The 118190-nt window shown below is 39.9% G+C and overlaps 3 protein-coding genes and 1 long non-coding RNA gene across 16 annotated transcripts; 2 read left to right on the top strand and 2 right to left on the bottom strand.

Annotated features, from left to right (window-relative positions):
• Nucleotides 1-1026: 1026 nt before the first annotated feature.
• AK7 (adenylate kinase 7) lies at nucleotides 1027-35125 on the bottom strand. Of its 3 annotated transcripts, none has more exons than XM_072986634.2 (18): nucleotides 34968-35125; nucleotides 34306-34491; nucleotides 31968-32076; nucleotides 28071-28165; nucleotides 27401-27511; nucleotides 25144-25227; nucleotides 23137-23225; nucleotides 21451-21541; nucleotides 20549-20626; nucleotides 19255-19404; nucleotides 16621-16749; nucleotides 13327-13480; nucleotides 12231-12359; nucleotides 8286-8354; nucleotides 7126-7323; nucleotides 4573-4793; nucleotides 2473-2631; nucleotides 1027-1165 (listed from the first exon to the last, which is right to left on the bottom strand). In XM_072986634.2, the coding sequence occupies exons 1-18, from the start codon at nucleotides 35070-35072 to the stop codon at nucleotides 1127-1129; spliced, it is 2196 nt and encodes a 731-aa protein (XP_072842735.2). In that variant the 5' UTR covers nucleotides 35073-35125; the 3' UTR covers nucleotides 1027-1126. The 3 variants fall into 3 exon arrangements, with proteins under 3 accessions (XP_072842735.2, XP_078239884.1, XP_078239885.1); XM_078383758.1 differs by having other exon boundaries at nucleotides 34890-35120; XM_078383759.1 differs by lacking the exon at nucleotides 7126-7323.
• A 2542-nt stretch (nucleotides 35126-37667) lies between these two features.
• Nucleotides 37668-45154, bottom strand: GSKIP (GSK3B interacting protein). Of its 7 annotated transcripts, none has more exons than XM_078383761.1 (3): nucleotides 45065-45154; nucleotides 40270-40528; nucleotides 37668-39470 (listed from the first exon to the last, which is right to left on the bottom strand). In XM_078383761.1, exons 2-3 carry the CDS (start codon nucleotides 40525-40527, stop codon nucleotides 39309-39311), a joined length of 420 nt encoding a protein of 139 aa, XP_078239887.1. In that variant the 5' UTR covers nucleotide 40528; nucleotides 45065-45154; the 3' UTR covers nucleotides 37668-39308. The 7 variants fall into 7 exon arrangements, with proteins under 7 accessions (XP_078239887.1, XP_020653610.2, XP_072842732.1 ...); XM_020797951.3 differs by lacking the exon at nucleotides 45065-45154 and adding an exon at nucleotides 43370-43465; XM_072986631.2 differs by lacking the exon at nucleotides 45065-45154 and adding an exon at nucleotides 43200-43367.
• Nucleotides 44356-113258, top strand: ATG2B (autophagy related 2B). 5 transcript variants are annotated; one of them, XR_013540810.1, is made up of 43 exons: nucleotides 44356-45178; nucleotides 50099-50261; nucleotides 51631-51783; nucleotides 53958-54060; nucleotides 54305-54467; nucleotides 54945-55124; nucleotides 56890-56986; nucleotides 58093-58275; nucleotides 60448-60602; nucleotides 61767-61878; nucleotides 67913-68174; nucleotides 68988-69138; nucleotides 70003-70098; nucleotides 70474-70662; nucleotides 71911-72184; nucleotides 72587-72689; nucleotides 76157-76352; nucleotides 78103-78245; nucleotides 78924-79081; nucleotides 79969-80141; nucleotides 80395-80545; nucleotides 86445-86644; nucleotides 87998-88078; nucleotides 88609-88715; nucleotides 88892-88984; nucleotides 90341-90411; nucleotides 93291-93367; nucleotides 93682-93852; nucleotides 95667-95808; nucleotides 97605-97804; nucleotides 98182-98408; nucleotides 99418-99526; nucleotides 100753-100947; nucleotides 102917-103018; nucleotides 104574-104652; nucleotides 104799-105003; nucleotides 107144-107213; nucleotides 108613-108695; nucleotides 108981-109102; nucleotides 109251-109405; nucleotides 110120-110263; nucleotides 110450-110632; nucleotides 111496-112462. XR_013540810.1 is itself a non-coding variant. In XM_020797949.3 (42 exons), exons 1-42 carry the CDS (start codon nucleotides 45017-45019, stop codon nucleotides 111724-111726), a joined length of 6228 nt encoding a protein of 2075 aa, XP_020653608.3. In that variant the 5' UTR covers nucleotides 44356-45016; the 3' UTR covers nucleotides 111727-113258. The 5 variants fall into 5 exon arrangements, 4 of the variants coding, with proteins under 4 accessions (XP_020653608.3, XP_020653607.3, XP_072842729.2 ...); XM_020797949.3 differs by lacking the exon at nucleotides 110450-110632 and having other exon boundaries at nucleotides 60451-60602; nucleotides 111496-113258; XM_020797948.3 differs by lacking the exon at nucleotides 110450-110632 and having other exon boundaries at nucleotides 61770-61878; nucleotides 111496-113258.
• On the top strand, nucleotides 110565-110824 carry LOC144586086 (uncharacterized). Its single transcript, XR_013540812.1, has 2 exons — nucleotides 110565-110671; nucleotides 110709-110824. It is a non-coding gene; the product is annotated as an uncharacterized LOC144586086 (long non-coding RNA).
• Nucleotides 113259-118190: the final 4932 nt, after the last annotated feature.

Raw genomic sequence — 118190 nt, 5'->3', positions numbered from 1 at the left:
TGAACACTGAAGTCCTCATTGTCTTAATTAAAAGATGGTATCAAAGCTAGAAAGATTTCTGAATGGAGAAAAGCTAAAGAGCTGTGGTATTCATTACTAGACAGTATATACATACTATATTGGTGAAACAGGATTATCACAACATCTAGAGCTGGGGGGAAATAGATGGAAACTCTCAAGAGTCCTCCTGCCAGTATGCTGGTTGGGGGATTTGAGGAAGTAGAAGTAAATTTTCCAAACTAGCAACTTGCAGGTCAAAACTGAGGACAAAATGCTATAATGTTGTAACCTCATGCATGTTTGCCTAGGATGCGCTTTGGCTGATTATAAAAAGAGACTTAATACCAACTCTGGAGGGTTTGTACTGCAAAAGGAGCTTTGATCGACAAGGCCATTCTGATGGTTTTATGTCCCCTTACCTATATGACTGATTGGTTGAAATAGATGTTACCAGAAAATGCAATTCCAGCCAAATCCGGATAGTTCTTTTGTCAAGAAATAACATTTCCAAATTTAGAGTAAGTTAAGTGGTTGCGAGGATGTGGTGGTGCTGCGGGCTAAACCGCAGAAGCCTCTGTGCTGCAGGGTCAGAAGACCAGCAGTCGTAAGATCAAATCCACACGATGGAGTGAGCTCCCATCACTTTGTCCCAGCTCCTCACCAACCCAGCAGTTCGAAAGCATGCAAATGCGACTAGATAAATAGGTACCACCTCGGTGGGAATGGTAAAATGGTGTTCTCTAGTCACGCTGGCCACGTGATAATGGAAACTGTCTTTGGACAAGCACTGGCTCTATGGCTTGAAAACGGGATGAGCACCACCCCCTAGAGTCGGACACGACTGGACTAAGAATGTCAAGGGGGACCTTTACCTTAAGTGGTTGTGAGGGATCTTTTAAGCATTCTAGTCATGTAGGTACTGAAAATGCTGTACTCAGCTGATGGGTCTGTCCACATGCTGTCAGTTACCAGAACCCTTCGAGGCTGAATCCATTCACCTGTAATTAACTGCACATTCCATGTGTATTGACAAGCACTGCAAGTTTTATTTCAGCATCAAACCCCTACTTAAAAATAATGACCTAAAAGAAAATATGAGTAAGAGCACAACAGGGTTCTACACTCCTTAGTCAAAATCAGGATTATTCTTGAAGAGATACTCCGCCTGTTAATTAAAAACAAAACAGTAACTAATTTTCTCCACTGTAAAGCTGTAAACATTGGCATTTCCCCATACAACTTTAAATAGATTGCATTCAGGCTATCAGAAGATTCCGGTGTAGTTAAAGTTATGAACAGTGGCTTTCCGTGAAATAGCTATAATGACAGATCCATTAACTAACAGGGCCCTTTGTGTGCAATTCCATTATTAAAAGGTTCTCAAGAAAAGTCAGCCTCAAAAGGTTGTTGACCTATTACAAATCCTGGTGGCAGAAGTGCAGCATTGGGGCCATCTAAGGAAAAAAAAGTAGTAGTGTCTGATAAAATTATGCATGTTGTGAAGAAGGCTGTTGGAATGTTCTTCAGTGATGATTGGAAGTCAGCGCCAGCCAATAATCTGCCATAGTTCTGATGTATTTGACCCTAATGCACAATGGTTAGTGACAATGTACATTAAAGACAATTTACACTGTAATCCTCAAATATTGGCTGGTTAGATGTCAGACCTGCTGATCAGCAAATCAGGAGAAGATGTTGCCAAGTTGCTGTCCATAGACAGCTATCTTTTGACTGTTACTTGTAAGGCAAATTACCATTCATTACCACTCTAAATGAACATGCAGGATGGCACTGCTCATGATAAAAGGAATCAAGTAACCCAGCTGCAGCTGTAGAATCAGATTAACAGACATGTATTATTGAAAAACATGGCTCCATGCATTCCTACAGGAGGCTCCGTTGGGAGTCAAAAGGTGTTTCTAGGACGCTGTAAGGAATGTATAGGAAGCAGGCATCAGAGGGGAGCAGTGGAAATAACTGCAGACCTAATGGGGATATGATTGCTCATGAGGTAAAAACAAACCAATAAGGCGATTCTGTCAGGGTTGCTGTGACAAAATAACATGAACAGGATTTGGAAGTGTTTCACCAGAGTCCAGTTAGTTATCTGCACCAATATTAAGGCAGTGGCGTAAACTGCAGTGACAAATTGCTGCTAGCTAGCAAGTCCCTGCTGTTGAGCAGTTGGGTGACTCAGTTCACTACAAAGGAACACAAGCAGCATCTTGTTAACTAGCAACAATTAGCTGCTACGCTTCGGATGTGAATGAGCAATATGATTCTGGCCAATGATTTACTCCATACAAAGAGCAGGCCTCAGATAGACACACAAGATGTCTGTACTTGCATCAGGAGACAGGTGAGTTTTGAGGTATTTTGTTTCTAACTTGATTTTAATGTTTATTAAATGCCTTTAGCATGAGTTTATTATGGAAAGATGGGACAGAACTGAAATGAAAGAAATAACCTTACCAGAAAGTCAACAGGGTCATCTGGCCTAACCATGCAGCATTGATTCAAGCCTTGCATAAGAGTTGGCATGACATGCTTCATTAAGTAGTTTCTCAATGGAATGGACTGAGCTTCCAGAAGCTCTTGTTCTTGTCGCTTCACTTCCTCTAGACGTTTATTCTAGAGAAACAAGGGGAATCGAGTATAAGTTATGCTTCATCAAAACACTGAACCTGGATCAGATCTGATTTTATGGTTGTTGTGGGTTTTTCGGGCTCTTTGGCCGTGTTCTGAAGATTTTGTTTTGACTTTCAAAATGATATTCCATTTCAGAGACCGTTTTTTAATGTACTTGACTTTAGGATTTGGTAAGTAAATCTAAATATGTTTTGTTCAAATTTAACATTCCTTGGTTTAATCCTGCGTATATACAGGGCAACATATCAGGTCCCTCATGTTATTCGGTGCAGAAAATTCCATACCAGCTATGATTGTTTCATATTTCTGTTCATTAGGGTGATATAGATTATGCTGGCCAGTAATGGCTCTCCGGAGCCCTGGTGAAAGTCTTTCTGGTCACTGATGGCCATCCAGTTTTTAGTGAACTCCAATCCCATTAGTTCACATCACCATGACTTGCAGTCAAAAATAATTTGAGGTAGTCTTCTAGCAAAAAGATATAGTCCTCCTCCCTTAAGAGAAGACTGTTTAAGAGGTAGAAAACTGGTTCAGCCAGGTCTGCTTTGGGATATTTCCCATGCTAGGGAGATTCCTTGATTGTTATCATCAAGCACCCCTTTTGTCAATGAAATTGCCTAAATCTTACTATTTGCATAATACCTAGTAAATGGCTAGGCATCTGGAGGGCCTTTTGGCAGAAAGAGCTTATCTTTCTGCACAACACCTTTTTGCTTGAGGGGTGATATCTTCAAGTGTGAGAGTGCTTTGGAAAATGCTTTGCCTAAACTGTGGGAAAGACAGGCTTGCAAGGAAAGAGTCTGAAATCTGAGTAAGCTCTAGAAGCAGTTTAGGATGCTGGCTGCCTCCTTATAAACCTACTGCAGAAGCAGTGGCATTTATCTGACAGAATGTTAAACAGTAATGTTGCTTATGCTTAACCCATATATATGTAATTGAATTCATATATTATAAAATGCTGTTATGCCTCCAGTGGCCTCATTCTAAAGAAGACCCAAGCCAGGGTCAGCTCTGTACCACTAAATTCCTGAAAGTCACTTAAGAAGCCACTTTGGCTCTTCTAAGGAGAAAGGTGGGATACAGTAATAGTATTTTAAATAAAGATGTGAGGAAAATGCACACACAGAAGACTTAACTGGGTTTTTCACCTGAAGAAAACCATTAGATTTTCCAACTAGTCTTTCTCTGTTAGATCTTCAACTAGTCTTTCTCCTCCTTTTTTGTGGTGTTTCTAGAGGAGAAAGACTAGTTAAAGTTCAAATCTCACGGAAGTCCATCCATTGTGCTACTGTTGCCCCATCATTCAGTAATTTACTGAATTACTTGAGAGGAGCAAGCTGGCAAAAGGATGAAGCCATGTTGATCCGTGGGGTATAACAAAATCCACACTCCCAAATCTATGGGCAGATAATCTATTTGGATGAACTGTAAATGCACAAAATACAGTAACATTAAAGCTCTGTAGAACTCTTTGGGTTGTCCGTGTTATTTGTCACATTGCTTCTGACCTCAATAGGATAATTTTTTTTTTTTGCAACAGGTCTTTTCATACCTGCATGCTTTTTGGCACATCGAGCCATACCTTCCAACTTGGAATGCTGTTTGCTGTTCTCCATGGGTCAAAATACTTAGCTGTGTATTTGAACTTACATGCCGTCCCCAATTTTTTTCAACGTATCTAACCAGATGAAGAGTTCTACAAAACTCGAAAGCTTGCATATTTGGTGCATTTGTAGAGTTCATCCTAAGCAATATATTGCCCACATGGGGATTCAGAGGTGCAGTGACAATGTCCCATACAAAGAATTCTATTTCTCTCCGTCTTTCTTCCTATCTGCAATTTACAAATAGCTTTGCTTTGGTAGCAGGTGCATGACAAATAAATCTGACTATATTATAATCCAATGTTTTGGATTAATTTACCCATTCTTCCCAATTTGCCAGTTTTTGAGCCCTTTCCTCAGCTTCTTTTTTCTCGAAATCAGCCTTTTCTTTAGCTTCTCTGGCAAGACGCTCTTCTGCTTGTTTCCGTTCAAATTCTTCCATTTCTTCCTCTGTCAAACCGTAATTTCGAGGTGCGCCAATATTTTTAATTATTTCTTTTGCAATAACTCTGTTCTCCAGACCCTCAAATTTAGATACATCTGTAAAAATTGAGGTAGAGAGAGGGCCAGTGAATTACATCACAAGGCACACATGTAGCTATGTCATATTGTCTTATTATTTTAAATGTTAGATGTTGATTTAAAATTAAATTCTACAACAGAAGAGAACAGTTTTCATCACATACTTATTTCAGTTCAGAAAGTTATTCCTGTTTTTTGCAAAATCAGATGGAAGGCCATCGTTGTTTAGTCGTGTCCGACTATTTGTGACCCCATGGACCAGAGCACGCCAGGCCTTCCTGTCTTCCACTGCCTCCCGGAGTTGTGTCAATTTCATCTTGGTTGCTTTGATGACACTGTCCAACCATCTCATCCTCTGTCGTCCCCTTCTCCTCTTGCCTTCACACTTTCCCAACATCAAGGTCTTTTCCAAGGAGTCTTCTCATGAGATGGCCAAAGTACTGGAGCCTCAGCTTCAGGATCTGTCCTTCTAGTGAGCACTCAGGGTTGATTTCCTTTAGAATGGATAGGTTTGTTCTCCTTGCAGTCCAGGGGACTCTCAAGAGCCTCCTCCAGCACCACAATTCAAAGGCATCAATTCTTCGGCGGTCAGCTTTCTTTATGGCCCAGCTCTCACTTCCATACATCACTACAGAAAAAACCATAGCTTTGACTATTCGGACTATTGTTGCCAAGGTGATGTCTCTGCTTTTTAAGATGCTGTCAAGGTTCGTCATCGCTTTCCTCCCAAGAAGCAGGCGTCTTTTAATTTCATGGCTGCTGTCTCCATCTGCAGTGATCATGGAGCCCAAGAAAGTAAAATCTGTCACTGCCTCCATATCTTCCCCTTCTATTTCCCAGGAGGTGATGGGACCAGTGGCCATGATCTTACTTTTTTTGATGTTGAGTTTCAGACCGTTTTTTGCACTCTCCTCTTTTACTCTCATTACAAGGTTCTTTAATTCCTCCTCACTTTCTGCCATCAGAGTGGTATCATCTGCATATCGGAGGTTGTTGATATTTCTTCCGGCAATCTTAATTCCGGCTTGGGTTTCTTCCAGTCCAGCCTTCCGCATGATGTATTCCGCATATAAGTTAAATAAGCTGGGGGACAATATACAGCCTTGTCGTACTCCTTTCCCAATTTGAACCAATCAGTTGTTCCATATTCAGTTCTAATTGTTGCTTCCTGTCCCACATATAGGTTTCTCAGTAGATAGATAAGGTGGTCAGGAACTCCCATTTCTTTAAGGACTTGCCATAGTTTGCTGTGGTCCACACAGTCAAAGGCTTTTGCATAGTCAATGAAGTAGAAGTAGATGTTTTTCTGGAACTCTCTGGCTTTCTGTATAATCCAGCACATGTTAGCAATTTGGTCTCTAGTTCCTCTGCCCCTTCGGAATCCATCTTGTACTTCTGGGAGTTCTCGGTACACATACTGCTGAAGCCTACCTTGGAGGATTTTGAGCATAACCTTGCTAGCGTGTGAAATGAGTGCAATTGTACAGTAGTTGGAGCATTCTTTGGCACTGCCTTTCTTTGGGATTTGGATGTAGACTGATCTTTTCCAGTCCTCTGGCCACTGTTGAGTTTTCCAAACTTGCTGGCATATTGAATGTAGCACCTTAACAGCATCATCTTTTAAGATTTTAAATAGTTCAACTGGAATGCCATCACCTCCACTGGCCTTGTTGTTAGCCAGGCTTTCTAAGGCCCACTTGACTTCACTCTCCAGGATGTCTGGCTCAAGGTCAGCAACTACATTGTCTGGGTTGTCCGGGATATCCAAATCTTTGATGTCTGAAAAGCTAATAGCCTCTTAACATTAACAATATTTATGGAAGTTGTAGGTCAAAAATCTGAAATACCACAGATCCACCATCCCTGATTTAGTTGAATATAGTACAGCCATAGTTTTATATTGCTGTAATTTTTGTGGTGTTAGATAATTTCTTGTAGATTTTTCAGATGTACTGACTTGTTTTACACTCTGGAAGTTTCATTTTCACTACCAGAGAAGAATAATCCATTCATTTTATTTACTGTAGTTCTGTTTTCTCTTATCATAGAAAACTGAAGAAATAAGAAACCAATGGGAGAGGCAACTATTTCAAATAATGTTTTTGAAATGAAAAACAAACTTCAGCTTATAAATGGTAAAATAATAACAATTCCATTAAACTGATTTCTTGCCTCCCTCATTTATGTTGTAGGATTTTTTTAAAAAAACTTCTACCCCTCTCAGAAATCAGCACAAACATTTGATCTGGCTTCAACTATTCCTCATCCAATTTTGATGAAAGACCTTACGTATAATAAAAAGGCTATGTAAAGGAGGGGGTTAAGAAATCAAATTAACTTTCCAGCCTACCAATATACTGTGGATGTATTTCTAGTTCATCAAAATAGTTGAGAACTGTTTCATCCTCAGTGTTTAGCTCCCTGAAAAGACTCAGGGATCTTAAGTATCGATCCTGAGCATAATGGGTTCCAGCAACAACACTTTCAGGGAGATTCATGATTCGATTTTTCAGGAATTCATCTGAAGCATTCAAAGAAATGATATAGTCTGTGGAGGAAAACAATTATGAGAGTTAGGGTTGTGTAACAGTCGTCTGCCAATTCAACCATTTTTTTTCTCTTCAGGCTGTTTGTCCCCTTCTCTGTAAATTCAGGCCATAAAAGACCAACCAGGACTGGACTGGCTCCTAAGCGTTCGCCAGAATGCCAGCGTTAATGAAGACCTAACATCCACTTCTATAGACACCTCATGAACCAAGCAGGGAGGCATCTCTCCCCAAAATGTTAGTTTGAGGCTCCTTGGTTTGGTTCATGGGCTGCTACTATTCCATCCCCAAATTGCAAGAAGACTGGGTAAATCAATTGAGCAACTGCCATCAGTGAGATAAGAGAGAATTGAAATCCAAAAAGTAGAAACAATGGTAATCCCCTTAACAGGAGCCCTTCTGCAGCAGATCAGATAGTCACAAAGGCTTTCTAGTATATTATATATGTTAACCAGCTCAGCAATGCAAGAATGCCAGTGCTACCAACCAGAGGCTGTCTGTTAATGGCTCCTGTTATGGTGATTACTGTTGCTGCTTTTAGCATTTCACTTGCCTCTGGCTTTGCTGTTTATAATCCCAGTTCCATTCACTAAGTCACTCTATCATACATACAATACATGTACTCATTAAGGCAACAGCTCCAGACATTGGTCTACTGCCCCACAAAGTAAATGCCAAATAAAGTTTAAGATGCCACAGGATCTTTTACTATTTCCTCCTTTTAAGCACTTTTCTCCTCAGCCAAGCTCTGACATTAGAGGTGACTCTGGCTGGGAGATAGCATCTTAGAGCAAGGGGTTGCCAAAAGAGAGAGTTGGAGAGGGGGTCTGTACCCCTTTTGATTTCAAACATCAGACGCCCTCCACCCATTCCCTCTTTTGCACCCCTATGATAGGGCAGGTCTGGGTTTAAATACATGGAATTGCAACGGTCTCAGCTAGAGTGATATTTACAGCAAACTTACCAGGGGTTATCACTTTATCATAGTGATGAATTTTGCCTCTCATATCATCCTCTTCTTCTTCCTCCTCAACTGGAATGAGAAAGTACAATAATCAAGCCTGTAATACCAACTGAGGTATATGCAGTTTGCAAAATTATGTAAAATATTTAAAAAGATCTAGGTTCACTCAGCGTGTTTTAACCTAGTGCTGATATAACTCTTGCCCTACATCCACAACTCATTGACACATGTTCCCTATCCCTCCTCTCTCCTCTTGCTCAAAAATTCCCCCACCCCTTTTATAGCAAACAATGACAAAGTATTATTTATTTGGCAATGGCATCTGCCCAGACCATGGTTACCTCAAAATGGCAGTTCATAACCATGGTTGGTCACCACAAAATGGTTTGTACTAATGATCGTTGGCTGTGTGCGCCATGGTTAGCTGTGTGCGCCATGGTTAGCTTCAAAAATGGGGGGCTGGGGGAATTCACATGCCAGAGGGAAGAGAAGGAGGTAGCGTGTAGAAGCATGTGAGTCTTCTTAAGTGGTTAGAAGAGCAGGCACCATATTTTCACTAGGCCGTCATTTAACATTTCTTTTAAAGACTGTGAAAATAGGCATGGGGTGGAAGTGTGTGAAATCAAAGGAAGTAAAATAATACTGCAACACAGCTGTGCCTAGAACCAATTGTATATTAGATTTAGCCTACTCTACATTCACATTCACATGTAAGCAGTGACTCATCTCAGGGTATATCTTCCTCTCTTCTCTCTTTCATCTCAAAAGAGGCTCTGCAAAGAGGGGGCAGGGTGAAAAAAGTTGTGGTGTACTCTTAACTGTCTAGGAATGTGAAAAAGTAATGCTGATGTCTCACTTTCAGTTATAACAGGCCCCCTCAACATAACAAGGAAGCCTTTTTGGGACTCTCCAACCCCCATGAGAAATCTCATCTCCAGCCAAGACTCAGCCTCTTCGTCATGTTTTATACAAAATATCTCTGAATGAAATTAGTGCTATTTCCCTCTTTTGAGTTTAAACAACAAGCAGAGATTCAGATTAGGCATCCTTCAGTCTCGAGAGACTATGGTAACGTGCTCTGTATGGAGGACTCGGAATAGCATCTAGTATGGCTAAGGAAGCCAATTCGAGAGTGACCATCCCTTCCACACTGAGGACAAATACAATCTGTCCCCTGTCCAGCTCCCTGGTTTTGTTAGTTTCGGAACAGCCTCTTTGCCTCGGCCTGCTGGACAAGGGTCTCTTCAAATTGGGAAAGGCCATGATGCACTGCCTGCCTCCAGGCTGAACACTCAGATCTCAACGTTTCCCATCTATTAAGGTCCATTCCTAAGGCCTTCAGCTCCTGCTTACAGATATCCTTGTACCGCAGCTGTGGTCTCCCTCTGGGGCGATTTCCCTGCACTAATTCTCCATACAGGAGCTCTTTTGGAATCCGACTGTCAGCCATTCTCACGACATGCCCAAGCCAGTGTAGACGTTGCTGTTTCAGAAATGTATACATGCTAAAAAATTCAGCTTGTTCTAGGATTACTGTATTTGGAACTTTGTCCTGCCAGGTAATACCAAAAATGCATCAGAGACAACGCATGTGGACGTGTTCAGTTTCCTCTCCTGCCCTGCACAAAGGGTCCAGGACTCATTGCAGTACAGGAGTGTGCTCAGGACACAAGCTCTATAGACCTGGATCTTGGTATATGCCGTCAGCTTCTTATTAAGCCATAGTCTCTTTATGAGTCTAGAGAACACGGTAGCTGCCTTGCCAATGTGCTTATCCAGCTCAACATCTAGGGAGAGAATGTCAGAGATTGTTGAGCCAAGGTACACAAAGTCATGAACAACCTCCAGTTCTTGTGTGGAGATAGTAATAGAGGGAGGTGAGTCCATGCCTGGCCCATGACTTGTCTTTTCTTCGAGCTGATTGATAATCCAAAGTCTTGGCAGGCCTTGCTAAAATGATTCATGAGTTGTCGGAGGTCTTCAGCAGAGTGGGCAACAACAGCTGCATCATCAGCGAAGAGGAAGTCCTGCATGCATTTCAGTTGGACTTTGGTCTTCATTCTCAATCTAGAGAGATTAAAGAGCTTTCCATCTGATCTAGTCCAGAGATAGATACCTTTTGTTGCAGTTCCAAAGGCATGCTTCAGCATGACAGCAAAAAAGATCCCAAACAGGGTCGATGCATGTGTGTATGAGACAGAGTGAGAGGCAGCATTGGATTAAATTGGATTGCTGTATCAGGTATAGTTGTATCAGGGAAGGGGAAGTAACTTTTCTCTCCACCATTCTGGTTCACAACCTTGGGTAATCTAGGTGTTCTTGAGCAGAAGCTCCCGAAAACTCCAGCTATCATAGCTGGTGGTGAAGGATTCTGAGAACTGCAGTCCAAGAATGACTGGGTTACACAAAGTTGCAAACCACTGGTCTGGATCCATTTCAGGATTCTCCAATTACCTAAATATTTTTAAACAGATGTAATGTCCAATTATGGATCTCCAATGTCTTGTCTAGTTTGTGCTTCAATAAGGCTACTAGGAATCATTTATAGTTGCTTTGTGAGGCATAACTGATCAAAGGGTTGTCTGACCCAAGTAATTATTGCTTCAGACAGTGCTTTGTTATGCTGCTGTTTAATGCAAAAATGAATTAGGAATAGGGCTGAGCTTATTGCTTATTAACACTCTCTTGCGCATTACTCAAAACCCTTACTGAAGTATCTGACACCAGGGTTCATCTTGTTCTTGAGCAGAGGGAACTGGCCAGTTCTACCCTCTCCATCCTAGCTCTTGCATGTGGAGAGCCAATTCTGGTTCTCCAGATGTGCAGTATCTCCTTGCAGTTGGGAACCGTGACACTTTTCAGGTTTTCTGAGAGCCTTCATAAAACACTTAGATGGAGGTGGATACAGGTATCCCACTGCTTCTCACAGGTTAGAATAAACCTTGCACTGTGGGCCTAAAGAAAGCTATACAGTGTTAATTTCATGTCACAGAGGAGGAAGCAGATTCTTTGAATCTCAGGAAGCATTTTTGTCCATATTAGTCTACATATGCACTTATCTCCCCAGACTAAATCCACCTGGCTGCCATGCAAGGTCTTTCAGTGGTGACTTCAGTACAATGGAATGTGGCATCCAAAGAGATGCATCTCTTCAAGCCAGACCAGTCAAGAAGGAAGAATCATAAGTGAATCTCATCCTTTTGTAAATGTTGGTACGGAGCAGCTGAGGAGAACCTTTTCCCCATATCTCTCTCCCACTGAACTTTACCCCATGAAGCAGCTATTTGCTTTGACAGGGGCAATTTACACAGAGAAGATGGATAAAGATAAATGCATCCTAATAGTACAAATGACAGCTAGTGTATATTTTATTATTTATTTATTTGGCTTTTACTCCACCCATCTAGATTCAAACAAATCTACTCTGGGCGGCTTACAGTCTGAGCAATATAAAACTAGAATTAAAACAGACAATATCCAAACAAAGAAGAGAAGTAAGCAAAGTCCAAGATGGGAAAACACAGGAAACTAAGTTATAGAAGGCAGGGAAGGCCTGCCTGAAGAACCAAGTCTTCAGCTTGTACTTTAAAACTCTCAGCAAGTTTTTTTTAATGCATGTGGGTGTGTGTTTTAATTTTAAAAAATGGCAAAAAGTAGCAGCAGCTAATCCTGTGTTTCCTGCATCATTCTTTATTCAGAATAAAGTGCACACCCCATTCCTTTGGATTTTTGACACTTGGTTTTCCTATCAATTACCACATTCTGGGGATGTTAGCAACCCAATGACAGTACCAGATATCAGAACACAGATGTGTTGTGACAAGGAACACATAAATTTCAAGGTAGTTCCTTTATCATGAAAACACTGCTCTGGAGTAACTGGGCTTTAGAACTGAAAGCAGAGCACAGCACTTTAATAACTAGCTACTGCTAGTTAATACTTACGATTAAAAAGATCCTTTGCCATATCGTAGGTCTTTGGAAATCCATCCAAAACATATCCTTGGTTCTTACAAGGCATAGACATTAGTTTTTCCTTCATGAACCTAATCACATACTGATCATCTATACGTCCTAGATGGAAAGGGAGACGTCCATTATATTTGATTAGCTTTATCTTTCCTAACTGGGGAAGTTAAATAAGCAAGGAAATTGATATTTCAAAGAGACCTATGCCTATGTATCTGAAAGTCAATTCGTTACATTCCACCACAGTACAAAATGTCTATGAAACATGATCCAAAAGGGAAGAAATATGATCGAGGGATAAGAGCATTTATTGTTCTTGGTCTCCCTCTAGTTGGTGCAGTGAGCTAGCACCAGGTATGGATAGGGTGTTTTCCCCTCTTCAGAACAATATAGCTACATGGAGAACTTTTTAGTTCTTCATAAACATGAATGGTACCTCATTCAGTTCTATGGTGTGGGCTATCTACTTGTGTAGAAGAGAGTTCCATTTTCTCACTGTGGACTCCTTACATACATCCTTTTACATAGGAGTGCCAAGCTATTGCTTTTAAATACTTAAGGAGACACAGAATTGAAACAAAGTTTTTTAAAAAATGTTGTATACAGCACTGCATTACAATGAAATGCTGCTCTCCATAATGAAGAGTGTTATACAATGTTCACTTTCACATAGGCTCTGTTCAGCAGAGCCCTCCTGCACTGTTAATTAAACACTTCCTTTCAGAATCTGCCTATTGATTGGCTTGTTCTTAATTACCCCCTTCCTTTGAAATCATTTAAATGAGTTAATGATTTCCTTACTTTTTGATTCATCCCAGCCAAAAAAGCAAGAGTGTGTGGGTTTAAAAATTGTTGAGGGGGTGAAGGGAAGAAAAAAAACAAAATAACCCTTTGTTCTGGATAAGGCAAACAACAAGAAATATGCTGACTTCCTCACAAGGACACTCGAGATGCCATACTCCATGGCTAGGGTTGCAGTGTAAATCTCACGGCCTAACTTCATCAAGAACAAAAGAAATTTAAGGAGATGTAAGATGTATGTATATATCTTGGCTGCCCTTTTATTGCTTACCTGCATTTTGCTCCATGTTTTCTTTGATTGCATCCAGTAACTCCTGTGCTTCTTCTACATTATCTCCTTCTTCTTCCGCTTCTTCCTCCTCTTCCTCCTCCTCCTCCACCACCACCTCAGGCTCTACTATATCTTTAGGGGCAACAATTTTTTCCTAGAGAAGAAATAAAATAAAGTGCCATAAACATTTTGTCTTAACTATCCCCAAATTAAACCAATACTTTACTCTTTCTAGTGTACAGTATTTGAATAAAATGACTTGAGAACTAAGACAGTGCTGAAATTACAGTACTGTACTTGTAAAACTAAGTGTTACATTCAAAAGTTTTGCTGCCTAAAGTGGTGTAACTGCCCACGAATGTCCCATCCCTTCTCTTACTGCATGGTGGCATCTTCTCTGAATACATATTTGCACACTTTCCAACTAATTTAAGTGTATGGTTAGGTATATTTAACAGCCATAATACATTGCCTTCCACTAGGGTTTAAATCTGAACAAGCTGTTGTTCTGACACATATTTAGGTTTGAAGAATAATGCATGAATTTCTGTCTGTCCAGATCATAAGAATAGTTCCTGTTTATTTGTATTTAATGTGTCACACTCTTTTAAAACTATGATTATGATTATAATCCTGTACAAAATTGGCTGAGAATAAGTTCGGGATTGCAAAGTAGAACTGATGCCCTGGTCTTCTTCAGTAGGAACATTCTCCTTTGGCACCTTTACTTCATTTTTCCACACCTGAGATTTCAACAACCTACAGCCTGATCTTTTTCTCAGAAGTCCCTATTATATTGTATTCGCACCCCCACAAGGTATGTACTCTATAAGACTTGCAGCTTTAGCAGTTTTATTCTCATTTATGGCAAAGTAAAAGATAGAGTATTACTCGCAGGTAACTAAACAGGATCACAGCTTCAGGTTATTTAATATTTCTGTGGTTCTGAGTGAGTAAATTTAAGAGTAGTTACAAATTGTATCCTTAGATTATTATTTCAGTGTACAATTTACCTCATCAATGAAACTAATTTAGAGGAGGTACTATTTAAGTCTGGAGCAGAAAAACACCATCCTGTGGCACCTTTTATTAGGGGCTTCACTTTGTCTGCTTCAGCAAAAAGAAAAAGCTGTATTCTAGCAAAATAGATATCTCTGAATTGTAGTACATCTCTGCAGGAGCACAGAATGTAACAGCAGAAAAACATGTAACTGAACTGCAAAAGATCCTGTATGGTGATATCCCTTAAGGATTTTTGACAATCCTGAGATAAAGATCTCAGGGAGGTGGTCAAGAAAGGTCATTTTAATTTCACTGGTAGGTGACAAGTACCTTCACACATAGATATGTAGAATGGTACTTGTAAAGTGTGAGACAGTCTTTTGTTTGTAAGGGAAAGACAGAGATCACAGGGAACTAGTGTGGAGCATGTTACCATAGTCTTTCAAGACTCAAGGATGCCTACACGAGTATGGAGTAGTGGAAAAAGTGACAGACTAGGACTCAGGAGACTGGGATTGAAATTTATTGTATTTACAATATTTTTATCCCATCTTTCTCCTTAAAAGGAACCCATTCGGCCATGGAAACTCACTGAGGGCTGGCGTTGGTGAAACCCCTCCTTGAAAATCTATTAGGACTGTATCAGTGAAATGCAAATTGACAGTATGTAACATAACATGGTTCCTAGTCAATGCTGAATTGGAATAACCCTGCATAGGTGCAGTTAATGAGGGTCCAGCCCCATGGAGCTGGACGGTCCACTCAACGATCAACCATGGATGTGAACTGCGCAATTCTACAAATGGTGCCGCAGTGTGCGATCCGCTCGCTTCTTCTGGCAGGAGGACAAGTCTCACTGCAAGGTCTAAGAGTGGCAAGCGGATCACGCGCTGAATGGCGCCATCCGCGTCTGTGGTGGATCGGTGAGCAGACCGTATGGCCTTATAGGACTGGATTCTCATTAATGCCACATTTACGGGGATATTCATATTCGTATATGAATACCCCCATCTCTAGTCCCCAGACGTTCTTGCATTAAAACTCCCAGAAGCCTTAACTACTAACTGCGCTGGTCAGGATTTCTGGGAGTTGTAGTCTGAGCACATCTAGGGAACCAAGGTTGGAAAGCACTGCCTTAGAAACTAACAAATGCATGATAGAATAAGCTATTGTGGGCTGGAGAGCTGTAGTCCAAGAAAAAGAAAATTAAAAAAGAAGACATTTCTCACCTCTGTGTTTGACATGAACACCATGAATGTTATAGGGAGATGCCATACATTTCTACAGTCTCACTCAGTTCAGTAGAATGTATTCTCAGGTAAATGCATACAATATTGCTACCTCAGACTGTGATTGGGATTCTTTTCACCTCTCATTATATCAGTGTTCAATGGGAAACAAGAATTTGCGTTATTATTAGGTCAGATAATCAATCCATCCAGCCCAGCACTGTTTACTGTGACTGTGATCCCAGACATCAGCAATTCCCTGCTACCTAGCCATTTTAACTGGGGAATACATAAGTTGTATAAGGAAGGAAGAAAACACAAAATAAACCATACAATGCTTTTGCATGTAGAAGGTTACAGGTTTATTTACGTTGTTTCCCCCCGTACTTATATCTGGAAAACAAATGATTTAATGGCTTGTTGTCATCGTTGTTATAATACATCTGAGAGACTGGTAAAACCAATTCCAAAGAGTTTCTTCATCAAGTTCCAGCACAATCCTATGCCTGTCTAGTTAAAACAGGCCCCATTACATTGTGGCCTTCACTTTAGGTATATTTAAGTACATTTATGTACAATTGTATCCTAAGTTGGACTTACAGGGCATAATCATGTCACAGTTCATCACTTTTCAGCACAGCTGGTTTCAAGGGGTAGTTAACCAGATGGGCCATACCTGCAAGCTTCCGTAAGCTGAACTGAAGTATGGATACTATACTACCAGAAATATATTTCCACAATTGACTAAGAACACAATTATTGAAATTTAGTGTTTGCAACAGATCTCAAAATACTTCAATTAATTCAGTATTTTCAGGAGAAAAAAATCTAAGTTCTTTTTGTTCCCCCCCCCTCAAGGAACTAATTTAAACATCAGAATTAAAAATACCTGTGTTTCAACTTCCAGATCAGAATTAGAAGTATAATATTCACAGTCTGGAGAGATACAATACAGTGCAATTATATTCTCATTATTGCTAGTTTTGCATCCCACTCACAGTTGTAAACAACTCAAATTACATTTGGACAATGAAAAAACCTGTAACATCAGTCACTTGCTTACCAGGTTCTCTATAGCTTTAGTGATCACATCCTTTATTTTAATGTGGTGAACCTTGTAATGTTTGCACAACAGTTCTGCAATGGAAGTTTTTCCTACTCCTGGAGGTCCAAGAATACAAATTTTGACTGGCTGAAAGAAAAGATTAAAATGTGTTTTCTTTTCTGGGATTGTGCAGATACTGGATCACTGAGAAGCGCACATTGCCCACTCCTGGACTGTAGGACTTGGTGGAATACTGTAACAATGGAACATAAAATACAGATATGCTGATGGAACAGTCCATATGTGGCAACAGAATACTGGAGTTATGGATAGAACAGGGAAGAACACATATGTCATTTTTACACTCTTTTGAAATATGACAGGCCTTTGTTGCTGGTACAGTTTTACATCAGGCCCAGACACCACCACTACGAGGGAAATTAGCCACTTCTCAGAAAAGGCTGTCAGTACTATCATGCCTTTGACACTGAAGCCATCCTATTAGGCTCCTTCATAAATTTATCTAATATGCTTTAAAAATCATCCAAGATGACAGCCATGTTTATATCCTGTGCCAGTGAATTCCACAGTTTAACCATGTGCTCTGTGAAGAACTGCTTTTTAAAATCTGTCCTGAAACTCACTATTTAGCTTATGTGGATCACCACAACTTCTAGCGCTGGTTTCTTCACACCTTGTAGTTTCATTCACTTCAGTTATTATCACCTTACTTGGCTTTCTCCCTTTAACTAAACAGCCCCAAATATTGTAACCCTTGCTTGTAGTCCTTCATCTACTTGTGCTGCCCTCTTCATAAAACTTTTACAGCCCTATATCATCCTCTTTAGGTAGGGTAACAAGATACTGGAGAGGGGAGACAAAATACATCTGCTTTTGTGTGTGTGCATGTGTGCTGGCAACAAAATTCCAAGTTAGATTTACTGGATCACTAAAATATTACCCCAAAATACGAGTTTTCAAGGCCTCCAAAACTCTTCTTCTGGCAAAAATGTTATTATATTTAGGGAACTGGCAAAGAAGCAAAAATTCTCCAAAATCTGACCAGATTTCATGGCCATTTGAGGGGAATTTCTTGGATTTCTCTCTTTCTTCTTGGTTATTTACTAAGGAATATACTGTAATGTCTACACCAGAAGAAGAGTTCTATAGGACTCAAAACTTTTATAGGATCCAGTAAAGGCATTACTCAATGCACAGGGTTGTTTCTATTTGGCTACTTTCATTCCTCCAGCACCCTCACCTACTGAGGTTAGAGAGCTGCTCTGAATATTGAGATGTGGATTTGAGTCCGGACAAAGTCATATTCTTTGCTCCTATGTTGGCAGGCTGTTGCTTTTTAATGTCTGTGTCATGCTCCTGCAATAGCTTGCTTGTGCATGTTGAATAGGTTACGTAGAAATTGCTGGCTAAATGTGAAATACTTTTGGAAAGGACCTGGCTGGTGAGGAATCTCACGACCAGGAAGAGTCAGCTAGCACTAAAAAAAATCCTCTTTAGTTGAACAAATCATTAAGTGTCCACTGAAAAGAAATCGGGAATATAATTTCTAATTAACCTGCATTATTGATAAAATTTGATCCAACTCCTGGAGGCAGTTGAAGACAGGAGGGCCTGGCATGCTCTGGTTCATGGGGTCACGAAGAGTCTGGACATGACTGACTAAACAACAAAAACTGATAATATCCTGCAACAGTGTGATAAACTTTGATTAAATCATGGGGTGTGAGTACAGGAAGCTTTACATTCCCGCATGCTATGAACTGCTCTTTTGATAAGGAAATCCCTTTAGGCAGATGATTAGTGTGCTTTTAGCTTTTATCCCCTTTGTTTGTTGGCTATAGTGGGTGGGGCAGCTGGCCTCTCATCCCTTCTTTTGTTATTCTGTTATAGAAGACTGAAACCTTGAACTATATTATTCCACGAGCTTTGTTAAAAAAATTGGCTCTTAAGCAAAGCAAAGCAAAAGCAAACTGTGTTGCTTGTATACCACTTCATAGTGCTTAAAGCAGTCTCTGACGTTTTACAATTTTTTAATTATACAGGGTCCCATCTTGATTATAGTATTATTGTAGATTTTTTTTTAATCTGTTTGTAATATATTGTGAGCCGCCCTGAGTAGATTTCTGTCTAGAAGGACGGGATAAAAATTCAATATTAAATAAAATAAATAAATACACATTGCCTCCCCACCACCACCCAAGGAGCGGGGTACTCATTTCATCAAGGGAAAGAAGGCTGAGTCCAGCTGGCTGTCAGTTCTGATGGAATCAAAAGCTGACCATGAGCAGAGTTTGGGCTGCAATACTACATTTTAGTCACTGCACCATGAAGTTGTTAAGGTTTTTTTTTAAAGTAAGTTTATTTTTTTTATTTTTTTATATAAGACTTTCAGAACCTGACAGACAAAAGAGCAACAAATAATTTGTTTTGATTCTAAACAAACAAATTTAAAAAATCTGTCCTAGTTAGGACATGTGAATTAAAATCTCTTGTAAACGAATGGATTTAGAACTGTCATCTACATTTTATAATCACCTTCTATGCTTTTCTGACAATCATAGGCTTCTTATTGTAAATAAGAAGTTTTCATCCACCAGTGCATTCTGAAATGTTACCATAAGCAATTTTTACCAATAATCCTCGGCTTTGCTTGTACTCAGTGACAATCTGATCGATATTCTCCACAATTCCTCCTTGAGAAACCCACTTGATGTTAAAATTCTCCTTCAGGAACACAGCTTCCATTCGCAGATTGACAAGTAATTCATCTAAGTGCGCTTGCTAGTTAGAAATATTAGCGATAATAGTTATCAGCAATATTCAGAAATTACTTTTCAGCATTGGATTGTGCAGAATAGCAAATATGTTATAAACAAAAAAATTGTAAGAACAATACAAGCAACATTTTTTTAAATCACAACATAAAATCTAAAAATGCCTGGATGAAGAATAATAAAAAGACAACTGAGACAACAGAGAAGGTCCCACACCTGGTAAATTATCATACCTTCATGCGCAAGACATGGGTAGGCAAACTTGTACCTTCCAGATGTTTTAGAGTATAAATGCCATAAGCCTCAGGCAGCATATTCCGTGTACAAGAATGAGAGGATTTGCTATGCAAAATAATTGGAGGTCACCAGGTTGCCTACCTCTGCTGTAAGGCATAGAAACAAACTCAGAAATAAAGATTGCTTCACAGTAAGTATAAGTTTCAGTTCTCAGTTTATAGCCAACACTAGCCATCCTTATCCTTAGGACTCTCAGATAATAATGGTCCTATAACATAAAATATGATCCTGAAGTTGAGGCTCCAGTACTATGGCCATCTCATGAGAAGAGAAGACTCCCTGGAAAAGACCCTGATGTTGGGAAAGTGTGAGGGAAAGAGAAGGGGACAACAGAGGACGAGATGGGTGGACAGTGTCATCAAAGCTACCAACATGAATTTGACCAAACTCTGGGAGGCAGTGGAAGACAGGAGGGCCTGGGGTCACAAAGAGTTGGACATGACTTAATGACTAGACAACAACAAACATAAAATATGGAAACCCTAAACCTTCCCCCCCCTTAAAAGGTTCTCAGGATTTATTTAATTTTCTTTCTCTCCTTTTTTGTTCATTAGCAGTTTGTACAGTTTAAATAATCATGTGGTAAAACTTGGGATCTTACTTTTAAACATGCAGCCTGACATTTCATGAATCTTTAAAAAATATGTATATCAATTGCTTCCAGACTCCAGTCGGGATCGGGACCAGGGAATGATGAATATTGACTCCTGTCCTCATGATTATTTATCCCAATTGGCTATATGTATCACAAGGGATGGAATTTACTACTACCATTTGTTCCTCAAAGTAATGCCAGTCTTAAGTCATGGTCTGAGCTGTTTTAGCAGAAGTTTTTCAGAAGCAGAAATCAGTACCGTGAGATCTTTGTTCAGGAAAGCGTTGTCTTTCGGAACCTTCTGTATTTTTCCTGGGCCGACGTTTTTGCTGATACACTTGTAAAGGAAAACATGGGTTAATTTTAGATTCAACGTTAATAAATGACCAACATGCAGCAGGAAGAAACTTAACAGCCTATAAATTGTTTCATGCTATAGGGCCATAACAGGATGAATCAAATGTTAAGCAGATGAGTGGTAACAAAAATGGCATGATGTAACAAAAAAAGACATCAGAATTGTATTTGAATACGACATCCTATTTGCTAACACCAAGCTGCTGCAAATTTTGGAACCTGGGTCCTATGGCATCTTGACTGACTCTGTTAGTCACTCCCAACATAAATCTGTTAAGGTTAATGGCATCTTTCCAAAATAAATCTTTTAGTGTTAATGCATAACATGACTCTTTGTTACCTTTTATGCTAGGCTTATGAGGCCGGCTACCTATTTTTCTGTATCCTAAAAATGACAGCATGTTATTATGTACCTTCATTGGCAGGAGCATTTCAGGTTCCAGATCTGAGGCTCCAGAAAATTTAAGAGCGCAGCAGTGTGGCTGTCAATCTGTGGCCTTGAGATATTATGTTTAAAAAGATAAACAGAAAGGCTGCTTGGCTCCCTCATCTATACTAGCCAGCCCCCCCCCCCCCCCGGTTTGCCCTTCTTCTGATCTGCAAATCTCAGCAGATGCTACCAGAACCTAAGCAATTTAAAAGGTTATTTATTTATTTAGATCAATGAGTATGTATCTCACCTTTCCAATTAAAACGGTCAGGAACAGGCAATCAAGATTGGTTCTGTAATTTGTTTTTATGGTCTTTGAGAACTGACTTATCACAGAGGGAAACATAGCAGGCAAAGATGGCAAAGTGCTTTACCTTCACTATTTCACCCAGAGTTTCCATGGCTTCATCCACTGCAATTAGGTAATGAGTCCTTGGTCTGTGATCTGCTACATTCTGTAACACTCTGCAGTGGGACAAATGAATGACACACAACAAGACATCAACCTCCATAAAGGGATGTACAAAGATCATGCAACACCCAGTGCCTACATCTCCGCAGACAGAGGTGAAGGATTTTTGGTCATGTACTTTTTTCTCCCTTGTAGCCCTATGAAGGTCTGCGCCAGAATAGCATGGGACTTGGTAATCAACAGCTGTAGGAGGACGTTAAGAAAAAAAAGGGGCCTTTCTCATATTTCCATCTGTGGAAACCTTTCCGGTAGTCTTCCCTACCCTGGCACCCTCCAGAACATCAGTTCCCATAATCCATCACCACTGGCTAAATTAGGTAGGGCTGATGGAAATCTCAATCAAAAGCTTCTAGAAGGCATGTAGTTAGAAAAGCTGCTCTGTTGGACCCAAGCTCTATGTCAAAGAGTCCTTGTCTTCTTCCATTTGTAAAAAAGTATCTAGGGACGTAGTGGCGCTGTGGGCTAAACCACAGAAGCCTTTGTGTGCTGCAGGGTCAGAAGACCAGCAGTCGTAAGATTGAATCCACGCGACGGAGTGAGCTCCCGTCGCTTTGTCCCAGCTCCTCGCCAACCTAGCAGTTCGAAAGCATATAAATGTGAGTAGATAAATAGGTACCACCTCGGTGGGAAGGTAAACAGCATTCCATGTATAGCCGTGCTGGCCACGTGACAACGGAAACTGTCTTCGGACAAACGCTGGCTCTACGGCTTGGAAACAGGGATGAGCACTGCCCCCTAGAGTAGAACACGACTCACTAAAATGTGAAATGTTACCTTTACCTATCTAGATCACTTAGATCCAATCCCTCTTGTGGTTATCACTAGCTGGGCATATCCCTCCTATATGTCATAGCTGAAATACAGATGTGAATTAGAAGGATCCGGGTGACCCAACCCAGTCTTTTCAAACCAAAGGACTACGGTATGTCATAGGGCCCAAGCAGAACTAGAGCATAGGAAAAGGGAAATACCCTGAGAATCAAGATCTTCATTCTGTTTTTTAAATGCTGTCCTGTCATGTGTGATGGTAGATCTATAAATTTCTTAAATTTATATATTTATTTTTATTGAAATATATTAATTTATATTGAACTCTCAACCTCTGGCTCCATGGCCAGATACATAATCCACTGAGCTATTTAGTGATTCCATACTCCACAAAGCTGATGACATCATCAGGCAATGCTTATTTATTTCAGAAATAAAAATTTCCAATTCTTCCCCCTTGAAGGTTCCAAGGCTCCCATGCAAGCCCTTTCATTATGCAGAAACTGGTGGGCTTCAGTTTCTCCATGATGAAAGGGATTGCATGGGAGCCTTGGAACCTTCTGGGTTAGATGTAGCTTGATTCTCAGTAATGAAAGCAATGAAATCATGCTAGTGTTTTCCACAGCCAGTACTGTTTTGCTAGTCCCACCCAGAGCAGACCTACTGGCTCAGTGGAATCCATGTAAGTGTTGACGTACCATTCAGCAATTCATCCACTGTGTCTACTCTGTAGCTGAGAATAGCAACATGATACTGACCCATAAAACCAGAGGACACAAACATGCCCCTGGAAGTATCCTGAGCTTAGAAGTACACTTACGCTGCTAAGTCAGCAATGTGAATAGCTGGAACTAAATTTCGTCCGTCTCCAAAACATGGTATTGCAGGTGTCTCTCCAAGCCAAGATAACTGAAAATGACAGAGAAAACAAAGTTTGCAATTCAATTCAACATATCAACTAAAGAAGACAATAGCTGAAATCAAGTGACAACTAGAGTAGGTCCACTGAATCAGTGGGAATTTCAGGAGACACTCCTCTAAGTTCCATTCATTCAGTGGGCCTACTCTAGTTGCAACTTACTACTGGATTTCAACTACTATCTTACACAGTCTCAATTCTCAATAGTGTGTTTTCTCCCATAAAATTTATAAGAACATGTTCACAAAGACAAATATACACACATTTAGATCTATATCTATACAGTGGTGCCTCCATTCCACTGAAATCGCTGTTTAGCGAAATCGTTGTCTAGTGAAAAGCATTTCCCCATTGGAATGCATTGAAAGCTGTTTAATGCGTTCCAATGGGGAAGAATCGTCATTGTCTAGCAAAGATTGGCCATAGGAAAGCCGCTTTGCGAACTGCCAATCAGCTGTTTAAATCACTGTCTTGCGAAGCTTAGGTCCCGAAAACACCTGTTTTGCGAGCGCGGGGGGAGCTGTCAAAATCGTCATCTAGTGAAAATCGGTTTGCAAAGCAGGGACAAAACATTGTCCAGCGAAATTCCCCCATAGGAATCACTGTTTTGCGATTTGCTATAGCAATGTCCAGTGAAAAAACTGTCATGTGGGGTAACTGTCTAGCGAGACACCACTGTACCTGTACCCATGTGGATATCAATACCATCTATGGTGTCTGATGAGAAAGACAATATTCCAATGACACAAAGCTCAGAAAACTTATTTTGGGGGAAGAGAACTTTGAGGGGATTCTGAATTGTGCACCAAAAAAGGAAATTTTCCAATCACTGCAACAACCTACAGTATCATCATGTATGCATCTCACTGAAACAACTACCATAAGAACAACTTTTAACAATTCTACTGTTTCACTAGGACATAGAAATATGTTGTGGACATGAACACATTTTTCCTGCAGCTTGGGAGCATGATACTCTCTCTACCTAGGAGCTATGATTGTGAGAAACATAGGGCCGCAGCAGAGTCAAAGTTTAAAAATGGCCTTGCCCCAAATTGTTTTTGTTCTTCTGTAGGATCTGGTGGGCAATGTTCCCTCTAAGCTCTGCAGCTGCGGGCCACACAGCATGGCCAAGCCAGTGTTGCCACCCATTTGCTTCTGGTCGCAGGCAGGGCCACTGCCTAGCAATAGCAGAAAATTAGGGGAACGTTGCCAGTGGGCCTACTTCATAATCAGAGTAGTAGCGCTCCAATCAGTTTGTATTAGATGCCATTTTGGTTTCTTTTCCTATATCATTCGGGTATGGTAGTAAATTACAAAGGAAGCTAGACCCAGATTGCTCAATGGTGCTTGAAGAATTTGCCAGTTATCTCAGCTCCATGTTTTTGCATTATGGTTTGTAAAATGCCGTAAGATACTCTGTTGTTGTTGTTTTTATCATGTTCTATAATCTCTACTCTGAAAGTCCTTATTGTGCTATGCTGCTACTGACAATGGGCTTTGCGGTTATTAAAGTATTTGGAGTGGATCCAGGTTTATTTTCCTTCACCTGACTCACTTGGTGACATGAACCTCACTGGCTGATCTTGTACAACACCTATCACACAACGTTGTGGTAATGGGATGAAACAGAAAGAAGGGGAATGACATACTTCATACAGCTGTTTCCTCAAGCTCAAAATTGGAGAGGAAAGAAGTAAAATCATGGAAGGATTATTCAGCTTTTTACTGGTAAGGCTTTTCCTGCAGTCACCTAACTCAAGCATAAAGTCAATTTAATATCAATTTAATTATTAAGAATTCATCCCCTTCAATATAATGAATTGTTTTTTTCACTCCCTGACAATTCACAAAAATGTGCTAAACCCTTTCTACTTACTATCCAATTTCTGCTTGAAATACATCTACCTTAAAAAAATAGTGCAGAAGTCTTTCTTCAGCTCCATACTGAACACCTGAAGCAACAACATATGTAGTGAATTTGCTTTTGTTCTGTGAGGAAAAAAAGAAAACACCTCCATTTATTTTTAAACTTAATTAACCGTGCAAATACAAAATATTCTATAATCCTAATTTAGTTTACTCCCTACATAACAATCTTGTGAAGTTTATCCAAGATGGGCAGAAGGTAGATCTTGGTCAACATTTTATAACAGCAGCAAGAAAATGATTTCCACCTGCCTCAGAAAATCTTCTTGAATAAAGAACACTTGGTATAACCAAGAGAGCTTTTGGTGTGGAAGCCTCCTGAACTCTGGACAGAGTTTTTGTTTTTGTTGTTGTTGTTTTTTGCCATCTCTGCCTCAGCATCTTATCTCTGAGGACTTAGGAGCCAGGCATTTCAATAATGCCTTGTAGGGAAGTGGCCAGGCAGCAGAGTCACAAAGGCCCACCTGGAGCAGTCTTCGTTGTGGTTGTCTATTTCTTCTTCTGCAGTCTATGGTCACCACCTTTGCCAGGCAGGACAGGGCAGGTAAGGTCCTCTGTGGGAGTCGAATGGTGGCGGCAGCAGCAGCTTTGCCACACTTGGTGCTCTACTGCCTGAGGCAGGTGCCTTGCTTGGTCTAATGGCAGGGCCAGCTCTGCCTCTCCATCATCCCTTCTCCAAAATGAACCTCTGGCCTTTTAAAGCAGGCTGCCTATTCCCCTTGCCAATATTCCGCCCAACAGAAATGGAAGGTATTGGCCAACCTCATTGTGCAGCACACAAAAGAGCACTCAACTTATTCCAAACTGCCACTCTTCCAACAGTCCTACCCCAATCTCCTTTCCTCATCGCTTTCACAAGCAACATCCATAAATAGGAATCTTGAAAAAAAATGATAATAGACAAGAAAGATGTTTGGCACTTCGGGAGAAAGTGGCTTAAAAGGCCTTGGTTTTTCAAGCTCACTGCCCCTGCACACTGCTCCCATACATCAGGAAGAAGCAGTTCCATCTCCTTCCACCTGTGCTTTTCTTGACAATAGTAAGAGAAGTGGGCACACTAACCCAATTACTTGAGCTGCTTAAGAATGCAACTGCAAAGGGGATTTGTTTGGTCTGTTCATGGCACAGTGGTTACACCGCTGTACTGCAGCCAAAACTGTGCTCACGACCTGGGGTTCAATCCCAGGCAGTGGCTCAAGGTTGACTCAGCCTTCCATCTTTCTGAGGTCGGTAAAATGAGTACCCAGCTTGCTGGGGGGGGGGGGGAATGTGTAGCCTCCATAATTAACTTGTAAACCGCCCAGAGAGTGCTTGAAGCGCTATCGAGCGGTATATAAGCAGCACGCTTTGCTTTTGCTTTTTGCTTTTGCTCTGGGGACAGGCTGGTTTGCTCCTTTTCCAACTGACTACACAATGTAAGTGCCAGCACGAATCCTCTCATCCCGTCAGCGTTGCTACCAGCACCTTGCCGGCTCCCTGACAGGAACTACTTTTTTTAAAAAGTGCAGGTAGGCTCGCTCCATCTCGGTTTGAACTCATGCAATTGCTGGGATTGAATTTCCTTTCAATTTTCCAATATCATTAAGTGGCGCAAGTAGACAGCGTAGTAGCCACTTAATACTGGGAAATTAAAAACTCCCTGTGCTCCTCCATGTTAGGTGGAGAGGAGGAAGCACTGATGTACTATACCTTTTAGGAAAAAAAATTAAAATTGGAAGCTTTCTTCAAGAAGGAGAAGGTGTGAGGATTTCTGGTTTGTTGATTATCTTTATTTTCCCCCCTTTCCCTTTAAAAGGACATCTGAAATAGAGTTGCTTCAGGTGAGTATGCCATGTAGATGCACGCCAAATGGCACACAGAACCTTTACATGACCCTAGAAAACCTTATTTAGCCCAATCCAGCCTGCTTCAATTTAGCCATCTAGCCAAACCCTAAGATAGTTTCTGTGGGCTTTGTCACATCTAGGTCTGCATGGAACGTTGCTATGTTTTCCTTCTTTACTTGGCCTGAGATGAAGATAATTCAAATTGTGAGGTTCTTTAGAATCCTCCTCAGCAGCAGTCAGGTGTGCCCTGACCCTAGAAACCATACATCACCTTATCATCACTATTACTATTATTTCAATTGTATTTTGCTGTTCCTTCAAGGTAGTGTCCCGACTCTGCTCGTAAATAAATGTGCCCCATCTCTTTTCTTTTGATAAGCACACACAGTTCATTTTCTGTTAATACTCACATTTTTACCAAGTTTGATAACAGTTTTTTCCGCATTAATGTGCTCCATAAAGTTGGGATGAGGTTTCCTTCGACGATAGTCTTCCTCAGTGAAAGGTATTTCTGGATCGTCCTGTGTGGAGTAGTGGGGGAGGAAGATTTTTTTAAAAAAAATTATAAGTAATTCAGTTTTTACTTTGAAAAACTGAAGGAGATACAGTATAATCATTCTAACATTTACCATGACGTTAGTTAAATGAAAGTCATAGTAAAAGATAGTAAGAACTGCTTTCTCTAATCAGACTATGGTAAAGAAGAAAAATAAAGTAAAAGGAAGGAAGAAATGCTGAAATTTCAGCAGTCCAGTATCATCCCAGTTCAGAGAAATGAGATTTCACCATACTGTTAATACTTTTTCCATTTTATATATGAATACTTTCATTTCATAATATATTTACAGCAATAATAGATTCATTTCAAGGACAATATATCCAAAATCACATCTTCATCCAAAATAAAGGCAAGTTTTTCTTCCAAAAAAAATCTGAACAGTCCAGTGTCATCCCAGTTCAGAGAAAAGAAACTTCACTAAACATTCTGTCAATAAAAAAATTTAAAAATAAACTGATAAAAGCACAAGTTTAATTATTCAAATTAATACCAGAAGTTGGTTTATTTTTCCGAGCACTCACCGGATCAAGGGGCTTGCTGCGTGCCCAGGTCATTATTGTGGATAGCAATATGAACACTTTCTGCTTCTCAAAGTTGACTGATTCTTCATTCAACACTGAATAACCATGTTACGGCACATATGTTAAAGTGAAAACAAGGGTTATATTCTCTATTCATGTGCAAGGAAAATTTTTCTGATTGTGGTAACTTTAAGATCAATATTACTGTATATGCAGAATATCTTGATGCATACTGTATAGACAGATTTCAAACTAGTTTACTGTATCATTCAAATCCAGACATTTGGTATCCGGAGAAATGTGCAAAACAGTAGCTGGGTTGGTGATAGTGATGGAACCAGACTGAGAGGGTGACTAAACAAGCATTTAGCCCACTGTGGTCCACTGTGAGGATAGGCTAGTTGCTCCTAAAGCTGGTGATCAGAGGACATATTTGCTAGAGTGAACCAGCCCACCCCCAAGGCATTCCTAAACACACTGTTCTGGGTCCCTATCAAGAGCTTCTAATTCATTGGTGTGGGAAGGGTCGCTTTGTTTTAGTTCGTTTCCAGCACATACAATGACTGGAAATGAACGAAACAAAATTTCCACTGTCAGTTATCCCATTTCTTTGAATTCTCCATATTGTGAAGTGGCTTAAGACAATGAGTACCCACCAGCAGTGGATTTGGCTAAAGGTAATTTCCAAGATCAAATTTTCAGTACGTATTTTTTAAATTATAAGTGATGCAGCACATCAGCAATGCCCTAATGGAGTGTACAAATGTGGTTTCTTTAATTTCTCTGTTCATGAAGGCACAGAGGAAGTGTTTAATTTCCCAGTATTATAAAGTGGCTGTCTTGTTATGCCACCTCATCATTTTTTGCAAGCATTTGTCTCTTGAGAAATATTGTTTTATCACCTTCTAACTGTGAAGTTGATGTTTCACACATTTTGGTCCTGAATAAATTCAGATTAGAGATTCCTAGAGCTTGAAAAGTTACTATTAAAAAGTAATTCAATATGTAACTAAAAACAACTAAAAATAACATTCAGCAATTTCACATTGTAAAATGCACATATCTATAACTCCTTATTTCTTCATTAAGTTTTGTCAGTTTTAGCTACTTTAAATAAAAATAGACAGGATAAGAGTACTGCCCAAAACTTGAATGCCACTTAAAATGTTCCAGAAAAAGTCTAAAACTCTCATTCAAACTAAATGACTAGAAAATGTTATGTACCGTGCATCTCATAATCTCTGTCTGAATTTAGATAAATTTAGCATAGTGCTCAGAATGTTACATTTTTAACTAGAATGGATGGCATGTCTTATTATTGCTGTGACTGTGTAAATAATTTGTCAGAGTGCCTCCCAACTGCTTTAAAAGTCCTCTAAAATAACAAAATCATATTAACTGTCACAATCTGATAAAAGCAATTACATCACCACGACCACTACCAGCAGGTTCTCCTTTGTGAAAAACTGCTGCATGCACTTTTTCTTCAGCTGGATTTTGGCCCAGATGTTACTCATTACTCTTAAATAACTTGGGTCCTGCTTGTTATGCCTAAGAAGTAACTTTGTAAGTACTAGTTATATTACTTGTTACAAAAAAGTAACTAGTTACAACTATGTTGTTGTTGTTGTTTAGTCGTTAAGTCGTGTCCAACTCTTTGTGACCCCATGGGCCAGAGCACGCCAGGACCTCCTGTCTTCAACTACAGTATGTACATTACTTATAATCAGTTGTTTTCCAGCTCTGATCTAGCATTGATCCTACTCATTGGGTAAAATCCTTTTTGTGTAACTTTGCATCTGGTGTAACCTGGATTGGGGGCTGAAAACATTTAATTTAAACTAAATAAAAGCTTCCCATTCTCCCGTTTCAGGTCTCAAGGGCTCCCTTTTGCCCTCGGGAAATCTTTATGAGCCTTGGGACAGAATGGGGAAGCCTTAAAGTCGAAAACAGCCAATACTGCTGGGTTTTGGGTCACACCCAATGAACCACCTATGCAAATATAGTAGCAATACAGTGGTGCCTCGCATAGCGAGGTTAATCCGTTCCGGATTAACCTTCGCTATGCTGAAGCATCATTGAACGGATCAAAAAAACCAATTGGAACGCATTAAACATTGTTTAATGCGTTCCAAATGGGCCAAATACTCACCGTTCAACGAAGCTTCGTAATGGCCGGCAGCCATTTTCGCGCCCTCGCCTCGCTTAACGAGGGCGCGAAAACGCTGCGCGCGGCCATTTTGGGCCATTTCCGGGCTTCCGGCGGCCATTTTGGCCGCCGAACAGCTGATCGTCGGGCTTCGTTTTGCGAAGATCGGTAAGCGAAACGCTTACCGGTCTTCGCAAAGCGAATTGTGCCCTATAGGAAAAACGTTAAGCGATCGCATTAGTGATCCGAAAAAACGGATCGCTATGCGATTTCATCGTTATGTGGTGCGCTCGTTAAGCGAGGCACCACTGTAATGGTAACAGCCATTTGGGTGCCTCAAAATAATAAGCAACACAACGTTGGTCCTTTTCAAAATTATGTTGCAATATCTGCTTGTGATCCTCCAGATTTTGTTGTATCATCACCCTTCAACATTGGCTGTGCTGTCTAAAGCTGATGGGAGCTGCAATCCAAGAACATCTGCACAGCTGCAAATAGCCTACCACTACTTTACAAAGTACACATAATCTAGCTAGGCAGTTTCAGCATCCATATTCTTCATTAGACAAAGAAATTAAATACAAACGGATGCTTTGTGTATTGTCCTACTTACTAAAGTCCACCCAAGATGAAGCAGGTGTGCATTGAGAAAAGGTCAGTGGGAGCACCAATCAACGGTGGAAGAGGATTTATAGAAGACTGGGGTTTAGTCCATACAAACACACACCCTTTCCCCCAAGAAACTCATCAGTGGAACTTTCAACATTTGACAGGGCCTCACACCCTGAGTTCTGAGCATGTATGGTCTCAGCCACAATCTATTTAACACACTGTACTGGACTAGACTCTGCGTCTGAGCATAATCAAATTTAGCAAATCTAATTTAGAGATTACGAGACAAGCAGACGCAGCACAGCTGTGCAACCTGAAGGCTACTGAAATGAACCCAGTTGTATGGGCAAGATGCAGTGAGAGTGACTTCTTTACCAGTGTGAGGTAGGTAAGAGCCCGTTCCTCTATAATACATACAAAGGTCAAGAAAAGAAGGAAAAGAGGTTTCTTCAATGCCACCAAGAAAGTCCATGGCTGAAGAATTTAGACCTAGTACAGAGGCAGTGACAGATTTTTACCTTCTTGGGCTCCATGATCACTGCAGATGGTGACAGCAGCCACAAAATTAAAAGACGCCTGCTTCTTGGGAGGAAAGCGATTACAAACCTTGACAGCATCTTAAAAAGCAGAGACATCACCTTGCCGACAAAGGTCCGCATAGTCAAAGCTATGGTTTTTCCAGTAGCGATGTATGGAAGTGAGAGCTGGACCATAAAGAAAGCTGACCGCCAAAGAATTGATGCTTTTGAATTGCAGTGCCGAAGGAGACTATTGAGAGTCCCCTGGACTGCAAAGAGAACAAACCTATAAGTTCTAAAGGAAATCAACCTTGAGTGCTCACTGGAAGGACAGATCCTGAAGCTGAGGCTCCAATACTTTGGCCATCTCATGAGAAGACTCCCTGGAAAAGACCCTGATGTTGGGAAAGTGTGAAGGCAAGAGGAGAAGGGGGCGACAGAGGACGAGATGGTTGGACAGATGGGGTCAGGAAGAGTCGGACACGACTTAATGACTAAACAACAACAGCCCCCTCCTAAACCACTTTCCAAAGCTGGTGGATGAATTCCACCAGCTTTGGAAACCTGGATATTCAAATTCCCCATACCTATTTTAGGTAAAAATCAAAGGGCACTTACCAGTGGCTGCCCAAGTTGCTTCCTCAATTTGTTTTGCATCTTCAGTGATGTTATAAATAATAATGTCACATTCTAACAGGCGCTGTAGCAGCTCTTCTTGGGAAGATGTCTAAAAAAACAAAGGAGTTTGTAAAGATGTACTGGGAAACAAGGAGGGAGCATTTTAAACTTATTATCTCTGCCATTAATTATGAATATTCTGGTTGGACCATTGCTTTTTAATATTGTAAGTGGCCTTCAGTCCTTTTAGGAGAAAGGCAGCATTTAAATATTTTAAATAGACAAAATAAATAAAGCACATGTTATACTGTAGAACTGTAGTATGTGCGGGGGAACGATTCCCAGCCATGCATGCCAGAAAAATGCAGACCTATTAACAGCTACTGTATACTGTACATTGTATGGTCTCTAGCTCCTTCTAGTGGTCAATTTTGGTAACTACACCCTGGAAATAGATATATTTGGAGGGTTTCATTCAGTATTTTCAGGCACCGGATAAGTGTATCAGCAAATACAGTAGCAGGTCCTACTTGGCAATTGAGATCCTTTGGATGTTATAGAACTGCAACTCCAGCAGCTATTGATTTTTACTTCCCATCAGTTTTTGCTAGGAGTAGTTTAAGATATGCTGGGACACTACATGTTTTAGAAGTCCCACAACCTTACAAAAGAGAGAGAGAGAGAGAGAGTCTAGTCTTGAGAGTTCTTCTCAAATCCTTTTTTTTTTTTTTGCATTTTTGATATATTCAGAGGCTCCTTTTAAGATGAAGCCCTAATCTGAGAGCCAATGTGACATGGTGCTGAAATCCTGCTGTATACCAAAGTGACTTTGAAGCAAATTAGCAAATTACTGAAATCTCTTCCATTAGCTGCTGCATGCCAAGTCACACAGCTTGGTGTGCAACAGATAACGTCTACAGATATTTCTTAACTTATGGCAGTTTGCTTCCAAATATTAAGGCCATTTGAGTAACTGCACAACAGAATTTCAGCCAGTGGTTAGGATGTCAGACCGGGACTTGTGCAATCTAGTCTCTACCAAGCTATGAAACAACACTGGGCAATTTTGAGCCAGTCCCTCTCTATCTGCTTTGCCGGCCCCACAGGACAGTTTTTGTAGGGGTTCAAGAGGAGGAGGACAGCCACATCAGCCATTGCCTTTAGTTCACTGGAGCAAAGGTGGGTTATAAATGCAATATATGCATAAACTAATGCTGCAACGTCCACCTGTAACCAACTTTGTTACAGAGGAAGATTTCTGGGACATACTATAATCTTACCTGCTGCAATAAAACCATTCAGCCTAGCATTCAGTTAGAAAAGACACATCATCTGTCATCAGTGTTGTTCTCTGCCCTCATGACACCATGCTCCAAGCAAGGTGAGATTTTTTTTTATTTTTGTTCAGCTTGCCAAAGATCACATTCACTTTGATTCTCTCTCATTTCCTCAACTAGAAGTGACTGAGTAAACCCCCCTTATATCAAAGATGCATGTCTGCATGGAGAAGGGTGGATAGAGGGGAGCCTCCTCAGACTTTCTAAATTGTCTTTTACCTGCTCTGGCCTGTGATGACATCCTTCCAGTTTCAGTTTAACTTCCTCCTTCCCACAGACTTTTCTCTAGACCCATGGCTCCTAAGCTTGGGTCCCCAGATGCTCTTGGACTAAAACTCCCAGACACCCTCACCACTAGATGTGCTAGCCAAGATTTCTGGGAGTTGTAGTTCAAGAACATCTGGGGACTCGAGGTTTAGAACCGCTGCTCTAGACTGTTCCGGAGGAAGAGGGCTCGGCCACCTGTTCCTCTATCTCCAGCTAGGATTCCTGTCATTCTCCTTATCTCCATTTAACTGTTGACGAAATATTAGCAGCCTTATTTTATTAGAAAAGAAGTCCGTGCAGGTGCAGAGACCCAATTGTGGAAATACATAGAAGCCACAATAAAGAAGATTTCTTTCCAAAGGTAAAGTGACCTTCACTCATCATTCTGATACTCAGGGGTTACTTCAGCTGCAGCATGGCTAATATGTGCGTCCAAACATTGAAAACTGGGATGGGGAGATTATTTTTATGTATTTGGGTTACTTCCTTCTCTCATTCAGGATTCTTAAGGCGCTTACTTCAAACGATATACAGCTTATAAAATACTACATTTGTTGATTTATTATTACCCTTTGTGGCAGCTGATAAATGCCTAAGCAAGTAAGTAAGTAAGTAAGTAAGTAAGTAAGTAAGTAAGTAAGTAAGTAAGTAAGTAAGTAAGTAAGTAAGTAAGTAGTATTCTGCTGCAGTTTTCATATTAAATATTTCCTAGATTAAACACGATTTGTACTTACGGTGTATGCTTCCACAGCAAAAGGTGGTTTTTTACCCCCTGACTCTGAAAGAGTTCCCACAACTTGGTATATGCCTTCCTTTGGTTTAGGGGGTGAAATTTCAGCCATAGACCTTCCTTCATCTTCTTCTTCCTCTTCCTCTCCTACTTCTTCCAGAGAGGCTCCAACAGTACAGCTTGCTAGATACTTTGAATGTACATTTTAATACATGGTCATGGAGTTCTCAGGAGTTGTTAAGTGAACTTTAAAAAAAAAACTTTTAAAACTTTGTTTTTTAAAAGCGAGAAGGGGAAGAAGGTTTACTTTGGTCAGTCTTTTTACCCAACCCAGCACCGTCCCAGAGAGGTTGGACTACACATCACATCAGCCACAGCCACCATGCCGGCTATGGACGATGGGATCTGTAGTCCAACCTCTCCAAAACCACCACCGGGTTTGGAGTTTCTCCGTGGAGCTGGCTGGGTTGTGTCTCCGAGGGCAGCCGGGCAGGCTCTCTTACCCCAGAGGTGCCTCTCCTGCGTTTCCTTCCCCCTGCCAACCACCAACCTCCAGCCTTCTTCTCTTTCCCATGGGTTTACCGTTACCGGTCCCCGAAGCTCATGCCCTCCTCCGGGGTTGGGGGCGCGGTCCCCAGCCAGCCAGCCAGCCCGCCCCCCACCCACCTTCCCGATGTTGGTGCCGCAGAAGGTGTCCAAGTGGTTGAGAAAGATCCTCTGGCTCCGGATGATCTCCTCCGCTTCGGCCACCGCCTCCTCCTCCTCCGACATGGCCGCGGTTGTCAGAAGAAGCCGGCGGTTGCTTAGCAACCGAGGCCCGCGCAGGACGGGGAGAGAGGGAAGGCCCCACGAGCGATAGCAAACAAACCACAAAGCGGGGGTTGATGATCGAGGGAGAGCTGGAGCGACCAGTGAAGAATGATCTCCTCCGAGATCATCATTCTTCAGCACACTGAAGAACATGCACAGAGGTTATCTGAACGCCTTTCTTACTTGGGAGTATGCCCCACTGAGTTCAATGAGGCTTACTCGCATATGAAGCCATATGGACAAAGCACTGTGGAGAAAACGAGCCCACCTCAGAGGATGATGATGTGTTCCATTTACCACAAGCCCCAGCCAGCATGGCCAACGCTCAGCCATCCTGGTACTATTTACTACTATTTATTACATTTACATCCCAATCAGGAGAGACTAAGTTCCAGGAAGCTGGAAAAAGTGAATTTTATTAACTTAATAAAAACGTTTTCAATATTTTTATTGAATAAAATGTGTCTCTCCTGGAAGTTTCCTGTTTAAATTTGTTTTTTACTGTTACGACCAAGGAGCTTATATGGCTCTTTTCGTACCGTCTCTGTCATGACAACAACCCTTTAAAGTAGATCAGGCTGAAACCCAAAGTTGTGTAGCCCCCACAAAGTAACAGTTGCCCATGGAATTTAATGAGCATGTGTAGTTAAGCATTGTTGAGGTTATGTCCCTCTGTAGCCATTAAAGAAAAGGTAATAAATAGCTAAAGGTGTTTGGTGCATTGGGATGCAGTAGAGCCAGCCTGTGTGGCCCTGGGCAGACTACATAGTTCCAGGATACCCCCAGAAGAAGGGAATGGTAAACTACTTCTGAGGATTCGCTACCAAGGGAGTCCTGAAAAGGACTGGCATAAGTCAGAATTGACAGCACATTATTATTATTCACAGTCAATAAAAATTATAAAAACTTTGATTGGTATAACAGATAAGTATCTGCTAAATATCGGCACATGTTTGATGTTCCCAATATTGTTTTTTGTAGTTCTGGTGTTATTTCTGAGATCTGCTTATAATACAGTGTGAAATATAAGAAAATAAATAAATAAATAAATAAATAAATAAATAATAATAAGAAGAATAAAAAAACTAGGCAGTTAAAATTATAAAAACATTGACTGGTATTATATAACAGATACAAGTTTTAATCCAAAACCCAAACCCAAAAGTATCTCTTAAATATTGATGCAGTATGTATGCTGTTCCTAATATTGCTGGGGTTTTTTTTAGCTCTGTTGGTGTGATTTCTGAGATAGAACTGTGTGAAATTTCTTCATACTGTTCCCAAAGCCCCAATGACTACGGGGACTGCTGAAGTGTGTCTCTTCCAGAGGTGAGATGTTTCAATTGCCAATACTTTGTTTTTCCAATTCTTTATTTTCAACTCTGGCATCCCCTGGAATTGCAATGTCAATGATCCAGATGTTTCTTCATTCTATTATTACTATGTCTGGTGTGTTATGTTCAAGGTGTCTATCAGTTTGGATCTGGTGGTGGTTAGGCATTACTGTCATAACTCATGATAGTAATGGTAATCAAAGCAGCTGTCTCTTGACAGCCAAAACCAAGGTTAACATGATCATTCTCTAAAGCTCTTATTTTTTTCCTCCAGGATACTGTAGTTATGTTCACACTTGTGCATTCACAACCCTAAATGAACAAGAAATTATAGAACATTATCCTTACAACCACCCTGTGAACAATGCTAGGCAGAAAGTCTTCCATGGTTCAAGACTGAGCAGAAATCTGAATTACATTTCTTGTCCATTTGATTTGTATATTCAGTTCTCTAGTCCAACTACAAAGAGCCACTCACCTTGCGTCTAGATGATTGAATTTGAAGGATTTCCATTCTGAGGGTCAGATATAAAGTATGACTAAAGGAAGCCTTTACCAAAAAAAAAAATCTGTTTACTCTATAGATGCTATCATACTGGATATTTTTGACTTTAAAAAGTGAGGCATTACACACATTTTCCACATCTTTGAATAAAAGCCTTTTAGTAGGTGCAGCTACCAGAAAGCATCCAGTGTCTAGAACTTCAAGCTACTCTCTGACGAGCCATCATGAACAAGAGCCATCATGTTCCTCCAAACCACAGCTCTATTCATTAGAAACCAAAAATCAGGGATATTGGCAGGTCTTTGGGTGTAAGTCCTAAGTCTGAGTCTTTGATACCAAGTCCCTATTAAAAAAAGCTTTTTCCCCATTAAAAGAGAGAGGGTGGGCGGGTTCCAAGTTATGAGTCCAAGTCATTAGAAAAAATAAGAAACCTGAGTCGAGTCTGAGTTAAGTCACCTGTGCAACTTAAGTCCAACTTGACAATGATGCCTGCGACTTAAATTCCCATCCCTGCCAAAAATAACCCCACCCCATGTTTGTACAGTACTAAGTCTGGGAATAGCCCTTTTAAAAAGAGAAACATTATATAAACTTTATAGATACATATGGATACATAACTCCATACAATTCATTCCTAACCTAGGTTTAGGTTTTCCAGAAGCACAAGTTGAAGTCCTACATGTGTATCCATAATGAATGTTTTCTAAAAACTCAAGATTCAAGTTGTCTCTGTTCTTTTATTCAAGTATATAATTCCCAAAACAAACATGGCTGCAGTTATTCATAAAGAAATAATATGATACTGAGAAACTACATTTTTCTCATGGAAATTTAATATCCATGCCATAAATCTAAATTATGAATGCACATCTACCAAATTTCTCTGTGCATTTCATATTATTTAAATCAATACTCTAACTGTATATAAGTAAAGGTAAATGTGAGGCATTTCAGCTCCTTAAATGATAAGAAAAAAATCACTATTTCAAAATAACAGGTGGTATTATAGATTATTTCAGCTATAATTACAGCACAATAAATAAATAGCTCAAAGCTAAATGGTTCCTTATATCATGGACGTTTTCTCAAGGTAAACGACTAGCAATCAAGGAGACTCAAGGCATATACAGTATATATATTGTGCTATATATATCACTATATATATGCCTACTTATATCTGATATTTACCAATGCATTCACTTTGAGAACTAGGTAGCTGTTAGCATTATTTAGCTATATGTACTATTAGATACTCCTTAATGAAATATATAGTGTTATTTTAAAACAGGCTTTTATCCTAAACAGAATACACTGAGATTACAGCAGCACTGGAAATTAACAGGTGTTGTATGTAAGATCATCCATTTTCAAATACTTATTTCAATCTTTGGTTTTTGAACCAATACAATGAACTATAACAGAAACGGTTAAACAGGCTGGAAGAATACAAGAGATTACAGAAATTCTTAGTAACTATAATATAGCAAATAAGGAATCAAAAATACTTTGATATATACTGTGCATTTTGTAAACATTCAAAGCAACTGTAAGTAGTTATCTTTATACAACATTAAAACAGTTTTAGCAAAAGCAATGGAAGATGTGGCTTTACAAAGAATGTAGCTTTTAACTTCCCCATTTTTGTGCTTATCCCACTTGTATTTCGGTTGATGAATACATTCATGATGCCTACAGCTCACCATTTGTTTAGCATTTTAAGCTTGCTACCCACAGGGTATAAATACTGAATACTACTGTTCAGTTACTGATTAGTACTGCGCATACCATGGTTGTGAACCATATCGTAAGATACATACTTTTCTGTTGAATGAGTTAGACAACTTATAAATCCATGCTGAGCTAAACAAATGTTTTCAATGAAATAAGATCTCTATTATTGAGTTTAGCAATGGCAAATAATATGTGGTTATGACAAAATTGTCCTGAAACATACTACTGATTTAAGTCTAAGTAGGTACAGAGTTGTAAGAACACCACTAACTGTAGCATTGTTAAACTTGAGCACTGAACTAATATGAACGGGACTAAAACTACAGAAAGTTCAGTCACTTTTAACTACCAGGAACAAAATTAACCAAGAACAGTAATGGTATATGACACCAAGTCACCTTAAAAGTAAGTTGGAGGATTTACTCAGAACAACAGTATCAATGGTACAGTTTACAAGTTGATGCCATTAAAATTCATGGCACAAGGAATACTGAAAAGAAACAATGCAAGCTAAGGAAGTCTTTCCCTGTGCCATTGGATCTCAGTACAACCTATTCAAAACTCTGACCAGCAGCAATTTTCCTTCTTCCTTCCTTTCGCTAAAGCCTGTTTCAATGGCAGATGCAATCATGACTGTCCATCTCTTTTCAAAGCTTCTAGTCTTTGTAGTAAGGCATTTCCAAAAGCTTCTCGGTATGCTGGGCTAATGGAGTCCAACAAAGAGTAGACAGTCTCATGGTAGGGATTTTGTACATTATCATCTACTTGGTCAAAATCATAACCAACCACCTACAGAAGAGAAAATAATGTATATTAGAAAAAAGAAGGTATTCAATAAAGTAAAATTACATGGATACAACAGCCCAACTTATTATTAAATCAATCACAGATTCTAATGTTTTTCCACAGGTTTGAAAAGAGGGTTAAAGAGTTTGGGATTTAAAAGACTATAATTGGTACTGATGAAGCACCATCAATACAGAGAGATTCTGTCTGAAACTTGGCTTGGATGGCAGGAAATCATGCAAGATCTGAGTCTGGGAACTGCAGTGGAGTGGGTGGGGGCATTTCAACTCCTTCCAATTCCCCTAGATCTCACCACTCTGCCCTGAATCTTTCAAAACAGATCATTCAAAGTGGGTATTATATTTAAGCTGATTACGGTTACTACCTTTTTCTGGATTTCAGAGATTTTTAAAAACTGCCAACAAGCAGAAACATGAGTGTTAAGGCTTTCCCATCATGAATAAATAATGATTGGAAGGGCTTTGTAACTGATGCAGTCAGGCGACCAAAGCCACATGACAGCTGCTAGAAAACAAAAAATAAAAAACACACTGTAGAAAAGCAATAGGTTACAAATTGTCTTCCACTGGGACTGCAATCCAACATGTTTTTTGATAATAAAACACACACACAGGAATAGAATTATTATTTTCTACGTATATAAAGGAAGACACTCGGGAGCATTTGGAACAATTTTAAAAACACTTTGAAGTAGGCTGTTTTTATTGCACTATAGATTAGTAAATGCCTGATGTCAAAGAAAGAAAGAAAGAAAGAAAAATTTCACAAAAGGCACATTTACCCTTAGTCCTGCTTCTGTAAGCTCAAGGCAATATTTGTTCCTTTCTCTAGTTTCAACATTGATGTAGGCCACATCTTCAGCACAAGGGAGGCTTTTAGAGACAAACATGTTGCCAACAGCAAACAAGACATCATTCACAACAGCTTCTGCTTCCAGTCTCATGTCTTTTACATCTGTTCCTTCGATGTCTCTGAATTCAGAATGTTCTTCAACCCCTGTGTTATTAGATAGGTCCATGGGAATGTAGTCAGTGTCCATTCTGTGCACAAAAAGTAATATTTTAAAAATAAATATTTAGTCATACCAAAGCAGAGCAAAACAAATGTTTCAAAATCATTTTTCCTGAGTTAACAAGCGAACATGTTTTGCCCAATTATTATAAATAATGACGTTTCAGCAAAAACCATACAATCTAGTAGAATGTTAATAAACAAAGAATTAAAATACTTACATATATATATACAAGGACACACTACATACAGACCATTGGCTGTAAAAGTGCTAGTTTGCTAGAAGTAATTCTTCTTCTATCCTGTTTCTCTTCTACAAAGCCCTCTAACAAAAGCAGTAATACATTATTGTAATGTATTTTTCAAGTTACTACAATTAACTTTCATATTCCAATGTATAAAACATTAGCATTTGTGTGTATTTTTTTATTTTCTGATTCTAGTGAGAACTCCAAAGCTCTAGTCGTGGGCTAAACTGACAAGAGTAAATCACCACTGCATCTCTGTATCCTGTACATAGTGCATGTAAAATTAAAAGGAACATTTTGTTCCATTTTTGTCCCAATATGGTTCATTGGCTTGACCAAAAAATGATAGATACGTTTTAACATTTTGTTTCTACTGCTTTTTGTTTCTTAAAAACCAGACTTATGAGTCTGTTGGAAATTTAGAATACTTTTTACACCACTTAACATGACAAGACCTCACAATACCTAATTGTTACATGTGAAACAAAACATGATTCTTTAGGATTATTGTTTCACATCCTTATGCATGAAGGTTGAAGTCAGAAAACTGACTCCATAGCCAAAGAAGCTTTGATGGGAAACTTAATTTTGAGATATAATTTAAATCAGAAATAGAAACACTTCAGTTCCTATCAGCTCAAGCAACAATGCCAAGTGTCACCAGTGAACAAAAGATCTACACATGGGTGAACAACTCTTACCACTAGAGCAATAGGCAGCAGAATACAGTATTTTCCCAAACAATGTTAAGCTTTAAGTGAAATATAGGAGAGATTTATTCCAAGGCACTCGATTCATACAAGCACTGCAGTTATGCATGGAAAATCTCACCCACATAGAATTGTAGACTAATACAGTACTACCACACAAACACTGATAACCTGGAATGTAATACTGGAAAGGCGGGATATTTACCACAATTAATACTACTTGTTCAAGTTTTCATGTAACTTATAAAAAAAGTCTTTCAGGAGACAGGTAGTTTTGCAAAAAATAAAAAAAGTATTAAGTTCAACTTCATGCCCATTTGTAAGGCAAATAAAATGCTTATAGGTGGCAAACAATATTGAAAGCAAACTGCAACTGTTCAGTTTGGACAGAGTCAGAAGAATTTGAAAATATTTCCAAACAAATCTGAAGAACTAAACTGAGCCACATCTTCAAGTAAAAGTGCTTTTCTAATAATCAGCCAAGAAAGTTTCTACTCAGCCTTTAAGTATTATCAAAGTAATACAGTATATGTTTGCTGGTTTTCCCTGAAATCAAAAGAAGGCTTTCATAAATCCTGGAAACTTTCTTTCTGCCTAACATATCAGAGTTTTCCAGAAACCTACTACCCTCTTTTATTCTACTCAAACTCATTCTGGACCACTCATCTATTCATACATCATCCACTTGAGTCAGCCAAGCAGCCTCCCTCACACACCCCTAATCACCTCTTAGTTTTGCTAAGTCATATCCCTTCTTGCCACTTTCAAGCCTATTCTTATTGTACATAAAACATCTATCTGATTTTGCAGCCTAAACATTTCACCTGTTCCTTATTCTTCCCTCTCTATTTGATCTCCTGCATCTCAGACAGGACTGTTTCCCATCCCCTTTTATTAACCTTTCTACAAGCCACTAAAATGAAGGTAAGAGGATGCATTTCTCCTTCCATTCGAATAAACCCCGTCTTCCTGATCTCACCCCTCATAGGCCCAGCACGCTTTCAAACGATCCAAAATGAAATGAGCCCACCCAACACCCCACCCGAAGATCCTTTCCCCCCACATCCAACGAGAACACCCATTTTACTTCTTCTGATTGCATTTCCTCCCCAGACACAACGGGAGCAAGCCATAACCTCAAAACAGGCTTATAAAAATTATTCGAAGGTGCTCCTCTCTGGTGTGCGTGCGGGGGGGGGGGTGGCAACTCCTTAAGGTTGCCAACTTCGCTGCTCGCCTCTTGCAGCTGCGCCTTTACCAGCAGCTACGAAGAGCAAACCGCAACACCGTATATACGTATAGGGTTTATTTCCCTCTTGAGAAGAAATCCTTTGGCTGTCGCACTCCGCTGTTCTGACGACCATGGTGAAGGTTTCCAAGACCTTTCCGGAGCGGTTTTACCAGTTCGACACCCCCTCCCCCAAGTAACTTTCCATGTCCGAAGGGGGAATCTGAACCCAGAGCTCCCGAGTCCTACCTAGCCCGCGACTCGATACACGAGACCCCACTGTGCTCTGCTACTCTTTTTAAAGACACAGAAACACACACGCTCCCTGGTCCATTGGCAACACCGCGCCCCGTCTCTCGTGCAGATTAACGCCCTCGAGGTTTTCCTGCCGGGACCCCTCCCTCGACTTCCGACGCCACCCAACCCCCTCACCGCGCCTTCTGCCCCCCCCCGAGGCGAACCCGCTCAACGGACCGCCTTCCCTTCTTCTCTTCCCGCCCCGCCAGCCACCTACACACTCCTCCATCCCTTTCCCCGTCCTCTCCTCGACGCGGGACTCGCCCCAGCCAGCGGGTCGAGTCTCCCTAGGCTTCCTCAAGGGACGCGGGAACTGCGAAGCCTCCCCTCAGCCGCACCCCCCCCCCCAAAAAAAAACCCTTGGCGCTTTCTGAGGCGAACAGTTACCGGGAGACACCAACCGCCTTCCCTCAGTCACATACTGCGCCCGCCAAGCGGCGCAAGCGCCCAAGCAGCTAGGCCACATGTATACTTCCGGTTCTCAACCGAACACGCGCTGCGGGGAAGAATTAGCGCTGGCCACCCACGCACAGAACAGCAGGGATTCAGAAAAAGGTCCCATGGCTTTGGGGTTCTTTGTCAGAGCTCAACTCGCAAAATATTATTGCATACCGTTAAAAGAAAACCATACGTTTTTCACTGCTTTATAAATGGTGTCTTGACTCCTTATTTGTCATAACCGATTCGTACGTCAGGGTTCCCAGAGTGAATTACAGCAATAAACTCACACACCAGTAATCAGAAATACACTTGTATTATCAATCCTAACGCCTTGCTTTTTTAAAAAATCATTTTAGTTAGTATTGGTTACATTTTGTTGGTGCATCTGTGTTTAATTTTGATTTATACCATTATGTTTTTGTTTTAACTGTTGTTCAGTGATGCCTGGTTTCATTATGTGAGTAGCAGCCAGATAGGCGGTATAAAAGTCAAACAAACCAACGTTATAATTTCTGTATGATGTTATGTCAAAACAGATACTAATATTTAAAATATACGTAAAATCAGAAATTATAATATAGAACATTCATTCATATCATATTGATATGCAGTATAAAAACAAATACTGTACTACAAAGAAACTCAAAGTGATTAGTAAAAAATTTTCTTTACATGAAATAACCACCGTCCTGCCCTATAAAAAGCAGCCTTTAATTAGGAACCGGAAGCGAAGGCCGGGCGTCCCTTCTCTTTTTCTCATCTCTTTGAAGCTCGCTTCCGCTTTTGACTTCCGCCTCTCCCTTCCCCCCCCGCTAGGAGTGATGACGCTCTTTTGCCCGTGCGAGTGACGTCGTGCGGAACGTGTTACGCGTCAGGGAGGTGCCAAGCGAATAGAACAACAGTCTGGGTCGTGGTGTTTTTTTTTTACGCACTGAGGGGAGGGGCTGGCCGAGCCGAGAGAAAGAAAGAGAAGAGAGAGAGCGCGCGCGGTTGTCCCCATAGACCTCTATAGGGCGGTGAGGAGGCAAGGGAGACCCTCCGGGGAGGGGGTTCATTGCTCTTCCTCCCGGTGAGGTGGGCGTGCTGAGAAGATGGCGGCGGCGTAACGGTGGTGGAGGAGGAGGAGGGCGAGAGAAGGGGAATGGAGCCACGCGTTCTCCCGTGGGGGCTGTCCGCTTTTGACGTCTTCCTGAAAGGGGCTGAATAAGGGTTGTGTGGGGAGAGGCTCGTCTAGGCCTCATTCTACCCCCCCAAGTCACTGAGGGAGGCCTACCCCCGAAGTGTCCCCCTTCCCTTCCCACCGAGCCCAGCCTTATCCCCTCTGCCGTCGCCTCCTAGGATATCTCGCCCCCCTTCCCCAACCTCCGTGGGTAACACTGGCCCGAGCTTCGTCTGTTTCTCCCTCAGGAGAGCCGGACCGTCGGAGCGGCTGTTTCCTCTCCTGTCCCGTCCCCCCCGCCACCAAAAGACCATCCCGCTCCCCCCACAACGTGCCGGACCCCCGTCGTTGGGGTGTGTTCGTCCCCCTTCTCACTTTGGGGGGGGCTTCCTGGTCCTTAGTCGCTTCCTGCCCCCCCTTCCTTCCTTGCCGCCATGCCTTGGCCCTTTTCGGAGTCCATCAAGAAAAGGGCCTGCCGGTACCTGCTGCAGAGGTACTTGGGCCACTTCCTTCAGGAGAAGCTGAGCCTGGAGCAGCTCACCCTAGACCTTTATCAAGGCACGGGCTCCTTGGCGCAGGTCCCCTTGGATAAATGGGTAAGTGATGCTTTCTGTGTCTTCCCTTCTCCCTCTTTTAAGATCCAGCAGTAGACCCAGCTGACAGCTTCAGCTTCCTGCCTTTTGACTCTTGTTGCTTGCTATGGTTTGCTGCAATAGTGCAGTACCTCTTAAATAGATGTTATTTCCTCAGCAGCCTCACAGCTGTAAACAGGTGTGCAGGTGGCCCTTGTGTTTCATTTCCTAGCATCTGGATCATAAAACTAAATACTGTACTTCCCCTGCCTGCTCCCTAAACCATGATCATATTCCCACGGATGTCAATATGGATTACATGTACTTTATTGAGTTTTGATAACAGGAACTCTAGGAAATAGAAAGTAAATTTGCCTCTGCTCCTGGGCTGTAATTTTAGATTTTCCAGGAGAAGGTAACATTTTAGTTAGAGCTTACCTCTTGGTGTGCATTTATAGGAACTGACTAAGTACAAAACTAATCGTGATGTATTTTAATTCATTGAGCTGAAGAGCAGTGTTTTCATAGACAAGTCTGATTGGGAAAAATGCCTGGGATTTTGGAAATTCAACATTTTTACTTAAAAGGTCCCATTATTCAGGCTACTGAGGTTACTGGAATGGCAGGCTTATTCTCCCAGAGATAGTCCCATTCCTAATTAATGTGGTTTGATGGACGTTATTCCATGTTCATTCTCACCATTGGACTTCGGAGGTATCGTATCTAGTAGGCAGGAAAAAGCAGTGGGGGGGTGGTGAGGTTGGCTTTATTATATGTTTTAGCAGTTGCTTGCCCTGCTCTAGTTAAGTGTCACAGGAAAATATTATTTCTAGAAACAGCATGGTATGATGTGGAAAGGTGAGAGTGTGCACTTTTTTGGTTACATGCAGTATTTTTCTTTTTTCGCCTTGACTTTTAATTCTGCCTTTAACTGTAACATTTTTGACATGGGAAAAAGCTTGGACTATTCAGATAGTTCACTGGGTTAGGTTTCTAGCAGCAAAGCCAGAAGTTGGGAGTTCAATTCCCCATTGTGCCTCCTGGGGAAAAAGCCAGACTATATAGCCTTGGGCAATCTATACAGACCCAGGGCACCCCCAGAAGAAGGGAATGATTAACCATTTCTGAATATTCTCTACCTAGAAAACCTTGAAAACAGGTACCATAACTCAGAATTGACTTGACAGTTCCCACGTAGACAGTTGTGTTGCTCAAGAATTAAATTTTGAACAGATGTTTGTGAGTCTTGAGTGTTGGTTTGTAATAATTAATTTTTGGACCAGGGTCATTTTCCTACTTTTCACAAAACAGGTCTTCAATTGTATACTATGGTATATTAAAATTCAAAATATTTTCAAAGAGCTTTAGCTAGCTATTGCCAAGGATAAGCTATTTTACTACGGAACAGCAAACCAATAAAGAGTCTTGTGGCATGTTGAAGCCTAACCAGGTTTTTATGCATACCCTGAAGAATCTTATGCATAATAAAACCTGTTAAGCTTTTAAAGCACCAAAATACTTCTTACTCTTTTTATTTATTGTCTCTCTATGAATCTTGAAAACTGTGATTATATGTAGCTAGGCATGTTCAGCATTGAGATTTCTTTGCAAGTGCTCTAATGGCAGTTATTTGGCTGAAAGGAACTTTGCAAAGTGTGGACATTGTCCTCTGGTGACCTTGTGGCATAGGTTAGCTTATACTGCATAGTGGACAGGTGGAAACTATGGTTTCAGGATGAATAAAAATCAGAATGATTTAAATCTTGTTTTAAATCACAATTTAAATAAAAACTATTTTTCCTGATTTTTAATTTAAATGCCCTGGTGATTAATTTAAATGTCCTCTACTGCAGTGGTCCCCAACCTTGGGCCTCCAGATGTTCTTGGACTACAATTCCCAGAAGCCTTCACCACCACCTCTGCTGGCCAGGATTTCTGGGAGTTGAAGTCCAAGAACATCTGGAGGCCCAAGGTTGGGGACCACTGCTCTAGTGGGTGTCCAGGTAGCCTTCATTTGCTTCACTTTTGCCAGTCAGATTCATCTTAGTGACTATATTTTTATGTGGGGGCTGGCATGAGTAAAGAAGCTATCCAATATTAGAAATATGTTTTAAACATACACTTTAAATATTAGTTTAAATCACATAGTCCAGTATTAATGCAATTCTACATGCTTTTTCTTCTTAGGTATTGTACAAAATTCTCTTTAAAATTTAGATATATCTTGTTGCATTCTTTTTTAAAAAAATCATAAATCACCTGTAACTTTTGAGAAGAAAACGTAAATAATTGTCAAGAGAGTGACAACACTAGTGGGGTGGTATAGAAATAAACAAATAATAGTATATGGATCAGAAACAGACTACTGTATTCATTGATTGTATTCTATATTGTGTGGTCCATTTCCATTTTCCTTTGCTCTGTCATTATCTGTCATGTGCCCTATGATGTATTGTTGAATTATAGTGAAACTCCTGATCTTAACAGTTTCTCCTTTCCCTTTAACATAATATAAGCACTGACATCAAGGGCATTGTATTCTGATCACATCCTTTTGACTTAACTACAAGAAAAGATAATTGATAGCAGTGTAGGCAGCAGCAGGGTGTCTGATGTTTTACTGCATTATTATTTACCGGTAAATCATCCATTAAAAAAAATTAGGTCATGATACAAATCAGATCCATCCTGCTCAATATCATTTTGGGATACCCTGTTATAGTGAAACTCACTTCTGAGAGAAGATGAATGAAGCCATCTGAATTATTTTCAGACATAACTAATTTTGCAGCAGACATAAGTATTGCTACTCTTTGCAGTGCTCTTAAGACACTAGATGAACATGTATGAAATCAGTTAGTCAAGTGAAGCATTAGTTGGTTTGGTGAACACAGAGTAATACTCAGCCAACTATACTAGACAAGATATGTCCAGCAACAGAGAAGATTAAACCTTAACAAACTCCAGCTGGATCTTTTTACAAAATGTTCCAAAATCAATCACAAAGTATTTGTCTAAATTTTTTGACTCCATATTAGAAATTAAAAGGAGTTAATGAGATTGCATCCTATTTTCATGGCAATTGCCCGAATTATAATGAAGAATCAAGTGAAGAATCTCAAAATCAAGTGAAATTGATTCTCATCATCAATAACCTTGCTTAATAAAAATAGCAAAAGGTTCTCAAGCAAACAGATTGGGAGATACCATTAGTGTTGGTACAGTATTTGTTTTAATATAGGATAGGTCATTGATGTGGTCAGAATATTTTTAAAATGTTGCCAGTTAAGAAGCAGGTCTTCTCTCCTCACTTCCCCAGATCGAAAGGGATCTGGGAAGCATTGGAAACTAGGATGGCAGAAGTTTTTATTTTAATTTGATTCAAGATCATTGCTGCCTACTAATAAAATCATCAGTGTTTGCAATATGCAGCTCCACCAGCACGATTTCAGCAAATATTTTAATAAGATTTAATGGCTTAGATTACTTTCCAGTGCCAATTAATAGAGATACTAACCAGAATTCCTGGCTTCCCCCTCCCATTTGTGTTACTGCTAAGGAAACTTGCTAACTTACTAAAACAGGATCAAATTGTAAAAGAGGTTCAGAGTAATAGTAAAAGATCCCTAATGCTGATGAAACTTTGGTGGTCTCTGATCATTGCTTGGTGTCTCATAAATCTTAAAGATCTTGTGTTGGATGGGACACTGACAGGATAGATTATCAACAGAGGCAAGGTATTAGCATTAAATATAGCACTTACAGATGGTCATTTGCTCCAATTCTCAGTGGGATTATCAGTAACACTGTCACACTTCAAATACCTTGGAATCATCATAACACATTTAAATAGTAGCAATGCTTTGAATTACAAACCCCTTTTATATCAAACTAAGGGAAAAGTAAAGGGATGGGAGAAATTAACTGTTTTCTTGGCTGACTAAGAGATATTGTCAAGATGTCTATTGTTTCTCAACCTTAGTTATAATGCTCCATAGTGCCATTGCCACCTCTAAAGAACTTCTTAAATTGTAGTGAGTCTATTAATGAAATTCATAAACTATCAACTTTCAGGACAGATGAAAGAGATAGACTGGATATCGCCAATCAAGACAGTTTTCAGGATCTGTATATTAAATTGTTTTGACATGCTTATTTTGTGGTAGTTTAAACATTTGAAATAGTGTTTCATAGTAAAACGTTAATAGTAGCGAATAATTTTCTAAACTGTTTTAAAATTTTTGTACATAATAATAAATTCTTTCTATTCAGTTGTTACAGTGTGATAAGTGTAAAAATGGAAATTACATGGCATTTTATTATTTATCTTGTATTATAGTGAAGTTTTTTCACAAAGGTTTTCTCTGAGGTGTTATGTTTGCATTGTTTCATTTTCTACCTCAGTGAAAATTTAATCTTTTACAGTTAACATTTGAAACATTTGTTGTGGCGCAGTAGTTAAACTGCTGTATTGCAGCGAAAATTGTGCTCATGACCCAAGGTTCAGTCCCAGTACCCATCTTGCGGGTGGGGGGAGGCAATGTGTATGTAGCCTTCCTGCATAATTAACTTTTAAACTGCCCAGAGAGTGCTTTAAGTGCTATGGGGTGGTACATAAGCAGCACACTTTGTTTTGATTGTTTTTCAGCTGATGCTGGAAATATGAATTAGTAGATTGTTATATATGGCAGTATTCCATACATCCATCATCTATTAAACAAAGCTATATATTTTTCATGAGGAACATATTTCCACTTTATCAAAATCACAGATTAAGTGTGAGACATAAAAAGAAAATAGATTTATTGGGTTTTTCACTTAACATGCAGCGCTTGTGTAATTTTTGGCCTGTTAATCTGAAAATGTCATGGGTGTCAACAAAATTGAACAAAATCTGTCTATTAATATGCAGAGTGTACGTTCTATTTTATTCCTTTGTTTTAGAGTCTAAATGAGATTCTGGAGTCAGCAGATGCTCCTCTGGAAGTCACAGAGGGATTTATTCAGTCAATTTCTCTTTCCATTCCTTGGGGCTCTCTGCTTCAAGAGAACTGTACACTTGAAGTAAAGGGTTTGGAGATGATCTTCAAGCCGAGGCCCCATCTGGGTAAGTTTAAGAAATAGTGATTATTATTTAATAAATAGTTGTTATTATTTGTCTTGTTGATTGTTGAAGCCTTGACAGTTGTTTCATTCCCCCCCCCCCCCCAGTATGACTATAACCCCTTAGTTTTATGAGTCGAATATTTGGATGTCCCACAGTGAACACAGATTTCTGTCAAAGAAATTGCAGATTCACCCATCTCTAATTATGTCATTAAGAATTAGATTACTGTAGAGAGGAGAGCCATTGCCACTCACCATTCAGATGACAATACTTTGGAAGCTCAGCTTCCAGTAACTCTCAGATCTGTATGTTTGGTCTTATCTTGTGAGTACTCTTAACATATGAAACAATTTGAAGATTGAGATGGGCACACATGCAAACATATGATGCCCTTACCAACTTGATGTATCTGGATTTGCCTTTGACCGAAAAGTTTCTTTCTGAAAACTTTAATTCTCTTATTAATATTCTGTTGATCCCAGCTTTAAGCAGATTTGTGATCAGCATGTAGGAAATATAAAAATATCAGATTTAGTTTATCATTGATCAGCCATGTTTGCTTCGTGAGGTCTGTGCTGGCTGGTGGGCTGTACAATGTTAAGAATATGTGAAGAGTACTCACAAGATGTAGGTATTCTTACATCTGCAAGGAAAGGTTACATGAGGTTTTGGACCACATTTTCTTCGAGGTTTACAGTACTGTTGAAATCAACTGTTTTACATCTTCTGTGTGTAGTCATATTACAGTGGCATCAGGGACACTGTCCAGGATCCTATTGGTGTTCACATGAGGGTTTTTTTTGTGTGTAACTTGCTAAATGATGAGGTATGTAATCATGTGCCTGATTTGCCCACACTCCTCATCAATTAGCCATGGCAAATTACACTGTTGTTATGCAAACACTAATAGGATTATAGTCATTTAATTAAATGTAGTGCATCTATACAGAGTAGGAATAGCCTTTTTTTAAAACATACAATACTCTTAGCAACTTGATGTACATGGGTTTGCCTCTGATCCTTGTTTCTTTCTGTAAATGTCAGTTCGCTTGTTAGTGTTCTGTTGATCCAGGCTGGATTGTATCTGTAAGAAAAAGCAATGGGAGTTAATGTAAACATGTCATCAATAAATGATAATGTGTCTTTTGTAGAAAATGTTGCTAGTGAAACACTTCAGATATTAAGTGAGATAGATTTGATTAGAATACGCGTATTCATATAGTAGCAGTGTTCATAGTTCAAAGTTTCTTAATCTTGTATTCAGAAGTTGTGCTTCTAATTTATTTCATGAAGCTCACCTGTATTGATGGGATTTTATTTTGAAGTCTATTAATGACAAAACATATGTGGCTTAAATCTTGGTTTGTAGCTTCTGGTTCAGAGCCCATGTATTGGTCCAGTTTTATGACTAGTAGTATGCAGCTTGCAAGAGAATGTCTTAGCCAGAAACTGACGGATGAGCAAGGAGAGGGATCCCAACCATTTGAAGGACTTGAGAAGTTTGCTGAAACAATTGAAACAGGTACTTTAATTCCATAAATTGCAAAGCAGTATAATAAGTTAAAATTTGAAGAAAGTGCATTGAGGTTTACCGTGAAGAGGAAGTGTTGTCAATCACATTTTTTTATAATGCTCAGTTTTTGATTGATTGATTGTATTTATACCCCGCCTATCTAGTCATTTTGACCACTCTAGGCGGCTTACAACATAAAAAAATAACAAGTATAAAAGAGATTTATAACAATTAACTAATTAAATAATTCTGCAAGATGGGAAAAATACAAAATAAATCAAATAAAGAGAAAAAGGAAGGAAGGTCAGGAGTTAATTGGAGGGGAAGGCCTGCCTATACATCCACGTTTTTAATTGGTTTTTAAAAATACCCAGCGAGGGTGCAGCGCGAATTTCCGGAAGCAGATTATTCCAGAGGCGAGGAGCCACCGCCAAGAAGGCCCGGTTCCTTGTTTTTTCCTTCCGGGCCTCCCTCGGCGTCAGGCTCCTCAGCCTCACCTCCTGACTCGCACATGTGACGCGGGTAGAACTAGGTGGGAGTAAGTGTTCCGCCAGGTATCGAGGTCCTAAACGGTTTAGGGCTTTATACGTAAGCCCTAAACGGTTTTGGTAAAGCGTGCTGCATGCCAAAGAATCATTTAATTGGGCAACTACACTTGATAGTTCTCCATTTGAAGGATTGTTCAAATTTGTCTCTCAGTTTATGCATATTTTAAGACCGGTTAGCTTCAGAGTGGCCAAAAACTTGAGTGTCAGTTGAAAATAAAATGTGATGTGAGAGTTCGCCTATAAATCCATAACTTGGATTTATTGAATCATTTAACCTTAACTCCTCACTCGAATGATTACTATACAGCGTCTCTCTTGCTGCCAACGGGTGTTGCAAGGGCAACCATACATATGTCTCAAATGGGTTTAACGATTTGTTCTCCCAAGGTCCCTGTAAAAAGGGGTCCACATCATCTTCAAGGAGATGGTTTCCTTCAGTTCCTAATAATGGGATGGTCTCCTCATCTCGGATCTCGCCCCAGAGGAGTTGGTTCCCCCTCTCTCTCTCACAAGGGTCCCGGAGGTACTCCTTCCTCCGGGCTTCCTCCAAATGCCATGCCAGACGTTGTAGTCTTTCCTGGGATACAGTCTCCCTCTCCTCCCTAAGGCGCTGTTGCCACTCGCAAGTCTCTGACTCACCCCAATACGATGATCTTTGGGGTAATCCACGTCTCCGGCGGTAATCTGCCTCCTCTTGGTGTACTCTCACTTTTTCCCTCTTGCCCGTCCAAGGATCCTCTACCCAGATAAGTTCCCAGCCCCCCCCCCCCCCCGCGGTATTGGGTCTTCCTCCCTTTTTATTTCCCCATTCCCACGTCTACCATGGACCTCACCTTTTCTTCTTTTCCCGCCAACTCCCGCTCAGTCTGTGTAGCTACCATTACTTTCAGTAATCCTTCTTCCAGTTCATGGGTGTCAACTCCCCGTTGAACAGTCTCTCTGGGTGATGGAGGCGGGCCGGTCTAAATTTCCTGATTAATCTTAAGGGTGGACGGCGCTCCAACGAGAGCTTCTGTGCTCTCGTCTCGGGTTTCACAGATGAAAATATTATCATTAAGTTAATGAAAACTTTGTCTGCCAAATGAGTTGGTGAATATAATTGAAAATGATATGGGAAGCCCTGCTTTTATTGATTAGATGGGTGGGAGTCTTAGAACTGTACCCTGAAAACACTATGTTGTCCATTTGTTTGATGAAAATTCTTTTTTTAAAAAAATGAAACCTGACTATTACTGTGCTTGCAGTATTCAATATGGGTTACTGAACACTCTTCTCACATCCACAGTTCCCATGCTTGAAGCACTGTCTGGTAGTGTTTACATAGCAGGGGAAGATCAGTACACAAGCTTCCTCCTGTCATGATTCAGCAGTCTGCTTTCTTTCAGCGTCCTAAGTACCCCTGTCCTGAGTAGCTACAAGATAATCACATACTCTCTTGCTCCTTCTGTACAATAATCATTTTAAACTGAGCTTTACATGTGAGACCAAGGAGTAAATGAGAGCTCACTTCCACTGAAAGACCGTTGCTTTTAGTGGAATAGGCATACAAGTACCACAAGAGCTGAATGTACTACCATGTTTGTAAGATTTATTTTTCTGTGTGACCTTTTTCTCATTGTTGTTTGTTCCCTGTAGTTTTAAGAAGAGTGAAAGTCAACTTTTTAGATACTGTTCTGAGAATTGAACATGTGCCAGATAATTCTAAAAGCGGAACAGCACTTGAAATTCACATTGAGAAGTAAGTAGGTAGGGAACTTACTTGGGATTGTGCTGTACAAATTGTAAGGCAAGGTATTAGCATGAGAAATGTTGGTTTTTAAGGGGAAACTATTTTAGGGTATTCTTCTGTTTTGGAACATCAGTGACTGTTTTAAATTGAGCAGAGACAAAATGCCTTCAGACACAGATAGATATGCAGTACAAATGGGATTTTTTTTAAAAAAATCTGTCTTTATTCCATTTTGTTATTTCCACATTTGCAGAACAATATACTGTGATGAAACTGCTGATGAATGCTCTGGAATTAATGTGCACCAGCCTACTGCTTTTGCTCACAAACTCCTACAGCTCTCAGGTGTTTCTTTCTTTTGGGATGAATTTCCTGCATCAGCTAAGTCCTCTCCAGCCTCTTCAACTGCACAGTTGGTAAAACTATTTTTAAGTCTACATAGGTGCATATTCATAGTTGCTTAGATGCTTAGAGTATGTTGCATGGTGTTGTAATACATTCATTTCAGTGACTCAGATTCTTCTTCTGTCGTGGCTGATCTAGATCAGCCAATATGGTATAGTGGTTATTTTGTCAGACTAGGATGTGGGAAATTGGGTTCAAATCCCTGCTTAATTGTGAAGCTTAGCCCAATCCACCTCACGGGGTTGTGAGGATGAAGTGGGGAGAGGAGGCCATGTGTCTTTCTAGGTTGAGACTTAGACATTGCAAAAGCAAAGGAAGCATGTAATGCTAGAACATGTTTGAACTGTGTTTGGGTACTGAATAATGTATTTTTCAGCTAGGTCTGTCATGTGTATATTAGGCGCACATTCCCATTCTAATAAACGGCTCAGATCATGCACACTTGGTGTTCTTCACTACATCTAACTTCCTTCCTATTTATTTTAAAGGTTACAGAACCAAAACTTTCACCAAGCTGGAACCCAAAAATTATATATGAGCCACACCCACAGTTAGCAAGAAATGTGCCAGAGGTTTCTCCATCAGACCCTGTGCAGATATGTAGGTTGGTTGGAAGGATGAAACTGAGCCTTACTTTGAAGCAAAATGAAGTGCTTCCAGGAGCAAAGGTTAGTTGTTTCTGCGTATATTACAGGTAAAGGCAAGAATATGAGTGATTACACAGACGCTGATTCTGTCATGATTGGGGAACTGCTGATGACTGCATTTATCTATTTTTATTTCTTTAATTTACTGTTTATATTTGTGACTGTATTTGCTTATTTTCGAGGTTATTTTGGCTGACAGAGCTATTTACTTGAGCTTGCTAAGATGTATTGTGTGTAAAAATAAAACATGATTCAAAACAACCTCCACCTTTCTGAAATCATAGAAACTCTCCCTGATTGATATCCCTCAAGAATCCAGTCCAGGGTTCAAATGGCAATTGCATATTTGAAACAACCAGGCATATTTTGTCGACTTCAGTTCCGCGTTTAATACAATTGTACCATCTAAATTATATCTTAAATTGATTCAACTAAAGGTACCCATTTCTGTTTGTAAATGGATACATAGTTTTCTGATAAATAGGAAACAGCAAGTGAGACTGGGGAAAACAACATCTAATATCCGTACAGTTAGTATGGGAGCCCCCCAAGGGTGTGTACTTTCCCCATTACTTTTCTCCTTATATACGAACGATTGTATTTCCACGAATCCCTCTGTTAAGATTCTAAAGTTTGCAGATGATACGACGGTCATTGGACTTATTAAGAACGGTGATGAGTCGGCATACAGATGGGAAGTTGAGCATCTTGTCGCATGGTGCAACAGTAATAGCTTAGTGCTCAACCTACAGAAAACGGTGGAGATGGTAGTGCACTTTCGAAAACACCCCCCTTGTATACTCCCACTTTCCATCTTAGGCAGCACGGTCTCTGTAGTAGAGTTGTTCAGGTTCCTGGGCTCTGTACTCTCTCGGGACCTGAAATGGTCAATTAACATCGATGGCATCATTAAAAAAGCTCACCAGCGTCTGTATTTCCTACAACAACTTTGAAAATTCAATCTGCCTCGGGAGCTGCTTGTCCAATTTTACAGAGGCATTATTGAATCTGTCCTCTGCTCTTCCATAACTGTTTGGTTCGGTTCGGCAACCAAACTGGACAAGAACAGGCTTCAGAGGACTGTCAGAACTGCTGGAAAAATAATCAGAGCTGATTTGCCATCATTGGAAGAGTTGTACATTGCACGGGTTAAAAAGAGAGCGGAAAAGATCGCGGCAGACCCACAGAATCCTGGTCACAACTTGTTCAATCTTCTCCCCTCTGGTCAGCGATACAGGACGCTGTATACTAAAACATCGAGGCACAAAAATAGCTTTTTTCCCTGTGCCATCAAACTGCTGAATTTGTAACCATCTGACGCAACTGGGAGTTGAGGCAATCGGTTTTTGTAGAATTTGCTCTTAATTGTCTTGTGAATTTTCTGTTTATGGTGTATGTGTGTGTGTGTAATGTTTTTAAGTGTGGCCGGTAGCCATATTAAATTCCGGGTATGGTTTACATACCTGGCCAGTAAATAAATTCTAATTCTAATTCTAATTCTAATATGGTTCTGGGTACAATCTATTTTGCATTTTTGTCTAAGTAGGCAAAAATGCAAAATAGATTCATTGTGGAAGTAAGTCTAAAACAGTGATATCAAAAAACACCATCAGTGAAGATGGATTGTGATATCCTGCCTGTCTTTTGCTGAATATTGTACAGGTTCATAATATTTACTGCTGATTTAAAATTATAAAATGAGTTAACTCAGAAGTGGTACAGTAGGGAGATTGTGTGATATGTTACAAATGGAAACAAATGATTATTTTCTCATTTTCCCCATAAGTTGGATGTAGATGGACAGATAGATTCCATTCACCTGTTCCTGTCACCCAGACAGGTGCACCTTCTGTTGGACATGTTGGCAGCTATTGCTGGACCAGGTAAGTACAAATTGCAAATTGTTATATGTTTTGCTCTGTAACTGAATTTTAAATAATTTTTAGACCTAATGTACAATAATAACTAAGGCTTTGTTTCATGGATTGAAATTCAGAGTTAAATGTAGGATTAGATCTGTCCCACTGAAGTCCAAGGGATTTAAGTCCAAGAAACATAGCCTTGGCTGTATTGTGTCCTAAATTACAATGTGTAGTTTAATACACCTTAAACACAGAACTACATGATGGGGGAGTTGCTTGTTATCCATAAGTTGGCCTTTGAAAGTCATAGACTTGTTTTTTTAAAAAATGTCAAACTGGAAACATATCAAAGTCGTTTAGTAGTTATTGTGTTGCTGGAATTTTTATTGGCAATTTGATTTTCTTCTCCAGTATATGTGTAATATTGCATTAAATTATTAGTAGTATTTTAACATTTTGAAATGAATTATCCCTGTTTCCCCACTTATCTACTCCTCTGCACTCTTGTGGTTCAGGCACAATATTCCCCCCCAAACTTCTTTGTGTGCTGAGAGCAAACATGAGCACTGTTGTTATATGGATTCCTTCCCTTTTGTTCCATAGAAGTTAACAACTGAGCCAGAAGATCTCACAAATTTTCCTGGCTTTAATAAGAGTGAAGAATTTTTGAGATGAGTTTGGGTAACAATAAAGAGTACAACTCAAGACTGCCAAGTGTGGACTTCTTCTGATAAATAATAGTATCTTAAGAGGGGAAGATCTTACTGTTTTTTTCCTCTTGTGTTCTGTACTACATCTGAATGCAAACTTCAGAGAGTTAAAGAAGACTCAAACATTTATGTCAAGAGCAATTAATGTATTTGGAAAGTAATGTTTGTTAGCTTTTCCTCGTTAGCTTTGAAAATGTGCCAGGCTCAAAAATGTGATTTCCCTGCTCATACATTTTTTATTTGTTCACAAATTTCTGGAAAAGAAATAAAACGTGCTTATGGTTTTGTTATCTAAGATTGTGAAAAGTGAATTTCTTACTGAAGAGGCCAAACAAATGAGGGGAGGACTTCTTGTGTTCACTGGCAGTTGGGAATTGGATCCAATGTCATGCTTCCATATCCTGTGTTTGACTACAGAGAATCCCAGTAGAATCGAGTTGTCAAATAAAGATAGAAAAAATCGACCAATGCAGCAGGAGGATGAATATCGCATTCAGATGGAACTCAACCGCTACTTAAGGAAAGAAATTTCTCCAGCAGGCACACAGTCTGATCGAAGTTTTTATGAAACTGAAGCAGCTAGAACTCCTTCAAGTCGTGGTGAGCAATTAACTGACTAACTTCAAAATGGGTGTATCACCAACAGTTCTCAGCAGATGATATAGAAACAGTCAAGTTTAAAAGAAAGCCAGTTAGTTTTGTGTTGATGATCATTTTGCTTATATCCTAAACTGAGACACAGATCCTGAATATGGACATGGTCTAGCCAAAACCAAGTATTTTTATGTTGATGAGAGAAAGTTAAAGAGAAACCTTACATTAAGTTGTTGATCCCCTTATTGTAAGCTGTCCAGAGTAGTGACCTGGCCAGAAGATGGACGGTGTAAAAATTGAATTAAATAAATATTATTCAATTTATGTACTGACCCCTTAGTGCAAGCACTACAATGGGCAGTTTACAACATTAAAACTTACATCCTTCAAACTCCAATAACAAAAATACATTCAAAAACAATAAACAATCCAACAGACAGTAAGTAAATCATAAATATAAATAACTGTATAAAATGTAGAATTTGTTTTAAAAAATTGTATTTATAAAATATCCAGGATATTCAGTTATTAAAGATAGCTTTAAATAATCCCATCTTTATCAGTTTTCTAACCATAAGGATGGAAGGATCCTGGCATATCTCTGAGGTCATTTTGTTCCAGAAACCAGAGGCCACACTCAAGAAGGCATGATTCCTTGTATTCAACTTTTTGGTTTCCCTCAGTGTGACCACTTTTAAGAGCAAGGATTGAAATCAGCAAGTGGAACGCATAATTGGTATCTGGAAGGGACATTTCAAAAAATGTCAAGGTCCAAAACTGTTAAGGGATTTATAGGTCATAACCAACATCTTGAATTGAGCATGGAAACTTACGGGGGCCTAGTGAAGGCATGCTAAGACTGGAGATAGATGATCAAATTTACTAGTCTCAGTAGTCAGTCTGGCTGCCACATTTTGGACCCCTGAAGTGTCCATACTTTTTTCAATTATAGCCCTATATAGATAGCATTGCAGTCACCTATTTTTGAAATTACCAGTGTGAGAACCCATTTGCTAGATATTTCTTATCCAGGTAAGAATCCAACTGGGCAGTCAGCCAAAGTTGATAGAAGCCACTCTTGTGCATGGCAGATACCGTATTTGGGCCTCCATAGAGACTACTGCATCCAAGAGTACCCTCAGGTTTCTCTTGATTTCTCTTGATGATCCTCGTAACAGTAGGAACTCCATTTTATCTGGATTCATTTTCAGTTTATTGGCCTTCATATGTTGCCTAATTCATTTTTTAAAGGAATGGACATGATTATACTGTCATTTAAACAGGAGGGCAAGAATTTTTGCCTTCCTGGATAAACTTTTTATTGAAATAGAGAAGCTTCATAAAATGGCATTTGAAGTTAGCATATTAGTACAGTTGGCTCCTGGTTTAATAAGCCAAGATATTGCTAATGTTAGTGTAGCCACATATAAGCTTTTTGTTCATGCTTTGTTTCTGTCTTCATGCACGCAGGGGATCAAATCAAAAAAGCGTGCTGCTTATATACCGCCCCATAGCGCTTCAAGCACTCTCTGGGCGGTTTACAATTTAATTATGCAGGCTACACATTGCCCCCCCCCCAGCGAGCTGGGTACTCATTTTACTGACCTCGGAAGGATAGAAGGCTGAGTCAACCTTGAGCCAGCTACCTGGGATTTGAATCCCAGGTCATGAGCACAGTTTTGGCTGCAGTACAGCGGAAGCCACAATTAAGCACAGATTTCTGTTATATCTAGATTGGGAGAAGTGGTTAATGGTTTATGAACAAGCCAGAATTTAGAGCCAAACTTTATATAATGGCTTGAAATACAGCAGAGGGAATTTTATTTATTTATTTATTTATTTGATTTATATCCCGCCCATCTGGTATATTTATACCACTCTGAGCGGGAAGAGTTGGAGAGAAGAGATGATCAAGTAACAGTACCTTTTTATTTAAGAGATTAAAAATAGGCAGTCTTAAGTTTGTACTGGACCAACTATGTGTGTCCAAAATTTTTAAAAGTCTCTTTCATTCAGCTTAGGAACACAAAGCAGTATTTTAATTATTTGTATTTATATGCAGTATGCAGTGCACAATGCGATATCTATACATACTTTTTAATGGTTTATTTGTTGAACAACCTTCACCTCCATACAAGAGATTGGCAGCATATCATGGTCTATCTTCTCTTTTCCCAGAAGAAGAAGTTTTCTTCTCAATGGCTGACATGGAAATGTCTCACAGTGTTTCCTCTCTGCCACCCCTTGGAGACCCACCAACAATGGATTTAGACCTTTCTGTAGCAAGTACATATGCTGCTAGTCCGGCAGGATCTCCACTTGGTGCTGTTGTGGTATGTTGTTCTTTAAAAAACAATTTATTGCTAGAATTCAGCTGTTTTTTTTTATGATAATCTTAAATCAGGGCATAGGGCTAATAATCGTAAATTAAAATTGTAATAATCTTAAATCAGGGCATAGGGCTAATAAAACATTGTAAAACTATACCAGTAAAACAATTAAAACAAGAGAGAGCCAACACACACAAACAGGACAGCAACACAGTTTCAGCTCAAATAAATCTAACACTGGAAGGTCATAAGACTCTGTGTGTGGTGGCAGCTAGGATTTTATGGTCAGGGGTGCTTAGTGCACAATTAGATTATTGTACGTTGAAGGAAAAGGTTTCAACTTCATTTCTGTCCTAGCAGGCCATGAAAATGTATCTGGAAAAATAGGACTATTTTGGGGAAGTACAAGTAGTTACTGGTAATTCCACCCTGGCTGTTGGCTCCTTCCCTCTTTTTAGATTGGAATCTGGTTAAAGAAGCCCTGGTGACAATAAAACTAGACCTTCCAATCTAAAAATCCTCTTTTATTTTTTATTTTTTTGGGAGGCCAGATCAGTTGCAGGGAAATTGAGTTTTAAGGATTTGATTGGTAATGAAGGTACTACCTTAGCTTGTATCACAGACTTGAGTCTGTCTTACCCAACTTCGTGATATACAGTAGCGAGCTTGGGGTGGAGGGCAGGGAGGTGGAGTGGTTGCAGTCTGTAAATATTTAGTTTTGCTAACCAGATGCTCCATACAGTGAGAAGTCTACCAATTTTGCATGTGTGCTGTTGCAGATGGGTGGCTGGGACAGGGTTGGGATTCTGTTGGTGTGTTATCCACCTTGCTGCCCAACAGTCTCTCTTCCCAAGCTATCTAAATGGTCCCTGGTGGGTGTTGGGCTATCCCAGGTTTATTGTTCTGGGGGACTTAAATGTTCATGCTGAAGTGGCTCAGGATGTCTTGTCTGTCATGAAAGCCATGGATTGCTCTCACTTAGTAGTTGACGCCTTGCATTTGACAGGACAAAGTTTGGATTTGGTATTCTCTTATGGTGGAGTAGGCAATCTGAAGGTGGAGGGGTTATATTTGACCCTATTTTCATAGACAGATCTCATTAGTTTTAGACAGGCAGCTGTGTGGACCTCTGCATGATGTCTAATAGCCACTGTCTCCTTATTTTAGCAGCAACCGATGTGGGGAGATTTTCTTGATCAAAACAAACAGGAACGACCACAAGTCAGAGGTTCATCATTTACACCCAGCACCCTGCACCCTGCTTCATTGCGAAGGACTTGTAAGTAAATAATGAGATGTTTTCGTCTTGCTATTCAGAACTTTGTTTAACAAAGTCAGAAATCTGAAATGACTATGTATGTATGTATGTATGTATGTATGTATGTATGTATGTATGTATGTATGTATGTATGTATGTATGTATGTATGTATGTATGTATGTATGTATGTATGTATTGACTTATTGATTTATTGATTTATTTGATTTATTTGATTTATATCCCACCCATCTGGTCTGGTAGCCTTTGCTTATTCTTTTCCATGCTGTGTATAGCACAGAGAAGGATGTTGACAGGTCTCAAAGTCAACCTAGGGAATTGTTCATTGCAATTCAGTGTATAAGTTGTTACAGGATCAGATTTAGTAAAGCAACATGTAACAAAGAAACACAGCTGAGTTAATTGAGGCAGCTGTGGGACAACCAATTTGATTGGAGAATCCAAGAATAAAGCTAGCCAAGCTTGCAGACACAAACTGTTGGGTAGTTTGGGTAGTTTGGATAGTTTGGGTAGTGTTTGGTTGTTGTGTTGCTGGTGATCGTGTTGCTGAGAGCTGTATATTCTGCATCATTGGATGAAGACTTGCCATATTGCAAGGAAAAGATCCTGGGAGAAGACTATCTCTGTGGTGAGAGGAGAAGACTTCGTGGTTGCAGGACTATTTACATTGGTAACAATATTTGGTTACTGAAACTGTAAATTTACCATTGCTAACTGAAGAACTACTGTGTATGACCAGGACTGTATAAAGGACCAAGAGAAGCTGTATTTACCCTGTATATATGGACTTTATTGTAAATAATACTTTCAACACTACAACAGTGTCTGTTTGGTTTCATCTCTGGGCAGTTCACTTCACCATTAAGCCCCCTGGCGTAGTCTGGTAACGCAGCACCTCTGTCAAATTGGTTATGGGCCCAGACAGCGCACCAGACTGCATCCAGGTATAAATTTAAGAAGTTATTGAAGAAACTGCTGACCAGAGAGAGCCAAGTAGTGTGTGTGGCCACAGTCTGTGGTAAAAATGGCCAACGAAATGTCTATGGCTGGACTGTGCATAAAAAAGTTGAATGGGGAGAATTATGCAACTTGGCAGCAGAAGGTTCAGTTGCTACTACAAAAGGAAGCATTATGGGACATTGTAGAAAATCCCCCAGCAGTCCTAAATGAGAGGAAAAAGAAACTAAATGCAAAAGCTCTGGCTATTATTGGGTTAACTCTAGAAGACCGTCTTCTTATCCACCTGAGAGGCCAAAACTCAGCAAAGCAGGCATGGGAGGATTTAAGGAGACTCTTCGTAAGAGATAACGTTGGAAGCCAGATTCAAATTGCCAGAAAATTTTTCGAACTAGACTGAAAGCTGGAGGGTGTATGCTTCAACATTTAGAGGCAATGAAGTCAATGTTGATGGACTTACGAGAAAAGAACATCACATTTACAGAAATACAAGAAGCATTTATTATCCTGTCTTCATTAGATGAGTCATATGATCAGCTGGTGACCAATTTAGAAATTCTTCCTCAAGCAGAGCTAACAGTAATTAATATAACTAGCAAACTGTTGGAAGAGGAACAAAAGAGAAAAGATAACAAACAGCTCCGAGACTCCAAACTCACTAATCACCGTGATAAGCTGAAAGAAAGTGAGGAGGAGGGGGACACAGCTGCAAGCATTCATTCTGGAAAACGCTGTTTTTCCTGTGGCTCAAGAAAACATCTGATGAAAGACTGTAAATTTAAGAAAGTAAAAGAAAGACAAACCAGACGCAAGAGAGAAACACTAAGCCTGACTGAGGAAATTTATAACTCTGAACAGGAAGAAGAGTGGATTGTCGACTCTGGAGCAACTGCCAGCATGTGTAAGAGTAAAAAGCTAATATTTAACTACCAACCTGTATCCAACCAACAAGTATGCTTAGCAAATGGTGTTAGTGCTAAGGTACTGGGAAAAGGTAAAGTGAAATTGCCTTATATTGCTAGACCAATAGATGTTTTACATGTTCCAAATTTGAAGCATAATTTACTTTCTGTGAGTTCATTAGCAAAGAATGGGTTTGTTAGCACTTTCTATGAGGAGAAATGTATAATAACTAGCAAGAACAATGAAAAATTGAATTGCTATGCTAGAAATAATTTATACAGACTAAACTGTACTAAGGCTAACAATGTCTATGAAAACAAATGTATACACAAAGATTGTATTCATTTATGGCATCAAAGGCTAGGACATGCAAACTACAAAACATTGAGAAAAACAATTGAAAACTCAGTAGGAGTTAATTTAAAGCAATGCAATGAATATGTGAATTGTCAAGCTTGCCAATTAGCCAAGAGTAAGAAAGCTCCTATAATGAAACATAGTGATGTACAAGTGAAAAATATATTAGATTTGGTGTCAGTTGATGTAATTGGACCCAAAAGTGCATCATTAGGAGGAGCCAGATACATTCTCTCTATCCAAGACCAAAAGTCCAGGTTTGGATACTGCTATCTCATGAAGGATAAAAGTGCAGTACATGTAGAGTTTGAGAAATGGCTCAAATTTGTAGAGCGCAAAACAGGGAAAAAGGTTAAAGTGGTACAAACTGACAATGGAACAGAGTTTACAAATGCCAAATTTCAAGCAATATTAAAGAAAAATGGTATTACTCACAGGAGAGCCGCTCCCTATACACCTACTCAGAATGCCTTTATTGAAAGAAGGGGCCAAACTCTGCAGAATATGGCTGAGGCAATGATTAGGGGGAGTAATCTATCAGAGAAATATTGGGGGGAAGCTACACTTTGTGCGAATTTTTATATTAATATCCTTTGGCACAGTGGAATAAACAACATACCCTACACAGTTTGGACTGGGAGAAAACCAAATTTAAAATTTTTACATGTATTTGGATCTCCTGCATGGGTTCACATCCCAAAAGAAATAAGGAGAAAGGGAGAGAAGAAAGCCAGGTTGATGTATTTCCTTGGATACCAACAAAATAGGAGAGCATTTAGGTTTGGGTTGCCAAATACCAACAAACTTGTAATAAGTAGCAGTGCTTCATTTAATGAGCACAGTAACTGGGACAAAATATGCAAACCCCCAGAAACAATAATTAAATTGCATGATAGAAATGAAAGTAGTGAAGATAGTGCAGATGAAAGTGACTCTCAACCAGAGCGAGAAATTAAAAGAGAGGTAGAACCTGAGGAAATGCAATCTGATAAAGAAATTCCATCCAACTCAGAAAGGAGGGAAACTCTCGAGGAGGACAGAGAATTACCTAGGAGGTCTAGCAGAGAGAGAAAAACTCCTGACAGGTACAAGCCTGAGACCTATTATTGTCTCAATGTGGCTGAACCAGAGACATATGATGACATATGTAATATGCCTGAGAAAGAACAAATAAAATGGAAAGAGGCAATGGAGAAGGAGTTAAATTCATTAAAACAACTGAAGGTTTATGAGGAGGTAAAACTGCCTGAAAAATCAAAAGTAATTGGTTCCAGATGGGTATTTAAAAGGAAGGTGGATGCCGATGGTAATGTGAGGTATAGAGCAAGGTTAGTGGCAAAAGGGTATGCACAAACTTCAAACGACTATGATCAAGTTTTTGCACCGGCTCTAAGACCAGAGACATTGAGATTTGCTTTAACCTATGCAGCCAAGCATAATCTCATGACCAGGCATGTTGATATAGAAACAGCCTATTTATATGCTGACCTGAAACACACAATTCATATGGAAATTCCACCAGGTATTGAAAGTGAAGGTAAATGCTGGATATTGAAAAAAAGTCTATATGGTCTCAGACAAAGTGGCCATGAATGGAACCAACACTTAACTAAAACTTTAAAGGACAATGGTTTTGTGCAAGGAAAGGCTGACCCTTGTTTATTTATAAATGAGAAGACACAAGCTATAATGTTAGTATTTGTAGATGATTTAGCCATATTCACTAAAGATAAGAAAGAGGCTGAAGAAACAATCCAAATGTTAAAGAAACACTACAAGTTGAGAGATTTAGGAGAAATAAGTAACTACTTGGGAGTAGAAATAGAAAGAAGCGAGAAAGGATTTAAAATAGCCCAAAAGAGCAAAATATTAAAACTCCTAAAACAATATAAGATGGAGGATTGTAAAGGTGCAGCAACTCCTATGAACATAGAGTTTGAGAAAAAAGATATGAATGGCCCGGAATGTGATATTGATGTATATAGATCACTGGTAGGCAGCTTACTATATTTGAGCAGATGGTCAAGGCCAGACATCTCTATAGCTGTAAATCTGCTATCTAGGAATGTGAGCAAGCCGAATGAAAGGCACTGGCAATCAGCAAAAAGAGTACTTAGGTATTTAAAGGAGGCACAAAATAAAAAGCTAAATTTAGAACCAGTGGGAGAACTGTCTATTACTGCTTATGCCGATGCTAATTATGGTAGTGATTTAATAACCAGACGATCAACATCAGGCATGACTGTACATTTGGGAGAAAGTTTGATAAGCTGGAAGACAGCTAGACAGAAATTTATATCATTGTCTTCTGCCGAATCTGAGTATGCAGCATTATCTGAATTGTGTACAGATCTAGTATTCTATAAACAATTAGCACAAGATCTGGGATTGAATATAAAATCACAAATAAAGGTTTTTGAAGATAATCAAGCTGTCATACAGATGGCAAACTCACCAAATGTAAAAAGCAGATCCAAACACACTGATATCAGATACCAAAATGTAAAGCAAAGTATAGAAAATGGGTTAATTGAACTGGTATACTGTGGAACAGAAAATAATAAAGCTGATTGTTTAACAAAAGTATTGGGGCCAACTAAACATAACAAAGCATGTGAAATGTTGGGAATGATATAATGTATGTGAATGTAAAAAGAACTCTGTATATGTTCAAAGCAATGTACAATGTATGTAACAGAATTGCTATAAACAATTGGAGGAGATTGACAGGTCTCAAAGTCAACCTAGGGAATTGTTCATTGCAATTCAGTGTATAAGTTGTTACAGGATCAGATTTAGTAAAGCAACATGTAACAAAGAAACACAGCTGAGTTAATTGAGGCAGCTGTGGGACAACCAATTTGATTGGAGAATCCAAGAATAAAGCTAGCCAAGCTTGCAGACACAAACTGTTGGGTAGTTTGGGTAGTTTGGATAGTTTGGGTAGTGTTTGGTTGTTGTGTTGCTGGTGATCGTGTTGCTGAGAGCTGTATATTCTGCATCATTGGATGAAGACTTGCCATATTGCAAGGAAAAGATCCTGGGAGAAGACTATCTCTGTGGTGAGAGGAGAAGACTTCGTGGTTGCAGGACTATTTACATTGGTAACAATATTTGGTTACTGAAACTGTAAATTTACCATTGCTAACTGAAGAACTACTGTGTATGACCAGGACTGTATAAAGGACCAAGAGAAGCTGTATTTACCCTGTATATATGGACTTTATTGTAAATAATACTTTCAACACTACAACAGTGTCTGTTTGGTTTCATCTCTGGGCAGTTCACTTCACCATTAAGCCCCCTGGCGTAGTCTGGTAACGCAGCACCTCTGTCAGATGTGTTTTTGTACAGTGCCGGATGTACAGTGTCGGTATCACTGTTCTAAAAACAAAATGTGATTAAAGCCGGGTCTTCTAAGTAGTGGCTGCCCCACTCTGAAACTCCCTCCCTGAGGCCCCCACCAACACCTGAAAACCTGGCTTTTTACCAGGCCATGGCCTTGGCAGGACCGGGCCGCGGAGACATATCTCCCCCCCACACATATGCCCTGCACGCACACATGCATGCACTGCCCCCACCTGTGCATGAATGCCCCGCCCACCCATGCATGGACTCCACCCCCCAACCACTCTGCGGTTTGGAAAAGGTTGGGGACCACTGAAGTATTTGCTATTATCTTCTGTTTTCAATATCCACAGAGGCTTGGGACCAATCCTCAGCAGATATGGGGATCTTATTGTAGTTGTTTCTTTTAGTGTCTGTCTAAAGACATGCAGCTAAAAATTAACTTAAATGTTATTAATTCTCTTATTTCAGCTCTTCCATCCAGATCTGTCTCAGTGGATGAATCTAGGCCTGAACTTCTTTTTCGACTAGATGTGGGTGCTTTCTCAATTTCAGTGCTTCACATTGACCCGTTATCACCCCCTGAAACATCAGTAAATGTTAGTCCGCTGACGCCAATGACCCAGGATTTTTTTAGTCAAATAGAAAAAGTTGATCCAGCTCGTTTTCCAACAGAGGATTTTCACTCCCTCCGAGAAATATTTTCGAAAGCTTGTTCACACGACCACCTTAGGTACAGCTTCTCTTATTTGTCTCTAAATAAAGCATATTCATATGAACTCATAACTGTCCAGCCATGTTGTAAAATAATAATAATTTGTGTACAATTTTATATCTAATAAAGCAATAATGTTAGTGTTTGCCAGAGGCAGGAACCATGATTCCTAGAGGTCCCCCTTCCAGATTACTTTGTAAAAATGGTATATGCCTCTTTTGGATCTAATTCTCCTTTAAAGCTAATTCTCCTTTGAAGCAGATGCAGCTTGTTTAGGCAAAACAAAAATCCACTTTTAGTCTCTTCAGCTCTCACTACGAGGGAATGGTGTGCCATGTGCCTTATCCAGGGGTGGAAGAGTTCTTTTGTATTTTCAACCTTTCCTTTGGCAGAGAAGCCAAGGAACTAGCATTTCCCCCTCTTTTCACCTTTGGATCTGAAGTTGGCATTCATCTCATTGCAGTTGAACCTCACTCAGCCTGAAGTACGTGTATGCAGATGGAGTTGTTAGAGGGGATGTGAACAGGATGCTTACCTCTCCCCATAGTTATTAGTTTGTCCTTCTGTTGGCTTTCTTCTTCTACTACCAAGAGTACTAATACATTAATTTGTAAAGGGGAGTGTTGATGTGGTGATATGTCCTTTTGCTCTGGTAAAAGCAGTATCAAAAGTTATTTTGCAAATATGTAGGAAAACCAGGATATGTAGATGCCATCTGTTTACTCCCTGTGGGCATTAATATATCTTGGAGTCAGTTAACAAAAGATGCTAGTACAAAGTTACTTACATGTTCAGGTTGTGCACTTTTGATACCTCTGTTTCTCACTACAGATTTATAGGTACAGGCATCAAAGTATCCTATGAACAAAGACAAAGATCAGCTTCCCGTTGTTTGAGTACAGATTTATCTATCAGACAAATGGAACTTCTGGAATGCCTTTTTTCTACAGACTCTCGTTCTGAAATACCTCATTATACAGAGGTAAAAATCTGTTTATCTAATTAAATGCTGCCAATTGAAAATACAAAAACTTGTACCACTCTAGTAATGCCATATTCAGAATATTTCCTTAAAAGTGATTTTGGTGGGTTAATGTACATAGGAATGGTTATGAGATAACATGATTAGGTTTTTAGCTGTCTGCATGGAAAATTTTGCTTTCCACTTGACCATTTGACTCTGAACTGAAAAGCCATTTATAGTGTTAGACATGCAGTAAAGTGGCCATGATTGCACACATCAAAGGTTTATGTTAACAATTGCAGTGTATTCTTGCAAAAAAGTTGATCGTTTGTGGAATTTTGGGAAATCCCATATTTCGGTAATGAAGAAGCAATTGAGGGAGCCTTCCAGAGCAACAAGAATTTCCTTCCTCTTCTGAAAAATGATATATTTTCATGGACAGGAGATGCCAAACATACATTGTTTTTCTTGCTAATAGGAGGCGAGGGAAGTTCTTAATGGACAATGTTCACTTGTTTCTCCATCCTACCCAAGGCTGTCTTAGTCTGATGGCTGTATCAGGGCATAGTCAGAAGAGCTGTGGTTTTGTTGAACTAGTCTTTTTCTGACAGTTAAATTTTTCTGGGAACTGTGTTTTCTGATATTTAGATGCAATCAATGATTGTGGCAGGTTTTTTCCAGATGTGACATAATAATGGGGAGATTCCCAACAGTCCACTTGTTATATTGGCTTACTGCTTTATCAAAGAGCATCTCCGAGATAAAAACTTGAAGCAGCTGTCCTTATTGAACAGATTTTTTTTTTACAAAAATTCTGCTTAATATACACACTCTGATTTGCAACCTCTGACAGTATTCTTGCATTTCTCTTCCCCCCCCAAGCTGCTAATGTTTAACTCTGAAAAACAAGGAAACAAGTCTCACCCTCCCTCATGCCTTCATCTCCGTTACAAGCACTCGGATAACAAGGGGCCTCAGGTAAAGATGAACATACTGTTCCTTCAGATTTTTAAGGATAAATAACTATGTCTTTTATGCTAAGATTTGTGTAACTGTGTAGTCAGTAGTATAGTAAATAATGGCTAGAACTTGGGGACATCTCCAGATGGAACTGGTTATACCAGCAGAACTGTGAAGAGAATGATTTCCCTTCCTCACTATAGCCCTCTTCTCACATTCAGAGGGTAGGCACTCTTCCCCAAGCTGGTTTTCATGAACCACCCAGAGCAGTGAGTGAGAGGAGGAGAGTGGAGGAAAGGACCATAGTCATGGTGATGCAGTACTAGCTGTTTGTTGGAATTAGGCCAGTATTTTACATTTTGCTATTGAATTCTGGTGTCATTTTTGTGACAGGGTAGCCAAGGGAGACTGAGCTCTGTTCCCCAGAAAGCAGACTTGGATATCAAACTGAGCCCAGCCTTCTGTGAATTGGACATCAGCATTGTAGACAGACTAAATTCCCTGCTTCAGACTCAAAAATTAACCACGGTGGAGATGATGGCGTCACACATGTACACCTCATACAACAAACATATTAGCCTGGTAAGCAGAGAATAATGTTGCTTTATTTGCATTCTTGACACATTTTTGTCACTAGTAGAAAACCCTAAACACTTGGCATATTTTCAGAAATAATTTCTGCTTGCACAAAGGCTTTTGGGACAAAATTCAGTCTTCTGTTGAGTAATGTGTGCAGGAAACCATCTGCTTACAAGGTTGTTGTACTTGCTTGTAGGATATGAGGAGTAGGGGAATTGGCAGAAAGACAAGACAGTTGTAGCAGATTTGTGTTTTCTCAGTCCTTGGGAGGTAGAAATAATGGGGATTATTGAGGCACCAAAGAGCTGTATGTCAGATGAAGACCTCTTTCTAAAGCCACTTTCTTTTGCCAATCCCAGTGGCTTCTGCAATACTGTTGATGTAAGAAGTGAAAGCAGTAATAAATGCCATATTTGCCGGCGTATAAGATGAATTTTTTGGCCCCAAAAACATGCCTCCAAGTGGGGGAGGGTCGCCGGGTGCACTTCAGTTGGGCCAGAAAGGAGCCGTGCCGGCAGGGGAGGAAGGCAGGCGGTCAGTTCTGACGGAGGGAGGGAGGGAAGCAGAGCCGGCCATGCCTGAGCAGCCAGAGCCTGCTGCCGGACTGCCTGCCGCCCCGCCCCACTGAGCCAGCTGCCTGCTTGCCCGCCCACCGCCGGAGAGCTGCTTCCCCTCTTCTTCCTCCTCCTCCTCTGCTGCCGCCGCCCACCCGGCCACTTCCCCTCCTTCTCGCCCTCCTCGCAGCTGAGCCAGCTCGCCCGCGCACCCCTGGAGAGCTGCTTACTCTTCTCCTCCTCTGCTGCCGCTGCCCGCCCAGCTTCCCCTTCTCGCCTTCCTCGTCGCCGGCCATGAACTTCCAGGGCGGGCCCGGGCAGAGCCCTAGGCAGCTGGCGCTGCAGCAGAGCAGTCCACTCTATATTTTGAGTGGAAATGTTGGGGGGTCGTCTTATATCCCCAGTCGTCTTGTACACCGGCAAATATGGTAAGGCAGTTCTGTAAATGTGGGCAAAAGTTGCAATGAGGAGTTCCTAAATAAAATGCAAATTTGCCAGTGTTCAAAATAGCTGGCAGCATACTGTACTAATCATAGATTAGTTTGGTCAGCTAATTTGTATATGTTACAGTCAGAGACATGGGCAACTTTGTCAAGAAATTTAATACTCCTTTTAAGTACATTTGTTTTGGTTCATTGAATTTTTCTTAACCTCTGGAATTGTTTTAAAACTGTATATTCTTTTCCTACTGATTTAGCACAAGGCATTTGCTGAAGTTTTTCTAGATGATTCACGTACTCCTGCTAATTGTAAAGTATCAGTTAAAGTGACTGCACCAGCTTTAAAGCTTTCTGTTCGCTTTCCAATCCCTGACCTACGATCGGACCCAGAACGAGGACCGTGGTTTAAGAAATCCCTCCAGAAGGAAATTCTTCACTTAGAATTCACAGATGTAGAACTTAAAACTGAGTTTACAGGAGGGCCAACTCCAGAGCAAGTGGAATTGGAACTCACTTTTAAAGAGTTAACTGGTAAGATAGTTAGTGTACCTATTTTTTTGGTTTAGTTTATATAGCTGTAGGAATATGCAGATACAGTGCAGAGGTATTTCCATCTGTGTAGTATATGAGGTGGAGCATGCACCCAATAAATTAAATTGCCACTTCATAGTTCCTGTAATAAATCTTCAAATATCTGGCTCTCTTCAAGTGCACAGATTAGATCTGAATTAATTTCTTAGCTAAAGGCTACCTTTTTCATTATCTCCCATGTAAAAGAAATGGTTTTAAAGAGAAAGTGTTTGTGTCACTGGTGAGGGGAAAAAACTAATAAAATATTACCTTTAAAATAGTCAACATTCAGTCCATTGTTTAATATGTCTATGCAATTAATCACAAGTGACTACAGTGCAAACTTCTTTGATTTCATCACAGGATCATTTGAAGAAGGCAAAGAGGAATTGGCTGTGCGATTTTTCCAAGTTTCTAGTGATGTAGCTGGAGAGATGATTTCATCAGATAATTTTGACTGGCCACGGTAACTTAAAGTATTTGGTCTTCCACCTTCATCCTTAGAGCTTTGATCCATGGTCAGATATAGTCTGTGACATTCATTCTTTATATGAGTTTCAAGTGCTTATAATATTGTTTTACTGGAAAACCATATTGCTATAGCAGAATTAATTATAATCAGCATCTTGGCAGGAATAACTAAGCAGTATTATATATGGCTTTTAGAATGTGGTTTTCTATTTTGGTCAGTGATTATAGCTTGGACAGAAATCCTTGTGCTGTGAAGGTGATCTGTTGCAGACCCATCATTGCTGGTATTGAAAACATCTGTAACATGGTGTACATGGTGTACTTAGAATAGCAACTGAGCAGTGGCAGTGCTTTGTGAAATGGCAGGTAAAATAATAAAGCTAAAACAATTAGGAGATCTTATAAATCTGGTGTAAGCCTCTTAATAATTACTGTAGTGCAGATTTTGTGATTTTAATGTTTATATAATCATTGGTTATCAATTTATCTGTATGCTTCAATAGTAAAACAGTACTCAAAGCAGCTGAAGTAACATCAAAGCAAAGTATTTATTTATTTATTTACTTATTTATTGAATTTGAACCCAGCACCATCTGGCAACCAAGCCACTCTGGGTGGCTACAGAATATGAGCAATAATATTAAAACACGATAAAAAATAAATAAATTGATACATAGTCAAATAGGGTAAATTAAAACAGATGGCAATAAAGGTGGTAAAAAGGGCAATGGAGAGGATGACAAAAAGCATAATAAAAGGGAGGCCGAGATCTTTATGCTCTGGGAAAGCCTGGCAGAAGAGCCGAGTTTTCAATGCTCGTTTGAACCCATCCAGTGAGGGTGCCAAGCGAATCTCAGTGGGCAGGTTGTTCCATAAACGGGGCGAACACCGAGGAGGCCCGGTTTCTTGTTCTTTCCCTCCAGGCCTCCTTCAGGGTTAAGGTTCTCAACCACCCTGCCTGTGAAGAACGTTATTACTGACAGATCTGGCTGGGAGCAGGCCGTTGTGATAGGTACCAAGGTCCTAAACAGTTTCAGGCTTTGAATGTTATCATCATAACCTTGAAGTTGATGCGGAAATGAACCGGTAGCCAATGAAGGGCAGCCAGAGTAGGGGAGATGTGCTGGAATTTCTTTACCCCAGTTATTGATCTGGCTGCCGAATTTTGGACCAGCTGAAGTGTCCGTATCAGCTTCAAGGGTAGCCCCATGTAGAGAGCACTGCAATAGTCTATTCTTGAGATTACGTGTGCATAAATCAGCGTCATGAGTGCCCCGTGTCTAGATAGGGACGCAGCTGGGCAATCCTCCGAAGATGGAAATGGGCTGCCTGGACCACAGATGCCATCTTGGTTTCCACGGTGAGATCCGGATCCAGGCAGATGCCCAAGCTGTGAACCTAACTCTTCGTGAGAAGAGTCACTCCCCCAAAGGAGAGGGAGTTTCCCAACCCACTGAGACCAGGGCTGCCCACATGCAAGATTTCTGTCTTGTCCGGATTCAACCTCAATCCAGTTGCCCTCGTCCAGTCCATAACAGTCCCCAAGCAGTGTTCAAAGATTGGAACAGCATCCATTGCAGTTGGAAAAAGGAGAGGTAGAGCTGGGTGTCATCAGCATCCAATTGAGGAGCCACAGGGTGGAAGTCATCTCGACAGAATTAAATTTACAGAATTAAAGTTGAAAACAAAATAAAAAGACAGAAACATGGTGGCACCTTAAAGACTAATGTTTATATTTTTTAATGTAAGCTTTCATGAACAAATCCACTTCATCAAACATAAGAGAGTGAGATATAATGTGGCAAATATTTATACATGGCATCAAAGAATCAAATACAGATACTGTGGTTGGTTGGTAGAGGAACATAAATGTAAACAGATCTTTGCTCTTGAGTCATCCATTGTCTGGAGTAATTCACATGCTATTGCTAATGATTACAAAGATTATAAAGAAAAGCTTGTAGGGATAAAGTTAATCAACTACTATAAATAGCCCATCTAATTAACATTATGTTACTCTATCACTGTTATTTTATCATTGTTAATCACATTCTTTACACCAGTGGTTCTTAACCTTTGTTACTTGGATGCTTTTGAACTGCAACTCCCAGAAACCCCAGTCAGGACAGCTGGTGGTGAAGGCTTCTGGGAGCTGCAGTCCAAAACTCCTGAGTAACCCAAGGTTAAGAACCAGTGCTTTACACCACAAGCTTCTATGAAAGGCCTGTATCACAATGTTTAACACCACAGACTTTCTTACTAACAATCCCTGTATTTTTTATACTTTGATGCCATGTTTAAATATTTTCCATGTTCTATCTCCCTCTTATGTTTGATAAAATGGACTTGTCCACGAAAGCTCACATTAAAAAATATAAAAGTTAGTCTTTAAGATGCCATCACATTTTCGTCTATTTTAATTTATTATTTTTACCTATAATGCTTTCACAGACTAACATGGCAACCCATTCTACAACTACATACAGAATTAATTCCAACATTTTCCACCAGTTCTACAGTGGTTACATGTAGAGACAAGCGCTTTGTGGGCCTTACAGCTTTGTACGAAACTAACTGTGCAGCACCACTGCTGCTGTGCTGACCTTCTCCCCACTGCCCAGGCCGGCTGGGCCACTTACACATGTCTCTGGGGTCCTTCTGCTCTGGTGGCACACCAGTCTGGGTAGGAGCTCGCCCTGCCTATCCCCACCTCCTCAGGCAGCGAAACACTCCATCAAGTAAGTGGGACAGGGGATTCTCCCTGCACACCCAACAACTGGTAAGCTTCCTGAGGAGGTGGGGACAGGCAGTCCAAGCTCCAGCTTGGACTGGTGCACCATTGGAGCAGAAGGACCTTGGAGACACATGATGACAGGTAAGTGGCCCAGCTGGACTAAGCGGTGGGGTGATGGTCTATGTGGCAGCTGTGATGTCAGGCACAGAAAGTGCCCATCTCTAGTTGCATGTCTAGATTTAAATAGTTATATAAACAGAATGAAAATCTTACAAATATACAGTCACACAAAGGTCTAAATTAGTAGAAATAAGCAGAATGAAAAGAAATCCAAATAGATGCAAAAATACATTTTATCCAAAGGTAAGAATTTTGCCCCCTATCTCTAGGAAACTTCAGCAGAGCAACTATCGTTGTTTTGGTTGTTTTACTGAGCTAAATCTGTATTTACCACTGCCACCATCCCAGACTATAATTTTGGTTTACTAGTGCTGTCTTCCTCACTTTGATGTTTAGAATTCAGAAATGTATAGGACAGAGGAATTTGGCAACTCATGCTTGAAACATTTTAAGAAAAGTAACTGTATATGAAAGTAGTATTAAAATCTTTTGAACGCCTATGAAATGATTGTTACATGGCCTTTCACAAATTATTTTATTGTCATAAAATGTGTGTAACTATTTCTGGAATTTAGTCTCTGTTCTTTTTTTCTTTCTCTGAATGGTAGGATTGTGTTAAAAGTAAATCCACTTGCTGTGCACTCTATCCTGGAAAGGATAGCTCCAGAGGATGAAGAGGAAGCTGATGGTCATTTTCAAGAGGAAGAGGAAGGAGGATGTCATTCTCTGAAGGATGTGTGTGATCTTAGAAGACCAGAACCATCTCCATTTTCGTCCCGTAGGGTCATGTTTGAAAATGAAGAGGTGAACAGGAACATTCATACTTTGGCTTCATTCACATGTCACTTCAGGGCTTTGGGGTACATAGAGTATATAGTTGAAGTATATCCAATTTTGTAGTGGCCACAGGTTACATTGGATATGGCAGCCCTCCTGTATTAATAATACCCAGTGTGGTGTACTGGATAGAGTGATGGACTAAGACTCTGGAGGCCTAGGTTCAAATCCCCACTTGACCATGGAAACTTAATGGGGAACTGATCAAATCACTCCTTAAGAATCTCACTTACCTTGAAAGCCCTATTAGAATCATTATAAATCAGTTCCAACATAATGGCATGTAACTAATTAATCATAACTTTCTCAGATTAAAAATGTTCATTGTTTTCATCTTGCATGGAAGGGTTCTTTTCCTAGCATTTTGCACAATTCATTACTCATACCATCCTGTGCATACGGAAGATCTATTGCTTTCAGCAGGGCAGTCTCCAGCTCTCATAACTGGAAGTTGGGTGATTATGTAACACGTTTTGCCTGCATGGGAGGTTATGCTGCTTGTTCCCCTAAGGCAGTAATGCCGAATCTATGGCACGCGAAGCCCTTTCTTCTGGCATGCAAGTGAAACCTTTTGAAGTGGCTGTAGCTGGGATTCCCCCTTTCTCTTCCTGTTCTGGGTCCTTTAACTTCCTGTCTGTCCCCATGATTCCCCCTTTAACTGTCTGTCTGTCTGTCTCCATGATTCCCCCTTTAACTTCCTGTCCGTCCCCATGATTCCCCCTGAAACTGCCACTTTCTGTTCCGGTTCTGGTCTTCTGGGTGGCGCAGAAGCCACTGGTTTCTTCCCCACCCCCTCCTTTTGGGCACTCAAGCCGAAAAAGGGTTGCCTCCACTGCCCTAAAGGCAGCAAAACTCCTCTGCAGGCCAAGTGTATTACACAATTGTTTTGTGGTTCAGTCTTTATTAGTGAGCTGTTTATGTCAAGGATGGAAGCCTTGTCATTATCTAGCTGTTGTGAGACCACAATTCCCCAATAATGACTGTGTTGGCTGGGGCTGTTGAACATTAGAGACCAGCATGTAGAGAGCCACACATTCCCCACCATAGTTGAATGGTTTTCAGTATCATCACAACATATGATCGTAATTAATTTCTTCAAGGCAGATGATTCAACTTACTGAAAATGGTTAATGAACCTTTTGTGGCCATCAGCATAGTCTCAGGAATCATCCCTGCCTTTCTCCTTACCCAGAAAAAAATTAAGGCAGTTGAGGAGTTGGAAGGTTACAATATAGATCTGACAGTGCATCTTGGTAGGTCACAACTTATATAGGCCTGCCCTGGCCTGTGATTACTTGTAGTTTAAAAGTTCATGATTAATTTGTGATCGGGGGGAAAAATAGTCCCAAGGTCTGGATTCTCGGATCTGTTACTAAATTTGATGCACTCAATTCTTGCCAAATTTCAGTTTCAAAGTAAACTCAAGGTCTTCAGATACACCGTGTTCTGGGAACTGTTATTAGCTCAAATTTTCACATTGGTTGAGGGAGTCCAGTAAAGCCATTGCTATTACATATTTGGTAGATTGAAGCAGATTGAAGACTTGTTCTAATGCTAGAACATGTCTTCAATCTGGTTCAGTCTATCAAATATATAGGTTACAATACAAGTTGGAAGGTTATATGTAACCTACCAATTTGTATTGTAACCTTCCAGTTTGTAGAAGGTTCCTCTCATATTTTCTGTTGGTCCACTTGAAATATTGTTTCTTTTCTAGATGGTGATGCCAGGAGATGTAGTGGAGATGACAGAGTTTCAGGATAAAGCAATGAGCAACTCTCATTATGTACTGGAACTTACATTGCCAAATGTGTATTTAACATTACCAAATAAGAGTTTTTATGAGAAACTTTACAATAGGCAAGTATAAACACCAGCCTTTCGTTTGAATTCCTGGGATGGGGTAGGAGATTACTTTGCCCTGTTTCCCACTTTCCCACCTCCCACACCCATCCAAAGGATTGATTTGCTGATCTTCTGGAGCAGACTTTGGAGAGATGCCAGAAGGCAGAGAAGGAAGGAGGATCTGAGGCACAGAGTGTTCTGATCCACAAGTACAACACAGCTCACTGAATTGTAGAACACAAACCTATGTTTCTGATCAGTGGTTAAAGAGTACTAAATGTTAGCAATAGTGGAGGGAGCCATCGAAATAATTGTGGCTTTTTTATTCTTCACCTTGGCCCCAGAATAAGCTCCTCCCACCTCATACTGTAGTCGTGAGGTACAAAACTACTTTTTGAAACACTGGTGATTTCAAAAAGGACACTGTAAGGCTTGTTGTTCAAAGAAAACCTTTGAAATATTGCTGAAACATTCAGTGATCCATAAGTATCTTTGATATATTATGGTTAGGTGGAAAGACTCCACCAGATCCTGCATCTCTCTGCAAATGGTCTGGATTTAGCCCAGTAACTCTAAATGCAAACTGCATTTTTATGGCACACACTTGACCCTTCTTTCTGGTTATTATTTTTAAATCAGTGTTTTTTGTTAAAATGGATAATATATCTTTATCTTCACATTTTTTCTTCATAGGATCAATAATGATTTATTACTGTGGGAGCCCACAGCTCCATCTCCCGTGGAAACATTTGAAAATCTTTCATATGGTGTTGGCCTTTCTGTGGCCAGTCAGCTGATCAACACATTTAATAAGGATAGTTTTAATCAATTCAGATCCACCATTCACTATGGTAATGTACTTTAAAACATTCTCCATTAAGAAAAATAATCTAAATACTTTGGGATGTGAATATGTATGGTGGCAGTGAAACGGCTTAGTCAGTAAAAGGAAAACCTATACGTAAATGAATTACTTTCTCCCTGAAAGGGATTTTAAAAAAAATAAATAGCTAAATTCCATGTCTTTACATTTAAAACATGTTTCCTGCCTGCCTTCCTATGTTTGTGTCAGAATCACCACAGTGCATTTAATAGATATTTCAGATAATTTGCACCCTATAACAGGCAACATCAAGAGCATTTGGGACAGCCAGCATGAGCTCTTTCATAGTACAGAGTGGTCGCCCAGACCAGATGGGTGGGATATAAATCAAATAAATAAATAAATAAATACATGTTAAGTATAATGGCATAGGTGTGAATCTGCCTGTTCTTTTCTGTACTCACAAACAACTCTCATTTAAAAAGAACCACATTTTCTTAGGCTCATCTTGGTTCTGCCAGCTCCAATCTGTAACCTGTTAAGTGACTTCCATGTAACCCATTCCTCTGTATGACCAGGGGTAGACTTTCCTGATAGTTAATTCTTTCAAAATAATTATAGGCATGGGCATCATCTTAGAACTACAGAGCTGGAAGGGGCCCTGTGGATCATTGAATCCAGCCCTTGACAAGGAGGCACTATGGTGAATCAAATTCCTAAGCTCTGACTGCGCAGCCAGATACCTAAACCACTGAACTATCCAGCAGTCCTGGCATTTTCTGCTGTTTCTTCAAGAGTCACAGCTGTTCTGAAAAAACTTCCCTTGCTTTTAGGTTGGGGTGGTAGACAAATAGTGGAATGTGCATTTGATGTGGAAGTGTTTATATATTATTTAATATTGAGTCACTTTTGTAGATGATGAAAGTGGGTCTGAGGAAGAAACGCTGCAATATTATTCTACTGTTGATGCAAACTGCTGTTCACGGAGAAGGAAAAAGAATGAATCCCAAAACAGGAATACACAGAATTTCCTCTCGGTTCTTTTAAATGTTAACCATGGATTAGTATCGATATTCACAGATATCAAGGTGAGACTTCAAGTTTAGAAAAATCCAGCACAGGTTAAACTAGTGTCCTTGCGTTAGTGGAAGCTTCACTGTTTTAATATTAAGATATATGGTAACATTTTAGAATTCCCTTAATGAGGGTTTGTTTCAAATACAGTGTGAATTAAACAGGAATGTTCCCAGAAATAATACAGTGTGTATACATACTAGAACAAATATAATAATCTCGTTAAATGGACATAGTCCTTATATATCTTTCTGATTGTTTCTCCAGCAGGACGATGGCAACGTATTTGAAGACAAGCATGGAGAATTTTGGTTGGAGTTCATTAGTGGTTCATTATTCTGTGTTACAAAGTATGAAGGTTTTGAAGACAAGCATTATGTCTGTCTCCATTCTAGTAGTCTCAGCTTATACCATCAAGGTACAAAATGGTAGATACAAATTTATATGAAAAGGTGTGTAGTGGTGGAGTCAGAGAAAATGTGCATTTTTAAAGTCTTAAATACCTTGACAGACAAAGGACTGAATCTAAAGCTAATGTTAGGCATTCTTCTATCCATTTATTTTAGGGGGCTTAAGCATACCTAAACCTGTGTTGGATACGGTCCAGCATTTGGCAGAGCTGGTGGCCCTTACGAGTTGAATTGCTATCAGAAGCTGCTTGCTATTCTGGATTTATTTCTCAAATGAAAAGAATAAGTGATGCCATTGCTTGAGATAAGAACTTTAGTTCAACATTCTGTATTTTGGTTTTTCGGACTGTTTGGCCGTGTTATGGAGGTTTTTCTTCATAACGTTTCACCAGTTTCTGTGGCCAGCATCTTCAAAAGACAGAACTCTGTCTGTGTTTTCCATAGAGACTGGCAAAATGTTAGGAAGAAAAACCTCCAGAACATGGCCAAACAGCCCAAAAAACCTACAACAACCATCAGATCCCGGCCGTGAAAGCTTTTGAGAATACATTCTGCATTTAATTGTATGTTCCTGGTTACCTGTGGTAACCAGGAACATACATTAAAAGCTGGGCAACTACCAACTATCCCTAGTTATTTATCCCTCATCAATAGTTAAAATGTACTCCTTCTGAACCAAATTATAGTTGTCATGGCTAATAACTATTATTGAACATTTCTCCATGAATTTGAATAATAACTTTTCTTAGATCTTTAGGGTAGTAACTGTGATGTTATGGTGGGATTAATGAAATATTTTAATTTTATATAACATATCAGAGGTTATTGGAGCCTACTACATCTAGTACAACTTTTCAGTGTGCAGATTCAGTCATGTTATGGAAATTAGTCTGGATTGTCTTTGTATAACTATCGAAACATTGCAATTTCAAAAGCCAATAGTCAGTTAGTAAACACCACATACTAAACTAATTGGGATAGGTAAACATTGAATGGTTGTGATGGTTATGAAATATCCAAGAAGCCAGACATGGAGCTTATGTCAGTAGAAGGGAAACTGAATGACTTAGCTCAAACTTGACCTATGGATGGTTATTCGAGATTCTTCTGTAGCTGCAAAGCCATGCCTTGACCTTTTGGACATTAAGAAAATGGTGTTGAGTGTTTGGTGCTGAGGCATTTTTGTGGCCCTTCTCTTTCTCTAGAGGGCAGCAGCTAATAGGTAATACTTAAAACTTCCTAATATTTTTTCTGATTACTTAGTTGTATGTGGGGAAATGGCATGGTCATAATAGACATGCTCTGCAAGTTAAATGGATTTGAAATGGATTTTAGGACTCTCTCCTGATATTTTATAAGATGGGAATGTAAAGTTTATTTTGACCAGTTTATGATAAAATATTATGCTTTGTTTCTAAACTCTGAAGTTATTTTGAAAGACTAAGACTGTGGTCACACAAGAGAAATGCCCCCCTTCTTTCTCGCATCTTCTGCTTCCTATATAGTTACGCATTGTGTTCACATGGTGTATATCCTGTGATAGTGGTTCATGCATCTTTTAACCATTCTTCTTTTGGGGGGGTGTGTGAATTAGATTTGGTACATTCATCTACACTCCTCAAGCAGGACATACCCCCTTCCTTTTCTTGTGCCTTTCTCTGCCTCCCTTTTCCTTTATTTTATTTTTAATTATGTGGGTACATCGATGTGTTTGCAAAACATTATTGCTGGGCACGTACTGATCTGGGCCATTTTTTCCTATTTTTGTGATTGGTTACCATCTATGTAGGAGAACCCACAGTGCACTGCCGTCGTTTAGTCGTGTCCGACTCTTCATGACCCCATGGACCAGAGCACGCCAGGCCCTCCTATCTTCCACTGCCTCCCGGAGTTGGGTCAAATTCATGTTGGTTGCTTCACAGACACTGTCCAGCCATCTCATCCTCTGTCGTCCCCTTCTCCTCTTGCCGTCACACTTTCCTAATATCAAGGTCTTTTCCAAGGAGTCTTTTCTTCTCATGAGATGGCCAAAGTACTGGAGCCTCAGCTTCAGGATCTGTCCTTCCAGTGAACACTCAGGGTTGATTTCCTTTAGAATTGATAGGTTTGTTCTCCTTGAAGTCCAGGGGACTCTCAAGAGCCTCCTCCAGCACCACAATTCAAAAGCACTAATTCTTTGGCGGTCAGCTTTCTTTATGGTCCAGCTCTCACTTCCATACATCACGACAGGAAAAACCATAGCTTTGACTATGCGGACTTTTGTTGGCAAGGTGATGTCTCTGCTTTTTAAGATGCTGTCAAGGTTTGTCATTGCTTTCCTCCCAAGAAGCAGGCGTCTTTTAATTTCGTTACTGCTGTCTCCATCTGCAGTGATCATGGAGCCCAAGAAAGTAAAATCTGTCACTGCCTCCGTATCTTCCCCTTCTATTTCCCAGGAGGTGATGGGACCAGTGGCTATGATCTTAGTTTTTTTGATGTTGAGTTTCAGGCCGTTTTTTGCACTCCCCTCTTTCACCCTCATAACAAGGTTCTTTAGTTCCTACTCACTTTTTGCCACCAGAGCGGTGTCATCTGCATATCGGATGTTGTTGATATTTCTTCCGGCAATCTTAATTCCGGCTTGGGATTCCTCCAGTCCAGCCTTCCGCATGATGTATTCTGCATATAAGTTAAATAAGCCGGGGGACAATGTACAGCCTTGTCGTACTCCTTTCCCAGTTTTGAACCACTCAGTTGTTCCATATCCAGTTCTAACTGTTGCTTCCTGTCCCACGTATAGGTTTCTCAGGAGATAGATAAGGTGGTCAGGCACTCCCATTTCTTTAAGGACTTGCCATAGTTTGCTGTGGTCCACACAGTCATAGTCAATGAAGCAGAAGTAGATGTTTTTCTGGAACTCTCTGGCTTTCTCCATAATCCAGCGCATGTTAGCAATTTGTTCTCTAGTTCCTCTGCCCCTTCGGAATCCATCTTGTACTTCTGGGAGTTCTCGGTCCACATACTCCTGAAGCCTACCTTGTAGGATTTTGAGCATAACCTTGCTAGCGTGTGAAATGAGTGCAATTGTACGGTAGTTGGAGCATTCTTTGGCACTGCCCTTCTTTGGGATTGGGATGTAGACTGATATTTTCCAATCCTCTGGCCACCGTTGAGTTTTCCAAACTTGCTGGCATATTGAATGTAGCACCTTAACAGCATCATCTTTTAAGATTTTAAATAGTTCAACTGGAATGTCATAACCTCCATTGGCCTTGTTGTTAGCCAGGCTTTCTAAGCCCCACTTGACTTCACTCTCCAGGATGTCTGGCTCAAGGTGAGCAACTACATTGTCTGGGTTGTCCAGGATATCCAAATCTTTCTGATATAATTCCTCTGTGTATTCTTGCCACCTCTTCTTGATGTCTTCTGCTTCTGTGAGGTTCCTCCCATTTTTGTCCTTTATCATGTCCAACTTTGTGTGAAATGTTCCTCTAATATCTCCGATTTTCCTGAACAGATCTCTGGTTTTTCCTTTTCTGTTATTTTCCTCTATTTCTTTGCATTGTTCATTTAAGAAGGCCCTCTTGTCTCTCCTTGCTATTCTTTGTAAGTCTGCATTCAGTTTTCTGTAACTTTCCCTATCTCCCTTGCATTTTGTTTCCCTTCTCCTCTCTGCTATTTCTAAGGCCTCATTGGACAGCCACTTTGCTTTCTTGCCTTTCCTTTTCTTCGGGATGGTTTTTGTTGCTGCCTCCTGCGTAATGTTATGAGCCTCTATCCAAAGTTCTTCAGGCACTCTGCCCACCAAATCGAGTTCCTTAAATCTGTTCTTTACTTCCACTGTGTATTCATAAGGGATTTGGTTTAGATTATACCTGAGTAGTCCAGTGGTTTTTCCTACTCTCTTCAGTTTAAGCTTTTGCTATGAGAAGCTGATGATCAGAGCCACAATCAGTTCCAGGTCTTGTTTTTGCTGACTATATAGAGCTTCTCCATCTTTGGCTGCAGAGAATATAAGCAATCTGATTTCGGTATTGCCCATCTGGTATTTCCATGTATAGAGTCGCCTCTTGTGTTGTTAGAAAAGAGTGTTTGTGATGACCAGTTTGTTCTCTTGACAAAACTCTATTAGCCTTTGCCCTGCTTCATTTTGAACTCCCAAGCCAAACTTACCTGTTGTTCCTTTTATCTCTTGACTCCTGACTTTAGCATTCCAATCCCCTAGAATGAGAAGAACATCTTTCTTTGGTGTCAGTTCTAGAAGGTGTTGTAAGTCTTCATAAAATTGTTCAATTTCAGTCTCCTCAGCAATGGTGGTTGGTACATAAACTTGGATTATTGTGATGTTGAAAGGTCTGCCTTGGATTCGTATTGACATCATTCTATCATTTTTGAGATTGCATCCCATTACAGCTTTTCCCACTCTTTTGTTGACTATGAGGGCTACTCCATTCCTTCTACGGGATTCTTGCCCACAATAGTAGATATGATAATCATCTGAGCTGAATTCGCCCATTCCTGTCCATTTTAGTTCACTGATGCCCAGGATGTCAATGTTTATTCTTCCAATCTCCTGTTTGACCACCTCCAGCTTCCTAAGGTTCATAGATCTTACATTCCAGGTTCCTAAGCAGTACAGTGGTGCCCCGCATAGCGAGGTTAATCCGTTCCGGATTAACCTTCGCTATGCGAAAACATCGCTGTATGGGGCAGGAAAAGCCTATTGGAACGCATTAAACTTAGTTTAATGCGTTCCAATAGGCGCCAAAACTTACCCCTCCAGCGATGTTTTCGCTGGTCCGGCGGCCATTTTAATGGCCGCGGATGACCCGAAATGGCCCCCCGCAGCGTTTTCGCGACCTCGGTAAGCAAGGGGAGGGCGCGAAAACACTGACGGGGCCATTTCGGGTCATCCGGTGGCCATTTTGGAGCCGCCGATCAGCTGTTCGGCGGCTCCAAAATGGCCGCCGGACGCCCCAATCATCACAAAGCGAGTGCAGCGATTGGGGCAGCTCCGTATAGCGATCCCCAAAAAGGGATCGCTATACGGATTCTTCGTTATACAGTGCGCTCGTTAAGCGAGGCACCACTGTATTTTTCTTTGCAGCATTGGACTTTCCTTTCACTTCCAGGCACGTTCACAGCTGAGCATCCTTTCGGCTTTGGCCCAAGCACTTCATTAGCTCTGGAGCTACTTGTACTTGTCCTCCGCTCTTCCTCAGTAGCATGTTGGATGCCTTTCGACCTGAGGGGCCCATCTTCCAGCGTCATATCTTTTAGCCTTTTGTTTCTGATCATGGGGCGTTCTTGGCAAAGATACTGGAGTGGCATTGCCATTTCCTACTCCAGGTGGATTGCGTTTAGTCGGAACTCTCCACTATGTCCTGTCCGTCTTGGGTGTCCTGCACGGCATAGCCCATAGCTTCTCTGAGTTACTCAAGCCCCTTTGCCACGACAAGGCAGCAATCCATGAAGGGGACAGTGCACTGCAGTGGTGGTCAAAAGACAGTAGGAGGACAATATCAACACACTGACTTTCCCATTGAAAATTAATTTTAAAAAAATTAAGGGAGTCAACTGACAGTGGGTGAGGGATGTGGGACCACACACCAGATGCATAGGAAATGAATTGGTTTTGGAATACACTCTCAATGGCATATTGGTTGTACTGTGTGATGAAAAATGGAACAAATATAGTAGTAGCTGCCCAGTGGGCTGGATTTGATATGGAAATAAAACAGAGGATTTTAGGATTCCCTCCTGATATTTTATAGAGAGGAGAAGAAAATCCATAGTGGCCTTGCATCGATAATAGCCTTGTGTCATCTTTACCAAAAAAAAAAAAAAAAGGTCAACATTCATGAGAAGTAACTTGGAAACATTTTGCTAGTGTGACTACAGGCTAACTCTAAATTGCTTTTCCTTTAGGTGTCGTGGAAGGAGTTTTGTCTCCCTCTGAAATAAGGCTACCAAGTGCAACACATCCTCATTGGTTAGAACCTACAATTTTTTTTTCGGAAGAAGAAGGTCTCAGTAAGGCATCCTCAGACGGTGTGGGAGTGGATTGTTTAAGCATGTTGTCAGTTGCAGTTAAGATACAATCAAACAAGTCAGAGACCAATACAAAGGTTGGTAATTTCCTTCTGTAAAAAAGCATGTCTCTGATTTTGTTGTTGTTGTTACCCTTATGAAAGTTTCTCCCAAGCTCTTAAGATATGTGTTTTAATATTTATATTCAGTCTCGGGTTTTTTTTGTGTTGAAATTTGATTCTGTGTGACAAAATTATTTCAGAACCCAGACTGAACTGCATTAGAGTAATCAGTTTTCTTCAAGAGTACCAGGGGTTGAGACAGCCACCACCTTTTCCAAAACTTCAGATTGGACCATAGTTGTCTGATCTCCCCAAATACAGTATAAGAAAAGATTTGCAAGAAGAGATGCGTGTCCAGAGTTTTTCTTAAAGACCTTCAGACAAGAGGCCTGATGACATCCCACTGGAAGCTCATTTCAGAGGCACAGGACCACTGTTGAAAAGGCCTTCTCTCTTGCATTCACTAACTTAAACACCCTTGATGGCAAGCAGTAAGAAGGGCCTCTGTTAATGACCTCAGGCTCATATGAGGGAAGGCTGCCATTTAAAGAACACTTGCCCAGACCTTTTGAGAGAATCTTCCTGAGCCTAACACTCCCCAGATGGATTTGAATTTAGTCTCCTGTATTCCTCACCATTGATTATGCTGAATGATTCCATGGGCATTGTATTCCAAAACGTCTGGAGGGTTTAAAACTAGCTCTTTATATTGCCGGATTTTACTTACAAAATGTGTTGAAAATTGAATGTTTTATAAAGTGTTTCTTTGAAACCTAAAATATGATATGCAAACTATCATGATGGTGTTGAGACACTGTTGTTATTATTAGTGACAAAATGGAAATATTTGCTTTAAAGCCACCAGAAACTTACAATTGCCACAAATTTGGACCAAGTTAAACCTGGGTCCTTACCTAGGTTTTTATGGCCCAGTCGGTATGGGGTTGTTCTAATTTGTTGGGTTGTGAATTTCTGTATAGGACCCCAAGTATCTACAGGATCGGTATCCACTAATTTACTTATCCATGGTCTGAAAATATCAAAAGAAAAAAACCCAAAATATGTGTTTCTAATGCTGAGGTCAACAGAACTGTCCACTAGAGGGTTCCAGAGAACATGTTATGTGTAGCGGTCACTGCTATTATAATGTTCACTATAATCTACACTTTTCAACATCTGAGGGGAGACTTGGAATTAGTCACCTGCGGATATGGGGTCCTAATATATGTGCATATTTTATAACTTGTTGAATTCTTTGAACTTTATATAATTGTGTAATTGTTATATTCCACCATCAGAGCTCTCAGTATAAGGTAGAATAAAAACATTTTAGTGAATAAGTTTGGCAATTTGAACTATTTGATTAGATAGGTTTGCTTGGTTTTACAGGAATTTTTAGTTGCTGTTGGCCTGAGAGGAGCCACACTGCAGCACCGAGTACTTCCTTCAGGTTTAAGCTGGCATGAACAGGTATGTTAATTTGCCAGAAGTTTTCACTTTTTGCCACTCTTTAAAATATTAAATGCAGATGCTGAGTGCTGACATAATTCTCGCTAAACTGGGCTCACTAAGAAATAAAAAAGAGGAAGCTTGAGAGTTGCAGTAATAAGCAAGTAAATAAATTTAAAGCCCCATGAACATCTAAAAAAAAGGATGGGAATGGTTTTGAGGAAACATTTGTAAATGTAACAGAATAAGTGATTTCTACTTATAAAAGATATCTCTGGATCCCATGTAAGATACATGTTGTCCTGTAAGTTGAAAGTTAGAATTAGCCACAGATGAGACTCTTGCCTTCTTTGACTCCATTCTGTATACCTAGAAAAATCATCCTATTCATTGACTCAAATAATACCATTATAACAATATTTTAAAAATTACCTGTTTTCCTTTTCTTTTATACATACAGTATATTATGAGGTGTGTGAATGATTTATTGTTGGTATTACTTTACTATGTTGGAAATACAGTAGGCTATTTTTATACTCTTATAATTGTAGATTTTGTATTTTTTGAACATTTCTGATGAGCCTGTCTTGGGATATAATCCTCCAGCTTCTATCACAACATTCCATGTCCATCTCTGGAGTTGTGCTCTGAATTATAGGTAAGTTAAATGAAGTGTGAAAATCAACCAGTTGTAGCAACTCTTATCTTAAACCTAATGCTTTCTGGTTCTTTAAGTGTATGTTTCATGACTTCAAATTCTAAGTCATATTCTTACCAATGTATTGAAATTAATATTTTGCTATATATTTTGTTTTGTTTCTTTCTTTGGGGCAGGCCTCTTTTTTTGCCAACTAGAGCACTTCTTACTGTTGAAACATTTAGCATCTCAAGTAGCGTGGCTCTGGATAAATCATCTTCTACTCTCAGGTAAATATTTAAGCGTTTAATGAAACAAATGTGTTTCACTTAATCCTTATTTCTTTCACCATTTGTGAATGTGTTGCAAAACTAGATAAAATAATGATCATATCCTGTCAAGTCAATTCTGATTTATGGCGATTCTTTTCAGGGTTTTCAGGTAGAGAATAATCAAAGGTGGTTTGCCCTTCTCTCATTCTGGGCGCTGTGCAGCTTGCCCAAGGCTACACAGGCTGGCTCTACTCACAGGAGGCACAGTGGGGAATCAAACTCCCAACCTCTGGCTCTGTAGTCAGATACCTAAACCACTGCTATCTAGCCAGCTGCCAAACTAGATATGTGGGTGAAATTCTGACTTCTAATGGAATTTTTTATCTGTTTAATTTATGTGTAAATTACTTCAAAGTTAAAATGCACCATAAATGTCCACGGTGCTAATGTGTGTTGACTTGCTTGTGCAGCAGTAATTTGGAAGACATATAGAGTGTAAAAGAAAATGGCTCACACTGCTGTTTTTTAAAATTTTAATTTATTTCAGCTATTATTCAAGGATTTGAGTACTATATTTATAACAGTTGGCACATGTACAACTTTGATTTTGTCTTTTTCTCTTGGAACATTTTTTCTTGATGAACGTCCAGAGACTTTTTGAACTTCACACTTGTAAAAAGCAGTTTCTGTGGTGGGGAGGGAAATGTTAGCACAAGAATTATGCAGAGAAGGCATGGAGAAAGCAGACAACATTTTAAAAATATTTGTGTTGTTACTTTTTCTGCTATGTATTTCATGAACAAGTTGTGCTAGAAATGACGTGAATACTTTCTTTGGGCAACATTTTCTTTATCAGTGCCATTTGGTTGTTGCAATAGAGAATTGTGGGAAGAAGGTGGTTCCAAAGCAACTGAAATTTTACATTGTTATATGAAAAATGTTATTGTGTTTTTTGTTACTTAAAGGATAGTAATTTTTAAGATAAATCCTCCTTACAAATTGTTTTGAGTAAGTTGAACAATCACTTAACTTTCATATGCCTATCACGAAGCTCTGGGGATGCATAGCATTCTTTTTTCTTTGTCCTAAGCCTTTAAAGGAAATTTATGCCAAAAGAATCCAGAGCACTTGCTTCTTTCCATTATTTGTGTTTCAAAAGAGGCGTATAGGCAAATCATGCGTTCAGTGTGGGAAAGTGAACTCTGCAAATCTCACCAATAGTAACCAAATTCAAAACTGCCCTCATTGATAGAATCACTAGTGCAAAGTTATGGGTGTGGGGGAAAGTTTAGAGAAGGATAATTAGATTTGTAGTCTCTGTTCCTCTCATTTTTGTACTCAACACACAATCCTCCTCTCCTTTTTTTGCTGTAGAATAATTTTGGATGAGGCTGCTTTGCATTTGTCCGACAAATGTAACACTCTTGCAGTCAACCTCCAAAGAGGTGAGTGTGTTCTAATACTTACCAACTGTACATTAGTCTCTATAGTGATCGTGATTCCATTGTTATAATAGATTCAGAAGGTATTCCTATCAAGGATGGGGACTTTCAGATGTTGTTAGATTGTAATTACCCTTAGCCCTCATCATTAGCTATGTTGGTTAGGGGAGATGAGAGCTGTTATCCTAGTACGTTGAAGGGCCGCTATTCACTCTTTTTCATTTATTGGTAAATGTTCATAAAGTTGACCACAGAACTAAAAATCTTGTGAGAATGATTGAATTATACCAAGTGACTGTGTTATGGATGACTATTGTTATTATTTACCCTGTTTTCCCCAAAATAAGGCCTAACCTGAAAATAAGCAACCAGAAGAAGATGACATGACTGTAAAATAAAACATCCCCTGAAAATAAGCCCTAATGTGTTTTTTGGAGCAAAAATTAATCTAAGACCCTGTCTTATTTTTGGGGGGAAAACGGTACTTATCACTAGTCTGTATATTGTGCATGTTATTTATTTCTGATCTCAGTGTTTACACACTGAATTACGTGTGTATGTGCATGCGCTCAGCATGTGAACATTTCATTTTGAGCAACACATGCTCTAATAAATCTATGGTACTTTAGATGCCACAAGTTTTGTTTTAATTGGGATGGCTGTGTTGGTTTTTTTGTTACTTGCTTCATTTTCGTAAATTGGACAGCATTTAATTCTCAATCCTAAAATAATTAACATAATAATTTAACATCATAGGTATGGCTGATGTTTATGTAGAATTCAGGGGAATGGAGAGATTACTTTAAAGCTGAGAGAACATTTTTATGGCAGGGTAAAACGGTTTAGGAATAAAGAAACTGAACTTTGCAAACAAACTGCAGCAGAGCACAGAGTGCTACTCCTGTCCTCTGAAGATGCCGGCCAGAGAGACTGGCGAAACGTTAGGAAGAACAGCCTTCAGAACATGGCCAAAGAGCCCGAAAAACCCACAACAACCAAACTGAACTTCATTTGAAACTTTGTGTTTCTGAAATAATATAATCTTAGAACTTCAGAGTTGGAAGGGACTCTGTGGATCATCGAGTCCAGCCCTTGTCAAAGAAGCACATAGAGAATTGAATTCTCAACCTCTGACTTCACAGCCAGATATGTAAACCACAGCGCTATCCAGCTGAGCAGGTGGAAGCCAGATACATAAATCACTGAGCTATTTGGATAAGCAGGTGGAAGTCTAGTCTAGTAGAGCAGGTTGAGCAAATAGAAGTCTACTAACACAACAGGAGATTTTTCCATCTCTACTCTGAAACCCTTTGAAAATCTGCTCTAGGTGGTTTCACGGTCTTCTAGAGCAGAATTCCTCAACCTTTTCTGGTCTGTGGAAAAAGTCCACTCTTGCACGGCACACGTGTGCCCACACGGGCGGTGCACCGCCATTTGCGCATGTAGGCGAGTGCCCGTGCACCAGGAACAATTCTGTTCATGGGAAACTTCATTGAATTTCATATATTTGCTTTTAAAAAAGATAAACAACAATTAAGGAGATACATGTTTAATATGTATGCTCCCAAACACCCTCCCCACTTCCAAGCTTGTCCTGCTCCCTGGTTCACTGGGGAGCTTTGAGCTATGAAGTTAGCCAGGAGATGGCTAGAGAACAGGTGGAGGAAGGATTAGTCAGAACAAACTAGGGTTGCAGTTAAGACCGTAACCAGGAGGTGTACAGTGCCTTAAAATTGGTGAAAAAGTCTTTACAGTAGTACCTTGGTTTGCAAACACCTCAGTTTACGTAATTTTTGGTTTACGAACTGAAATCCATAAGAAATAAAGCCCCGGTTTACGTTGTTTTCTTTTTCTGCACTATGAAAGGGTTTTCCCAGGGCGCATTGTGCCTATAGCGCCACCCCTTTCGTAGCGCAATTGGCATTTCGATTTGCAAAATTTCCATACTACGTAACATCGTGTAGAACAGATCCATTTCGCAAACCGAGGTACTACTGTAGTACAATCATTGGTGAGGCTGTGATCTAACAAGCGGAACTTCTAGGTGGTCCCCCACCTCACCAGTTCTGGTCAGCAATGGTCTCATCCTGGTGAGTTAACCCAGTGATCAGTTTGCAGCCTTTTAAAATCTAAAATCGAGGCCTAGCAATCTGATCTTGACTCTGCTGGCAGTTTGGTTGACTGGGTGGGGACCACTGCTGAATCCTTTCTCTCCATTTGGCCCAATTTGGCCCTGTAACAGTGGAGGAAGTTTCCGGGGTGCTGACTACTACTTCTTTGCTTGAGCCTTGTGCAGTTTAGCTTTCCCCAGTGCTATTTGCCCAATCCACCAGAGCTTCCCAGACCAAATTCCTCTGGGTAGCCACTCCAGGGGAGGTCTAGCAGTCCTCCACAAGAGATTGGGCCTTCTTTGCAGTGGCTCCAGTGTTATAGAACCATCTCCCAGTGGAGCTACACTTGGTGCCCTCTCTGCTAACATTCAGAAGACAACTTAAAATTTGGTATTCAGGGAGGCTTTGATTTTGATGTTTTGCTGCCATCATTTAGATAATTGTTCTTGGTGTTATTTGCTTTTATCTATTAATATCTTCTCTTTTGTTAAATTATTATTTAGTTCTGTGTGTTGAAACAATTGTTGTAAACTGCCCAGAGTAGTACTTAGCACTTAGGTTAGGTTAGATTAGATTAGATTAGGCATCCTTCAGTCTCAAGAGACTATGGTAACGTGCTCTGCATGGAGGACTTGGAACAGTGTCTAATGTGCCTGAGAAGACCAATTCAAGAGTGACAATCCCTTCCGCACTGAAGACGAATACAGTCTTAGCACTAATGGGGCAGTATATAAATAAATAAAATAAAAATATAAATTTTCTTTTATTTAGATTACGTTCAAGTTATGGACATGGGACTCCTTGAACTGACTATAAAGGCAGTGAAACCTGGATCCGATGAAGAGAGAGTAAGGATTTAACCTAAAATAAAATATAAAAACAACATGATGTGTAGTTAACATCTTCATTTTTAAAAAAGCATGATAAAATGAGTCCATGTGTTTGAGCATACTCAGGGACAATGGCATTGAAATTAATGGGATTGATTTAAAAATAAATGAGTATAGGATCAGGCTGAAATTTCACTGCAGGAGGGCTGCTATTGATTTGAATTCTCCAACCCAAATAGTCTTTTTTTGAAAGCATGATTTTTGTTCTTTGATCATACACTTAATCTAGTCCTGGCCTTGTGTTGGAGTCAATCTTATCTTCTGTTTCATAGAGTAAGCCACGCTTTGAACTACATTGTTCCAGTGACGTGATCCACATTAGAACCTGCTCTGACTCCTGTGCTGCCCTTATGAATCTTATCCAGTATATTGCAAGTTATGGTGATTTGAATCCACCTGCTAAGATGGAGGCTACCTCTGGAGTGACCAAACAAAATGCTACGGTATGAAAATGCATCTCTGCCACTTCCTTTTCCAGATATCTTTACTTTTGAATTCTGTAATTCTATACAAAAGAATGAAAAGGACTTTATGGAGAACAATTTTAAGAGTATCAAGCAAAAGAAAAGAAAAATAAATAATAAAAAAATAGAAAAAAAAGTGTGGCACCTTAAAGACTAATTGTTGTATTTTAATGTGACAAGATCACTTCCTCAGACATTTTTAAGAGTGACGGAAATAGCCCTATTGCTATTACCCCCATTCCCTGTCTTGTACTTCTTTCTCCTTCTTGTATCAAAATACTTAGTTTATTGAATATGTAATGCTTTTGGAACTGACAGATTTTTGTGCACTGGCAATATATGTTTTGCTGAATACTTAATATAACATTTTTACAAAGCCTAGTGTCCTGTTAGAGATGTCTGCATATACAAATAACGTAGTACAGTATTTGGCTATGTGTCTTGGATTTGACCCCTTGCCAAATCGCATGGCTGCTTGAACAATGTTAGCTTACACACGTAAATATCCCAGCAGGATGCTGGCCAATAAATATCTTTAGAGCTGCCACCTGATCCTTGCTCATTTCTTTATCTTAAGCAATTCATGTTCTTGATTATTTCAGATGTAATCATTTTGCCAGAATAAAGCAAGCAGTCAGCACTGGTGTTACAGATATTGGATGGGGATGGGGCTAACAACTTTAAGTTTACACTTACTTGCTTAGTTTGAAAATAAGTAACTAAATGCCACGATTCAGTTAGTTGACACCATCAGCTGAGATCATAGGTTGACCTGCTGCATGGGGCAAGTATACCTAATGTCTTTGCTTGTGCTTTGGTTCAGTTATTCATTATGAACAGGTTTTACTAAGTCTCCTTTGTAAAGATTGGAAACATCTGGACCCAACGCTTACCATGGAAACACAGGTGGCGTCGGTAGTCCGTACCGCCTTTTACCATCTTTGGCGGATTGCCCGGCTGCGGCCCTATCTCGACACGGGGGCACTCACTACCTTGGTGCATGCGCTCGTAATCTCAAGATTAGACCACTGTAACGCGCTCTACGTGGGGCTGCCTTTGAGGCTGATGCGGAAACTTCAGGTGGTGCAGAATGCTGCGGCCAGACTCCTTACCGGAGTGAGAAAATACCAACACATTTCTCCAGCGCTGGCCGCATTGCATTGGCTGCCCATCCGTTTCCGCATCGACTTCAAAGTTTTAATGCTTACTTATAAGGCCCTAAACGGCTTAGGACCTCGATACTTGGCGGAACGCCTGCTCCCACCTAGGTCTACCCGGTTCACCCGCGCGAGTCTGGAGGTGAGGCTGAGGGGCCTGACGCCGAGAGAGGCCCGGAAGGAGAAGACACGAAACCGGGCCTTCTCGGCGGTGGCTCCTCGCCTCTGGAACAACCTTCCTCCAGAGATTCGCGCGGCTCCTACGCTGGGTGTTTTTAAAACTCAATTAAAAACATGGTTATACATCCAGGCCTTCCCTCCAATCAATTCCTGATCCCTTTTCTAATTTTCCTTATATTCCTTTTTGTCTGTTGTGATTGTAATTATTACTTATGTTTATGCACATGTTTTTTAATTGTATTTTATCCTTACTATATGTTGGAAGCCGCCTAGAGTGGACTTATAGTCCAGATAGGCGGGATATAAATTCAATAAATAAATAAATAAATAAATAAATAAATATGTGTATATCATATTTTAAGTTTCGCATTCTAAGTTTCACAGCCACAAGGGTTTCTTAGAGACAGTGCTACAATTTCTTTGCATGTTTGAATCCATGTAATTTTTGCCTTTTAGGCAGATGTTTCTAGTCGGCCGTCTTCCCAAGGGCCAGTTCTTGCTGAAGCTGACCAACAGATTTTACGGGACTTAATGAGTGATGCTATGGAAGAAATTGAAACTCAGCAACTGAATTCCCCCACTAAACCACAAGTTAATGGTAGGTCTTTTCAGATTTCTCCTATTTTAAAACAGTTTAAACTTTGAAACCTAAATGCAAAACTTCACATGATTGTTCCACCATGATACATGTAGTATATAGCATGTTTAATCTAGATTTCTACTAGTATTTAAGAAAAATCTTGACATCTTGTGTAAGTATTGTTCAGAATAATAGATCTATCATTTATTCCTTATACCTGCCTTTTCCAGCTTTGATGCCCTCCAGATATTTTGAAGTATATCTCCCTTATCGTTACTTCTATTGGACCATTGACAGTCCTGGCTGGGGCTTGTGGAAGTTTGAATCTGGAGGGCACCACACTGGAGAATAATTTACTTTATGCAATAAACAGATCAAATGCCTCACAGCAAAATCAAGTTATTATTCCATGTTGGAAGCCTAGCAGAGATGGAATGAAATAGTTCAGTTTAGAAAGGGAGTTGCAGATCTTCGGCTTATTGGTTGAGAAGGTAAGGTAAAGGTTCCCCTTGACATTTAGTCCAGTCGTGTCCGACTCTAGGGCTCATCCTCGTTTCCAAGCCATAGAGCCAGCATTTTGTCCGAAGACCATTTCCATGGTCACGTGGCCAGTGCGACTAGACACGGAACGCTGTTACCTTCCTACCAAAGTGGTACCTATTTATCTACTCCATTTACATGCTTTCAAACTGCTAGGTTGGCAGGAACTGGTTGAGAAAGCCTTCTCCGAATGAACTGCTGTTTGCATGTGGGTGGAACATGAAGGAAAACTTCTCTGAATGGATGGAACAGGCACATATTGTAAAGGGCAGTTCTCAAAGTACATTATTTGGTCATTTATTTTAGATCGATATATCATATTTATCTCCCAGGAGATGCTGTGGAAATGTATTAAATCAATAGACAAAGGCAAAGACAAAGTACATCTGAAATGGGATTTCTGCTTGCAGAATTGAGTGTGGCATTGTTGGATATTTTGTGAAATTAGAATCCCTTCAAAAAACCTTGCCAGCATTTGGTTTACTTCAAACAGTGTTATGGATAGATTTCCTTTAGCACAGCTAGAACAAAAGCTTTTGTTCCTCAGTTACATTTCCTTATAAAGAAGCTTGACATTTTACTCTTTATATTTATGGAACAGGAATACTCAGACAATAGCACCATTTCATCTCCATTCTCTGCAGCTCTATACTTGTATGTGTAGGATCCCCCCAAGCCCTCTGGAACAGATTCAGATGAGGCTGCAAGGCAGACAGAATGTCCCTTCTTTTCATTACAATGGTGGATTGTAGTTCTCTGAGAAGAACTTAGTCATCTCCCTAAAATATGTAGTATCTACACATTGGGTTTACTTACCAGTTTTCAGTCAGTCTCTTAGGTGTTGTCTGGACAGTATGTAGAGACATGTGCTAACATTGCTATAATGAACTTAATTTTTCCCAGGCTTGTGCGTTCCTCCTTCTCTGGTACAGCTATGAGAGAAGTTCATAACTTGAACAATAAATACAGTTGAACATATTTGAACCAGGGAAAACAAGCTCATCTTTTCTATTGTTGAAACAGATCAGAACTGCAAACCATAGCTTACATTGATGGTTTATTTCAGCTAACTATAATAAAGGTTAACCATAGTTTTCAAGTCATGCTTAACTGTGCCTATTCTAAAACTAAAGTGGAAGCTTTTGTTCAACTTGGCACACATATTAGAGAACTGTGATTTAATATTCACATCAAAATGCAGCCAGTATCTAGTAGCAGATTTTAGGCTTCGTGAAAAACATTTCTATAGACATACTTTGTTTCTCTTCTACCAGGAGTTTTGGATGAAAAGATTCAAATACCAGCACCGTCATGTTCTGACCTTTTCCTCTTTCCTGATGAAAGTGGCAATCTCTCTCAAGAGCCTAGCCCTACTTACACTTCATTCACTCCCAATATAATCAATGAAGCTGTAGATGTGCCTTCTGAAAACGATGACTTCTGCATTCTTTTTGCACCAAAAGCTGCTGTCTCAGTAAGAAATTTTAATTTTATGTAGATATTGTAGTAGTTTGAAACTTACAAAACTTAAAACAGTTTTGTAATAAGAACTAATCTCATGGTACAGACTTAAGAATGTCACATGACTGCACTTTCTCCTGCAGACCACATGGCCCATATCCAGAGCAGATTCTGAGGGCTGCAGGGAGGTGGAGAATCACCCTCTGTTCTGCTCTCATAACCCATTCTAGCAGAGTGAAAACATTGGATTTTATGTCTATGACTAAAATACAGATTGAAGCAAAATCTAATCTTGCCTCTTTGAAGCAAACATCTAATGGAGCAAGGGTGAGAAAAATGGAATCATTTAATTAATACTTCAAAGGCACTTAATATCTTGAAATCTTTTAGGAGAAGGAAGAAGAGCCAGTAGTGAAAACATTCGTGGCCGATGCAATCCTGATAAAAGACAACCACTTCAGCCTCCCAGTAAAAAGGGCAGACACAAGCAAAGGCACTTTGCGTTTTCCTATCCCACTGATACGCTATGTTGTAAAAGAAATATCAATTATTTGGCACCTTTATGGAGGAAGGGACTTTGGGAATATACCTCCCACATCTCCAGCGAAAAGCTATATGTAAGTACTGCAAGCACCAATCCATTCTCTTTACGCAGGGCAAGTGTACGTTTGACTTCAAAATCTGGAGCTGGGTAGCTAATCTTTTTTCAAAAAAATCAGTACATTTTCATGGATACCATTTCATTGGAGGCATAACCATTATCTCAGTCATGTTTCCCATCCACTGCATTTGAGTGAGTGCATAATAGTTATACAGTGGTGCCTCGCTTAATGATTGCCTCGTTAAACGACGAAACCACTATACGATGACTGTTTTGCAATCGCTTTTGCTATCGCAAAACAATGTTTTAATAGGAAAAATTTGCTTCCCGACGATCGGTTCCCTGCTTCGGGAACTGATTTTTCGCTAGACAATATTTTTAAAACAGCTGATCGGCTGCTTCAAAACGGCCGCCCGCTGTGTTTTTGGATGGATTCCTCGCTTTACAGGCATCGAAAATGGCCATCCCTATGGAGGATCTTCGCTGGACAGTGAGTTTTCAGCCCACTGGAACGCATTGAACTGCTTTTCAATGTGTTTCAATGGGATTTTTTTTTCACTTAACGTGGATTTCGCTCTACAGCGATTTCGCTGGAACTGATTATCCTTGTTAAGCGAGGCACTACTGTATAAAGTAGGTACCCAAACATGGTTGGCTTTTTCAGCCAGGATTCCCTGAAAACTTGGATATCATGTTAGTAAAGGTGAAAGAGAGGAAAGGTTGGCAGTGTACTTGCAGGACATGAGTGTAATTTTGAAAAGATTTTTTTAGCTAGTTTGTGTTATGTTAATAGCTATGTAATGTTTCTCGATTGTGGTGTTGACTTTACAGCTCTAAACAGCCATCTGGTTACTTTTAAGAGCAAAATGTATTCCAGAAAGAGTGGGAGAACTTCTGCTCCCCTTTCATTAAGAAAAATACTCATTTGTGAGGTTCTGTGTAGTAGAGCAAGCTGTGCTGTATTGCACTGAGTGAGTGGTTATTATGAGCCCCAAAAAATGTAACCTCCATCCTCTTTACTGCAGTAGCCCTCAGAGCTCTCCTTCTCACACACCGACAAGGCATGGGCGTAGCACAGCCTGTGGGGGAAAAGGGAGGAACCCAGATTTCTTGATGGAAATACAGTTGAGCAAGGTAAGAGAATAAATGCTTGCTTTTATTGTTTACTCCTGAGAATCTGCATTGCTTAAATTATTATTTAATGTTTATTTGGTATAAATAGATCATTAAGCAATGTAACCGGTCCTTAGCTTTTTCCAATAACAGAGATAAACAGAGAGGAAGGGGACCCAATGTAGCCTTTGTAATGGCGAGGAGGCTTGCTCTAGATTTTAGCCAGTATGTGTTCAACTGTTGTTTAACATTATTTCAGCTTTAATTGAACAAAAGCTACTACCACCTTTTAATATAAAACTACTTCATTTAGCACTTGAGCATACCAAGAGTTTTGGTTATTGGCCCTTCATTTTTTTATTAAATTATTCAAAACATCAGCTTGAATAATTTTTCCCCATGAGGGTGATTTGCCAAGCCAAACATGTTTTTTTTTATGCTCTGTTAGCATGAGTTCAAACTTTAATGATTTTTAACCAAAGAAGCTCTGTGAAATCTTCAGCTGTTTTAAATTATTCAATGTATTTTAATAATTTTTGTAGTTTATTTTAATGTATATCTTACTGTCTTTTTAATTCTTTTTTTTTTTAAAAATACTCTGAGCTACCTTGAGTCCCCTTATCAGGAGAAAGGTGACATGTAAATAAGATAAACAAATGCTTACAAGTGGTGCCACGTCATGTATACTTAAGCTTTGTTTTATTCACACCGCCTCCCACTACACTTCTTTGTGCACCAGAGCCAGATTCTAAAATTTTCCAAATTTTCAGAATACTCCGCCAGGGTTTAATAGCTCTGCTGTATAAGTCATTTCAAGTGTGACTTTTTCTTTTACTATTGTAGTGCTGTTCGTGATTTAGTGTTTAATTGTTCTTGTGGTGGTGGTATTCCAGCAAACCTGAAGGTATAATGAAAGTGAAAGTGTAGGATGTAAATATTCTAATGGCAAATGAGAAACTGTTTGTTTATTGGACATGCATTTCCTAGTTTACACTACCTGAAAATACAATGAAGTTCAGGAGGAGAAGTTTTTACTGGTGTTGGTGGAAAAGAGCTACGAATACCCCCATCAGCTAGTGTTTTTTGTTTTGGAATCAGACACAGACATTTTTCTATTCATTATTTCTAAATACAACCCAATGGTTTACTAAAACAGAGTTTTGTTGAGTTTATTGTGTGTAATATTATACAAACTGTGGTGAGCATTAACAAAATCCTTGCCTTTTCTCTATTTCTGGTTTCATAAGGTGAAATTCCAGCATGAAGTTTATCCAACAAGTGAGCCAGAGTGTGAAGTTCATCTTGTGGAACAACCAGTGTCTCGTCAAGTGTTTGTAGTTCAAGATCTTGAGATCCGAGATCGCTTGGCAACATCACAACTGAATAAATTTCTCTACCTCTATAGCAGTAAGGAGATGCCTAGGAAAGCACATTCAAACATGGTAAGGCTCTACAATGACTTACTGAATTTTATAAATATGGGAATTAGGGGTTTAAAATAGCTATGTACAACTACAGCTCTCTGCAGGCATTTTCCTACAACATGAGTTACACAAAATTGTGGATAGGATACTTGCAAAGCGGCATGCCAAATTCCTGACCTCAGAACTTTTGTAAACTGGGTCTACTGAGCACACTTAAAACACTCCGTTTTAGACCTTCCTGATAGATATGCAGAGGTCTGTGAGACATCTTGCTTGAACCTCCTACCCCTCAGATTTGGACAAGATACTTGCATAGCTTTTATTTAATCTACCAGAGTTGTCCCTGCTTTTGGTGAGAATGGAAAAAGAAATCCAGAAATAAAAGTCTATATTTTACAATGGCCAAAAACCTCTTATTTATTATTGTATTTATTTAAAATATTTCTATCCTGCCTGTCTCCCCAAAAGGACTTTCTTACTTATACCTGGCGTGGCACAAACAGCATAATTTGTGTAAGTAAATTGCCCCAATTTAAGAAGTCATTGTAGACTACAGATGGGGTTGTTTGAATATGACTATCCCTGTGCAGCTGTCCCCCTCCACTCACACATCTGCTGGTGGCCCTGCTCATCCTTCCAATCATGTCTGGAGCCCCTCTCTCTTCCCACTCAGCTGATCACTGGACAGCAGTGCAGGGAGACTCGTCCACCCTCCCCCTGTCTGGAGTGGCTAGCTGAGTGGGAAGAGAGTGGTGCTCCAGGCACAGTTGGAAGGATGAGTGGGGCTGTTGCCACTGGTAGACACATGAGTGGATGATCTGGCCACGGGGGTCAGACGCTCATTAAGTCCAGCTGCACGGGGATATTCAAATATGAATACCCCCATCTCTATTGTAGACATTATCAGTCGCATGCTGAATTGTATGACTCAGCATGCAACTAATAATGTATACAGTGGTTTAACGTGGGGCAATTTGTTTCCAAAAGCATTTTGGCCTGTGTATTTAAATGAAACTTCTGCTGCTCTGGATGATATGCTCAAAAATACCAAGAAGAAAGCAGATAATGGCTGAGGTCCAGTAGTACGTTGCAGCTACAGTAGGCCCATTGAATTAGTGGAACTTACATATGTTGACTTACCAGATTCCTGGTTCAGTGGGCCTACTCTAGTTGTGATGCTACTATATTTTAGGCAATGACTTATTAAGAGCTTCATGGCGCAGTGGTTAAACCGCTGTACTGCAACCAAAACTGTGCTCACGACCTGGGGTTCAATCCCAGGTAGCCGGCTTAAGGTTGACTCAGCCTTCTATCCTTCCGAGGTCGGTAAAATGAGTACCCAGCTTGCGGGGGGGGCGCGCAATGTGAAGCCTTCATATTTAACTTGTAAACCGCCCAGAGAGTGCTTGAAGTGCTATGGGGCAGTATATAAGCAGCACACTTTGCTTTGCTTTGCTTTAATACAAAACTTAAATATTTTAGTGTTACTAGGAAGGGGCTACATAATTCAAGGTCATGTGTTTTTCTCAGATTATCCCAATAACTGTTACAGGTCACTAAATTAATCAGGTTTGGGATCATAGTGACCTTCATAATTTGGGGGCTTTGAAAATATTAGGAATATTTTCTCTTACACTTACATTGAAACGGACAACATCTGTAATGGTGTATTATTTCTGCCCTGCCAATAGAGCACATAATATCTGCAGAATTGATTTGTGTGGCATTTCAGGAGGGACATGCATTCTTGTGAAAATATTTCTATTCATGTGCATTTCAGAAATAGCAACATTTAGAACATTTGTCTATGACCATAGTTTTAAAAAAAACTGCCTGTACTAGGTGTAAATGTCTGTATTTATTGTAAGCTGAAGAAAAGAAATAGTAAAAATGTCTTAAACATTATTTATATATTTATAAAACAATTAGCCTATACATTTTCCTCTTCACTAATCTTTCCGTCTCCTTTCGGCATTTTGTGCTTCAGTTGACAGTCAAAGCATTGCACGTACGTCCAGAGTCGGGCAGATCACCCCAAGAGTGTTGTTTACGAGTCTCGTTAATGCCACTTCGCCTCAATATTGACCAGGTTGGTTTACAAAAAATTAGTTTACAGGGAAAAAGCCTAGTATCAGTGGTTCTTAACCTTTGTTACTCGGATGTTTTTGAACTGCAACTCCCAGAAACCCCAGCCAGCACAGTTGGTGGTGAAGGCTTCTGGGAGTTGCAGTCCAAAACTCCTGAGTAACCCAAGGTTAAGAACCAGTGCTGTAGTTGATGTTCAAATTACTTATTTTATAATTATGACTATTACTAATATTATTATTGTTAACACTTGTTTGGAGATGAATTTCTTAACCTGTCATCCATAATCCTAATCAATAATATGGTTAATAGAATTTATTTTATGCATAAAACTTTTGATTGGATTAGAATTTGCTTTTATTGGCCCAATACCATTCCTGGGTAGAGGAACGAAGCTTATTTCTGGAGTGCAGGTAATGTTCGAAAGATCATTTAAAACTGAGAACTATGAAAATATACAGCTTACAAGTCATCTCTTTTCTGTTTGCTCCTCTGCCTTTTTACTGACGTAGTCTTGCTGGTAATCCTTCAAAAATGCTCATAATCAAGGGCAGGGTATGTTTAAAGAGTTCCTTGGAGATAGGCACAAAATGTATTTTGTGTGCAGATAATCTGCATTCATTTAAATAGGCTACAAATTGGCAGGAGGGGAGGTTAGTTTTGCCTTAACTTCAATAATGGCGACAATTTGCAACGGTTCTCTATGCACACAGCTTTAAAAAACTGCCTCCACTAGGTGTGAATGTATGTTGACATGCAGCTGTTGATTTTTCCCATCACTTTGAGGGAAAGGCATAGCAGAGAGTAAAGAGTTATATTCATACAAAGCCATGCCAAGATGATCTAAATTTTGAAGTCAAAAAGCCAGTGTTTGGGGCAACAAGCAATTTTGTTTCCTTTGGACTTTGTTCCAGATGTCAGACTACTAATTTAACCCATATATGTCAGTGGCAGCTCTTGGGAAGTGAGCCAGCATCTTTGTATAGCCTCAGCCTTTTCTATGCTGTAGAGTCCCATTCTCAGTAGAGTCCCAGTAGAGTTGTAGAGATTCTCAGTAGAGCTGTAGAGTCCCATTCTCATCCAAACCCCGTTTTACACCCGTAAATGTACCGTCTTCTTCCTTGACTTTCTTGAAACCCAAAATAGTGTACAGTACTATATTTTTAAGTTGTTATATTATTTGTCCTCTAATGACATTGCACATATAAAAGATTAGTGAGGAATTGATGGAGAGGCTATAGTTATCCTGTGGTATACAGTCCATTTCTGAGCTGCATTAATACTTATATGCTATCAATGAAGCTTGGTGAAAAGCTATTCTCCAGCAGGTCTTTGCTAGGAAAAATATGCTCAGGTCAGATTTTAATACAAAATTGCCCTAGCTCAAAGCATGCAGGCTGCACAGGTAATTGTTACTGCCATGTTATAATATGACAGAGCACTGTACGTTTTCTGTTTTCCTTCCAGGGAATTGTGTCGTGAACAATATTTCTCATAACTGATAACAGAGAAGACTGCTTTTTCTTTCAAACTAATTCATGCTTTCACTTTTGATGTAGGATGCCCTGTTTTTCTTGAAGGATTTCTTTACTAGTCTGTCTACAGAGGTAGAAGTTCTAATGACTCCAGATCCTGAGGGTAAATATTCTGACATACATTATACTATATCTTTGTGTAACATATATACTTACTGAGAATTCATACAAATATGTAACCTGACAGCAATTGAATGCAGGTAACTATTTCATTGCCTTGGATTTCAGCATGAATTAATTTATTTGCAGTGAAAAAGCCTCCTAGTGCTGAAGTAACGTGCACATTACCCAGGCACCACAGCAGTTTCAAGGAGCCAAGCCCGGTCATTTCTTTCTCATTACACAAACAGTCAAGCCATAATGGAAGTATTGATTCTGTGGATGCGCTTAATGGGGATGACCACAATTTTACACATGAAGAATCGTCATTCAGTGATCAGCCAATCTTTTTCAGGTACCCTGTGACAGCTTAGACCATGAGATCTTTAAGTATGTCCCCTTCTTTCATTTTGTGAACTGTAATCTACAATAAGAATCCTGTGTGTCTGGCAGTACCCACTTGCGTATACTCATACACACACATTTGTATCTAAGGGCCTCATACATGTCCCCTATGGACAGCTTAAAGGAGTTAAGTTATGCCTGTGATAGGACTTTTTGTGATGTCATGGAATATAGCTGAAAGCGTAACCTCCATCCACCTTCCATTACTTAGCCATACTACCTAATGGATATTGCTTAATTATGCAACGTCCTTTCTTTAGAAGACTCTTAATCTTTGGAGATTAATTACTGCTCCAACTAACTCAGTGCTGGCTACAGTGTCATGATACTTAGGCATGGAATGAATAAAAGTGTTTCAGATGAACGTTTTTTCACAATAAATTTTGCTTTTGCTTGAAATTGCAGCAAGGCAGTATTAACCATATTAACGGTTAGTGAATGTGATGAACATTAGCACTTGGCCTTCTAAAATGGCTGGTAGCCTGCCACCAGGAAGCCTTTGTGCAGTCATGCACCACTCATGCAGAGTCCTTCTGAATGCCCCTTGGGTGCTCAGACAAATCCAGTTGTATCCCAGGAGCCTGAGTCAGCTAGCAGTTGTAGTCCCTGCACCAGGAAGCCACAAGTCCAGCAACATTCTTTTTCTCAGAGCAAGAGCCAGCCCTGTGAGGCAGATCAGAGCCAAACTGTAATTTGGAATAATTCTGAGAAAGTTTGAGTGTAGTCAATCCAAGCCTTGAGGCACTGAATTCAGAACCAAGCTTTTCCCCAACACACACTAGAAAACACATCATGTTGTAGGATTTTAATTTTATTTAAGCCAGTTAAGTATAATAAATTCAATTAGAAAATAAGTAAATAATAGATAAAGAAAACACCACCACACATGAAACAATAAAGCTAACTAGCCTACTAGCTAATTCTTACTAACAACATAGAGTCTTAGAGTATGGTGTCCCCCTTTGTTTTGGATCTTGCTGCCTTTAGTAGGGTTAGTAAATGGATTATTGTACCATACTGCTCTGAATGCATTTTTGGTGTTGCCAACTGCCAGCTGAGGCTACAGTCTTTTGCATCTGATGATGGGCTGTTCACAAAAATTTGGGGTAAATAAAACTGGTTTGTCTCCAGTGTACCACTAAGACTCTTGGTTGTTTTCCTCACTACAGTTCCTACAGCAGTGGTCGGGGAACAGGGGTAAATTACCCCAAATGGGGTAAAAATGAAAATCCTGGGGGTAATGAGGACTGTCACGGCAGACATTTTATCCCCAGGCATTTTATTTCTGATGATGCTGTGTGTAGGTGGGCGTTCCGTCATGGGAAGAGTGAGCCTTGGCGAGGAACTGTACAGGGCACCCACCTGTCCTCCTTGCCTCCAAAGTGGGGGGGAGGGTGGCATACCAGGCCAGCTGGACTCTTTGACCGGTGGAACCCTGGCCAGGGCTTTCCTTCCTGCCTGCGCCCACCTGCCCAGTGCGCTGGCGAGGAGGCCCCCTTCCCACCCCGCCTCACCTGAGTTCATGGCCAATGGACCTGCAGCGCCCGCCTCCCCTCGCCAAGGACGCGCTTTCCCAGCGGTGTGGCAGCTCCAGACTGGCTGCCCGGATGGTGGCCACAGGTCCCGGGCAAGCACAGAGGCGGGGCGGGGGTTGGCTGCGGATGGCAAGAGCCAAAGTGGGGTAATGTCAATGTTAATAATTTTTTGGGGTGGGGTAAAAGGTAAAAAAGTTCCCTGACCCCTGTCCTACAGTCTTAACAAGTATCTGCTCGCTGCACTTTAGAACTGCACTTTGTTTTATCCAATAAGTGACTCATTTTGAATATAAATATTAAAAAGATAAGTAGAAGAAGAACATGCCTTTTGATATTGGCAAGTCTGGAAGCTTTCAAAACCCCTAGCAATTTGAACACTTAGCAAAGATCCAGAAGTTAATGATGTAATAGATATATGGTGTTCAGGGTTGTAACATTTTTATCTTCAGTTTTTAAATTTTCAAAATAGAGTTTGGTGTTTGTTTCCTGGCCCATTTTTTTAAGTTTTTGTAAACATTTCTGTTTAGCTTCATACTACTTTTTCTTCCTCTTTAGAGAATTTCGATTCACCTCAGAAGTCCCAATACGTCTTGATTACCATGGCAAACATGTTTCTATGGATCAGGTTTGTTGACTTTTGTGGCAGATAAAATTAGTTGTCTTGTAATTTTTCTTTCTTCCTTTTAATTAGTGATGTGGTTTCATGACAATGTGTCAGTCTTTCTATTTTGGAAACATGAAACATTGTTTATCTATTCTTTGAAAATAAAGCTAAAGTGCAAATAAACTGGCCACAAAAATTAATAACCCACATATATTTTCACCAGTCCCTTTGCACACACACATACCCTTTTCGGTTATTTTTGTTGTGAAAGAACAAACTAACAATTTATATAAAGATTTCTGTTTGTGTTTCCCCGAAAATAAGATAGGGCCTTATATTAATTTTCGCTCCAAAAATGCATTAGGGCTTATTTCCAGGGGATGTTTTATTTTACAGTCATGTCATCTTCTGGTTGCTGCACAATGGTGCACAATGGTGGAGGGCGGGATTTCACTTAACTGGGGTTTATTTTTGGGGTAGGGCTTATATTATGAGCATTCTGAAAAATCATACAAGGGCTTATTTTCAGGGAAGCAAGGTACTTGCCACAGGTAACTAGGCAGGATTACCACTTGCTACTGTGGAATAAACACATTACTATTTTCTGGTTGCTTGACCTCCCACATTTGTAGCCTGAGATGGTTAGGAACCACTGAATTACATGTAGAATTTGAGAGCAAGATGAAAAAAATATACATACACAGGAGTGGCATGTACAATAAGGGGCCTGAATGGGCTCTAGTTAGACTAAGAGGTGTCATATTAACTATTTGTCACATTGTCTGTTCTCTATGTGGGCTGTATCTTCTGAATTTTAAAGGCATGTGCATCTCCTTTCTCTATGTTTTCCTCACTACCATCACCTGGCTGTGATAGATAGCTCTTTTATGCTCTTTGGTGCTCCTTGAAAGCATGATCCCAATCCCATGTTTTTGTGGGTGCGATAGAACAGGTCTGTAACCTTGTATTGGGAGGACTTGTTTGACCCCATGGAGAATGAGATATCAAGTTGACCTCCGGGATAATTGTAGCAAGATTTACCACAGCATAGGTGTCTTTCAAATAGACACGGGTTTCTGGTGCCTCATGTCAGTCACAGATTTGTGTTTAGACTTTGGGATACTTTAGTGCATCTCTAATTATTAGGAGGACAATCCCATGCTAGTGAAGAGTCCCCAGTAGTTGTCTGAATGTTAATACTTCATCACTTTGTCTGAGTTGGCTAAAGCATCCAAAAACTCAACACATTGTCAGTGTTCAGGTGGAAAGCCTTACTCTGGTCTCACTAGAGAGATATATTTTGGTCTGATATTTATATAATGCAAAAAACAACAACATTAAAATGATGAGAGGATTCCTCCATTCCACCCCAGTCTGCTGCTTATAAATCAGAAGTGAACTTGACTTTCTAAATTTTTAGGGTACATTAGCTGGAATTCTGATTGGTCTTGCTCAGTTAAACTGCTCAGAACTGAAACTGAAGAGGCTTTGCTATCGGCATGGGTAAGTTTTATCACTTGTTTTTGTGTTGATTTTCATAAAATACCCATTTTTCCCCATTGGCTGAAGTCCTGTTGCACAGCCTTAATATGGCGTAGAGCTGCATGACAGGATTTCAGCCACTGTGTTATGTTATCATGAATACTAAATGTATTGTGAAGGAAATACAAAGCAATTAACTGGTTTTATCAGTAACAAGTGATATGATCTCTCCTTCATATTGGAATAGTTTAATTTTCAGATAATGAACTTTGCTTTTATATAGTCTAATAAATCTAATTGCTACAGGTTGCTAGGTGTGGATAAGCTGTTCTCGTATGCCATCTCAGAGTGGCTTAATGACATCAAGAAAAACCAGCTGCCTGGTATTCTAGGAGGAGTTGGACCAATGCACTCATTAGTCCAATTAGGTAAGTTCATATAATATTTTTAAAGTCTCTTGATTTTATTTGGAACTGCTTGACCATCTCAAACATGTATATTTTTTTTCTGGCTGCTTAAATAACAAGGACATAGTGCAAGGAGTTATCACTCACAGCATTCTCTCTTTAATTACAGTGCAGGGTCTGAAGGACCTGGTCTGGTTGCCAATAGAACAGTACCGAAAAGATGGTCGTATTGTAAGAGGCTTTCAGAGAGGAGCAGCTTCTTTTGGTACCTCTACTGCTATGGCAGCATTAGAACTGACAAACAGAATGGTTCAGACCATACAGGTATATTCTATATTTATCTTTGGAGATTTTTTTTTTAAAAGGGAAGACTAGTTCTTTCTTTCTTTCTTTCTTTCTTTCTTTCTTTCTTTCTTTCTTTCTTTCTTTCTTTCTTTCTTTCTTTTTCTTTCTTAGCACATGGGCTTAAATTCAGTGGCTTATATCAAATAGAGCAGAGGGACCTTGTCACTGAAGTTTTTGTAAGTGCTTATTTACCATTGAGTGGTGGTGCTGTGGGCTAAACCGCAGAAGCCGGTGCTGCAGGGTCAAAAGACCAGCAGTCGTAAGATCGAATCCACGCGACGGAGTGAGCTTCCGTCACTTTGTCCCAGCTCCTCACCAACCTAGCAGTTCAAACGCATGTAAATGTGAATAGATAAATAGGTATCACCTTGGTGGGAAGGTAAAATGGCGTTCCGTAGTCACGCTGGCCACGTGGCAATGGAAACTGTCTTCGGACAGGCGCTGGCTCTACGGCTTGAAAAACGGGATGAGCACTGTCCCTTAGAGTCGGACACGACTGGACTAAAATTGCCAAGGGGAACCTTTACCTTTATATGCTGAGAACTGGAGAGTGCTTTTTCAGTCTTTAGGGCCCATCTCATCATAATTTTAGGATGATACCACAAAGGTTTTATAATCCTATCTGTGATTCTTTACTGGCCCACCAACTGTTGTGTTAATATTTTTTCATTTTTCTTTTTTAATGGCACCTAGGCAGCTGCAGAAACTGCTTATGACATGGTTTCTCCTGGACCTAGTTTAACTGAAACAAAAAAGATCAAGCGGCTTTCTCACTTGGCTCATCAACCTGTAGATCTTCGTGAAGGAGTGGCTAAAGCATACAGTGTTGTGAAAGAGGTAAGGAAAGTGCTGTTGTCCTTCAGTTATTTGTACTGCATTTATCCAAAAGATTTCTAACATGGAAGACAGGCAAATCCAATTCAGTCATTCTTATAGCAGATACACTTACCACAGGACAGAGGGGAGCACACTAGTTCCCCTCCCCCAAATAATTCTGGTTCCTTTGCTCTCCTACATGAAAAGAAGGAAGTCTGAACAGGAGAGCCTCCATTGTCCATAGAGACTCTCCATGTAAATCAGAAGTCTGGAAAAATCAGCATCCCAGCTCACATACATAGCTTCTCAAACTGATCACCCTCCACATGTAGGAGAGACGTGAAAATGGACAGAAAGAAAGAGACAGGGCTGTGCTTTCCTGCACTCGTGGTAAGTCTGCTGCTTTAATAGCCACTAAGGTAAATAAAGGTAATAGTATCCAGGCACGTGCATCTCATAAGTAAAGATAATAGTATCCAGGCACGTGCATCTCATAATAAACAAGAGCTCTATAGGAGGCGTGGTTTAATATTTACAAGCAGTATGCTTGGACATGCAGTTAACACCTGTGGCCTTCTGCTTCTGCAGAGCTGATTTTGGGAGATTCTCAGAATTTTAGCCAGGAAGCAGGGCTGCTTACCTTTATCCCCAAAAGGGCAGGTGCATTTCTCTCTTAGCCCCTATGCTTCCAGCATCTTAAAAAAACATTCTCACATAATAACCTTGCTTCATCTTCAGTTTCTCATTTTTCTTCCTATTCTGTTCTCTGCTGTTTCAGTGTTTCTAGATGATGTGAGGTTTTGTTAAAATCTAAATAAACTGTCAAAACACTTAAACCTAACAAAATGAAAATATAACTCTACAGAAGACCAAAACTCTGTTCTTTCAGAAGCTACTGTATGTTGCAATGAACAATTGAACAAAAATCAATTTAATTTTGATTTTAAAAAATCATGATTGGCATCTTTTGCCTCCAGATGGCACCATATTGCATTCTGTTCTTTGGAAAGCATCTGTCTGCACTTACGCTGCTCACAAGACCATCAAAATAATTGGTCAGTGTAGCTGCCCTGGAAGATAATTCACTGTGTAAACTGCTCTGTGGGAGGACAATATCAGGCCTGCTTGGTTCCAGTGATTAATAGGAAGGAGGCTTGCACTTGTGTTGGAACTCAGTGTGGTTTTGCAAGGCTTAGAAGACTACTGACCTCCCTGAACTGGTTTTCACTGGTGTGATTTGTGGCTTTCTCCAGGGTATTACGGATACAGCGCATACCATCTATGAAACTGCCGCTCGTGAACATGAGAACAGAGGCGTCACTGGAGCACTGGGAGGAGTAATTCGCCAGATTCCACCAACTGTAGTGAAACCCCTGATAGTTGCCACAGAAGCAACCTCAAATGTTTTAGGTGGCATGAGAAACCAAATCAGGCCTGACGTGCGTCAGGAAGAGTCTCAGAAGTGGCGCCTTGGAGAGGACTGATAGCTGAAACAGCTTTGATGCACAGAAATTGGAAATAAGGATTCATAACATGTCCTCATGGCAGCTTTAGAAGAGCTATCCTTTCATTCTGCTTATCTCAGGAACACAAGAGATTATAAAGCAACTTGATGTCAAGCCTGAAATACTCAAGTAGTAAACAAGTTTGGTACTTGAGTCTTTGGTGTAGGGCGTGCTATAAAACCTGCTGGTCAGTGCCAAATGGAGTGGCACCTTTTGTTGCCAAATCTGCGGTATGCTGGTTGTAGACTGATAACGGGTTTTTAAAAACTTTTCTGTTGTTAAGGATTTTGGTTTTATTTTGAAGCAAACCACTTCCCATTTTTGCAGTGAGTATGTACATGTAAAAGGATTCAGTAAATATGGTTGAAGAGTGTTTTAGCTGAGTGCTATACGCCACCCTTCTATAACAGAAGTTCTCTATGTAAAATATGGACATGGCAGGATGTGAAACTATGACTGGGATTGCAGTTACTTTGTTAGCTGTGAGCATCTGCCTCATATGGCACTTAACAATAAGGACAATCTAGAAGTACCTGGTCAGATAAAATTGTTTTCATTTGTGGATATTTAATTGTTCTGCCTACGTGTTCAAATTCCTCCTTTTCTGGAAATTTGAGAAATCTGAATGTTGCAGACATGTTCTGTTATGTTGCACTTTAAAAAAGAATTAGCCTGTACATTGCTTTACACTTAATAAAATGTAATGTGTGTTTTATCCTGTCATGGTTTAAAAACTTAAGCAACCTATTTAAAAGGGACAAAACACTTCACGAACACCAGTGAAAATAAAATTTGATTTCAGTTTTTACAGGGTGCTAGATAGGGAAAAGTATGTTGTGAGTGATTGGTTTTCAACATGTGTACGCACATACACACATGCCAGCAATTGTATTTTTTGAGGGAAAAGAGATTTCTTGCTACAGTGATACCTTAGGTCTATATGTTATAGTGATTTTATAATTAGGTTTTAAATCCTATGCAAGTTTATAATCTTTTCTTCCAAGATTCATTGCAAAGGCATTAGCTTTTAAACTTGTTCAGATACCATAAATCTTTAAAATCTGTACAAGTCATTCATTGTTTGACTTTGTTCTTAATTGTGTCCGAATTTGTGTGCACTTTTTAATTAGAAATCCAATCACATCTAGGGCTATAAAATTTAGGCATTTTGGCAGATGCTATAGTAGATGGCTGTTACGAAGCGAAAAGCTTCTGGCCCGACATAGTGAAAACTGCAGTGATTCTTTAGCAGGTTGGTTACAACAATATTTCAACATTCATGGCTTGTTCATGTAGGTTTTTGAACAAGTAAATCTTTTGCTGCTTTGTTAAGCAGCATGCATATTTCAGAAACTAATATATAAGGTCTCTCTGGGCAGAAGCAGCCAACTATGTATGACTGAAAGAGATTGAGAGAGTGAGTGCATTTTATATGGATATGTTGTTGAAGGCATAGTAGTGAAGTAAAGAACGTGCACCAATAAATTTCATTACTTAAAAATGTGAAACAATATTGTAGTAATTATCTTATGTATTTCTAAATTTGTGCAAGACAGTCATTTGTTCCACATCTGTTCTTTTACTTACAAGATCTGCTTCTGTGAAACCTTTCTCTTAGAAACTTACCAGGAGGCATATGTAGAAGCGAGGTATCAGGTTATTAATTTATTAATGAGAGCAGGAAAATCAATATCTACAAACTCTAAGATGTCAGAGAAGTCTGAATTCCAGAATGCATAGTGTAGCTTTCATAGATGGTAACACAAAGCCTCATAAAAGGTAATTAAACCACTTTTCCTTTCAAGTAATCTTTCGCACAGGAGGTACCTCGATTTCCAACTTTTTTTTCTGCCCAGTATGATGGATGGAGTTAATCTTGTACTTTCTCAGGCAAGGGTGTCCTTAACTTGTTTCTTGAAAGACAGAATGCCCATGTTAGTTGTTTTATGTGGCCTTGTTTGTTACAGGGAAAATGCAAGAATACCTACCTTTCTTTCTTCACATTTTGTAAATAAGGGCTGTTACCCACAATACATTGGGCTTAGCTATAATACATGGTAGCGGAAAAGTCCACTGACTGTTTTAATACATTAGGTACATTTGCTAATTTCATACATTAATGTATTTGCTAAATCCTAATATATGGTTATATCTCAAGAGTTACAATAAGGAGGGATCTCCTCGTATCCATACCTGCAAAACTTTCCACCAGCATTCATTTGGTCTTAAGCTTACATTGCCTTATATTGCCCATCCTTGGCCTAAGGTGACTAGGAATATTGAAGATAATAGGCTGAATGCACTGGGCACCTTGTTTAGCAGCATGTAATGTGTGGTAATCATTCTTCAATTCACAGAAGAAAAACAGCACCAGTCTCTTAAAGCCAGTACATACAGCTTAAGCCCATAAATAGCATTAAATGTGTACTGAGTGTTGTGTTACAGTATTTGTAGATAACCCAAGAGAAAGAGTAATTGAGGTGTATGGTTGAACCTGCCACAGACCCACAATATGTAACAGAAAAAAACCAGACTGCAACCTTGTTAGGAGGGTGTCTCTAAATGGCAGGTGCAGATGGTGTACTTAGCTCAACATATTCATCAATATCTTTCTCAGAAATTGCAAAATACTTAGCTGTTTCTTACTGCTTTGACCGAGGTACATTGTGAATATCAGCCAATCTAATGTTTGTCAGTTTCCCATTAGGGGATTTATTTGCTACTTACCGGTACTTAGCTAAACTGATATACAGTACAAGAAACAAAGTGCTTTGATACTTTATGCTAACATCTTGGTGCTGGGCAGGAGGAAGGAAACAAAACAGCTCCATCATAAATAGACTTGAAATACTTAGCCAACATGGGTTTTCTACATTCCTTGGTAGTGTGCGAGGAAGATAAGATGAAAAGGCGCATTAGTAGCAGCACTGGCTATAAATAAATGTGGAATGAACTTTTCATTGTATCATTCAAACTGATGGTCATTTGTTATCTGTGCTTAGACTGTAAAAGATGTGGGATTCAGATGAAAGTCCACTTTCTGCCTTTTTAATTCAGAAACTGTCTGCTTCTGCATCTGGCCAGCTGAGCCAAACCCAGTGTGCTGGCAAGTAGTCTTTATAACACCAGAGGGGAAACTACAGACACTTTTGATTAGGTTGTGGTGGTAAGCCAGTGAAGGCAAAAAATATTAGCTGTGGCCCAATGGCTACCTGCTCATTTTCATGTGCCTAGAGAAACCAGTTCCCACGTGAGGTTCAGGCATGGGAAATTTAGCAGAGCTAAAATGGACATCAGCAAGGCTGTACATCTTTATGTTTCCGTGTAGTTAGTTCAGAGTAAATGATTCAGGCAGCCACTGCTATGTTTTCTGTTCCCTGATTCAGCCCAGCGACCTGTGCACATATTTCAGATGTTTCCATTTCCTGGAGACAAATTTGAGGAACATGAATGTTACTGGAGCTTTACTAAGAACCTATTAAGTGATGCTGTCTAAGTCATAACTCGATGGGAGAGAGGATGGTACATGAAACTGTTAATACATTTAAATCTCCACATATTTGTGCAGGGCCATTAGTTTTAAAAAGGCAAAAATACTGAGTTCATTAAGTCTCAAACAGTTGTTTCCTATTCTTCAAGGGCCATTTTCACACAGCTATGGTGTTTTCTGGAATTAGTTGTTTAGATAAAGTTTCTAAAAACCCGCGGTGACCATACTCCTCGTTTCTTGTTTTGTGAGGAAAGACAGCATAGTAAATTTTTATTTAACAAAAGTTCCTGTGTGGTGCTCTATGCATTTTGTAGCTGAATCACAGCCAAGAAGTTTGCTTCTGTTTACTTTTATGTTTTGGGTAAAATCCAGTAGTAAATTGCAGCTAAAGTAGACTCATTCAATCTGTAGGGATTTAGCAAGTCAACTCTATGAACTCCTTTGAGTCAATGGGCTCACTCTAGTTGTAAATTACTACTGAACATTCAGCCGTTGTCTCTCACTTTGTATTGTCTGCACTTTACCCATTGCTTAATGAACTTTAGACCATAAGAAATCTCCAAGTTCTGTATGCTGCAGTAATACAGTAGCAGCTGATATAGAGAAATGGACACCATTAGAACTGGAGTGTAGAACTGGAGTCTTGTCTATGCAAGATGCAAATGTGGTACCTGTTTGTAACATAGCAAAGCATAAGTGATTAAGTTTAAGTGTATATTATATAACAACCTGCATCTCATAGCAACAGAATATTGCTTTGAACAGTAAAAACATACTGGTATGTGCACTCTTGGATTATTATTCTAATTGTTGCCTAATCTGTTGTCACCTTTTAGGGATGAGCATTTTGGATTGTTTGAATACAAGTCCCATAATTATTTTTAGGAGCCCCACCTGTAGAACCCACACCTTACAGACACCTAAATTGTGCTAAACTCAAGAGAAAGCCAGCTGGCAGGCCTTATGCCTTAGAGAAGCCTAATTTCGTGTTTGAAAAGGAAGCTGCCCCAGTGATTGCTGGGAAGCCTCCTTTTCGAGCAGGAAATTAGGCCTATCCAAGGCATGAAGCTTGCCAGCCATTCCTACTCTCCAGGTGAGCACAATGCATGTGACTATAAGGTCTGGTCCTGAAGGTAAGACTCCCAGAAAGAAGAATTATGGGATTTGCACTTAAAAAAAAAACAGAATTCACATCCCTATCAACTTGTAGCATAGCCTGTCCTCACCAATCTTGATGTATACTGAATGACAGAAAGCCTTATACAAATAAGGTGTTCTGTTCAGCTGATGTTGCTACCAAAATAAAAATTAGAAATTGCCTTTTGTGTGAGTGCTTTTTGCAAATATATTGTGGAAACTGCAAGAAGTCAGAGAGATGCATGGGATAATTTATTCCTCCAAGTTTCAGATTTTCAGCAAAGAAACAGCACATTCCCCGAAGAGTACTGGCCTCCTACAGATTGGTTGGCTCTCACAACTGTTCGATCAGCTGGCAGATACAATTGGCAAGGAATATAGACACACTTATTTTTCAGGTACAGGAACAAGCCATTCTGAATTAAAAACCGCTAATAGAACTTTCACATATAAGCGTAAGATGTTAGAGGTGGAACAAACCTCAAGGCTCATCAAGTCCAAATGGTTGTCAACCTTTAAAACATCACTCATTCACAGTCATGTGCTGACACTAAAATATCAAGAAGTCCACAAACCTATCTGAACCAATGTTTTTGTTTGTTTTATTTATATCCCGCCTTTCTGGTCAGTTACGACCACTCTAGGTGGCTTACAACATAAAATAATCAAATAAATGCAAAAGAATTATTACATATTAAACAAATCCAACAAGATGGAAGGCAAAGAGGAAAGGAAAAGGAAGACATTAGAGATCAACTGGAGGGAAGGCCTGCCAAAACACCCACTTTTTAGTTGATTTTTAAAGATACCCAGCGAGGGGGCCGCGCGAATCTCCGGAGGTAGGTTGTTCCAGAGGCGAGGAGCCACCGCCGAAAAGGCCCAGTTTTTTGTTTTTTCCTTCTGGGCCTCCCTCGGCGTCAGACTCCTCAGCCTCACCTCCTGACTCACATGAGTGACATGGATAGAACTTGGTGGGAGTAGGCGTTCCGCCAAGTATCGAGGTCCTAAACCGTTAAGGTCGACTCTGGAGCTCTAATTAGTTTTTCAAGCAGCAAAGTAGAGCATTTTCCCTAGCCAGCAATTGCCAAGTATGAATTAGTATTTCCAAAGCTTAGTTCTCTTGTACCCCATGCCCTTTTACTAAAAATAGCCATCAGTTAAGTATGTTTAGGGAAAGAAGCTGAAACACCAAACAGTTACTCAGCTTAGCAGTTTGGATAAGTGAGAGAGAGAGAAAGTGGATCATTTAGAACAGAATACTGGGTTCACGCAATACAACTTTCCACCATGTTACAGTATTTTAGGAGCATAACCTTAGAAGCCAGAGGACCCTCAGAAAATTCATGAGAGCTGCAACAAGAGGAGGCATTGAAAAATGAATGAAGATCATGTGACTAGGGCACAAATCCATGAAGATAGTGGGAAACAAGACAGTGAATTACGCTTAGGTGAACTGGTATTGTCATTTGTGACTCAGCAGTGGAATTGTGGTGGGTGGATAACAAGCATCATTTTGAGAAGCTCCATAAACTTGGAAGTCTGAACTGGGCCCTGTCTCTTTGGCCTAAGCCTGCTGGTACACTGTGGGGATGACAGGCAGCAATGATGGTGGATCATGTCCCTCTGCATTAACTATTGCAGCCTGTACTGCATTCCCTCAAGCTTCACGTACCGTTTAGTGCAACAATCCATCCTGGCATGCAGAGAGAGGGTTTTCAAATGCTATTTGCTTCAGAGCCATGTAGGCTGTTCTAGCTGAGGTTTATTTTTGAAGTCTAATCTGCAGAAGCCTAAGAATAGCTACCAAAACACGTTT

This window comes from Pogona vitticeps, chromosome 1 (assembly GCF_051106095.1).
Source record: "Pogona vitticeps strain Pit_001003342236 chromosome 1, PviZW2.1, whole genome shotgun sequence".
Lineage (NCBI taxonomy): Eukaryota > Metazoa > Chordata > Lepidosauria > Squamata > Agamidae > Pogona > Pogona vitticeps.
Note: the sequence above shows the minus strand (reverse complement) of the source record. Positions and strands in the feature narration are given on the sequence as shown.

What these genes read in the sequence shown, in the direction of transcription:
- AK7 (XM_078383758.1), bottom strand. Translation starts at nt 35,072, where the DNA reads ATGTCGGAGGAGGAGGAGGCGGTGGCCGAAGCGGAGGAGATCATCCGG. An exon ending in TTCTGCACTATTTTTTTAAG is followed by an intron (nt 23,226 to 25,143) that starts GTAGATGTATTT and finishes TGTCATTTTCAG; the next exon opens with TTATCTTGGCTTGGAGAGAC. An exon ending in TGGCAAATTGGGAAGAATGG is followed by an intron (nt 2,632 to 4,572) that starts GTAAATTAATCC and finishes TTGTTTCTCTAG; the next exon opens with AATAAACGTCTAGAGGAAGT.
- GSKIP (XM_078383761.1), bottom strand. Translation starts at nt 40,527, where the DNA reads ATGGACACTGACTACATTCCCATGGACCTATCTAATAACACAGGGGTT. An exon ending in TTACAGAAGCAGGACTAAGG is followed by an intron (nt 39,471 to 40,269) that starts GTAAATGTGCCT and finishes TCTCTTCTGTAG; the next exon opens with GTGGTTGGTTATGATTTTGA.
- ATG2B (XM_020797947.3), top strand. Translation starts at nt 45,017, where the DNA reads ATGCCTTGGCCCTTTTCGGAGTCCATCAAGAAAAGGGCCTGCCGGTAC. An exon ending in GCACTCATTAGTCCAATTAG is followed by an intron (nt 109,103 to 109,250) that starts GTAAGTTCATAT and finishes CTTTAATTACAG; the next exon opens with TGCAGGGTCTGAAGGACCTG. An exon ending in GAATGGTTCAGACCATACAG is followed by an intron (nt 109,406 to 110,119) that starts GTATATTCTATA and finishes AATGGCACCTAG; the next exon opens with GCAGCTGCAGAAACTGCTTA.